At 38.9% G+C, this 100,955-nt stretch overlaps 5 protein-coding genes across 12 annotated transcripts; 3 read left to right on the top strand and 2 right to left on the bottom strand.

The window, feature by feature from the left end:
* Positions 1–15,342: 15,342 nt before the first annotated feature.
* pdgfbb (platelet derived growth factor subunit Bb) lies at positions 15,343–28,161 on the top strand. Its single transcript, XM_088436330.1, has 8 exons — positions 15,343–15,803; positions 22,082–22,178; positions 22,710–22,766; positions 24,051–24,244; positions 24,344–24,532; positions 25,035–25,800; positions 26,887–27,039; positions 27,119–28,161. Exons 1-7 carry the CDS (start codon positions 15,735–15,737, stop codon positions 27,018–27,020), a joined length of 1,506 nt encoding a protein of 501 aa, XP_088292456.1. The 5' UTR covers positions 15,343–15,734; the 3' UTR covers positions 27,021–27,039; positions 27,119–28,161.
* On the bottom strand, positions 21,237–60,808 carry csf2rb (colony stimulating factor 2 receptor subunit beta). Of its 6 annotated transcripts, none has more exons than XR_015868114.1 (24): positions 60,729–60,801; positions 60,535–60,640; positions 60,239–60,349; positions 55,326–55,454; positions 45,373–45,616; positions 41,129–41,260; positions 39,456–39,635; positions 38,532–38,649; positions 38,286–38,461; positions 37,242–37,396; positions 37,017–37,161; positions 35,856–35,988; positions 35,601–35,755; positions 35,224–35,363; positions 34,803–34,986; positions 34,618–34,714; positions 34,425–34,491; positions 34,238–34,317; positions 33,962–34,112; positions 33,512–33,819; positions 25,198–25,257; positions 24,383–25,123; positions 24,027–24,238; positions 21,237–21,601 (listed from the first exon to the last, which is right to left on the bottom strand). XR_015868114.1 is itself a non-coding variant. In XM_088436329.1 (21 exons), exons 7-21 carry the CDS (start codon positions 39,559–39,561, stop codon positions 33,632–33,634), a joined length of 1,818 nt encoding a protein of 605 aa, XP_088292455.1. In that variant the 5' UTR covers positions 39,562–39,635; positions 41,129–41,260; positions 45,373–45,616; positions 55,326–55,454; positions 60,239–60,349; positions 60,535–60,640; positions 60,729–60,808; the 3' UTR covers positions 33,496–33,631. The 6 variants fall into 6 exon arrangements, 2 of the variants coding, with proteins under 2 accessions (XP_088292454.1, XP_088292455.1); XR_015868116.1 differs by having other exon boundaries at positions 33,526–33,819; positions 60,729–60,800; XR_015868115.1 differs by lacking the exon at positions 21,237–21,601 and adding an exon at positions 23,611–23,735.
* Positions 45,351–77,369, top strand: pvalb6 (parvalbumin 6). Of its 2 annotated transcripts, XM_088436333.1 has the most exons (6): positions 45,351–45,571; positions 65,787–65,847; positions 75,402–75,467; positions 76,144–76,276; positions 76,368–76,477; positions 76,843–77,369. In XM_088436333.1, the coding sequence occupies exons 3-6, from the start codon at positions 75,407–75,409 to the stop codon at positions 76,866–76,868; spliced, it is 330 nt and encodes a 109-aa protein (XP_088292459.1). In that variant the 5' UTR covers positions 45,351–45,571; positions 65,787–65,847; positions 75,402–75,406; the 3' UTR covers positions 76,869–77,369. The 2 variants fall into 2 exon arrangements, with proteins under 2 accessions (XP_088292459.1, XP_088292457.1); XM_088436331.1 differs by lacking the exon at positions 65,787–65,847 and having other exon boundaries at positions 45,352–45,571.
* A 432-nt stretch (positions 77,370–77,801) lies between these two features.
* baiap2l2a (BAR/IMD domain containing adaptor protein 2 like 2a) lies at positions 77,802–87,988 on the bottom strand. Of its 2 annotated transcripts, none has more exons than XM_088437306.1 (14): positions 87,802–87,988; positions 87,551–87,626; positions 86,485–86,571; positions 84,966–85,027; positions 84,784–84,855; positions 84,592–84,672; positions 83,622–83,753; positions 82,742–82,840; positions 82,415–82,481; positions 81,791–81,995; positions 81,186–81,251; positions 80,045–80,219; positions 78,880–78,920; positions 77,802–78,642 (listed from the first exon to the last, which is right to left on the bottom strand). In XM_088437306.1, the coding sequence occupies exons 1-14, from the start codon at positions 87,901–87,903 to the stop codon at positions 78,564–78,566; spliced, it is 1,344 nt and encodes a 447-aa protein (XP_088293432.1). In that variant the 5' UTR covers positions 87,904–87,988; the 3' UTR covers positions 77,802–78,563. The 2 variants fall into 2 exon arrangements, with proteins under 2 accessions (XP_088293432.1, XP_088293433.1); XM_088437307.1 differs by having other exon boundaries at positions 80,045–80,216.
* A 4,066-nt stretch (positions 87,989–92,054) lies between these two features.
* On the top strand, positions 92,055–100,247 carry nptxra (neuronal pentraxin receptor a). The gene is made up of 5 exons (XM_088437930.1): positions 92,055–93,041; positions 96,366–96,642; positions 96,964–97,196; positions 97,861–98,040; positions 98,187–100,247. Exons 1-5 carry the CDS (start codon positions 92,334–92,336, stop codon positions 98,415–98,417), a joined length of 1,629 nt encoding a protein of 542 aa, XP_088294056.1. The 5' UTR covers positions 92,055–92,333; the 3' UTR covers positions 98,418–100,247.
* The last annotated feature ends 708 nt before the right edge of the window (positions 100,248–100,955 follow it).

Below are 100,955 nucleotides of genomic sequence, written 5' to 3'. Positions count from 1 at the left end.
TCACGTCTTATCACCACAGAGCCAAATCCTGAACGTTCCACCTGCGAGGGCCACTTTATCTGCAAGAAAGCTGCCTCTGCCAAATTTGAAAGGCTTAGCGAGGATGAGGAGGTCAGAGTTTGGAGCTTGACTTGTGGGGGAGGACTTGCAGAATAGAGATTGAATTGTCCACAAGCGCCAGCATTTGATGGCGGGACGGATAGAGAGGCCTATAGAAGCAGCTGACATATGAAGCAAGTCCTAGGGTGATGATGGAGGATCTCAGAGGAGAGAAAAGAAGAAGAGTGGGCACCGGCAGCCGTGATCTCACTCTCCGGTCCTCGCGGCGGCTTTGAGAACGATGCCCTTTTGCTGAGAAATGCCAAGCGCACCGCATTCCGACTAGCCGCACAAAGGCCCACCCTCGTCCGGGCTGCCCTGGCGCAATCAGACAAGGGATAATTATATAATTAGGCCGACCGCCGCAGACAGTCAGATATGATGTTATGTTATCGGACAATGACGCGAGTCTGGCCTTTTAGCGAGGCGCACGTGTGGCGCTTATGGCTAACAGATTGTCATTGTCTATAGTAAGGCTTTTTTTTTTTTTTTTTCAAAAAAATGACATTCTATAGTGAGGCTTTTTTTTCACAACAAAAAAACAACAGGCTTTTTTTCTCAAAAAAGGCTTTTTTTCCCCAAAACAACAAACTATAGTAAGGCTTTTTTTTCACAAAAAAAGACAGTCTATAGTAAGGCTTTTTTTTAACACACACAAAAAAACCCCCCCGACATTCTATAGTGAGGCTTTTTTTTCACAAAAAAATGACGGTATGGTAGGGCTTTTTTTTGCAATAAATCAACGCTCAATAGTAAGGCTTTACTATTGATCGTTGATTTATTGCAACAGTCTATAGTAAGGCTTTTTTTTTTTTTTTACAAAAAAAACGACAATCTATAGATAGGCTTTTTTCACAAAATAATGACAGTCTATAGTAAGGCTTTTTTTTCTTAAAAAAAACTGCAGTTTATAGTAAGGCTTTTTTTTCGCAGAAAAACGACAGTCTATAGTAAGGCTTTTTTTCTCAAAAAAAGGCTTTTTTTCCCCCCAAACACAAGTCTATAGTAAGGCTTTTTTTCACAAAAAAATGACAGTCTATAGTAAGGCTTTTTTTTAACACACAAAAAAAACCTGACAGTCTATAGTAAGACTTTTTTTTCACAAAATAATGACAGTCTATAGTAAGGCTTGTGAAGCGATCTCTAACGCCAAAACAACATATTTATTTATAATTATATATTTTTGAGAACATGTCAACTCCATTTGAATGCAGACTACCCACAAAAATGCAAATATTTTCATTTTATGGCTTTTTCTTTTTGTATTTTTAAAAATTTGGAACCAATTCAGACTATTCCATCTTGAAACTGTTCAACTTTAACCCCCTAGCTCCCAAATATTCCCTGCACTTACCAAACATTCAAAAATAAACTTAATTCATTTTTTCCCCTTGTAATTTCTACATTTTGCAACAGATTCAAACCATTACAACTTTGATATGCTCCTTTCATTGTATATCATTCCATGTTATTCATGATCATTCAATATCATTCCAAAATTTCCACATTTTTCAGTCAGCAATTCTCTAGTTCTTCTCAATAAATAATGAACATGTAAATAAGATGCGGTAAAGAAAAAAAAACCCTTTTTCTTCCTTACATCACATCACTGCATTATTTAATAATTCCCCCGTTTTCTCCTCTTTACTGTTCTTTTCTCAGTAGCCACATTTTCTTGCTGTTGTCACTGAAAGCATTGAGGGAGTTCATAAAATCTTGTGGGCATAGGTCGGATGAACAACCCGAGTATGCCCACCCCTTCCTCCATTGTGGAGGCAGGATTTAGGTTCCCAGACGAGAATGGAGGGCCAGTGTCTCTCCCGGTTGGCCACCACCCAGCATTCTCCCCTTGCATTGCGGCCTTGGCTGTGGGTGTGTGTATCCATTGCAGAATAGACTATTGTTGATTTCGTACAGTAAAAAGGAGAGGCAAAGAAAGTCGGAAGGGGTCGAGGCGGCGGGAGACCCGAAAGGAGCTTTTAACTTGATGGTCACAAACGAATGGACAATGTGCGTGCATCCATCCGAGCTCTTATCGTACCTCCAGCTATTTATGTTTTTATTGTTTTTGAATTCTTTTTGGTGTCGTTTGGAACTGCACCATGACAGCCTGCCGGCCAGCTCCCTCATGAGGAAAAAAAAAAAAAAAAAAGCATCTAGTTACAGACTCGCATGAAACTTCCGGCTGCAAAATTATATTTGGACGGTCCATGTTTTCGAGACGGTGAGAAATGTCTATTCAAATAGCCGCTGCTACCATTGCCGATGAATCCTGTTTATAACCGTGCTGTTTTTAGAGCCTGGCGACATGTTCTCAAGTTTAGCCGGACCCCCTCTAGAGGTTTGGATTGCTCGGAGCCTTTTCAGAAAGCGGAAATAGTTGGCGCGGCAATGGAACATTAATTGAAAATAAACTCAAGCTGCTTCTGAAGTCATGCCATCATTTGAAATGGGTGCCATTGCCGTTGGAATACCGGCTTATATCATCTTTCCCCGCAAATGTGCTGATAGCAAATGGAGCCAAAAATTGATGCTGCCGTCTTCGCTTGTTGACTCGGTTAACTTGTGGGAACGTGCATGGACAGGGAAAGGCTAAATAAACCCCCGCGATTTTTCTTGACAAATCCCATGAGGCCCGATCATCTCGTTTTGATATTTTAATTTGTGTAATTAAGAACCAATCACGGCTCAGCTTGTGACCGTCACGTGATCAAACTAAAAAAAAAAGGTCCACCACTTCCTCAGTGATGTCATAGTTTCACCCATTGTTTTCCAATTCATCGTTTTATGGCCACAAACCAGATCTGGATTGAACCCGCGGGTCCCATCCAAGGATGCGGCTGTCCACGGGCCACTTGACGTCAAAGACGTCCTCTCCGAAACAACTAACCTTTTCCCCTGTCCCGCATTTTCATATTTCATCGGTATTTCCGTATGTCTCCCACAGATGCAAAATAAAGGCCATCGGAGTAATCATTATAATGCGGAACAATAATAACTGGGGGAACTGAATGAAAGCCTGGAGAGGCTTGTTGACCTTTGCGAGCTAAACTGGTCCTGGCTTCTGTCTGTGCACCGCTGAGCCCATTGTGTTCTCAGACCTTATCATTGTGTTGCAGTTTCCTCTCCCTGCTGTGTGAGTGCACATGTGCATGCGTGAGAGTGAGCGGAGGACTTGATGCGCGTACGAGTGTCCTGTCCTCGTGCTCGACGTTATGAAGATGAATCAAAAACCAACGGGGATCTCTGAATAGTAATTACGTGTGGCTAAGTTAAGGCATTTAACCGGTTCTGGATTTTGGAAAAACGCTTACGAGTGAGTTGAGGAAATGTGTACAGTGGTAGGAGAGATGGCATGATATTGTTCACCTAAACAGCCAATCAAATTGCTTCAATTGTATCTGGGGTTGTGCTGCAAAAAACAGTATTTTAGGCCTCTAATATATTTTTCATTAACTAGCAACACAATCGCTTAGCGTGTAGAATTTGTCGTTGATTACATCAGCGCAATTATTACCGTTTTTATATTTGTTAAAACAGACATATTGTCTGTATAGTAGTGAATACAATTTTAGACACACCTTTTCATTCATTGCGTTGCTTTATTTATATTCATTTTTATTTAACTATATGACACAATATAATTATATTAATTTGTATTCAAAGCTTGTCAGCGTCTAGAATTTAATTTTTGTGGCTTTCAATGTTAACATTTTACTGTATGCCTTGCGACTGGTTCTGGACGGCGAGTCCGACGAAAGTGAGTTGGGATCCAATTCACCCACCATGACTAATGAGGACAATGATGCAATGAAATTAAATGGATGGATGAATTATGACTATGCTATTCATACATATGATTTGGTCCGGCCATTTTAATGGAGATAATAGACACAGAGCCTGCATGAAATGAGGTGGAAAGATATCCAGAGTCTGTCTTATCTCTAAAATTAATTATTTGTGAGTTTGGGCTGTAACATTAATTAAAGCAATTATACTGTCAAGCAAGCATGCATGAAGTGGTTTAATTGAACTGGAAATCTCTCTCTCTCTCGGAGGTTCGTGAATTGCTCTGTGTAAGAAATGTGTGTCCCTTGAAGGATGCATGTTCAATTCCAATTGCACAATTTCTGTGGACTATCTATGTCAAGCAGAAGAAGAGATAAACCCACCTGTGTCCAACAAAATAAAATATACACGGACGTCAATGCATTAGCCCTAGTAGGCTTTTATTTTGAAGTTATCCCAGGTGTTTGAGCGGTGGTTGAGTTCACGACTACATTTTTCCAAATTATTGCCAGCACATCGCATCATCGTCAACATCAGCAATCCGCCATTAAAAACATTAAAAATATTAAAAACAGTTGCTAATTAAAGGTGAAAGAAAAATGCTTGACACTGTCATTGTATGATATGGCTCGCTAGTGAGACTTGTGGTGCATTCAAATGCAGTCGGATATTTCAACTGCACACAGAAAAAAATCCTGTGATCAAACACTATTAATTATTAACTGTAATAGTAACAATAATTATTATAGTCATATGATGATTGTTTAATAAACAACGTTGTTCAAGTCCCTGGCATTAACCTGCAAAAAAATACTAAATGCTCCAAAAAATGACTCAAAAAACTGCTTGAGTGTTGCGCTCTCATCAACTCCCGTGTGTGGTGTAGGAGAAACGCGTCCTGTGATGTCACCGCCAGCTTTGTTCTCGCAGACAATACACCCACATCCCTGGGCTTCCCCTGCCCCGGCAACAGGGGGAGCCCTTGTGTTCTGGTGGTATGTGTGCCGTGACTCATCGCCTCCCACGCATCATGTACACACGCACGTTAAACAGTCTTCCTGTCCACCCATGCATTATAGCCACACAGGACATGAGCGATAGGGACATGGGCTCAATGTAGGATGCGGGGGTGGACTGTCGTCCCGAGCAACTGATATTCCAACACAGCTCCTCTGACCCTGGCACCGTAACGCATGCCCCTTATTGAATCAATGGCTGTATTGATGCTCATGGAGAGAGTGAGACAACAAATGAGAAGGGCAGAGAACAACTGTGTGTGTGTGTGCTGTTGTTGCTGAGTGTGCATGCTTTGTTTATTACAATTTGTGCAAACGTTTTGATTTATGTCGGGGATATTTTTTAAGATCTTTATATGACATAGATGAGGTGACATTTGTGTAGATTGCGTGTGTGTGTGTTCATAAAATAATTGTGGTCCAAATGTGAGCCTAAAGTAACAGGTGGTAAAGGCAGTCAGATGTTTATATCGGTGGTATTTCTAGTTGAACAATCTATTTGTGGAATATAAAAACATTCACACTGGCTGGCTGAGATTTGATGACATCATTACTGGATAAAGTGTACTTGCTGGACTACTAATAGATTTTCTTGTCTGTTTATCGGATGGTATTGAAATTTGGGTTGTCAAAGGTATAGTGTTAGTTTTGGGGATGAATACAAATTTCATTATACTTTAAAAATTGACTTAGAGGAAAGTCACTGGCACAAAGACAAATATGGACATTTACGTAGTTTTACAGGAACATAATATTGTAAAAGGGTCAAAGAAAGCCATTACAACTGTCTTTGAACCAAACAATTATTTTGATTCGTTTAACATTAATGCCATGATTTAACTGAAGTAAATATCTGTTACAAGCTTTGTAGAAGATAAAACATGCATACCAGTCCATGTTTTTGGAATGTAGGAAGAAGCCTGAGAACCCACACAGGCTCAGGGAGAACATGCAAACTCCACACAGGAAGGCCGGAGCGAGCAAAAAATAATATATATATATATATATATATATATATATATATATATATATATATATATATATATATATATATATATATATATATATATATATATATATATATATACACAAACATCAACAAATGTGATACACTGAGATTTCATTTGTCCAGTGTGTCCACTCACGCAGATACTTTCTGCTTTCATGCTGACATCCTGACAGTGGGTGAGGATAACCTTTTCCGTACGCCGGCTTGGATCCGTTGCTGATCTGGTGATGTTGGAACGGATAAGGGAATGGCCACAACAAACTACCTTTGGCCATCAAAGCTATCCTACTATTGTTCCTCCACGCACAGGAAGAAAGGTTTGTTGTGTTATTGTTGGATGAGAGAGAATGAGTTAGCGTGAAGTATGTGTGTGTGTGTATGTGAGAATTTGTGTTTTTTTTTTTTTTTTACAAAAAAGACCATGTATAGTTTGGCGGTTTCCTTTTGCAAAGAATAACCATTTATGGCAAGACATGTTTTTGCACAAAAAAACTGATGATGTACAGTAAAGCTTGATTTTTCCTCAAAAACAACCATGTATATTACGTTTTATTTTTTTTTTACCATGTAGAATGTTTTTTGCATATATGACTGTACAGTAAGGCATGTTTTTTGTAAATTTTTTATATATGTATATATACATACAAAAAATCCATTGCACAAAAAAAACGATGTATACTAAGGCTTTTTATTTCTCTGAAAAACAACCATGTAATGATGCAAATTTTAAAAAATTACAACCATGTATAGTCAGATTTTTTCTTCAGATTTTTTTTTCTTTAAGAAAGGACCATGTATACTTCTTTTAAAAACTATGAAAGGTGTGGTAAAAAATTAAAAAAAATCATCGTCTAGGTTTTACTTTTGCGGTAAATGGGATGCTGGATGACATCGTCACTGAAAATATAAATGTGTCATATAATATCGTAACAGTAAAATGCAACTTTTTCTCAGAAGAAAAAGAGCACATGTCAATGGAACCAACCATGCAACCACAGTATTTGCATGGTACAAATGAAGGCCAAACGCGACGGACAATTTTCCCATTTTTGCATTGGCTGCGGGCCAGCTTATAGTTCTGAAATACGCATAATGTCTCCTGGTTATGTAGATTGTTCCAGCATACAGTATGCGTGGTGACAGGAAGCCTTGGATTTCTGTACCTGAGTCAGAGCGGAAGAGAAGCTTGCCGTGCAGGAAAACACCTGGGAGCTGAGGGAGAACAAACAAACCCAGAGGAGGGAAGAGGAAGAAGAGGGAGAGGAGAGGCAGGATGGGGAGGGGATCCAAGGATTGAGAAGTGAACGGAGAGCAGCTGCTCTTGAAGCCTACGCCGGAGTCCAGGAAGAAAGCCGAGGAAGAGAAAGTTCCGCTGTGTACGTCAGCGAAGCATCATTGTGCTGCTCCGCGGCTCGATTCGAAACACATCTGTTGGAAATGGCTGCTCTCCGTTTGCAGCCTTATTTTATGATACATCCATGTCTGCAACGATTGATTTTGGTTTTTATTCCAGACTCAAGATTCACAAAAGACGGACATATTACATTTTTTGGCATTTCCTGCAGACAAACAAAAATGTGTATTCGAGTTCTTTGTAAAGTGTTCACACATGCAGCGACTAACATTTCAGATGCGTTAGTCCACCGAGGCCTCTCTAAGAGCACCTGCCGAGCATCATTATTGCCCACCTGCAGCCTATGCATACTGGTTCTTTTGTAACGAGTCTCAAGGTATGCCGCGTCCAATAAGATCTCAACAATCAATTTTATATCATCAGCGAAACCTTTGCATCAAGGCACGGAAGTGGAATTCTTTAGTGACAAAAATCCAAGCTTGAGATCCAAGCTGTCAGTCATCAAGCCTATTTGATGGTCTGGGGCTGCTTTGCTTCTTCAGGACCAGCACAACTTGGTGTGATTGGGTAGATTATATATATATATATATATATATATATATATATATATATATATATATATATATATATATATATATATATATATATATATATATCAAAAATGTAAACAAAAATGATGTTCTTGAGAGATACCGAACAAGTATTTCACTGAGAAACACAGACAAACCCCTCCTAAAACTGCGTCCATGGAAAGTCTGGTCTGTTGTCTTTGTCCAGACATCATATCCTCGACATAGTCCCCCACTCAGCTGCCATGGGTCCTTCCCACTCTGTCTCCTAGCATGGCATTGTTTTCAGACACAATTTTCATTGTATGCGCTGTAGGTGGGGGAAATCACTGCCACAGCAGACGCCAAGCAGGCTCGTACTCAACGACCTTGATCAGCAGTCAAGCAGCGGCATCTTTATTGCCACCCCCCACCTCCACTCACACCCATCCTCGCCCCAATCGTGCCTCCTGGGAGGTAAAACTTGGATTTCCCCTTTTCCACTCTCCCTCGCTCTTTAACGACCAACACCTTTCTCTCAGCCTTTCATTAGCGGTGCTGCTCTCGTTTCCTCTCCTCCACTACTAAATCATTAGCTCTCTTTATTCAACACGCTTTTATGACACCTTTTCCATGTGCTCATCATCCCTGTTTGCCACCGGTAATCAATCTGGCGACGTCAATACAATAAACTGAATGTGTGTCAGGCATTGTTTTCTCTTAGGTTAATAAGCTGGAATGACTCCTCTCTCGTATTCAATAAGTACATTACAAACATTCAAGGTATTTGATGATACAGTTGATTTCCGTGCCACAAGAGTGCTGCCTGGACAAGTCTGATCACTTGGATTACAAGGTCCTCAACGTCGTTGAATAATGTGAATGGAAAGTGAAAATGAATACTTGATTTGAAGGCTTGTGGCTCTTTGCATTTCCAGGTTATAGGTGTGTATTATACACAAGCATGTTTGTGCAGAGCTTGGAAAAAAAATGCAGGTGTGCGCATTCCCTCCGCATCCAGAAGCCTTCCAAGAATCTGCAGGGAGGACGAGACATCTTTGTAATTTATGGCGTGAGGAGGCGTTTCGACTTTTAGCTCACAGCTGCACAGCCCAGCGCCAAAGATAAAGCTCAAGGCGGTCACATTAATTACTTCTGAAGTAGCATTCGGTGATCTTCATCATCTTTATTCTCATTTGAACACACCCAACAAAGTCAAAAGTGATAAAAGGTGATGGGTACAAATAAATGAGCCTTGAACGGTGGGCAAGCAGGTGCTTAACAGTGACCGTCACGACTCCTTATCATTCCTCCTTTACTGATAAGCAGCAAATTTGCCAAATGAAAAATGATTCATCTTAAATTGGTCGGAAAATCCTGATCAATGGACCCAAAGTGAAAACTTCAGTTTTCCATAAAGGTGTGATTTACAGTATAGGGCAGCAAAAGGGAAACCGCCTTGCTCCATATATAACCATTTCTTGACGCTGGACTTTGGAAAATATGGTATACTATTCCATTTATCCCCCCAGCAGCAAATACAAATAAAGTACAGTACAAGGATCTATAGAGTGTATATAGAAAACAGCCTTCAGCATGCAAGCAAGCAAGCTGTAACTCAAATGTATTTGCTGATCAAAAATAACTAGCGCACTGAAACCACAGTGGCACCGTGAAGCAATCAAAGCCAAACCCTAAATTTAGTTGAGGTTAGTTTGTTTCTGTCGCAACGCAACCACCTTTCCTCTCATCCGACAATTTGCATTAGGCACTCTTCCGATATTATCTGTATGTTCTAATTCAACAAATCAGACATTCTTTCGCATTTTTAAAAAACACCCAAGAATGACACTGGCTCACAAATTTCCCATTAAATTCGTCCTTCAGTCCGCAACACATGTTGGGTTATTAATTGTCTTCATTTGTTTCAGCTGATATGTTTTTCATTATCTGGAATTATTCATTGAGAAATAAGGAAAGTTAGCCAATTGACTGCAAAAACAGAGGAGAAGAATGATAAAGATGAAAATATTTCATGTAATGGTACATAAAATGAGTTACAGAAGGGATGTGTTCACAAAAATAAATCGTTAACTTCATTATTAATAAATATTTGTTCACAAAACAATGTCAGTGTCAGACCTAATCTAAAAAATAAATAATTATAATTAAATATTTGTCCACAAAAAATATTCAACTTAAAATTATTTTGGCATTACAGTAGAGATCTCTTCACAAAAATAAATCACTAACTTAATTATTAATAAATACTAATCAACATAAAGTGTCAGACCTATTCTCAAAAATAAATAATTATAAATAAATATTTGTCCACAAAAAATATTCAACTTAAAATGTCCTCTTTTAGGATCATAGTAAAAAAAATAAAAAATAAAAAATCATGAACTTGACAGGTAACGAGAGGTGGCATGTGACAAGTTCTAGTATGGGGAAGAATCTGGCTTTTTACAATAATGAAACCTTCTGAGGATAAAATTAGTTTAATAAACTTATGTTTTCCTGAAACAAATACTTCAATAATTATTTTTAAATGATTTTTGCATTCTTGTTTGTTCAATTTAAAATCTCAAGTACCCCCAGGGGTGCTAATGGAATTCTTTATAATTTGCGATTGAGGACTGGCAAAGTTCTTGCCTACTCCTGTTGGAAACAAACAAAATAAAAAAAAATAGAAGCATAATCATCAACATCAATGCCTGCATTATCCAATCTAAGATATCCCCGAATGGAATGAGATGATTAATAAAATGACTCACACAGTACGTACATCCTGAATTTTGAGAGGAATAGCAGATGATGGGCCAAGTGACACTCAGGACAACGTCATCAGGAAGCAAGCCCGTAAACAGGAATAAGAGGGCGGAGGCTTGGCCGAGACAGAAACACGCCGGCATTTTTAGCTCAACGTTTATAAATATAGCCGCAACCCTGTTTAACTGTCCAACCTTTCCTCTTCTCCTCTTCTTTCACGTACTTCCCAACGGGGACGTAGTGTACATTTGCTTCAACGGCACGGAACTACATCCGAAACCTTCGTCCCGCCTACAAAAATGGCCGAGTGCGCGAACGCTTTCCTTAAATAAAATGACAGTGCGGTGAAGTCGGCTCAAGCTGCGTGGCAGTGAATACGTTTCTCCTCGTTTGACCCTCCTTGACATGTTGGGGCACACAACTGAGAACAAACACTGGGGCATGTGCACACTTGAATGACTTGGTAAATTCCTCCCACTTTAATTTATTAGCCCCATTTAGGCCCTGATTATATATATCGCAATAGGTATAATAAGTTCATAGCAAATCGCTTGGTGAGCATAACTCAAAATGAAATCCAGGCCCATGGAAAGCAACAATGTTTCCTTCAAAATGGCATCATACAAGTCACGCTAATGATAGAGAGTCAAAAGTCTTTTGGAAATCATTTTCCTCCGTGCTTCTGACTGCACACTATTTTTCCATGCTTAACCCCACTCAACATTCCTTTCACCTGTTTTTTTTTTTTTTTTTTTTTACATGACCCTTTCCTATTGTAATTCTTCTATTGACATCTCTTTGAACACCTCAATGTCATTTTCTCTCCGTCTTTCTTTCCTTTTCTGAATGTCGCTCTTGAGAGAGCATTCCAACAATTCCTCACTGTCAGTCTCTCACGCTCTTATTTGGACTCATCTGTGAGTTAATGTTGGTAAATCCTACGCTGCAGTGCTCTGTCACACGGTTTGCTCATTCCAGTTTGCTTCATTGGAATTGGATATGGAAAAAATACCTAATTAATACCAAGAGTCTCACATTCACAGTACATTATATGAAATCGATGCAACTATATTCCTGCCATTGGAATTAAGAAAGCTGATCTAACAATGTGCCATTTGTCCGCTTGGTTTCCATGCTCCTCTCATCTCCAAGACACGCACAGATGAGCCTTATAACGCCGCTAATTGACAGCAGTTAGCTCACATGCACCTATTAGCGCACAGCGAGCGATGCACGCGCACATACGCTCAAAAATTGGCAACCTCCAACCCTTTGTACAGTACACATACAGTAGATTCCTGTTTTTCATCTGTAACATCTGACCGTGGGGATGGAAGTCCACTCTGTCAAATTAACCACTGAAGCCTCTTTGCCGTCAATGGAAAAAGGCATGAAATCAAATGGCATCATTGTTCATATGAAGATTGGTTCACGGTGTTGTGACCTTCTCCGGATCTTCTGAAAAGCACTTAAATATTTGGACCGCCGCTGTCATTTTTCACTCCCTTGCTAAGCATAGAGGCTCCTCTGTCCTACACTCATGGCCAAAATGATTGTCAGCTTGGGACAGTGTGTGTGTTAGCGAAAGGGTAGGGGGCGGCGAGAGATCTTCGTGTGCGCTTCCATTCATTCTTTGTCTGAACACACGCATGTACAGTGCATAGTGTGTATGGAATTGTGCAAGCACACGGTTAGAAGAAGGAATAAGTGATGACGCGCTTGTGATTTAGCGGCGACTCGGCTTGGTTTGCTTGCGTGTGCGTGTGTTTTAACACAGTGACTTTGGACTTGCTTGAATCTTGAAGGTCAAGACATGAGACTTCCTTATGACTTGCACATATGTGCCCTCCTCCCACCTTCGGTATTTCGTACGGTCGCCTCGCAAAAACAGGGCTCTAAGATTACTTACGAGTCACTCTCATGGTAGGATTTTTAGATATAAAAACAAACTTGAAAGTTTTGCCGGAAATCATATATGCAATAAATTCTAATCAGGATCTATTCATAACAAATTTGATTGCTAGTTAAAAATAATGTGATAAAAAATGGGATGGTGAAATCTGCTGGGACTTGGGACAGAAGGCTCAAAACTGGGACTGTCCCAGTTAAACCAGGACGTTAGGTCACCTTGTCCTACAGGTCATAAAAATATAGGACTAAAACATGATTTTACAGTAAAATTTAGTCATTGCTTTAAATTTACACTAAGTTTTGCATACTTTTTATGGGTATGAAAATAACATTAATTGCAATCAATAAATTACAGCCATAATTAAAGCATTTTTTAAATCACGTTATGACGAGTTTTAATCTCTGTATGTTTATTAGATGCTAATTCAATGTCTTTGAATGCATCGGGCTTCTTGTGCTTGATTTGTTGGGGGTTGGAAAACAAAAGGTCAATCACAACCTGAAGTAGACACTGATTGACACTTTTTGGGGTGGGAAGGCAACTTCAGGAGTAGAGGAAAAACATAAAAATGGAAAAGCATGTAAGAGTTTTCGGACGGAAGAATGGTAAAGTTAATTTAAGAAAAACAACTTGAGAAATGTAGTGATAGGCATCATTTGCAAGCAGGGCCTTGCCTACGACAAAAGCAGCTAAAGTTTAGCCTACCACATCAATACAAAGCACCCAGTGTGACTGCAGCCATAGCTAATGATAGTAACACAGACATGAATATAGCAAATGATAGCAAAGCTCTTTGCCAAACTCAAGGACACACCGAGTTTGAGCAAGTCTTCAAGAAGTACACCTCCATACCTAGCTACTCTTAATTGAACCAGCTGGAGATATCAAAACCCTTACATGATTCTCTTCGTTTTAGTAATATTACTGCGTGTGACCAAGGATGGACTCGGGCGTTGGTTCAGTCTGCTTGATTTTTTTTAAAAAACGATAACGCTCAGCTAACATGAGCTGCTGTTAGCTGCATATTTGGGGAGTTACGGTATGTTGTTGGTATCACTTTGCAAGTGGCCTTGGCCAAAAGCTTGTAGATCTACCGTATGGCTTTGTTTAAATTTAGCTCTACAACTCATACCGTTTCCTCCGTTGACTCTTGTTGGACAAACAATGGCATCCTATTATTCAGCTGACCACCGTTTGACTGGAGGAAAACTCGGTTTGCGTTTTCACCATTTAAAGAAAGTCTAGGGAAGGCTTTTTACAGCAATTTTGTACTTTGCATCCATGGGAATGAGTGATATTCTATTTTGGGGCCTGGCTGGCACGGCTGATTTGAACTTGCGGAGTCACCATCATTGTTCGAAAAATGTTCCCTAAACACTAGTGACCATCAAAAGGTCGTGACTCTTAGAATAACTCCCGTGATATTTACAGAGACCCTTATGTTCCTGATAGCTTGTCTGCTTGTTCTGAGGTAACAAGAGCTGTCGGGATCCAGCGATAGAAAATGTCTAACGGCCTGTTACGCAACAGAATAAAAGCTGATTTTTACATAACGTTAGGTTTGACTTCAGTCAAATGTGATGCATTTTAATCCTGGTAATTACGTGGGTTACTTTCCGGCTCTTACGTATGCATGTTCGGTTAATTGACAGAGATAGGCTCCAGTTGACCTGTGACCCCAAACAGGATAATTGTCAGAAAATGGATGGGTGGATTCTTTCAAATCTTGCCAAGAATTGCGATGCTAATCAGGATCCAATGTGGAAATGAAGGCAACCCCTTGAGCACTTAGCATGCATGTTAGCTTCGATTTTGGACAACCGGATTTTTTTTTTTTACAATGGCCACTTGTAAATCTAACGTCATACAGTACAGTCTTCTATTTATTGACCTGATGGGTCTGATTGTAATCAAAGCGCCTGACCGAGCATTTATCATATTCTGTAATCCGTTGAATCATTCCATTAGCCTCTTTTCATTTAAACGGCTAATTAATAAAATGTCAATTGAGAGCATATGTGTGAAGTCTTGAATGATCAAGGTCAAGATTGCATTTTTGTCACTTATGGCTTGAAAGTTCCGTCATCCATCTAAAGTAACCTTTTAAGTGAAGTTATTCTCAAATTTGACGTGGCAAGTGTCTCGAGGGTAAAACGTTAAGAACTCTTGTAGCACACAAGCAGGAATTCCCCAACTCCAATTTTAAACTCCAACAGAATTTTATAGTCTAGTTCAATCATTTTTTCTCAACCTCTGGCTATGGTTGAAGTTTACTGAGCCTTGGGATGACATTTAAATAGAAAGTCTCATTATAGTTTCCAAGCTGGCATTTCCCCTTACTTTGTGGCAAAAGTAAGGACTGAAACCTTTTGCTTTCTAATGTTTAGATTCCTGAAAAAAATCAAACTGTTTTTACTTCTTACGCCAATGATGCGCAGTGTGATTTTCGCAACACGTTTCTACTCAGGGAAACGAGAAATGTAACGTCGAATTAAGGTCTTTGTTTTTTTTTTCATTCAACAAAAAGAGAATCAAAGTCAGGGGAAGTGTGATTTGGGAACCAGTTGAGCAAAGTGCTTGGTGTGTTCCTTTGTGCTATTATGCAGATGATGAGCCATTCCTGAGGCAGGGGGCGGGAGAGTCTAGTGTTGAGCGGCCAACAGCAGAGTCTTGCAAGTGTGCTCTACCCCTCACAGCAGCACCTCTACCGCTGCCTCGGGCCTCTCCACGCACCCTGCTGACTAGAAACCTCCTGGGAAGCAGAACCAGGACCCAAAGGACCATCATCTGCCAGCACTGGACATCTTGCTGTATTGAAGATTTTTTTTTTTTTTTTTTTTTTTTTTTTTTTGGAGAGGGGTGATAACGAACTGGAGATTGTCTATTAGAATTAATAGTTATTTTCAATGCTTTAATGACGTTGGATTGTTTGGAGCTTATAGCTGCGCATTATTCGGATGCAGACAGCATCGCAAAGCCGATTTTCTATGCGGATTAAATAAAAGATTTTTGGGGATATAAAAGAAAAGGTAACTTCTGTTAGGTGCCGGCGCTTCATCTTCAGCCTTTTGGATAGGTGACATCACCGTGCGAAGACAGCTCGGTGCGCGCTCGGGACAGTGAGCCGGGAGAGGCGGTGCACCCGCCGCGCGCACCCTGCCGGCCGAGGACCGCGGGCCTCCGGAGCCTCCATAAATGCTCGGCCCGTCGCGGAGGCTCCAGGCTGGCCGGCAAGATGAGCTCCATCAGCGTGCAGCTGCTGCTCGCGTTACTGGCGACGTGCGTGCGATTTGGCGCAGCCGAGGTGAGTGCGCTTCGCAGTTGGAGCAACTTTCACCCCGGACACTTCATTAGGCACACTTGCGCACCGTTCTGGAAGCGAGAAGAGCACCGGGAAAATCTTGCACGACTTCGACTGACGGATGTTTACTTAACACGTCTGATGTTAAATTTCTAGATAATATATATTTTTCATGATTTGTCGTCGCCAACAGGACAGCTCCCTTGCTCGCGTTCCTTAGTGTATATAAATAGTAATAAATAAGATAAACAGTGCAGTATAGAGCAATATTTAGCATCATAGAATATCAATAGCGCTGTCAAGACATTAAAACAATTGAGAGAATAATTAAGATGTGTAATTACTTGATCTAATTGATAAATCTTTAATCTTACTGAGAGATTTTTGAGGAAATATCAAGAAACAGTGCCTTCTGTCATTTATAACAATTTCCTTCTGCTGTATTTGAGAAAATTCTAGTTACAATCATCAAGGGGAATGGTGCCGTTTTCGTTGGTCAATTGCCAAATCATTAAAAATTAACAATAAAATAAAACATTGTTAATCCCGTCCATCCCAGATTTGCGCAAACCTGAGGTGTTCTTGAATTATTTTTGCCAAAGCTTTACTATGACCCGCTACATTAGCATCCTTGTTGCTATCACTAGCTATGGCTGCGGCCACGCCTGGGTGCTTCACATTTATGTGCTAAGCTAAACTTGAACTGTGTTATTTAACTGCACGGAAAGGTAAAACATTAGTTTATTGTGCAGCCAAATGTGGCCATATTCTCCATTTAGAATGGCTGTCAAATCTGAAATGACTGCAGGAAAAGCTATAAATCATTACTGTATTGCCACGTTGTGAAGTGTTAAGAAGGTTCCCTATACAATCTTCAGATCCCCTGAACAACCCAAGAGCACCTGTTTGATTTGAAAAAAGAAAAAAAAAAGTCTGTCTTGAGGAAGCCGTGCTGTTAGGGTGCCTTAATAGGCTCCTTGAATGCACCACATGGCTCTTTTAGATGCTGCTGCTCCAGATGTGAAACTAGTGAGCTGCGTCTCACACACATTGTAACTTCATTATAAAAGGAACATATGTTTGGATTGCAGCCAGGAGATGAGTCCAAATGTAATGAAATATGCTACTTTTAATAATAGCAGACGACGCAACGTAGCCGAAGATTGAAAGCTAATCACACTTGACTGTTGTTTTCAAACTTGGTTCTCATGAGTCATGTGATACTGTATAACACGCTGAGGATGTTGGATCAAGCGAAGATCAGTAAAAAGAAAAAAAAATGAAGACAGGATGCAGTCATCTCACATGCACAGGAAGTCAAGATGTGTTTCATTTGAATAGTGGTTGTTGCGACTTTCAGCTTTTTCCCCAACAGGGGTTACCACGAGTTACTCGCTTGATTTGTTTAGCGTCGCCGGATGTTCTCCCCGACACAGCCCACCCATTTTTTTTTTTTTTTTTTTTAAATTCAACCTTTGTGGCTGTAATAAGAGGTAACTGACATGAAATCAGTTTAATGTCACACTTACGCACAGACAAAAATGCGTAGGTTCAAAAAACAAGGAACAAACATATAATATAAACAATGAAATAGAAGATATATTTGAAAAAGCCTTCTGGGTTAAAACGATGAATCTCTATGATAGCTCAATTTCCCACTTCCTTCAAGGAAGCCTGACGTAAAGGTAACCCATCATACAAGATGGATGACTTTCAAACGCTGACATTAATCGCTCTTTTTTTATGACTTCTGCAGGCAGCACATTGAAAGGAAAACTCAATTTTGACAGGCGGGCTCATGGCGAAAGTTAAAAGGGCTTTGATGTATACAAGCGGGAATTCCCAGAGCTGAACTTTGAAAATTTGGAATAAGGCATATATGTCTACATATATAAGCAAACTTCAAACATTCCCATTATCATACAAATGGCTTCAAGCAACACACAGTGCTATGTGCATGTGAGTCCTCCATTGGGGAATTTGTCATGATGAAAGTTTCATTCATTTTAACCGGCGACCACCAACAGGAAAACACATTCATACGCTCACTCGTCATAATGTTTGATCCAGTTAAAAACTTCATCGTGGTTGTTTGAACAAAATAAATGAATTTATAACAGCAGTTAATATATTACTCCTCCTCGAGGCCTTTAAGCGCATGGGATGACATCATAGCTGTTTGATTGGCTGTAGGAAGTGAAGGTATGACATCATTACTAATACTATGACAAATGAAATTGCTATGACATTGAAAAACATATTTTTAGATTTTCTATGAGTCTAGCCATTCAATACCAGATATTGATATGCAGTACTGTATACCTTTCAGTTTTTTTTTCAAGTGTTTGGCTAAAAGAAGGTCTAAGAATAATTGATAAGTAATTTAAGCAAAAAAGTAATCAAGTATCTAAGATAACCAATAATAAGTACTTAAGCAACTAAACTAAGTACTAATCAATTTACGTATGTGCTAAAGAAAAAAACAGGTAGAAAATGTACTATTTTAGTATACAGTATGTACTGATTACCTTGTGTACTTTAGTCCCAAAGTAATCAGTTATTTTAGTACAAATTACTGAAAAAAATCAAATACATTCGCATGCATTTACCTAAAGTAATGAATTACTTTAATACTTAATATACTACCAGGCATTTTAGACCACCAAACCCTTGAAAAAAAAAAATATAAAAAGGTACCTGAGATGTTTGAACTCTTAACCCCCCCCCCTCCAAAAACAAACAAACAAATTAGGGATTTAATTAAATTAATTCATAGTGGAGCGCATAGTTAAAACTGACTCAATCTTTTTGCGTTTCAATATGTATTATAGACATTTATAATATCTGTACATTTTGTGAAGAATCACACGTGCGCTGCGCCACACGTCTCTGCTTATGCAGTTTACCAAGCGCCCCTCCCTAATTATATACGATTAGAAGTTCCTGCTCCGTCCCTGCAGGCGTACCTGGCATTCCTCAATATGGCCAATAGATGCATGAAAGCGCCACCGGAGTCTACCAGATGAAGGCTCTCATTTCTTTTGTCTTTTTTCGAAAAATGCAGACATTTGAGAATGTATCTCAAGCTTTTGGGAGTAACGATTCTAATTATGCAAATGCTAAATCATATGCATGTTGAGGGTGCAGTTCAGATAAGAACCAGAACATCTCAAGCAAAAAAAAAAATGGTGGCCAACAATACGATTGTTAGCTTTGGTCTTCAATAAGTTTGATCTTTGATTTTATGGTCAAGATCACTTTCACCAAAAGTGATGTGCTATTATAAAGGTGTGACACTTGTTTTGGTTGCAAACCACATCATAATGGTTGCCCCGAGCGGTGGAAACCACATCAATGTTGAGCTGCTAGCGATGTAATGCTACTCTGAAAAGAAGACAGGTGAATCACTAACTGTGCTATTATGTTATGAAAACACTAATACATTCATTGCTGTTTTTACCCTTGGAGTTTTTTTTTGTGGTGCCACACCAATATCCACATTGGCTTGATGCTATTTCCAGTAACTTTGTTCTTCAACCAGAAGCTAAGCTGCACTGTTTGTTTACAATTTAGGCATGTGAGAACAGGTTGAGAAGGTTACACTTCTTGTTCCTTGCTGAATATGCTGTGACATATCACGTTATATAATTCCCTTTGCAGTCAATTTTGATTCTTTTTTTAAACATAGAAAATACAATGTATATTTTGCAATGTAACTCTAAAATAATTATGTTTTGTTCCGGTCTAAAGAGAGTAAAATTTAAATATGAAATTTCCACTTGGAAGAAAATAAAATATGAAGTATCGGTTTTACTCTAGGCTGGGTCCTAATATAGTTTTTTCTCCCTCTAAAAGCACTTGGGTCAAAACCAACCCGATTCGGCCTTTTTGACCCGCTATTGGGTTATTTTTAACATGACCGTTTTTAGCATAGCGTAAACTAGATTATCAGTTGCAGTCTCATATCTATTTTTGCTCCTATTTGAATTAAAATGATACAATTTTAAGTGTAGCTTATCATCCAAGAACTACTATTCACAGTAAATTTGGAGGGTACATTTTACTTTACACACTCCAAACAGCTTTGTTTGAATAACCTAATTGTAGACCATATATTTGGATCCATATGACCCAATTTCCTGTTCTGCACAAATAAAAAAAAAATCTGATTGTTTTGTATGAAACAACCCAAAAAGTTGGGTTGGTCTTTTATTGACCTATAATTATTATTATTATTTTATTTTTTATTTTATTTATTTCGTTTTTTTTGTTTTTTTTTATAAAACAACCTAGAAGGTTGTTCTAATTGGGTTATTTTTTTACAGAACAGTTTTTAGAGTGTCAATTAGAAACAACCCAATCATGGGTAAAAAAAAAAAAAAAAAAAAAAGCTGACCCAATATTTTGATCATTAAGTCCCAACAATCACTTTGTACAAGACAACCTCCAAAATAACCAGAAAATTGCCTTAAATTGATCAAATAAATGGGCTAATCATTTTTTTTTTTTAGGGCCGAGCAGATAACTCCACCACCAGCACAAAAGTTCGTTTAACAAGCCAAGTGTGCTTGGAAATACATTTCATGACAGAAGGCAGGCCTGAGAAAAAGGCCCATGTCCTATAATTAACATCAGACACAATTACCCAAGCAAGCAGGTTGGCTCTGTTGGCGAGGAAAGGAAATAACGATGACTCCTCTGGGGCATCTGCAGCTCCACAACAGAGATGTGAGCGGAATTACAGCAAGCATTTCCCAGCCGCACTCTTTGAGACTCTGAAAGGGCAACCGACAATGCAGGAAACGGCGCATAGAAGCACGGGTCCGCTCGAAATACCTGCTCATGCATGGATGGCTGCTTCCTTTGGCTAAAACTCGCTTCGGAGGGCTTCATTAAATTCTCCGCGTTTTGAATGGATTTGCACATAAGTTTACACATCCAGGATATTTCACTCTCATTTGCGTTCGGTTCTGTTGAGAGTGTTGGTAAACAACAAAAGGTAGACGAATATGTGTTCATTCTTTGTGCTTCAAGACCAGGGTGTCAAACACATTTTAACCACGGGCCAAACTGCACTTTTAATTTCTGTCGGAGGGCCATTATTGCGATGAGGTCAAAAAAAACTTGTAATCGTAATTTTGAAATCTGGGGCAGTAAAAAAACTGTTCAAAAAGGAGATTGGTAATGAAAAATCGCTTGTTGTTTTCTAATTAAACTTTTTGAATTTGAAGACAACTTACAAAATTGATTTCGGAAACTTGAAGTAATTCGAGGGCCACTTTTGAGCCATTTGAGGTCCCAGGCCTTGATTTTGATACCTGTGTACTAAACTATTTTACATAAACACACACAACCCATCCATCCATCCATCCATCCATCCATCCATCCATCCATCCATCCATCCATCCATCCACCTAAACGCTTGTCCTCACAGTATAGGACCAAAATGGAGTATTTATTCTAACATTAATAATTCAAATAGAATTTCAAGTAACACTCAACTCCAATGTACTGATGCAAATTCATTACTTATACAACATATTGAACTGCAGTAGTGTACTGAAGTATTGAAAATGTTTGACCCCTGCAGATCTTTTTCACATCTGCATGCGTGTGATGAAGCGCATCCTCACGTTTGAACCAATTGGAGTTCCTTGTTTGAACCAATTCCTTGTCCATTCCAACCCGTCTTTCCTTCATCTATTATCCCTCCTTTTTGACATGCGCCTGCCTCCCTTCTCGTCTCTTCTCCGGCTCACTCCTTCCCCCACTTCCTGGCTCCTTCCTGGCTCCTTTGACCCCTAAATGTTAGCAGATGAGAAGACACAACGCCAATAGTCATTCACCCCGCTCTTAGTGACCATTGTGTGTCTGCTTTGGTTAATACCCCCCCGTCCCCACCTCCACCATTGCAAACCACCACCCCCTCGCTCAGTAATGACTGGGGGGTTAAACCCACACTCAGATCATGATTACAATGTGGCGTGTTGCTCACATTTAGTTAAATGCTGGTTAGACAAGGATTGATCGAATGTTATTTATAAACGTTAGAAAAGAGATTATTTGGATAAACCTCATGTCCGTTCAAGGAGGGGGGTATCCGATTTGACTTCCTAATATGGTTCCATTCCGGATACTCGCTGAAAAATTAAGGGGAATGTGTAAAATGTACTTTCGAAATATTAGGTATAATAAAATACTGAATGTATATACTGTAGAGGACTGCAATTCCAATGTAGCACAGTCATATAGCACAGTTATTATTTTTGTGTGTTTTTTAGGGGGATCCGCTTCCTGCAGCCCTGGTGGAGCTGGTTAGAAACAGTCCCATCTCCTCCATTGAGGACCTTCAGCTGCTCCTGCTCGCTGATTCCATAGGTAAAGCACTGCTCATTTGAATTCAACCGGCCCTGATTTGGTCTAAGAATTTCAAAGGATTTTTCATTTAAAAAAACAAACAAAACAAAAAACAAAGCCAGACCTCACTCACTTGTCGATCCCCAACAAGACCAGATCATCCTAATTTTGACCTGCGCCAATAGATACCATTTGGAGATAGACTCTCAAAAATGGCCTACTGTACAATATTGACAAAAATATCGAAGTCATTCAAGTTTTTCTGTTCTTACTTCAACAAACAATTGTGATGAATCCAAACTCCATGGTAGGAGTCAACATGTTTCAAATTCACATCAACATAACATGACTTTTTTTTACTTTAATTGTGCCTGATGTTCATCGGGCTTCATTCAAAGTGGAATACAAGTGAAAGACAAAGACAGAAAAAGTTATTATTCTTTTAGTGTCAGACTTACTCAGATTAGTTTAAATTTTAAGACAAGCTTGTGGTCAACTATTCAGGATGTTTGCATTAATCACAAGCCTAATATGTTTACTGCTTTGTCTCAGATGAGGAGGAGCGAAACCCAGCAGCAAACGGAGGTCACAGACTACCAAGAAGCCTGGGTGAGCACCCCCAACCCTCCCGCTTTTCTTGAAATACGTCACTTGCGAATGATTGGTTGGCCATTGCCCTTATCAAAAGAATATATCACATAGCTTGACTTTTCTCATATCTAACCTGTCAAAGGAAGGCAAGAAAATACATGTCTCATTAAGTATGAACGTGCATGTCATGATAAATGCACCCACAAGACTCTTACAAGAAGCTTGGAGTGCTGGCATGGAAGATTCCTGATTTTCCTCATGAATGAAGATGTAGTCTATCTTCATTAGGCTGGCTCCCGAGGCCTTGATTTATGTGACAAGTAAGGTCTTGGCGACATGCTGAAATCATTCCCGTTCACTTTTTTTTGGCAATCACCGATAAAGCACATGTGGTCAGCGGTCGTTTTCGACACTTGGTGCAGCATTAAGGTTTCTCTCCAGAATTTGTTGGTTTATATTCGGTTTTCTTCCAACTTTATCTTATTATGTTAGCTTGGTATGGGTATCGTTCGACTAATGATGATAAAAAGAAAGAAAAAATGACGGTTTGGAATGAATTATGGCAGACGTGTTCAACTTTTGGGACATTAGAAAGCATTTATTTATTTATTTTAATAAGAGAACTCAGCATGCATTCTTCCGAGGCTGCTCTTCTCCTGACTTCCTGTTTTACTGCATATTCTCAGATTGGAATCTATACCATCATTGGATATGTATATATTATGTATTTTTATGTTTTCTTCGTGGCCAGACATTGATGTGGTAGAAATGGATGGTTATTTTCAGGAAGAAAAACTTTCTGGAATCAGGTCAGGGCAAATTGAAGTTTTATTTTTTGAAAGCCTTATTCTTTCACTTCAACAGGAATAGGTATTGTTTGATTCATCAAAAAGTACAATGAGAAGTATAATGAAAGATTATTATCAACTTGATCTTTGTTGCTTGTTTTCACTGTTTATGGGGTTGTTTCCGTGTGCAATATCCTGTCTTGAAGAAATGAGGATGATGTCATAAAAATATTTGAATTTTTTTATATCCTAAAATAAAGCCATAGCAATGTCAATTGCCTATTGGTTAGCCTGAATTTAAATGTGTATGCAGCACTGTAAAACATAATTCGATATTTTTCTAAACCGGAAATGAATTTATATTTTTGGCTCTTAACAGTTCAAATGAGAAAAATGAAATGAATTTCGAGAATACTTTTAGAATCCACGTGGACAAACAACCTGGTATTAATACGTTATCTTCAGTTGAAATGTCAGTAGTTTTACTCACCGATGTCTTTGTCTACTTCCTCAGTTGCTCAGCCAGCTCAGCAGGCTGTGTGTAAAGTTCGCACCGAGGTGGTGGAGGTCACCAGGGCAATGTTAGACCGGAGCAACGCTAACTTCCTTCTATGGCCGCCATGTGTTGAGGTGCAACGCTGCTCCGGTTGTTGTAACACCAAAAGCCTGCAGTGCGTCCCTGTCCTAACACACACCAGATACCTGCAGGCAAGCATCCGCCCAGAGGCATATTTTATACATTAACGAAAAAAAAAATCCAAAATACTGTATGAATCCAGGACTGATATATTCACTCAAATGTTCTAGGTGATGAAGATCGAATACATAAATAAAAAACCTACTTACGCCAAAGCGGTGGTGTCGGTGACGGACCACGTCGAGTGCCGATGTCAGCCTGCTCCGCGACAGCCGGCGCAGAAGAGAAAATCCTCTCGCCGCCATCACGGCCACAAGGACCAGCATCGCAACCAGACACTCAGCCAAGGACGAGGACAGGTATGTTGCCACGAGTGTAAAATAATAAATACATTATGTGATTAATTAATGATACATTGTGTTATTGTGGCAGAACACCAGATCACTATACAGCAATCTAAGTTTGTGATTAAAAACCAAATTAACCTGATTAAAAAAACATAACTATCCTTGTAATGATTTTTTTTCTTCTTCCCACAACAACACAGGAAGTCCAAAATTCAGATTGTAATGGACAAAGTCAGAATTCTGACTGTACAGAATACAGCCTTTTTAGAGTAAAGTGTTCATGCTTTGCAAGAGTAAAGTCTGCCTACAATAAAGGATTGTTTTGCAAAACAGTCACTATAATGCAATTAAGCAATGTGTTGCTTCATATTCCATTGAATTTGCTCTTCCTTTGTCCTTTTTAAACAAGCTAGAGAACTAAGCATTGAATTCAATGTTTCTAAGTTGCGTTATCATTATTATATGCCATTTTGACACCCCTACTCGGTACATAATTGTTTATTTTATCATCAAGGTGAAGGTGCATACCAAGGATGAGCTCCATCAGTGGGATGAGCTGAAACAGAACCAGGGTTCCCTCCTGGTGGACCTCCTGGAACAGCACTGGAGCCCCAGAGGAGACACGTTCAATCAGCCCGGTGAGGGCTACAGTCTGGCTGGATCGGACACATCTCTACCTGAAGAGGCGGTTCTCATCGGTTCACACTGGACGCCGAACTCCACTGGCATCCATGAGACTAAAACCCAAATTGAGAATAAAGAGATCAAAGAAAGGATATCTGAAAGAAACAAGACTATTTCTTCAGTGGATCAGGCTGGTATGAATAACACATTACAAGATGGTAAGGGTGTCATCAATCCGGGGGGAATCCTTTTTGAGGGATCAAAAGGCCAGGATGAAGGTACACAACTACCATCTTGGCAGGAAGACAAATCTACATTTCCAAAGCTTTCCACTCAAAAACCTCAAGCAAAGTGGAGTCCAAATGAGGAAACCATGGAGAGGTTCGGAAGCAGGTTGAGACCCACCAAAGAACCCAACCCGGAGCCTCGGGAACAGACCAGACGGAGAGACAACAACAAGACTCCAGAGGAGATGAACATTCTGCAGATTGCGGAGAAAAGGTTAGAGGAGGAGAGGAAAGAGCTGCTTTTGTTGCACAAGAGGTTGGACCAAGAAAAGGAGATACTCAAACAACAGCAAAAGAAACGAGAGGAGGAGCAACACCGCCTACGTGGTAGACATCGTTATCCGCATACGACCACGACGCCCTGGCCAGGTACGGCACGGTTAACCCTAAGTAATAAACTCTGGCAATATTTTCATGTTATGTTCCACGCGTAGAGGACACAAATGTCAAAATAATCCCTGACTGAAAACAATGCAATATGCATGCAAGGTCAGAGGTTGCTGATGTAGCTTTGTAAAGAAACATAACACACACACGTTACGCTACGTTCACATAGTTCTTCCTCTTTGATTAGCTATAGCAGAAATATGGCAATGAAACCAGTGTGGTGCAACCTGTGTAACATAATTAGCGACTACTAGGCTTATGATTATCCAAATACAAAAAAATGTATGTTAATATGATAGATCATGTTTTGGCATACAGTACGATTGAAATTTGTAATGGGTTTTTAAAATTGATTTCATTTTATTCACTATGAGAACTTGCTAAATGTTAAACATTGTACCGTTAGTAAGAAAGTCAATAATTCTGCACAGGCGTACATGATAAAATTACTCTATGGTTGTTACTTTATGTAGCAGTAAAACGATGCTATGCTATTTCATTCGTTCACATTTACACTCTCAAAAACAAAATTTCACCATCTAGTGGCCATTAGTGAAATTGCCTAAGATGTAATAAATAATTGGATCTATATATAGTTATTAATTATAAAAGTTAATATATAAAAAAATTACAATAAACTAACTATACAGGGTTTATATCTCAAAAACTAATAAGGTTATGAAAACACGCCTGGCATATTCTCAAAACATTTAATCTGAAGTTTTACAAGGAATATTCAAATGTTCATCAAATGCTCAATGAATGTTCAGTCTGAGCACATGCAAAACATCTTTGATTTTCATTATTGCGTCTGAAAAGTATACAAACAAATCATTAGAATTACAAAAAAAAACTAATGAATTTAAAATGATACCGGGTTAATGTTACTACCATTCATAGCGCAGTAGAAATGAAGACTTGAAAAGTGCCCGAACACCCTTTATATACATTGAAAACTATAAAACTGATCAACTACATACGCAAAATACTGTAAGAATAATTCTAAAATGAAGGGATGTAGTTATTCTTAAGTTCTTAAGTTAACAAATAAGAAATCCTATTCCGCAGAGACAACGACCTTGGCTATCAAACAGCAACCGCCAGCTCCAGTGGGGCCCAGACCTCCTTCACATCCAAGGAGAAGGATGAGGAAGAACCGAAAACGAATAAGCAAGGCAGCTATGCGAGCAATGTTAATGTAAAGCTTTAAAACAATTCCAGGTGAGTTTACAGAATCCTCCTGATTTGATTATCTTTCGCTAAGGAGAACTTTACTAATCACGTATTCTGACAATTCCAGAACTTGGAGTATGGGTAATCCAGGTCTTCGTAAAAAAATTCAAACTACTCCTCAGTGACTCTACTGTTTGAAAAAGCCATAGCTACACCTGGATGGACTAAAAGGGAAGAAGAAAATATTGGAAGTGGCACCCAAAGACTTGCCAAAAATGCGTGCCAAATTCCATTTGAACGGAGCGGTGGGAATCTGTGCAACTTCTCGACGTGGATGCTCGTTCTGATAACACAATAGAGAAATTGCACTTTGAAAAAGTCTCTTTCTGAAAGACCGTTGTACGAAAGGCAGACCACGTGGTCTTGGGACTGCGCAGCAAAGAAAAGTTTGAAATCCCAATGAAAACAGTGACATTTCTTTAACATATTTAATGCCATTTAACCCATTGCAAACACTGGAATTAAGCGGATGTGATTAGCGTGATGAATCAAAACAAGGGCCTGTCTGAGTCCTACGTTAATATTTATTTGATCACAGCTACTACTAAAGGTTGACCTTCTTCACCAATACAATATGTAACAGTGTCATGCAAGCCGGGATTGTAAATGAACAGCATTATTTTTTATTTAAAAAAAAAAAGGTCAAACCTTCAAAGTGTCATTGTGTTGAGTCTGTATGTCAAGTGTGTGTTTGCTTTGTATGTTTGCTGAGTGTGTGTTCAATTATGTCAGCAACCATCCGTTTAGATCAAGGAAAAGTCCCTCCTCCACTGGCCACTTTCTGGATGAATCAGTCACATTCCTTAAGTAAAAAAACGACAGTTTTACATGTAAGGATCTGTATTTGTGTAGTTCATGTCTCCATCAGAGATGGCATGAAATGTTCTGTTTAAAAATCCATTATCCGAAACTTAAGTTATTGAAAAGTGTGTATGTTCTACTTGTCAACTTACAAATGTTACTGATTTTGTCTCTTACTATGAGTTTTGAGGAAAAAAAAAACTAATGATATTTTCTTATGGTAAAAAGCTCATGTGCTAAAAATGTCGTGTTTTGTCTTTTCATTGCATTCCAGCATGCCTTTTTCCGCCTCATGGGACTCTCACAAAGTGAGATTAAGAGTAGGAGTAACCATATTAAACCTGAGTAAAACACGGAACTGCACAATGGATTAAAAAAATTGGAGGTTGATGTGTAGGTGAACCTTGACACTCCTTGCGGTTTGCGTTTCACCCACAGCCACAAGCATCATCGTATCGTTAAACAGCCACCATCACCTGTTCCTATTTTGTCCAAAACAAACCGTCCAAATATTTTAGTTGCCACATTTCCTAAGCTGTTGACCCGCTATCCACATGCGACTCCTTAACCTCAATACTTATTTGTGCAGTGCGGGCTTACTGTTGATCTCGCACACAAGTAACACTTCTAAACAGCAGACCATCTCCAAATTCAACATAGAGGTGGGAAGCCAGTACTCCGCTTGCTGGGCACCCCCGCAAACATCAAATAGGAGTGAGGAGGAGGAGGAGGAGGAAGAAAAGGATAAAGGCGTGGAGCCTGGGTGACTGTGAGAAGCATGTTCATGCTCATTTCGGACACATACAAGGGTCAAGCACTGCGACAATGTGGGCGTGTCTTTAAGGACCCGGGTGGGTTCAAAGCGGACTAACGGAGCTCAAAGGATGATATGGTTAGTTGGCTTTCAACAACACTATTACTTAACCAGAAAATAGCTACTGGAAAAAAATACTGAACAATTTTTTAATTGCACTGCTTTATGTCTGCTACGTGCACCAAAGGAATATTTGACTCAGAAACTATACTCGCAAATAAACTGGGAAGATAATGCGAGAGCTTGACAATGTTCTTGATTACGTATCACAAATATAAAATAAATCCAACGTAACCACAAAAATACCAAGAAAATTGAACTTGGACCTAAACTCTAAAATACTTGGTAACCATACTCGAAAACTAGACTACAAAACTAGAAATACAGCTCTACATGACTGTTTGAAAGCTTGACTTGAAGTGCCTTATACGGCATCTTGGTGCTCTGGCGTTAGATTTACTCAGTTCATTTGAATGTCTTTTTCGATCTAACTAAATTAGCCAACATTTTGAAAACGTTTGGGAAGTGTCGAGCAAAATAGACTACTGTTTACAAGTATACACTGTGGAAGTGAGCTTCTGTATGCTGCTGTATGACCTTTTACCAGCAGAGGCTGCTAACATGTTGCTGCGCAGTTGCCTTTATTTCACTTACCCAGCAAATTACCTGGCAAATTGGTGACAGAAAATAAACTAGACCTTTATCTGTGGGTGAGCTGTGTTCATTCTCACAACTGAGTAACCACCCCTTTCTACTTGTGCCCATTGACTAAAAGAAACAAAAACTGATACACATAGTGAGACTTGCGCTGGGCAAAAAAACAAAACAAAACAAAAAAAAACAACCAAAAGCAGGGAACCAATGGAAATGATAAATTGGAAACATGGCCACAGGCAACATTACAAGTAAAATCTAAAATCCAAACTAGGACACAACACATACAAGCTAAGTGCTTCATAAATTTAAGAGAAATTTCGCAATACCACAGAGGAGTTAATGTCCTAACCAGATCTTGGCTAGAATTGCCACTTTGAGCCTGGCCCACATTCCCTAATCTTACAGTAGGAAACAAAAAGGCGTTGCAACGGGAGGTTGCACAAGTGTCCATGTGACCCCCCCTCTCACACACCTTCCAATGTGTTTATTTTCCTGTTTTTATACAAGACAACCAACAGAGGAACATGATGTTCACGGAGGAACAACTGCGATCCAGCGCTCGCTAAATTGGTGGATCCACTCAGTCCGGTGAAGCACCCTCCTCTTACAGGGAACAATAGCCTGCCGCTGACTAGCAGACTCTGGAATGTCACTGAAAAAGGATGGAATACTTAAAAAAAAAAAAAAAAAAAAAAAGTCATCAAATAAAATGCTCCGTCCCTTCCATTGTGATTGCCAAGGTCAAACACATGTTGCATGTTGACATTGTCTTTTTGGAAGTTCCCAAAATTACTCAGCGATTTTGTTTTGACTTCACAACAATACTTGTCTTAGCTTGTCATAATGTTAACCCTTAAGGGTTTTTTTTTTCTTCAAAATATTTTTAGATCTCTATTTTAAAAAAGGCTGTAGCTTGATAATGATTAGCGCTAAAGGCATATTGTGTAAATGTTGCTACTTTGGTGCTTAAAGGGTTAAAATGCTGCTCAAACTATGTTTATTAACTTTACCATAGGTTTTAATGATGATTGTGGGATGGAATAAGTAAATTCACATTACAATGTTTTTTTTATGGAAAAAAAAAGCTTTTGAAAGAGAAGGAATTGGAAGTGGAACAGTATCTCCATGTTTGATTAGGATCGCGCTATAAAGTACTTACAACGTTCTGGGAACATTTTGGGAAAGGCCCATTTCTTTTCCAGCGCGACTGTGCCTCAGTGCGCTTCTGGATATACCGACAACTATTTCCACAGCACATGCCACACACTGCAAAGAAGGGAATCGATGCAGGCCTCACAAGAAATCCGGGATTCAAACCGCAGAACCGTGAGGCGGATGGACTAACCGCTTGTCCAACGTGCCATCTGCATGAACCTCAAACCGTAAATCACACTTAGATACCTTTTATTTTTGTTTTGACTAATATCTCTAATGTTTGTGTAAGAAAAAGAGAGGATTTCAGTGTAATGTTTAATAGTCTGAACTTGACTTCTGCACCATAAAAACAAATGAAGCATTTCTTTGGATCAACCTCTATCCAACCTTCCTGCAGTGGTGTCTGGCGGGTCTTGTGTGTTGTTTGGGAGTGTGAAAGGTGCAACACAAATCAGCCATGTCATTAAATCATACGGACACCCAATTATAGCGTGTGACACCCTCGGAATATTGATCTTTTTCCACCGTTTTTCTGGGTGGAGGAGTTTAACAATGAACAAGTCACTTTTTGACATTTTCTGCGTATGAGCGAGTAAATTCATTATAGTTGATGGGGTGACCTGTGCAAAAGTCTAATAAAGCTGTTTTGACATTTCAATGCATTATTTTTTTAATCCAGAAAAGCTTGGCGGAACTCCACTTTTGGGGTAAACGCAGTCATCAATAACCAATGATTATTTTATTAAAAAATAATCATAAATGAGCTAGTTATCCCACCCTCAAAAGCATGTCCCACATTGATAAAATAAACACCAGAGCGAATTTGCATATAAGTGCCATTGCCCCCACCCCCAAAAAAGGGCATATAATTTATTTTTGTCATGAGTTATTGACTCATTCAAAGCTCTAATAGGTAAAATAAAATAATCTACAAACCTTTCTTTTTTTTGATACAGCCCCTTTAATTTTTTTAGAAGTCACACATTTCGATATATAACGCCCTGGGGGTAGAGGGGCAAATACACAAACAAAAACTACATATGTATGGATAGATCTCATGCCACTGAACATTTTGAGTGGCAAAAAATATAAAAATAAAAATAAAAATGTTAGTTATCCTGCCCTCAAAAGCAAGTACCACATTGGTACAATAAACATGAGGGTAGTCTTTTCTAGATGAATGCACAAGGGTTAAGCTATGTTTTTCTTCCGTAGAAGCTGTGTTTTTGTCTAAACTATTGACCTGGTATGCAACCCTACCAATTAAATTTACAGTTTTTCAGTAAAACCCCCTCAAGATACATTTATTTATTGACATTTATCGCATCAAGAAACCTGAACCTAACCACTGGGTAAATGTTTTCACACCATCGTGACTACTTCTGTTTATCACTGCAGTTCAGTATCATCAAAATGTCAAGAACATATTTTATGCAAACAGCGACTACCGAGCTTGGACATTGACAACAAGTCGCAAAAAAGCACACCTCTGGGCAAACAGGCATGCATGACCACAGAGCAAATAGGACTGCGGTTATGAACTTATGAACTTCAACACTTTAGATTTGGGGATTTTTAAAGAATAAAAAGCTGATTTTTTTTAATGATGATGTGATTAGAATGTGTGCTTTCTGTGTGGAGAGTATATACAGCGGCACCATAGAAAATGCTGTTAAAAAAATACAATTTTAAATGCTACTTCTTGCTTGCATTTGTTCAAATGTGTTTTGTTAGTAATACTTGCCACTTATGTAGGTAACTAAAATGCTAGAAACATTTCTCCATATGACTGGTTGAAGTTAGACTGAAAACTACAACAACAATGATAAACAGAGTTGAATTGAAAGCTTCCTTAGATGAAAAGAGCATTATTACATTGGACTGACATTTAATTCTGGAACTATTTTATATATAAAAAAAATAAATACACTTTTTGTGTTTTGAGCTAACTAGTGCCCTCTACTGCTCAGATACGACACACTAACCTGATGTCCATACTGAATATTGTACAGTATATATATATATATATATATATATATATATATATATATATATATATATATATATATATATATATATATATATATATATATTGGTAGGAAGTTAGGTATTGAAGCAGTTTGAGTATTTATTCAAAATCAAAATCTTATTGTCTACTTAAACTTTGGATTATTCAACATTTTCAAATTAGTATTACAGGTAGTTGTGATTAAGAAGCAATTTTGTAAATTTGTAGCTCTTTTTTGCAGGTTTATCTCAGTGACCTGAATCAAGTTTTTTTTTAACTAAACAATAATAATATGAAATTATTAACATTTATTATTATTACAGTTATTGTTTAATGCATAGATGCCTTTTTCCTGTCTAAATTTGAAACGTCTGACTGCTTTTGAATGCACCATACGTCTCACCTTCAAATTAGCAGCTAGTAGAGACTTGTGGCATCTCATACAATGCCAACACAACTGATGAGTAGTTTCATTCACCAACAATAGAATATAAATCTTTTCTTTTCAAGCTAATCTATTAGGAAGGCAACCACTGTTTTGAGGAACATCAAGAAAATAAAAGCCTGATGTTATTTGATGTGCTTATTTTGAAGTTGGCCTGTGTAGTGCATATTTTATGTTGTTCTGGCTACCTTGGCATCAAAACAACAAACATACATAAAAGTGAAAAGAAATTCTTCACATACTAATGCTCTTGTTACTCAAGGAGTTTAACCCCTAGTTGCTGAAATCCTCTTATAAATGCGACTTACATGATCGCTTCACATGCCTCCTCCTCCTCCATCTCCGACAGTAAATGTGTAATATCACATGAACCCGCAACCTTCACGTGAACGTACACGTTTTTTTCACCGAACGATCCACGAACCATGTGCGGCCTGAACCGCAGCGATTGTTCTGTACTGAAGGATAACATGCGGTACAATGACCAAAGTAGACACCAAGGGTATTGAAAAAAATTCTCAAAAGACTTGCGACAAGTAAACTAGATTTCTCTTAAAAGGGAGGGGGCAGAACACAGTACCCTGAGGCCCTTACGGTGGGGCAGGAGAGCTCTGCGCTGTGCGCATCAGGCGGGTCATCGCTGTCAAGCTTGACCATCTGATTGGACCACAATGTGTTATCTGCACACTGGTGATTCTGCTCATGCTTCTGCGTGTTTGCGTTGGCATCCCAGCGCGGCACCAGATTCGATGTAGAAGTGGAGACGCTGCCGCAGGGGAGGCACATGTAACCATCGCCATTCAGGGAGAACATCAACGGGGGAGGATCATCTGAGGAAGTTACTTGGTTCTCCTTTGTCTCTTCATACATGCACTTGGAGTCTAAAGCCTGACAGGGAGACACCTAAAAGTTACTATCGCATGTCATACTATCATCTCGGCAAATGTTTTTAGAAAGGCCGTAAAATATTCCGCTAACATTTTATGTCACGCTTGCATAGCTGACGGATGGTTGTGAATGAGTAGCTGACCTGACAGAAGATATATGGACCACTGAAGTGCACTGGAAGGTCACAGCCATTAACCTTCTCAGCGGGGAGGGGCAGGCTATTACGTTTGTGGTCCTGTCGGTCCTGCTCCAAATCTTTATTTTCTGCACCCTCAGTCGGCCACGGCGAGGAGCTTGGGGAGACGCAAGGCTATTTTCAGTCATCTCACTGATGAATTCATGCATTATGACTTGTGCTTGACTAAAGAGGGGGAAAGGTTTAAATGGCAATACTAGTGGTGAAAAAGAGAAATATTACCATGGAGGCAAGCTGTGCAATTGCTGCACTTTGCAGATGTAAGGTTCTTCATTCTCTAACAGGGCCTGGCAGCTGGAAGACTGGATGATAGAAATAATTTTCTGTCATCATACAATACGACAAAAGGGGGTGGAAATTGATTCTTTGAAAATAAATCATTTAGCATGTCATGATTTTGCATTCCCACCTTGATTTCCGACAGGGTTTTGCTTTTGCCAGGCGAAGGAACCGTCTCCACCCAAAGAATGACTTTTCTGTTAGAAGATATTTGATATATTAAGGATGCGAAACATAAAATATTTAAACTGAAAATTTTTTTTGGTTTGATTGAAGTATATATAATAAAAATATGTACTAATAAATGAAGTGAAAAAATGTACCTTTGACAAGCTAAAACAGTCCAGGAGAGTATGATGAAGACGATGGCAACAGTGACAGCAACGCAGAAATAGACAATGCTGGTGAGGGGCCAAGGGGCTATCATAAAATTAAAACCCATGGATGATCATTTATGACACAAAGCAAATCAATGGAAAATAAAATACTTCACACTAGAGTCCAGTACCTGCATTCGTTCTCCATTCTTCTGGCTGGGTCCATTCTGAGGGGCTTCCGTCATAGAGCGAATCTTCTCCAGGGACAACTAAAGATCTGACTTGGACCTGGTAGTGCTGGAACGGGCTCAGAGATTCACCCAGGATGCTGACGGCTGTGGAGCCGTCTGAAAGGTTCAGCAGATGAGAAGACGCCTGCCAAAACAAAACAAAACACTGCTTTTAATTTTTTGACCAACCGGCTGAAAGACAATTGCACTACATATATGATATAATGGAGTACATTACAATACAGTCTCCAGTTGCATATCACTATAGGTAACAAAAACAATGCGAATGTAAAAGCATGCGGTAATAAATTCAGCGCATGAGTTCATAAGAATATGAAGTTATAACCTTAAAGGACTTGTTTCAAGCTTCATTGTTTCTTACCTTATCCTGAGTCCTGTAGTAGCGCACTTGATAATGTACCGGTCGTTTGATTTTGGAGACTATGCTTGGTTCAGTCCATTGTACGACCCAGTCGTTGCCTTTTGCTCTCACTTTCACCTGCTGCGGTGGCTTGGGACAAACTGTGAAAAAGATTTAGGGGATTTCTTTTGATGTCAAATGTCCAAACAGGTCATATTTAACCTAATTGGAAAATCATCACGTCTTTTTTTTTTTCAAAGAACTTCAGATTCATCCCGACGCAAAACTGCAGTTGTGCCATTCAACAGTAGGTGGCGATGCTAAATCATTTCACCACAGTGAGCTGAGCATAACCCATCAGTTTGTTTTTTGAATTTTTTTGCAAGTCAATCACTCACTGTGCTCATAAGCCCTGAACGTCTTTGTTCGGCGAGTTGGCTGAAGTTCCAGAAGCAGATGTTCGGGCTTTGGAACAATCAGCGAGCAGCTGTATCGCACTAATGGTCTATTGGGGTCAGAGTTCACGATGGGTTTCATACAGCAGCTCTCAAACCTGCAGGCAGAAATTACAAAAGGCGTGGCGTCAACATTTGGTGCTTGAGCTCCTCTGGATTCTCTTCATAAAGACGCAGGCACGCACACACGTGACTCACTGTGCAGTGTTGTTATTTTGACAGGCCAGCTGGTAGGTAATGATGTGATCCAGCTCTCTGCTCACCTCCCAGCTACACATCACCTTTTTCTCGCCTTCCAATACGCAAGACAAGCTGGGAAACTGTCGGATATCTAAAGTCAGGAAGGCAAAGCGTGAGATAAAGTGAGAAACATTAGATCAACAAGAAGACAGAGTGCAGGCAATTCAACCGACTTTTTTTTCTAACTTCAGTAATGTGTGCTTCACTATACACAGTAGTTTTCTGTGTAAGCTATTAGCAGCTGTTTGCTGAAAAACTCATCAGTCTTTTCGTTCTGAAATGCAATATAATGGAAACAGATGCCACCAAAAACCAGTCAAGTGAAGTCGCGCAAGGAAGGGGCGTATGCTTAAATGATAAATATCTTGACTGTTTTGCTTTGCATTTCTTTGCTTTGCATTTTGGCAGAAGCGTTTAGCCTCTTAGTAAAAGTTACAATTAACACCATATGGTTTTGTACATATGTACTTAAGTGCATTTTTTCCTCAGTGTTTTCTATCATCCATTCAGTTTTATTGGTAATGTATTTGGAGAGGATTATTTTTTCCAATTAAAACTTTTAATATGAGCAGTTATTATTTTAATTATTTTCCAAGGGATCAGCATTACTCTTTTTTGTTGTTGACTAGGCGGCAATATGCTTTTCCGACTACGTCAAAGTTCTTCGTTTAAAATTCAGAAAATGTAAAAACTCTACATAACATTTATTATTACACCTATTGCAAAATTGCTGTAGAGCGGAAACCAAGAACATTTCATATTACAATTCAACTCATCAAAAACTCTCAAAGCACCAAATTACATTTCATGGAGAAAAAAAAAAATCACTAAACATGCTGAAAATGATGCAAGCGATTTATTAATATTTTGTACGTATTACATATTCCACCTCAAAATATTTCTCATGCAAGAAGGACAAGAAAGTACTGAAAAAATTCTGAGCAATATCACTCCTAAGATTGCATGTGTTGACTCTTTCTAGCAAGTTCTTTTCTACAGTTTTGCATACACACTAATTCGATTCCTTTGCCATTTTCCTGCCTAAGTCCGAAACGGAATACCAACCATCTTTTTTATAGTCAAATGTTTGATGCGTACTTTGCAGATTGCGTAGCTCACCTCCTTTAGTTCTCCACGTCACCACAGGACTCCAGTGACTCCACTGGCCCAAACTGACCCGAGCCCGCACCGCGGCCTCGTACCTGCGATTTGGAAGCAGCAGTTGCGTTTCGAGCTTGAATTCTGTGACCGTCACATTCTTAATCTGTAAGCACAATCATAGAAACAAACGTAACAGTGTCAAGATCAATTCGCAGGCATTTGTAGGGATTGCCGTGCGCTTACAGTCCATTCATCCTGTTTTTCGGCTTTATAGCCAAGTTGGTACATGATGTTTTTGTTCAGGGAAGAGGATGCCGGATAAGGACTAGACCATTTGATCCCCAGCTGTCCGTCAGAGGTGTCATATTTGGACAAATCCGCTGGCGTGCGTGCTCTGGCTGTGCACATAAACACAATCAAACACTCTCAAAACCGATGGGTCTAACATAAGCCAAATTGGGTCAAAAGTTGGATCAAGTTTAACTAAAAGAAAATTGAATAGTTTCTCTTTTGATCCAATTTTTGACACAGCTGTTTCTAGAGTTTAAAAAATGTTGCTGACTTAAAACAGTTGGGGTCAAAATAGCCTAAATCAGCCAGAAAAGAACTGTCCCAATATTTGGGTCAGGTTTGGGACAGGATTTCTGTTATGTTTCATTCAAAAATAAAAATAATGTTTTTTTTATTTTTGTCAACGGTTGTATGCAAAGCAACACAGAAAGTTGGGTCAAAATGGGTCAGGTTGGGTAAAAATATGGGCAGTCTTTTTTATGACCCATAATTGAGTTATTTTTCACCAAACTGTTTTTAGAATGGCTCTAAAACAGTTATGTCAAAACCAAACATATTACGTAAAAAAATGGACCGAGATAACTTTTTGAGGGAAATTTATAACTTGAAAAAGTTGGGTTGGTTCCCGTTTGACTAAATTTGTGTAGTTTTGCACACTGAAACATTTAGATGATGGGTTAAAAATACCCCAAATTGGTTGAAAAATGAACTTTTTGAGTTTAATGTCTCCTTTTGACTAGACTCGGGTAATTTTTTTGACTGAATGTATTTTACGGTATAGAAAAAGTTGGTGAAAAAAAAAAATGACCCGCTAAAATAGTTGGGTAAATTTGTTCAAAAATGGATTGACCCAACTTTTTGGGTAAAATGAATAACAAAAAAAGATACTCTCTTTTGACTCAATTTGGGTTCTTTTTTTTACCCAACTTTTTTTTTATTAGTTTGTTTTTCTCTCTAAGATGCATTTACTGCTATTACTAAGTGATGTCAAGTTACCAAAATGAGAAAGTTTCAAGGGTTCACGTGGGGCAGATGAGCAGAGCGCATCGTCCTTGACAAAGAAGACGGTGTGCTGGATGCCAACGGAAAAAGAATTGGTTTTATATCTACACTGGACGGTCCTGTACCCATCTGCGCTTTGGGCCTCGGCGCCAAAGGGCTCACATCGCTCCCTGCAAGCACACGAATGATCTCAGTGACATTTTTGCATCATATCTCTTGTGACCTTCAAGTTGTCTTCACCTGCTGCTTTCCGTGAGGAACCAGAGCTGCAGCGGCGCATCTACATGTGGCCCCTCCCTCCACTTGCAGTAGATGTTTGACTCATAGTCGTTTTGGCACTCCAATGACTCCATTAAAGCTGCATGAGACACGTACATGGTTTACTTCATTCTGTTATTCCCAAACTGCGTTAGGAGAGATCATCAGTGGTGCAGGGGGAAATTATTCAATTTTCATCGGCTTTGTGTTCAAATAATCAGGTTCAGATTTCACACTGGGTAAATGAATCTGTGAGTATTTTTCAGACAAGATCATCATCTTGTCAGTTTTTTAGTTGGTGGAGTGTTTTGTGAAATGTCTCAAATGTAAAAAAAAAACAAAACAAAAAACAATCTCTTGTCTTGGAAATAGGTAGGGAAATACTATGTCTACTTTATTGCTGTTGCCGAGTTAGTGCAAAATTGTATTTAATTGTTTATGCAATTTTCTGTAATATTTCTTGTTTGTTTCTTTTAGTATTTAATTATATAAAAAAAACTCAATCAAAATTCCTAATCACTTAAATATCATATTTACACAATTGATTATTTGCATTAAAAAAAACTGTTTTAGAGCACATGAATAGGTATGATTTTACCATCATTTTTACACTATAATACACACTTAAAATAACCGCCCCTCATGTGTAAGTGACAATTTTACGGGCTTCTATCTTTAACTCAAATTCATTCCTATTTACAGGCACAATACGGTCAGAAGAATACAGCAACCCACATCTGCCTACAAATGATCATATATAAGCAAAAATAAAATCTTAAATCCATCTCTAACCATGCCATGTCAAGGTGTGTGTTGGGATTTCTTTTATTTCATTTCTTTGATTAATTTATTTCATTTAAATTTATTTCTAAACTTTGCTAATTCTTATGAGAACGCATCACTTACTGTCATCTGAGCTGCCAGTGTCCTGAATCATACATCCGTCTCTATGAGACAGGAGAGCCAGTGGAGGGAGCAGCAACCAAAGCAGAACCCAGAAAAGATGCTTCATTCTTGGGTAAACGCTGGTAGCCTTTATGCCTTTGGGTCACTCAAAAATGTGGGTTATGACTTCATAGAAGTTTGCTGATCAGAAGGAAGGAATAACAAAAGTACCAGAGTCAATTTACGTGAAACCACGGAGAAAATAGTCACAACCACATTATTTCCCTCACTTCTCCTTTGGGTAGTCTGCATATTTTTTTTTTTCCCCACCACATCCGTCCGCCTGTTCTCTGCCACTTGTGTTAAGTCCTGATAAACAAAATGATTCCTTTGGGATTATAGCAACATAAACGTAACTACTGACTAGAGAAGGTGGCTGAATATAGAATACAGTGTGCAATTCCCACACGACACAATTTTTGTTTTGAAAGTATTATTCTGTAAGAAGTGACTACAAAAATGAAAAAAAGGCTAAATGTTAATACAGTAGTGCTGCCAAGAGATACACATTTTTAGAGCTTAATTAAGATTCAAAATTTATTGATCTAATTAATGTCATTTACTATCATATATACTTTTTTTTCTTTTTTTAGAAAACCTGATATACAACATCAAAAAGTGATTTTGTGCATTTATTATTAATTTTTTAACAGGCACAGTTATAAGCATTCCTCCTATATTCCTCCTGCTATATTTAAGACTAGTGTCAAATCATAATCTGCAGCTGGCTGCTTTGCATTTATGTGGTAGGCTAAATTTAACCTGCTTTTGTGGAACGTAAACGAATTATTAGATAGAATAGGTATCTTTCTATCATCTACCATCTTTCTTTGTTTGTTTGTTTTAAAGTTAAATTTACTTTCACCGGGTGTTGAACTTGCTCTCTAACACAACGGCCAATCAGGTGGCCTTTGTTTCCCAATCTCCAACAATTTATGCACAAGAATCCCAATGCCTAAAAACAGATCCAGTCAGTCATGTGATTTGAACAAAAATGCTTTGACTATGACTGCAATGAATTAATCATAACTACCGTAATCTCTTCATCTGACACGTTTAAATATTATTACTTTTTTTGCATCCGTTTCTTAAATTTACTCACTGGCTGATTTATTTAGTGCTGTTGACTAGTATCAATGTTGTAAATTCCGCAAGAGGAGAATCTAATAATGTTCTTACCATGTTCGATTGCTTTTGTTTCCAGTTCCAACTCTGTGTAATAATATACATATTGATACAATGGATTTGCCACATTGTTTTGTTTATTTTCATTGCACTCTTGTCCCCCTTGCTGTTGAGTGCTGAAGGCGGTGGGTGACTCCAGCGCCCTGATTTCTGTTTTTCCCCAGTGGTCCTTGAAGTTGCTCAATTCGCAGTGCCAGTGTATTTGTGTGATCTGGCCACAGTGATTGGGGTGGCCGCAGGTAAGCCTTACTTTGAACAGTTTCCTCTCTTTTATACATTTTTTTTCCTTCCCCGAAACGTAATCAAAAAGTTTTGATGAGGTCGTGGCTGTTTCCTCTTAAGTGGCAAACTTGGAAGTCCACTATACGGGACAAGCTAATTTACTTTATTTTCTAAGTAAAAACTAGTTTTGGAATGACAAATACGACAGCATTATGAGAAAAACTTACCTCACGACGAAGGCATCTTGATTCTCATCGGTTTGCTTTCTTCTTTTTCGTCGAGAGCTTGAGGGAGTTTCCTCTTGTTGACAAGTTCCTCTTTTCTTCCTTGGTGTCGACTTTTATTCAATGCTTAATCAGCTATTTCACAAGGGATGCAACGATTGCGTTTTAGTTCATGTTTCTCACTAAGTTATGAGACATATTTCCTTCAAACAGCTCAAGCCACAATGTGTGCTTTGGGATCGTCTATTAAATCGCTTGACTGACTAACAATCACCAGATATTTCGTGGTAGATTTGAGTGATCCAATCCAGGAGTCAAAAACAAAAAGTTGAGAAATGACAACAGCACACAGTTGAACTTTTCACATTTTCTTTCCTCTTCTTTCTCCCCAACTCCGGCGAACCTTTAGCATTAATTTGGAGTCATTTCACCACTTCCTCATTTGACGTTGTCATACATCTGTACATTGTCCACTCCTGCACAGTGACATAATCGTTTTTAACTCAAGTGTGTGTTTCCCGCAATCCATAGCGTAGGAACAACTATTGGTAGCATTCTATCGCAACAAGTGTGCTACGGTCGGTTTGGCATTGGGCCGGGCAGGCTGGGAAAACTAGCAGAGCGTGTTTCTCTTGAGAATAAAAAAAGTTCCTTCCTCAGAATGGTTCTTTGAAACACTGAGGAACTCAAAGTAGAAAATAATAACGAAAACCACGAGAGGCTGCTTTGTGGGTTTTGGGTTGTTCAGACGCGTTTCTGTTGCTATTGCATGTACATCTGCATCTATGACCTTATCTTAAACGTTTTGTCTTCATATGTATTTATATATGATCGTTTTTTTTTTTTTTTTTCAAAGGATACTGCCGTCTTGAATTTATTGCAAATGAAATGGCCACTTTCTTGTATTATTCTCAACAACCCATTCAGTAAATAGAATTCCCAAATATAACTGACTTAAGATAGCAGTTAAGTTGATGGCACAGAACTTTAGGCTTGACAACAAATCAAGAGAAGAAACAGCTTTCATTATTACTACAGACATATTTTGAAATGTTTGTATTTTTGCATGGCAGAATCTGAAATAGGCATTGTTTTGTTTTGACACACTGCAAACATCAGTCTAATGTGTTTCCAACTTTGGAATAGATTTGTATTTGTGCCGCTTGTGTAATTTCTACAAACAAGAGATGGGAATGCGGAATACGAACCCAAGCATCAGCGATATATATATATATATATATATATATATATATATATATATATATATATATATATATATATATATATATATATATATATATATATATATATATCAAACGTCACTGAGCTGTTAATAAAGTCAGCAGTCAATGACTGCTCCAATCTGCTTTTGTAGACTGATAGCGTTGCTTTTGTGATGCATGGCAAAATTCTTTAACGCTGATGAGTATAATCTAAATGAATGCAATCAATTCTGAGAGACAGAGGGGGGAGAGAGAGAGAGAGAGAGAGAGAGAGAGAGAGAGAGAGAGAGAGAGAGAGAGAGAGAGAGAGAGAGCCTGGGGGTTTGTGCAGGAAGAGAGTCAATTATCGGACACGTTATTAAGGAAGGCATACTTATTATGGCGGAGATAAAGTATGTGCGGAGAGTGCTGCAAGCTGATAAACAGCTGGAGGAGACACATCTAACTCGCTTTATCCCGTCTCATTCATTCAGAGTTTCTTTCCATCACCGAACACACAAGCAAACTACTCATTCGCACACACACGAAAATATTGCCGTCACAGCACAATTGCGTTCTATTACAGCCCAATTTCACTTGAGAAGAATACATGGAATGGAAATAGCGTGGTGTCAGCTGTGGAGCAGGCAGCCATTTAAATGACACGCACATTCCAATAGGACAGCCAGTACAGATGATAGTCTCTAGAGCTCCCTTGTAAAGCATTAAGACAAGCCGAGATGCCTCCAGACCGATTTCAAATAAATTCAATGGTTTTGCTTGAGAGAGCACAATCAGAGTTTTATAGATGGAGATTCTTGGACATGCACACGTTGCTCTGGGAGGTTTTAAAGCTGACACAAACGTCACCTGCAAGGTCGGGGCCGTGCCCATATTTCTCATTGCCCATCTACTGTTATGGAGCTTGCGCTGCATTGAGTTAAATTAGTCATCGGAGTACACACGTACTTTAGGCTTCACAATAAGGCATCAAAAAGACAAAACATCACATAAAAGCACATCACATATTAGGGGTGGGAATCCTTGACTGGCTTACGATTCGGTTCAATTTTGATTTGGTTTCTGTGAGTCTATAAATATTAGCTGGAACATTTATTGTAATTGAATAAAATATCAAAGTCATTCCACTCCTTTCATTCTTCTTGACATACGTCAACTTTTACAGATGGTTAAAAAGCCTGCATTTTCTACTGTAGATATTTACAGTTATTAACGGATGGATTTGTATTTTTCTGTGCGAGTTTGAAAAGTCAGACCGCATTTGAACGTACCCCATAGTTATATTTATGTGAGAGGAAGCCAACTCTTTTGTGTCCACGTTAGTGGAAGTTTTCTTTGTTTGAATGATATCTTTTGACTCATTCAAGCTACCCTACTGAGTCCTAATGTGCTCAGTAGAAGACATCCTAACATTTGTAGTTACTGAAAATAAAGCCATAATTATGTGCAAAATAAATCAATAAAAAAATGCAGGCTTCAGAGATGTAGAGAAAGCACCATGCAATCGTCATCCATTTTGAATTCAAACTACTACTCAATACACAATCAATTTGACAGACAGATTATGGCACGCTTATAGAAATTACTTTTTTTTTTAAGTATGTCTTTTATGCTTGCCCATGAAACTAAATAGGACAAGCAGTATGAGAAAATGGATGGATGAATATCTGTTAGGGTACCATTATCGTTAAAGACATACCGGTTATATCATACATCATAAAATGTCCATTGACCCAACCATTTTTTGTAAATACCACTTTCTGTATCCATTAATGAGGTCATAGGTGTGCTGGAGCCCATCCCAGCTAACTTAAGACAGGAGGCAAAATACAGACTGGATTGGTCGTCAGTCATTTTCAGGGCACCTAAAAAACAAACAAAGAAAAAATGCCATTGAAGAATAAGCTATTTAAGTACACATAAAAATGCATCTGGAAAAAGTATATTTTTAACAACTACAAATGAAACATAGAAGCAATGATAAAAAAAAATATTGTGTCAGCTAAAGTCTCCAAACTTCACTCTTTTAGTACTTTGTTTGTTTGTTTTCACTCAACCAATGTGACCTTGTGGAAAAAAAAAATGAATTAAGCCTACAGGATTTAAAGATACACCATCGGGTGAATAAATCTACGCCAGCAGTTTTGGAGCCATCTCAAATTTTTGAAAGCTTTAAAATGTGCAAATGCACCACATGCGAAAGATAAGACCCCTCCCCTGGTATTTTAGCGTGAAGGAGACCTGACCCGTAATTTGAGATCATTCAGATTTGTAACCTGGAGCCGTTTTTCATGACTGCACATTTTCTGTGCATTGGGCCTTTGAGGTCCATTGTAAATGTCAAACATGGCCCAGGAGATTGAAGCAAGGGGGGGGAAAAAAAAAAAAAAAAAAAACTCTTTCGGGTCACATGCACATCAAGCGAAGTTTGAAAGGGAAAAGATGCATGAGTGGATTTTTATAACGTCATAATTCATTAATCCCTTCACCCTTTCTTTACTTTTCAGTTCAACACCCTTTCATTCTCAAGTAGGCATCTTCTCTTTCTTTGCTCTCCTTCGGACCCATCGCTCCTCCTTTTCAATCTTTTTCTACCACAATAATCCATGAATTTCATTTTTGGATCCAAACTATTTTTAGTTTTCCTTTCCTCTTCCTGCCCCCCCATTATTCCCAAGGTGCGGTGAGTTATAGTGACAGTGAACCACATTATTGGATTACAGGGTGATTGAATGGACAGCTTTGTCTCCAGAGATGGGATGCATCCGATGAGTTTAATTTCTATTTCTGGCAGATGGTTTCACTTATTAACCATTTTGAACACAGCCTTTTATGCCTTTTTACTCATGGAGCTTATTTAGCACTCATCCCTTTCTTCCTACCTTTCACCGTTTCTTCTCCTCTCCTCCTCCTCCTGCCCAACATCACACACTCCCTTTCTATCCCGATCCAGCCTCCCTCCCTCTATTTCTCCATCCCCCCTTTTATCTCTCCCTCCCTCTCCCTTTCTCCCCTTCATCTCACCTCCAGCCAGCCAGCCTCCTCCTCCTCTTCCTCCTCCTAGATCGCACGGCATCCACTTTATACCTCTCTTCACTTGTCTTGCAGTCTCTTTCTCCTTCTCTCTGTTTCCACTTGGCTCGCCCCACAGCAGCTTTGCAGACTCGCTGCTCTCCTTCCAACCGCTGAGGACTCAGAGGCACTCAGGACTAAGTCATTGCAGGTAAGTGTGACTGTTGATCATTTGGTGCTTTTTGGGCTGGGTGGGCTGAATAAAAGAGTGAAAAAAGGGAGAAAGTTAAGGCGCAGGATCAAATGACATACAAAAGACTTAAGAAGCAAAAGGACCGCTGGTGACTGGATGATGATGAAGAATCAATTCAAAGTCAAAATAAATGTAAATCACCACTAAGGGGAGTCCAGAACAGTTACAGAAGTGAGATAATCGCACTGTGACAAAATTGTTACAACATCAGAATAAAAAAATATGGCTCACAGCACACAACAAATATGAGAATTGCAGCATGTTTCCCTTCATTTTGAAATAACTGCATGCACCTAACAGGGCTAATCCCATTCACAAACAGGAGCTGAACACTAGAGATGGTGATTGGTTCTCTGAAAGCCGTGAGTCACTGTGTGTGGTTGTGAGCGTGTGTGCATGTGTGTGTAAAGGGGGAAATCCATTACATTCCTTTACAAGTGCTGGTGAGTCTTCAGAGTGGATACTTGAATGAATTTTTTTTTTTTTTCTTGTCCGCTACACATGCATTACATCACCAGCGGTGCAGCAGTGCAAATGAGCGGGTGGCACATTAAAATACATTTCGGTATCATTGATGCATCTCACTATAACAATGAGTGACTTGACTGGTTTTGCACCACAAATAAGCTCTTTTTGTCCCCTTAAACCTTTCTCAATAGTTGCATCCGTCGACGCCGCGCGACAATGTGCTATTCACCAGACCAAATCTGTCCTTCAGGCACAACAGCTGTGTCCTGAAGGGCAGAGAGACTTTAGATATGTTCTCAGGTGGATTATAATGACGAGCCAAAGGATGAGAGTGATGAATTGGCTTTTATTAAAAGTCTCATTTAGGGATAGAAAAAAAAACCCAACAAAAGCAGATATTTATTTCCATTGCTTCTATCAAAAAAAAAAAACACCCCTGGTGCTCACTTCAATTTTTGATTAACCATATATGACACTTCAAAATGGTTATTTTTAAAAAAAATAAAATTCGATTTGCTTCTAATTTTCTGTAGGACATCTGGATATCGAACTTAATCGATAGCTAGCATACCATATCCATCCATCTATACGTATCTTGCTACAATATGTATATATGTACATCTATACACACACACACACACACACACACACATGAATGTCCATATATCTATATATGCACATATATACTATATCTATTTATATATAACTATATACAGTACATAAAACTACAAATACTTTAGAATGATTAAGTTCGATCTCATTCTGGGATATTTCTGAATACTGGCGGCCATTAAAACCCACACCACCAGCTGTTGTAATCAAATCATGTTAGATGAGATCCCAAGACAGAACAGTCTCGCCTATGAGCATCCGCACGTTATCGTTGCGCGCTCTCATCCTTCCTTCCCTGTTCATTGTCTTTTAAACTCACACAGCCTGAAGCTTATCACCGTTTCCCCATTAGCTAGCAGTCAGGTGGAATAGATGTTAACATGTCCACACTTGATTTCCTGGGGAATTCTGTAATTTAACAAGCTCCGTGGAGTGTGAAATGCCACGTGTGATGTAAGACTCGTGGGGAGGAGGGATCACTTTGTCGCGGGGCGACATGAAGGGGAGAAGAGAAGTGGAGAGAGTTGACAACAGGTGTGGAATGGTGGCACGCAGGTGTGACTGCCGCTCTTCTCCTTGTCCCCGAGGTGCGGGGATGCGAGTCGACTCGAAATTGACCCGTGTCAGTGGTCCAGGTGTTTATGTTTTCACCAAAGTTATTTTGACTATACTGTATGTGCCCCGCCTGATCCAATTAGAGGCTCTGATTGACAGCAGAGAGCCGACGGGAGTGCCGCCGGATTGTGATTTGATATGGGACCTGTCACATGTTTTGCCCCTGACATCATTTTAGCGTTTCATGAATTGTAACATCGGAATAAAATTTGGTGAATGGATTCGGAGCCGAGGGCAAACAATGGAGATGAGGACTTCACCTTGACACCGGCGATCGTCTTGTGCAAATTCATTTAGCTCCAACGATGCGCGACATGTTAGCTACATGTTGGTACATATATGTTCATATCATCGCACTAACTAACCAACTAACGGATTCTGAACAAATCCCTCATGCACTAATCAGCCTCATCACCAGTCACTTTGCCACATGCACACATGCACCTTGCAAACCTGCACGGTGCAGGATAGCTGCTAAATACAGTACATACTATTTTGCAGTATCTTCATCATATGCACACAGTTTCTTCCACTCAATCTACGTAATATGCTCAAAATGTAAGTCTATTCATTTATTAGTGTTTCATTATTACGAGCATTATTGCTCTATAACTCTTTTTGTTGTTGGTGTTTTTGTTTTGTTTTATTGCCTACCTTATTATTTGCTCGATTATGGAATGTAGTCTACTCGGGGGAGTGAACAGAATAAGAATTTCATTGTGTGGTATTACTATGCATATGAGAATAAAACTCGAATTTTTTAACTAACTAACGAACTAACTTGAATCATATCACCTCGTGCATAAAGACTAGGGTTGTCACAATTGAATATTTTATTGTTCTACTGATTAATCGACATTTGATTGGATAAAATTACTGAATATTTTACATTTAAGTATACAGTTATACAACTACATTGCGGTTCGATCATTGCAGCTTCACTATCTTGGATTGTCAGTCATGGCCACAACTGTTTCTATTGTGGATTTGTGTTACTATTTTTGTGCATTTTTTTTTTTTTTTTTACTTTTGAATAAGACCGCTCAAAAGTAGCAATTTTATTAAATTAAATAAAAATCAATTTCTACTACACTGATTTTCATTTAGGACCATATATATTCTAGATTTACCAAACTATTTTTGGTGATATTTTTCCTCCTTCTGAGTTCAACCAGACAACAAAAATATAGATTTTATGTTTCTTTTTTATATTCTAGCAACCAAAACTCATGACTTTACTTCCGGGAAGAACTTCAAAATAAAATCAATTGGCGTCAAATATCCCTTGCACCATCAATACAGTATATTTTGAAGAATGAGCTGACTTCCTCCGAACGTTTGACTACGATATGGGCTCGACCAGCAGCACATTGTCCATTTGTCTAGTAGCATTTCTAAAAAAAAATAAACAGATTCCGCGACACCATGACAATAAGACAAAGGAGGGCTCCGATTAGTGATTTTTGGTGTCACGTTACATTTCCTGCAATCATTTTGCCGGTTCGAGCTACTTAATTGCCCGCTGAGGGCAACCATAATTATAATGTGGCCTGCAATCAAATCACTTCATCATTTCCAACTTAGTGGCTCCAAAATTTGTGTCTGGTCATAACATACTCACACCTCATTATGCAACATGACAGATTCATCAATTCATTTTCTACTGCGCCTGTCCTCATGGGAGTCCAAAGTGCTTACGACTAGTCCATCAATGAGCAATTCAAAACATTAGTAACTTCTCTCAGTATGATTCCATGCAGCTGTACACTACTGCAACAACCCGAGTAATTAACCTTGCTTCATTCAGTCATCTTTCACACCATCTATCAAAAAAGAACATGCTATATATGAGACATCTTTCAGTGATTTTCAAAATGGGGTACATGAAGGCACCTTAAGGGGTATGTGAGATTTTACAAGGATTTCTGCAGGTATCAGTGAATCTAATGTAAGGATTTTTAATCCCATGGCAGGAACAGGACATTCTTCTTTTCAAATGAAAAGCACATTAATTGGAACATGCATCAATTTATCGCAACATTTTCTTATACTGTAGTGACTCCTTTGTAAAACTTTGGTCATTAGTGACACAATTTTCCAGCAGATGAGCTAGGAACAAATCAGACGATTCAACACAATCTACATTCTGAAGTTGCTGACGATAGCTAGAGATACCGAAACAGATTTAGGTCTGAAGTTAAATCAGACAGAATGGAACAGCACTCACATTTGAAGTGTTTTTATTTTCATTCACTATGCACTAGTTAGGGGGAAGTGGTTGATTTTTCCTTATTGCATTTAACTATTGTTAAATTGTCATCTTCCTCCGGCAAGTGAGGACGTGCGCAAATTGCGCCGTACTCATTGACTTACGAGCAGAAGGCCACCTCATCGCTACGCTTCCTCTGCCATTTTTCCTGAATAATTAAAACAACGTTCCCAACCACGGAACAGAGGTCGCCCTGAGAGAATTTGCATTTTCGCTGATTTTGTCATGAAAAGCACAATTAACCTCGCGTTGAGGCCACTTGTTAAAGGACGCTAATTAAAACGAGATAAGAGAATAAAGTGGAAGATGATGTATTTCTCTCTTTTTTTTTGCTGAGGTGACAGAAAATGAATTTGGCACATGGCGCTGTCTTATAATTGCATTTGAATGCTTTGCTCTCATTTTTGGGGTGAACAGCTGGTCAACTATAAATGGACAGTCAAAATAAACTGCTGATCCCTAACTATAATATAACTGGCATTGCATTGGATGATTTTATACTTCTACTTCAAATATTGATATTTTGCTCTGTGTGGTCCTTGCCAAGGTCAAAGACGAATATTGTCTGAGGCAGATGGCATGTGGATGAACTTTAACAGGCTCGTGATATGCAGCTTAATCAGTAAAAAATGCACCATGACCACTTTGCGCCTTATAATTGTATATTCTCTGCTAATGCTTGTTGAAAAAGTCAGTCGGCCAAACTGTGTGAGAGAATGGCACCCATTAAAATTATTAGGGGGATGGAATGGTGACACCCCCCCCCCCCCACCCAAAAAAAAAAATCTGTGAATGAGGTTGCAGAACATTTTTAGCTAGATTTATCACGTCACATGAATTGGAATGTGAGGTCTCAACTGGATTACCAAATCGCACTGCCTGTCACTGCTTCATGTCATAGTTACTCAAAATATCCACCAGATGACGCTGTTTTTCATTTTAAATTTGTATTTGATACTCTATGGGAGCGTTGCCCTTAGTTAGCATGCCAATTAACTCATTCAATGCCAAGTACGTATTTTGGTGTCTTCTAGGAATCCAGACATTTAATCCCAGGTAAATAGCTTTTTTTTGTGTGACTGTTAAGGGGTGACACTGAATGAGATAATAAAACAGGGGACAACTTTGCTCATTTTTGTGTGGTCCTCTATAAAATTACATAATAAAACAAACATAGTTCGCAGCCATAAGCGAATGGTGTATCACCATTTTATTTACATATTAAATCACACTAGGAGATCCTAGAGCTCGATGCCTCTACAAGCGGGACAAAATAACAACATGGAAATGTATAAAATTGTAAACCGAAGTAATCTGGATAGCTGGTGAGACAGAAATACGGACTAAGGGATCTCGCAAAAGTCTAGCTGACTTTTCCACTTCTGCTCAAAAAAAGCAGATATAATCAGTTTTCTGCTTGCTCAGATGGATTCGTAAGATTATATAGCTTGTTTTCCGGTGACTTCCTCTTTGCAAGGTCACATGTAAACACAAACATAAAGAAACTTCCAGACTTATCCAACCAAATCACAATCTGTCCTTGAGGCGGGACCTTCGTTTAGTTTATTCAGGTAGGTGTTTCAAAAAAAAACAAAAAAAAAACAAGAGTGACAAGAGGTCCAGAAGTTAATGCTAACTTTAGAGTGACACCAAGGTTAGCCCAGCACAAAGAGACTCAACTCATTTCTAATTAGAAAAGCCACGACCTTTTAAATGAGATCATTAGCAAAGCCATGGTCAGATGGGAACAGAGTGCAAGTGAAAATGGATTGAGACTTTTCTTAATTTAGTGCCTGCTCTTTTTTTTAAAGGAAAGACAAATTAAAGATGAGGAAGTGACCCATTTAGTTAAGACCACCAAAAGCCTTTATCACTCGGGAACACAGGCGTTTTATTAATAGAGTTAGACTAGTTTTTTAGTACTAGAAGGCATCAAATTATCAGTTATGCGGTTAGTTGGCCATCAAATGTAAATACGCATTTGTGGGGCTGATTGCATATTCTTTCCATGGAAATGACATAACACTTTCTTGCTTTCTATAAAAAAAAGTTAAAATCCTTAAAGGTGTCTTAAAAATAAACGGGCACTTTGGTACTTCAATATATGCAAATGGAATTGATGATTCTGCGGCACAGCCTTCCATTTACAATTAGAAATAAAAGTTAAAGTCATGTGAATTAGGAAAAAGGAAAGCTTGTGCCCTTGCAATGAAATGCACGCTTATCTGAAAAGACTTAACCAGCGTAAAGAAACCAACTGTCACCCGTCAAATGGAATTACATAATCAACCAACAGTGTGAATGACAACTAATCCAAATAGCTAAGATTAGGCTAAACGTAAAGAAGCAAAACAAGAATTTGGCGTGAACAATTTCCTCCTTCCGGCTTCACAACCTCAACCACATCCCGCTCCTCGTGCCGGCACGGCGTCGTCCTTTCTCTGCTTTCATCTGACCTTCATTCCTTAACACTTGATTTCATTTAATCCATAATCCATATCAAATCAAGCGCTACCTCTCAGAATTGCCAGCTCATCGACTCGATGCTGCTGCTGATCGGAGCTGTTTGAAAAAGTTAAAAGTTGAAGTTTCGCATCACTGCTTTGGAATCCTACTCTGTTAAAGGGACAATGTGTAGATTTAGACCATTTTTCATTACAGACAGCAGGAGGTGCTGCAGTTACCATTGTCTGTAGCAATAACAGCCATGGCAGTCGGAGGAGGAGTGCTATGAATTCGCTTAATGATAACGAAACCCAATCACATTTAAATGTCAAAATTTATACAATTATTAAACCTTATACAGTAACTGTACTGTTATTCTTATTGGCAATAACCATATGTTCAAAAGTAACGGTCACACTTTATTTTGATATTTGTTGCCTGAAATCTGCCTTTATCTTCCGTTTTTGTGTTACAAGCTTTTATTTTGTCTCCGCACTTCCGGTGTTGTAATATAGACAAAAGGTAGCTTGATTACGGATTTGGGACGGAGTTTTTGACTTTGCGCATGTTTACAAGCAATTCCCTCCGAAGAGGCAAAAGCTGTGTTTTTAATACATACAGTATTTCATTTCATGTATGTTTTGTTGATAATTGGAACGACGATGTTTTATTAAGTTCATATTTGTACCCGTTCCAATGTAATGTTTCTAGGTAAGAGATTTACAAGGCTTCACACTCCGGTGAAGCCTCTTTCCTCCTCTCCCTCGCGTCTATTTAAGAGCGTGTGTGTTTTATGACTGAGACCGACACACGTTGGTTGATGGTTGCGCCGGGAGATAATCACGTGTCTTGTAGGAGTGCCCATCTCCCTTCTGTGAGTGTCCTACAAGACACAGGGGGGGATCCATTCCCCATTAACCATGAAAAACGAGGTATTACTGTATTTTTAAAAACATTTGCTTTGTTTTGAGTGGCACGTCCACAGAATGACCTCGTAGATAAATTTCATGGAACTGTATTTATTTAAGGATAGATTATGATATGAATTTATGTGTAATAAAGATGATGATGATGATGATGATGTCCGGCCACACTCCATGTTGGATAAGCTTTTGGGCATTCAAACTTCAAGTTGTAAGTGTAGTTACTCTTTACAGGGTTCATCATCTCTGCAGGAATTCTGGTCATGACTAAACATAAACTGTGATGATATGCAAAAGAAAAAAAAATGTTGTATGAAGTGTTCAAACAGTTGAGATGAAAAGGTATACTTTGATCATGCAGAATTCTGATCAGTGATCAAAGCAAATTGGATCAAAGAAAGCAGAACTTTCAGATGTCGATTAGTCTAATATGCATTTGCACCCTTTTACCTTCACTTTTCTTTGGTAGCCGTTTGAAAAACAGTAGAATTTCTGATGTCAAACACGATCCGTTTTGGTACTTTTTTTCGTGCTTTTGTTGTTGCAAGTTTGAAGAAGATATGCCGCACCATAAGCCGCAGGGCTCAAATCATGAGAAAAAAGTTGCGGTTTATAGACAGAAAACTATGGTACTAATGTATGGTGAGCAAGATGCTCACTTTCTCCTGATTTTACATAAACAGTAGATAAAGCATCATCAGTATTCAGTGTAAAATAATTTGAGTCATTTCAACTACTAACATTGAAATTGTTTTTTTAACCAATTCGATTTTAAAATTGTTATGGGGGTAAGCAAGCCGCCATTGATAGTTTTTCTAATTATGAATGGTAAAGAAATAGATGAAGTTGGGTAAGGCCCACTTAAGACACACCCACATTGAAAAGGTTATCAGCTACTTAGAATTGAGTTTGTGTGTATGTGCTGTTTAAGCATGCCTCAGTTCTCTGTTTACCCCAGAGCAACAACTCACTTCCAGTGTCTGCATCTTTTATAGCGTTCTGAATGGCCGCACATCTAAGTAAATGAGACTATGGCGTTCCTGACCCCCTCGCCGTTGCCCGCTTTCCATCCTCTTTCCCTGGCTTTGTAAGAATGCTGCCGGCCGCCATTGGGCCCGAGGCCAATCTCGAGTGCAAGTGTGGACCGAGGCTCAGATTGAACACGGGAGCGTGATGTCGGAGTGCATGTCTTTGTGTATGAGCACTGGAGAACGCGCTGCCACGACTCGAACTGCTTTCTGCTGCAAGGTCAGCGCCCGTACACCATGAGCGCACACACACATTCACACACGCTGGCAGAGCTGCAGGAGATGGGTGCAGAGAGGGTGTCATCTGCTGCTGCTGACCAGGCATCGCTGGTGGGGTTAGCGATACAAGGCAATACACGCGCGTACATCCGCTTGCCCTGATATGAGAGTCGGCTCTGTTCAGTCATGTGGATACAGATGCACATGAGCAAACAGCATACCACTATAAATGTTAATGGAGCGAAGTGTACATTGGAGTCACGGTAAGAAGACACTTGCTGTCCTATAAGTACTCCACGACTATGTACAGACAGCGCTAAACAATCATTTATCAATACATGCTCTACTTGTGCAGTGATGCATGAAATTGTCAGAACTTGAATGGCACAAAGTAAAGTGCCGACTAAGTTGTGAAAGGCAATGTGACGTAGCGTATAGCGCAGTGATCCCCAGCTACCGGTTTGCGGCCCGGTACCGGTCCGCGGATCAACTGGTACCGGGCCGCACCCGAAATAATGTTTTGGAACAGATTGGGTCTAACAGTTGATTAATTTGTGCTTTGTTTGTTTTGATCTTTGTTTTTTGGCGCCCTCTCTGGGCGCTTTTGATATTACATTTTGTAGTGAGAATGTAATTTGCATACATTGCGTACATTTGATATGACAGCTTGAAAGCTTGGCGTGTCCCAGAAAAAACCTGCAAAACATGCAGGTAGCCATTCCTCGAGGACTGAGTTTGGAATCCCCTGTCCTAGAGCTTAAATGATTTCAGATATTACCTCCTATATGACATAATTTAGCAAAATAAAGGACCATGGTAACTGCATGGCAAATCATACATCAAGAAAGAAACCAGTTCACTACAGTAAATACGTGACCTTATACACACATGATAAATACATTAAAATGCATGTTATACACCTCCATAACATATGGAAGACTGCTACTCGAAGACACTTAATATTTCAAATGACTGAACATGACAATATTTACACAGTATCCCCACTGTGTCTTATTTAATGCATGCTGCGCTATCCATCTGTGAGTAGACTATGTACATTGGGCTCTGAATTAATTATGGCTTTAATTGTTAAAAAAAAAAAAAAAACTCCTAGGGAATGAATTAAGACTTACCCCGGCCAGGGTCATTCCGTATGCACCAGATCAGGATGGCCTTGTTCGTTTAAGTGCGACTTCAGATCAGCGGCGTTTGATTTCTTCCTCCAAAAATGGTAACAGTCCTTTTTGGTGGGAAGACACATACTGTAAATGATTGAAAACAAATTCAAAACAAATTGTTATCTGGCAAACACATTCACCCCCACTAAGTCAAGTAAGATCAAATGACATTTTTGATGTTTAAAAAAACCCATAAGGAATATTGAATATTATATTGAAGATTACGTTGCGAAATGAAATGTCTCGTAATCCTGAATTGTGTTTAGGAATTATTTGTAGTTTGACTTCTTGTTGTTGCCTATTGAAGACATGTACAGTGTATATTCAATGGAATGAGTATAATTTCCATTTTGCTATTTTTGTCCCTTACAATCTGCATTGATTCCAAATTTCCAAAAGCCTCCCAGGTCCATCTTTATGGCACAAGTCCAAAAATCTCTTTCTAAACTGTGACTTTAACAACCCCTCCCTTTTTCCTCTATTCAATACCTCGCCCTCTCGTCCCAGATGTGGTCCAGAATACAAATTGTGTTTTGCTTTCTTTATTTGTGTAGGCGGTAACGCAGAAGGCCTGATGGGCGAATGTTGTCCGAGGAGGCTGTAATAAGGTGATGAAGCTGCTCCATTCACAAAAAAAGGGGAGAGGACAAAGAGGCTGAAATTGAAATATGTCGTGAAATGGAGAGTGCATCGGATGATAAATGGGACAAATGTGAAGAGGAAAGGACAAATGAATAAAAAGGACCAGAAATAACAAAATAATGTCATTTAGAGTCATGTTCTTTTGAAATGGCTCACCAGGGATTTATTTGAAAATGTGCCACCGTTTTTGTTACAAACAGCAGAGGTGGAAAGTCGCTGATTACAAGAAAAAAAAAACATTAAAAAGAATCAGATTTGTATTTGTATTCGCATGCATTCGCAACTTTTCATATTCTTACTGTCTACATTGGCCTCAACAAGATCTGTTAAACTCGGAGAGACATTTATTATGCTAAATAATGAGTCCATCCGAATGTAGACTTCTCATGTATGACTCCTTTTAAATCGACTGAGGACTTCTTGGGTTTATCCTTTTTTTCTTTTTCCCCATCAGAAAATATACTATTCCGCAAGCCTAAATGAACTCTTTCACTAAAGAAAGAAAAAAAAAAACCAAGGCCCTTGCATCACACTGTGAGGCAGAGAAGCATGACGAAGACTGCAGCATTTTTATACGAGGCAGACGCACACACTTAACCACACACGCTGCACTGCAGCTTAGGCAATAATGACATTATGAACTATTTAGTGCTGTCAAGAGATAAATATAAAAGATTAATTAAGAGCTGTAATTAATTGATTTAATTAATCTCATTTTAGTCGCACCTGAACATTTCTCAGAAATACCCTCAATATGAGTTTATTTTTACATTAAGATGTATTGTGTAGTTGGGGGAAATCAAAAGATTGATAAATAACAGCAATAGATCGGCTACAGTCATTCATCTTCTTTAACAGATCTAGTTTTAACCATTTACCTTCTATTGTATTTGAGACTAGTCCCACGTGCTGGCTGCAAGGTTTAGTTTCAATCATCAGAAGGAACTTTGATTTAGATTCATGAGATGCATTAGGACATAAAACTAAAACATAATCCATCCTGTCCATCGTAAACATACTCAAACGCAGAGTGTTCTTGAGTTGAGTTTGGCAAAGCGCTTTCCTAATTTGATTCAGTCAGGTCTTTGTAGCTATCTATAGCTGTAGCTGCAATGACAGCTGGGTGCTTTGCATTTATGTGGTAAGCTAAACTTGAGCTGCATCTGTGGTAAGCAAGTTCCTTCTGAACTCCTGAATTTGCCCTCGTAGCCAAAACAGGAGCCTATCAGATTATGCCAAAGACAATGACAGCCAGTCAGTATCCACTTCAGGATGATGTTGACCATCTTTTTGCAGCCCCAAACAACTCAAGCACAAGATTCCTGATGCAAAAAAAAAAAGATTTAAACACCATACAAAAAGCATTAAATTAGAGATTAAAAATTATATTAACACAATTGAAAGAAAATGCTTTAACCGTGACAGATTACAATTCAAATAAAAACCGTTAATCTGACACTTCTTAGAATATTTATGTAAAAACTTAACGCACAGTGAAAGACGAAGGTTAAAAATACATTGAGAGTTAATCCACCCAGTTTTTTGTGTTGGATAATTATTTTCTTTCAGTAAGAGACATTATTTCAACCGACTAGATTAATTTAAAAATTGCAGAAGCAGTTTTTCAAAATGAATAAGTATAAAGTAAAGTACAAATAGTACACATTAGAATGACCCAAAACCATCCAACCTTGCATGCCATGTCAAGAGTTTATATTGTCATTTGCATCATACAATTTTGTAAGGGTGCATCCATGCATTGGCACACGGACGGCTTTTTAGCCTTAGCTTTTGTGAGTATTTTGGCAGAAAATTGGCCTTGAGGCTCCCTTTATCTTGCAAAGTTAACAGATCCAACATGAGAAGCGGCACGCCCAGAGATCTCACAGAAGAGGTCAAAGTCAAGCGCATCATTTAGATTGCCTCGATTCTGTTGATGCAGCAAAGTGCAAAGAACACTGCAGAAGAGTGGGGACACCCTTTGCTGGGCTTGCTCGGATCAAATTTGACTGTACTTGCTAAGGGTTGCTAGGCGGTAGCTAGCCTTACACATTGATAGCGCATTCCCCGCACACAGCACATTCTAAACATAGCGTCCATTCTGCTTGCCGGACTGCACAGTGTGCACTCCATACTGTGCCCAGAGTGACTCCAGAGGTCATCCTAAAGGTCATTGGTTATATAGTCAATGCATTCAAATTTAGTTTCCCCACATCCCCAAGGTTGCGCTGGACCAATCACGCAGTGCTTTCACACCTATGATTTGCTGAATCAGCGCATGGGTTTGGAAATGCACAGTGTACTATTCCGCAGACTTCTGAAAATCCACCTTTGCTTATTCATTCACACAGCCAGTTTTTGGTGGTGAATGTCACCACTGATGTGTTGGATCAGGTGTCTGACATTGAGACGAGTGATTTTTACCTGGCATAGAAAATGCATTTACAGTTTGACTCTCCCTTGCAGTTTAATGAGTAAACAAAAACTTTGAACAAGATGGCGCAGTGCAGCCGCAAACTGTAGCTCCGAACCCATTAATACCCACCTGACTGGGTTTGTATAGCTTATTCTGTGTATGCTGTATTTACAAAACACGTTGCACATAAACATGGAATGACATAAGGGAATTGAATCCCATTATTTTATAATAAATACTGTAAGCCTCATAAAGTCTTGGAGAAAAATTACGACAGCCCAACACCTTGAAAACAATTTTGATGTCTGTTTAGAGCTTAATGTGAATTTAATCATTTGGAGACAGCGCGGCAGAGTGCGGAAGTGCAGCCAGCGGAGAAAGTGATGGCTTGAGGTGTGAATTTAAATATTTGTACGCGTGCGCGTGCATTAATGTGATAGTGTAATGTTCCCAATGCACATTTCCATGTCAGAAGCTAAACAGGCTTTATATGGATCGTCTATTTTGTGAGACCATGTATTACCGTAGTTGCAGATTTATAACACTATTGTGCGACAAAGTGACCACAGATGAACTTTAGCCGGCAAAATTTGACAGATTGTTTCCCTGGAAAGAGGAGGGGGAATAAGGTTGGAAGGAGGATTAACTGTTTGTCTGTGTGTGTGTTTGTGTGTGTATTCCCTTGCGGTCATCATTCAATGCACTGCACCTGGGCTATAAGAGACTGTCTGCTACAGCCAAATGATCCCATTGGAGGGTGGAGGGAAGCCGCAATGGAGAGAGGAAGATAAGAGTGGGCAGACAGAGGGAAAGAATAAAAAAAAAATATTGAATCAAGGATTTAGAGGCGAGGGAAAAGGGGATCCAAAATGTGCCAGGGAGACGGCGATGATGAGATCACATAAATGTGTTTTGCTATCAATAAACGAGCGTGCGAAATTAATGGATGGAGAGCTGGAGAAGAGAGTGAGGGAAAGACAAAGAGTAGGGTGTTTTGGAGCCAGGGAGGAGATGGATTCCCAGGCAGTCAGATAGATGAGGGTGTTAATTTGGGTTGCAAGGGGAACGTCGACGGCATGGAGACGAGCTCCGGCAGCCCAATGGGTGAAGAGAAATTACAAAGAAAAACAATTATAGACAATGGAGACTGGGACAGAGGATGATGACTAACTGTAATTAAAACAGGAAAAAACAAGACACTCACAATTCTAAACATCCTCCGGGCACCAGCTATTACTGCAACTTGGATTATTATTAAGGTTGTCAAAATAACACATTAATCGTGATTAAATCATTTTAGTCATCATTGAAGTGTTGTTTTTTTTTTTTTATTCTTATGAATAAGGCTTTTTTGCACTTGAGTTGTTGTCAATTACACCCTGAAGTGACACTGATTGGATGTCATTGTGTTTAGCATAGCATAATAGGCTCATGTTGTCGGTGGGAGAGAAGTTCAACAGCAGAAGACGTGAAAATGGAAGAGGTTTGAGAGTGTTCTGTCTGATGAATAATAAATTTAATTTTAAAAATGTCCCAACTTTGAAAAAGGTAGCGATATGCATTCTTTGTAAGAATGCGTTTGCATAAGCAGCTGTAAATAACATTCAACACATCAGACTCATCAGGTGACTATCTAAAAGAATAAAAAAAAAAACCCTGTGAAAACCATATTTAAGTGATTGTCATGTACTGACTGCACATGTGGCGTTCGTTTAGTTCCATCTATTCAAGCGAAATCCGTGCAGAAGCTACTTGAGATGCAAAGACGCACTGGCCACACAATGTGGAGTTCAATTTTACCTCATCTCACCTGAATGGAGAATGGCAAGTTGACAAAATGAAGAAGGAAAACAACCAAGACCTTGATGAAAGCGATGGACGGCAGCCAGCTAAGAGAAATCAAGATGCGCCTTTCTCTTGGCTAAAAAAGAGGAAACGCAGTTATCACCTTGACAGACGAAGAAGAGATGCAAGGGAAAAAGACATGATGGGATGATATGGAAGAAAGGAATGAAGGAGGAGAAATTGTGAAAATGAATGAGGCAAAGGAAAACGTGTTAGCACTAAAGCACAGTTCCATCTGTCAGGAGAGAAAATTGAAAATACCTGCTCATAGGAAGGCAGCTTCTGCCTAGTTTGTGGTTGGCTACAAACATGTTTTCTATCCTGTAGCATTAATACTGCACTTGTGGGAATCTGGCAATTCTTCTATCTGAAATGACACACAAGAGTTGGGATTAAAAATGGCCCAGGAGCCTGAATGGAATGCAAATCACATATGGATCACAATATGGACTCACTGTGGAGTTTGCATGTTCTCCCCGGGCTACTATGGTTGCCACTCCTCTGGGAAGACATTCCATGTCCTTCAACACCAAACTAAAACAAAAAACAAAAAAACAAACAAAAAAATCCATATCGGGCAAGCCCAAAAAACTCTAATAAACACACAACTAGAAATTAGACTCGGAAGCTAAACTTGGAAAACTTGGATAGCCTGGAGTCAAATGCTAACATGAAAGCATGTACTCTAAAGAAACTCGTAAACAGGAAAAAAAAACTAGACAGCATGAGAGCTCAATTTGACCACAGAGGACCTAGATCTTAAATACTTTCAGACGCCAATCCATCCATCCATCTACAGCCGCCTATCCTCACAAGGGTCGCAGGCTTGCTGGTGCCTATCCCAGCTGATGTCGGGCACTAGGCGGAGGACACCTTGAACTGGTTGCCAGCCAATCGCAGGGCACACAGACACAACCAACCATCCACACACCTAATCACTTCTAAGGACAATTTAATATGTCCAATACACTTGCCATGCATGTTTTTGGAATGTGAGAGAAAGCCAGAGAGCCAGGAGGGAACCCACTCAGGCTCGGGGAGAACACGCAAACCCTACACAGGAATGCCGGAGAAAGCCGGATGCGAACTCGGCTCGCTTAACTGTGAGGCGGACGCGCTAACCAGTGCGCAAGCTAAAAAACCATAGCAACTGATATATCAGGGGACAAATCACAACACTTTGACAAAGGTGATAAATACATAAAAAAATGACAATAAGGTGACAAATACTTGACAATGTGATTTGCATAGAGACTGATATTACAACAGTATCACAACACATCGCTACCAAAAGCCACTTGACATTGCAACTCATAATTACTTTTGTTCTGGGGAAGTTCACAGAGGTCTATTTAAGAAATAGTTCTCATTTCCCGGTTACACTTACAGTACCAGAGAATGAATGTGGGTAGCATGTAGTGTCGATGTGAAAGTGCGCAGAGGCTTGATGGAGCTAAAGCGCCAGCCTGAAGCTGATCGAGCCACATTTACACGGCGCAGTTCTATCCAAACTAAGCCAAGCGTGCTAGCGTGAGGAAGAAACAGGAAGCAATGAAGTGAAATTAAAACCCAGCGGTGGTTAGATGCTTGCCTCAAAGGAGCGCTGACTGAATTCTCATCTTCTTCATAACAGTAAAACAGAAAACTAGCATTGCATTGCAGACACAATAACTCCATAAAGGGATTTTTAAATTGTGTCATTTTCAGGATAGCACAAAACATAACATACAGTAAATGGTCAAAATTTAATTGCTGGTAATTTATCATCATTTCTAATGGAGTTTTGCGCCTATCCCAGCTGGCTTCGGGCAGTAGGCGGGGGACGCCCTGAACTGGTCGCCTGCCAATTGCGTGGCACAACAGGACGAAAAACCATTCACGCACCCAATCACACCTAAGGACAATTTAAAGGGTTCGGTACATCCTGTCATGCATGTTTTTGGAGTGCCAGGAGTGAACTCACGCAGGCTCGGGGAGAACATGCAAACCCCACACAGGAAGGCGGGAGATGGATTTGAACTGTGAGGCGGACGTGCTATTCACTGTCCATATTTTAATAACAGCAACAGAAAAAAATGGCGCACTTTAAAATGAGCCCTATTTAAACAGGCATTAAAACACTGAACACTTTGAAACACTCGGCGCCATAGCACGCACTTTTATTTTATTTTCATCAATCCTTTACAGATATGTGCGGGATGCAGCTTGTGACGTCACAATCTGTTCCTGAACTCGATTGGCTACCGAAAACTAAGCTATTTCATGCAAAACTTTTAACTGTTGAGTCTGCAGCTCAATCTCCCAAATTTTCTATTCACGCAGGCGAACCGCAAGGCTGTTCTCCCAAAGATGTGTTTCTGCGCGAGGTTATGAATGATTCAGCGCTTGTTACGCGCTTTATTCAGTCTGAACACTATTGTAGCGCCGCCATCAAGTGCTCTGCCGCCACTTGCGAGTGAACAGCAGGATTTCAAGGCAACGCCTTTCTTTTGTACTCCCACTGAAAACAAGTTAGCTTGAGTTTATCTTGAGAACGCGCGCGGATGCACTTGCAGTTCCCGAGCCCTCCGTAATGTCAGAATGAGGTGCCGCAGTCCCGAGCGTGCGCCTAATAAGGCTAACAAGTCATGTCGCCGTGGGACATTAGCGGCAAGGGGATCGATGCGCACCAAATTCCAGTGCATTAAGCCGACTTAATTATAGGCTCCCTTGTGTCAAACCTTGCGCCGACCATCATGATGTAATACACAATTAGAAAGTGTCAATTGATGCATTGCAAGCAATGTCACATTCATATGTAAATTTCTCCACTCGGCAGGACATGAATTACGTTGCATTACTTTGAGATGATCGCCATAAAAGTCAAACTAATCAAGTCCCATGTCCTATGCTGCATCGCCACAATTGAGTCTTATTACAGTAGATTGAGTCAAATGTATGGATAATTTTCAAAAGCACAGACATTTTGCATGTGAAGATTAAAATGATTTTAATATGACAGCCCACATCTCAGATAAGTATCGGACAATGCGCCTTATAATATGGTGAGTTTTCATTTTTTGGGGAACGAAAAAAATAAAACTTAATCACCATGTAAATTCTTTCAATTTTAACTCTACTGTAGTTATACATGTATTTTTTACAGTTAAAATTGTGATTTTATAAAAAAAAAATAAAAAAATCCAGAAACTGTTTTTAAATCAACAATACAATATATTGTTGTTTTTTGGTTGCAATTTGATTAAAAAATAAGTTTAAGATTTAACTGACTCATATTTATACTCTTTTAAACTCTTGACTCATCTTGGAATTGATCTAAACAGTCTTTTGATGCAATCAAAAGTTTTTTTTTTGCCCCATTCCTCAAATAGTACTTTCCACATATCATTTTTTTTCCTAATTTCTGACTGAAAATTTGACTAACTTGATTGTTTTGTTGACATTGTCTTTAGCGCAGCCCCATCTAGTGGACACATAAGGCCACCCTAGCCACTACTGTAGCTTCTATTCTATGCACCTTATAATGCGGTGTTCCCTATATATGAAAACTGTTTTAAAATAGGCCATTCATTGAAGGTGCGCCTTATAATCCGATGCGCCTTTTAGTGCGGAAAATACGGAAGCATGCAGCTTGCCTCAGACTTCAGCAGAAAACCTCTACAGCCTAACCTAAAAAAAAATCTGTTTAGCAAAGGGAATAAAAAACAACAGTTACCTTTGCACAGAGAAAAACATTAAGTTTCAAAGCTAGTTTTCAATTACTGCTACAACCTTACAAGCTAATGAAAAAAAAACCCATCCAACTGTTGATTTTGGTTCAATATGCCCTAATTCACAGGACCACAAAGCAATTCTGTCTCCCACAGTCAAATACGGATTTGATCCAGCTTTTTAATCTACTCCCCTAGAATGCCTATGATTGGCTTGCTGATCACGCCAATTCACAGCAGCTCCCTTTGTTTCGTTTTTTTTTTTTACTCTACAGCTCACTGTTGGGACTCCAAGTAAAAGCGAGAGTGCACAGAAGTGCATAAGAAAAAGATTATCTGAGTGCTCACGGAATATATTAAAAAAACACACACAAACACCTCTGAAGTGCTTTAAAAAATCAGATGTGATCATCTTTTCTGCGGGGAATGCTATTAGCCGTATCCGTCTATTAAATTGTTAAAGCAGTGCACACACATACATGCCTTCTTTCATTTTAATTAATGTATTTGATTAATGATATCCGCTGTTCCTTTCGGCTTTGCACGCAAACGAGAAGCCGTCCCCTGGCTGAGTTGTGGAATAAAGGGGAAATTACATGAAGATGTAATACAGCTGGCGCACGGTGAGCTGGTTAATATGTGCTAATGAAGCAATCAATAAACTGGAAAATAAACTGTGCATAAAGGGCACATTTATGAGACTGGCGAGCACAAGGTGCTCTCTATTTTGTTTTTGCGCTAATGTGTTTGTAATGCGCCGCATCTTGTTTGAGGTCGTAGCAACTTTCCCCCTGATGAATAAACGTATGGAAACAAGTCGTTGTGACCTCTGACTGTGCATGATCAGCAGGCTGATGTGCAACTGCAGAAAAATGTGAGGTGCTGAAAGAAATGTATCTCCGATGGGGGTAGCATTTAGGGATGGTCTATTAATTGAATTAATTCAATCAATTTGTCATTTTAAACGTCTAAGATTTGAAAATTAGCTCAATGGTTCACAAGATTCATTCACAAAAGGTAATAACTACTTAATTGTGGCTTTTAAAGGGATAGTCCACATATTTGGCAGTAAAACAATTATATTTTGTCTATAATTTACTCATTTTTAGGAGAAAAAAATGAATGAAAAATGGAATGGAGTAAATAAACTCAAAAACATAAAATTTCATCTTCGGGAACTGAATGAGCTAATTTAATAGCTAAATTATTCTTCACGTACTGTTAATGCTTATAAAAACATTTTTTTTTAAACTGAAAAATACATTGTGTTCTGAAGGCTCAGCTAACAACCAATCCATCATGGTTCAGCTTATGAAAGTCACATGACCAACAGGAGAACCGTGATTGGTTATCCAAGACTTGAGCGCAGTTGATCATTTTCAGCTGAAAATAAGTCGAAAAATGTGTTTTTAAAGGTATTAACTGTGCATGATTATAATAATTTAGGAAAAAAATGGTTAATTAGTAATTTTAGAAAAAAATATGTATATGAAACTTTATGTCAAACATATCAATTTATATCAAATAAAATTTATATCAAATTTATATCAACTAACTAATGATCTACTTTAGACACGCCATCTTACTGACACCATAAAAACCTCTGCAGCAATTGCTTAACAACTATGCAGAAAAAGACTCGATGAGGCGGAATCATGTGTGATATTGAGAAAAGCTGAGAATAGACGAAATGACAGCAGCCAGCTCTAGAACGTTCGATAAGTGACCCGAGTGAACCTGTCAGCGCACTCTACATCTTCCCATCTAAATTAAACCCAACAAATCCTCTGTTCACCTGCACAGCCTTCTGTGTCGCTCGGCAGACGTCTTCCTGTCAAGACATCATCACTCTGAGTGCACGAAGGTCAGTCACTGTGTCTGTCTTCACAATGTCTGAAAGACCCTGTAGTTTGGATTCTGAGATTTTTTTTCGACATATTTTAAGATAATAGCTGAAAACCTGGGGAAGAAGGTGGAAGAGAGGGGTAGGAAGATTTTTTTTTTTTTTTTTTTAAACCCTGAGGAGACTTGGCCATTTTAGAGTGCCTCGTTGTCACATGATAAAAGCCCCACAATATCTCAATCAGGTATTGTTTTTTGTTAACTTCATGAGACTTTTAAGTCCAGAACAAAATATAATTTTTACTGTCAAATTATGTTATCATGTTATGACCATTTGGCACAAAAAATGTCTGCGCATACATTTTGATGAATATTGCATTTGTGGAATATGAATTAAGCATCAAAATCCAACCCTTAGGAAAAAAAAAATCCAGGAGATAGCGGTTTTGCTTCTTGCTGTCGGCTGAAAAATCAGATTGGCTCAGAGCTCAGGTAACAACCAATCACAGCTCTGCTTGTGAACATCACAAACAGGTGAGCCGTAATTGGTCAGAAAATGACAACCTCCTAAAATGGTAAAACAGGTGGATTTTGCTGCTTATATCACATTCCACGAACGCTATATTAAACAGAATGCCATGTTTGGACTAATGGTTTTGCATGGAATAGAATAGACACTAAACAATATGTTTACATAGTTTTGCTAACTGGTTATCAAAACATACCTATTTATTGTCTCATCTATATAAACTACATCAAACTTCATCTGCCCAGCTCTCCATTTTTTCAGTCACCACAAGTAACCCCATTCACCCACCAATATGGAGAAACTTCTACATTTCACTCACTCGCCTGCGTACTCCACTTTGTTCTGTCTGCAAAGACATTAAGTCAATTCGTGTAAATAAAAGTAGCACACGGCTACACAGACGGCTCTACCGCGCATTCCCGCTTGTTTATTTGACTAAAAATAGCCACGGTGATAAATTGTTTGACCACTACGCGAGCCCCAGCAGACATCAGGCAGACATTTTCACTGAATGTTTGTGAATCTCACATTAGCATGCCAATCAGCCGCGGATGAACACCCATATTCGTTTGAAACAACCTGCATGGGAGTCCCATAAGTAATCACACAAAGCATAACCTTTACAATGATGGAGACGCAGACATAATCAAACAATGTGAAGCAGGAGGACAACCGGGACTCAAATTAGGATGTTGTTTAGCTACAAAGCAATTGTGTTGATTAAGTATGTGATGTTGCCATTGATGTGGAAATAGCAAAGGCCCATGAAAGGCGTCCTCTTGTCTTTAGCGGCTCCCCCTCTTGTCCGATGACAGCCCGTCCGCCAAGCTTTGAGCAAGACCAAACCTCCTTGCTTATGCAGATTTATCAGCCTTATTTTCCCTCATTTATCCTCGTCGTCAATTCTCCGCTCGCGCCCGATGCCTCATCTAGCATTCCATGGCGGAATCTAACGTTGACCTCCGTGGCGCAAAGCACGTCGCCGGCCTCATTTCCCTTTCTGCTTTCCTCCCCTACGTCAACTCCCTCTGCTTTTAATCTCTTCTCTGTCATTTCTTTTTTAATATTCCGTCTTTCATTATCATCATCCCAGGATTACCTGTCACTACTTCATACCGCTGTCGCCTTGTCAGGAGGCTGTGAGAGGCACACCCCCGGTGGCCTTTTTGCTATGGTGATATGGCGCCCGTGATTCATTTGGACGAATGTGCTAATAAAATGGTTGGGCATTTTGAAAGAACATTTTAACTAGAGGTACCAGATGGTAGACGAACAGGTGGAGTCATAAGAGTAGGGTTTAAAATATTTCAGTCGATTTATCCGGACTGCCAATGTTTTTAACACACCATATAAGTCAGTATTATAGAATGACCATATTGTAATTTAAAAAAAAAAATAAAAAATCACTCGGGATGTGCAAAAGACTGCTATTACTGCTGAAACACGATACAAATGCTACCATGTTCTGAAATACAAATAAGTAGTGTAATGCCATTGGCCTTAAAGGGATAGCGTGTAAGATTTAGGCCACTTTTCATTACGGACAGCAGGGGGTGCTGCAGGTGCTGCATTTACCATTGTCCAATAAACACTGACATTGATATGTTTGGGTCAGTTTGACCAAACTTTCTGGGTTGTTTCATACCAAAGAATTCCAAATACGGCTTTTGTACAAGATAATCTAAAAAAAATCAGATTGGTTTGGATAAAACAACCCAGAAAGTTTGGCCAAATTGACCGTTATTTTTAATCCAACAGTTTTTAGAACATGTACTCAAACATTCCATGAGGGTACATACTGGAAAGTTGTTTAAATCTTTTCTCTCCCACAAACATATGAGCCCTAGAAGCCCGCACTCAATGAACTTTTTAAAGTTTTTAAAGTTAAACTGGGGTAGCAAGGCATTGCCCTCCTATAAAACCGTGTATGATCTACAGCATCGCGATTCAAAAAATATACACAAAAGATTCTAGCGCATCCTGATTCCAACCTGTCTCTAAAAGGTGTTGACGACTTTCATGTATCAGCGCACACAGTCACCTTTAAGTCTTGCATTGATCTTTTGAGCAAAAGGTCAGTCGACAAAAGTACTAAGAAGAAACTACATGGTAAAGAAAAGGGGACTTCAATTCACGATTATGGAACTTTTAGATTAAAGCATTTATAATATTTTTGGGAGGGCAAATTAATAGATGAATTACATTTGAAATTTAAAATAAAGGAAAAAGTACAATAACTGGTATGCTTGCACGAATAAAAAAATCATTTGTAACGATTCTGGTAAGATTATGGAAGTCTCCCACTTTCAAAGGAGCTTTAACAAGAAAATGTCTTATTGTTGTAGTATACTTCCAAACTTTAATAAAATAGCAGTGATGGGAACTTTCTTGGATGATGCATTCACCCTTGAGTGAGATCTGAGGTGGGAAAAGAAAAGCGCAACAGCTGTGTTAGTTGCTAGAGCTGTGTAGCTTTCACCACCCAAATCATACTTTCAAAGTTAATTAGTGGCAATAATTTACAAAAAGGTGTGATAAGCAGTATTGCTAATGGATGGGAACAAAAGCCAAAACACATCAACAGGATTTAATATGTCACTGGAGATGCTAAATGCTTTGAAGCAAGCGCTGAACAAAAAGAGAAAGCTTCAATTAAAAGTGTAAAGAAATAAGCCCGACAAAGGCTATGAAAGAGAGAGCGGTGGGGGGGGCGTAATCATCTCAGAGGGGGATTAGAGGACAGAGAGGTCCCTTGGGTGGGCGGAGTGAGAAAATTAGGCGAAGAAATCGAATAGCTGCAAGGAGGAAGGTTCAATAGGGGGACGGAAGGGCGAAACAAGGATGGACATAACGAAACAAGACTGGCTGATGAGAGAAGCGCGGTTGTTTGATGATCATCAATAGCTATATTTAATAAGCCTGGCGGTAGTCATGAAAACCATCCAATTGGGTTGGGCAACATCAGTAACCACACCCTATAGAGAGATGTGCTGAAAGACCAAGTAAAATAACAGTTAAGGACGTCATTTTAAGACTTTAAAAGCTGAGGGAGTTTGACCACGCAAAAGATGATATTGGGTAAAAATATTGTGAAAAAAAATGGTCTCAATTACAAAACAGATGAAGTACCCATTAAGCTTGCATTTCATTCCTGAGGCAACACCTGCCAAAGTTTGTTTGAATTTGTTTAAATTTAAAGATCAAGATTATGGGACAAGATAGTGTATTGGTATTTTATCATGGATATGATCCAGTTTTTTTGCGGTTAATGGACACAGAGACAGCCACTGTGGAAAATGAAATCGGCAAAGTAGCTACTGGAGGTAATGTTGTCGGTATATGAAAAAGATTGGTGAGGCCATCAGTCAATCAGCCCACGGGCACTCCTACAAGACACGTGATTGGCAATTTTATACGTGGGACGTTTCCTGCTCGCGTGTAAACACATCAGAAGAGTCATGTTTTTTTGTTGTTTGTTTCCCATAAGTTGTTTTAAATACATTGAATTAAAAGTAGAAATGGACTCATTGCAGAAAGAGCTGCCAGAACTGACAAATAACTAAGCGGTAAGTACGAATACAACGAAAACCAGTCTTCTGTTTGATTTTGTGCTGAGAGTAACATGACGGTGTGTTTTCAACTTTTATTTGTTGTTATGTGTATTTATAAAAAATAAAAGTCATTTGGGGCGAAAATCTGGCTCTTATGTCGATGGCATTATTGGGATGTGCAGGCTAGCTAGCTGGACCTGAACACATTAGTGACGATCCTCAATGTCGACTAAATTATTTTTACACACTTCTACTACAACCATAAAAGTTTGGCTGCTAGGAATTGAACATAGAGAACTTGAGGGGGGTAATATTAGAGAAATTGTAAAATCAGTTTTGTTTCCATCAAGAAATCTCAGAGTAAACCTAATGTATATAGAAAGTAATCCTTGAATTCACTACGCTCTTTTCCCTGCAGCTTTGCTCTACCACAAATGTGCTGTTGGGCAGATGCGCATGTCTCATTGTTGGCGCATTCCTCAATGACATATCCAATCTATCTGCTTCCACTGCCGTCACAATCAGGATGCAGATGAGCATCTCTCCAACAACCATCTGAAATTTCAGTTGATCTTCACTGAGATTCCAACAGTAATCTCCAATTACAAAACCTGAGTTCTTACAGATGAGATACTGCAGCTCCAAAATCTATACCCATTCAATAACCATTAATTGTTTCGGTTTATCTTCCTGCAATCAGAAGAAAGGCCGATGAATCTTTTATCGGCTATGTAGTGAGACTAGTGATGGAGTACCTCTGTGCTAAAATGGTGGTAGGGGATAAAGAACGTAAAACAAATAGGAAGTAAACAGATGAACCCAAATAAAAGAGCAAGGACGGCATTTAACTTTCTCAACTGGCTCCTCCATTGAATGAGATCAAATTTAGATAGAGAGACAGCATCTTGACCAGGTAATTACTTTCCAATAGCGACGGTTTGCTTGCAAAATGAGAAGCGGCGCTGTCCCAAGGCTTACTTGTGATTTATTTCAAGGTCACATTTTAATTACACCTAATGAGATTGACTGCGCTCTAACAGCTGTGCTCCGGGGTAACCAAACTTTGTCAAAATGCTGATGAAATCAAACACGTTGATTCGCCCGCGAGAACTCATCTATGAATTTATGAATGAATCCAGGTTTACGAAACAAAAAGAAAACGTTACATGCGCTCATGCATTTATTCCGCCATGAATATTCAGTAACAGGAGAATACTTAAATAATTAAAGTTAATGAGATGGACACTCATAACGAAATATTTATGACATTTTACACAGCTCACAATGAGTGATTCGGATAATCTGCATCTGTAATTTGTTTGCTTATATTACATGCAAATGCGTCAAGTGGTCTCGGATCTCGCGTTGCTTTCATTATGTTTGCTTTGCAAATTAATCTCATGAATGTGTAACTTTATTAGACTCTAAATCATAGGAGTAGGAGAATGGGGTCACGTGGGAAGACCGCAAAGGATAAAATGTCAATATTTTGTTATTTATTGCGGAATTCAAGCATCTTTTTAGTTTTATTGCTTTTACTTGAAGCGGTAAGTAGGCGGCAATTGCTGCATGCACTGCGTCCGAGGGTTTTGTTTATATTTTCGGAATGCGAAGATTAACTTTAATTTTTGATACAACACAAAATAAAATCATTCCGTGGTGTGGGGTGAGTGCTAATCCTTCTGTGAATATTTAAATGACCTAACCCAACTCTAAAGGTCATTAGGTCACAAAATAATGTACAAAAATGCCATACAACTGGAATTACGTGTATTTTAGGATGATTACCTTTACTAGTAGGACAAAATCCTTGCATTCATTACTCAACATCTCCAAATAACTCAACATTCTGCTTTACAATATTGCAAATTAATATTAATCAATGTAAACATAAAAAAAAAAACATACCAGCGATTTTGTTTGATGCAAACACAGCAGAACTCCTTTATTTCGTTGCCTGTCTGTGTAAGCTAATTGTTTCTCTCGTACAACCTGTTATGAATAAAAAAAGAGTTTATATGTGCAGAGGGCCTCAGGTGTTTTGCTAGTCATACTTCTTTTGCGCTTACCAACCAAACAGATAGACAGAAATAAATGATTGATTAAACTGACTGACTAAATGTGAACTTTTCACATCATGTCATCACTGTCAAGTGGAAACTACCAATGTTCAAATTTGGTCAATTTTTTCCTTTAAAAAAAAAAAAGAATTAGTTCTATTGGCAGTTATTGGCTTGCTCTTTTAATGATGCAATGCTAATGGGTCTAAAAACATTTTTTTTGTTGCTAAAAACGGATAGTTTTGGAGATGCAAGGATTCTGCCCTACTCCAGCAACATAATTCAATTATCCAGATTCATATGTCTATGCAATGAACATGCCAAAATGTCTGTTGTTTTTAACAGATACTTAAATTACTTGATGACACATATCAGCTATATTTTGTATAAAGTTTTTTTTTTTTTTAATTGTACTGGTTATTATATCCAACACGGAGATTGTGCTATCCTCCACTGTAACCATCAGAGGTTCAGGACGGAGGAGAGCGGTGATAAGAAGCACATGGCCCCCGGGGCTCTGCGCTGCTTTCATCCGATCCACTCATTTTTTGTCACAGTGTACTTTTTGTATGTCTGTGCCTGTTTTGCGTTCTCCCTCTCAGCATCAGTAAGAACCACTGTTATCTTTCATCGCATTTGTTTGAGTCATTTAAGGATCACTTATCTGTATCTATTGATATTCCACAGATCTAGGGTTCTTTTTGTTTCCGAATTTAAAGGTGTTTTGACACATCGTTATATCATTGTCAGATGTCAGATCACTTAAAGGCAAACACGATCTCATCTTTTATGTGCAAAAACACACAACAGCTGGACCATAATGGGTCTTTATGCAGTCCTATTGCTGTCAATAAATAATAATTGACTTTCGCCAGTTCCGCTGAGAGCTCAGTGGCTTCGGTTAGTCAATCTTACACTCTTCATTTCAGAGTGAATTGTTTCTTTTCCCTCAGGACGCTTTCGTGTTATAGGTCACAAACGGAGGTTGTGCTGGTAATAATAAAAGATTGAACGCATGGCCACACAAGTTAAGTACTGTTCACTATTGATCCGTGTGTGCGGGCCCGTGTCACTGAAGTAGATAACACTACAGACCTCAAGAAGCTCATATATCACCTGCCGGGATAAAAATGGAGGAAACCCACAAAGCTTGTCAAACGGAGGTCACCTCCAAAGCAAAGTGCTTAGAAGATGATATGCAGCAGGCAAAAGATACTATTAACTTTTAACAAATGTGTTATCAAGTGTTTATATAGTCCTTCGATGATGTAAGAGTTTGATTGTACTCAACCCTAATCAATAGGTGACGTTCAAGCGGCAATAGCAAAACAGGTCACCGAAATATTGATGATACAATTAAAAGTAATAGCACAACTTCGAATTATGTGTCTCAAAATGGGAACGAACCCTTAAAAACGAAGAGGTGGGCACAGTTATTTATTATTGCAATGCTATATTAACCGCATGCTGTATAACTACACCATCCAATCGAGCTCTGGCCACTCCATTAATTAAATAGTCGAAAAGAAATCAGGAGTGTTCTATTTGTACTACTATCCAATTTATTAAGGTTGACAAAGACGAGTGATGTAATAATGGAGATATGGTAAACTGTTTCATCAATTTTGAGTATAGCTGTAAAAATAAATTCCTGTAGACACACTCTTATCTAGAAAAAAAAATCAATTGGTTCTCCTTTGCTTCAAGTGCTGCCCATTTGTAATTTTATGTTTCATATTTCATGCATAATCTTGCCAAATATCCTTCTTAATACATATTGTTTTAATATAACAAAACATCTACAGCCACACTAGTGTGTTTATAGGTTACTTACAAAACACATTCGTGACAGCCATGTTTATTCTCCTGGCACCACCACAGTTGTATTGATTGACGGCGTCCAGAAAAAGAGGAAAAACTGTAAGCCCCTGACAGCCAAGTGAAGGATGAAGACATTTGCGTCTACCTCCTTCCTGTCGAGTATCCGTGCTCGAGCTTATTAAGAAGGCGAGAGGCATCAGTCAGAATCACGAAAGGGGGATACCTTCATAAAGAGCGGTAAGGTTGTGTCAAGTGGGGTAAAAAGTCAGGTGAAAAGATGCCTCATTTTAATTGGGACAGTCCCAATTGTCAGCCATGTGTCCCGAGTCTTTACAGATTTCACGAACCCTATTGTTTTGCCCTGAATTTACAAAGATTTCGGCCTAATGTGGCGGCGTTAAAAAATACACACCTAATCTTATTTTAAGTATCAGAGGGGAATCCTTCAACCAGATTTTTTTTTTTTTAAATTTAGATACAATTTGTTATTATTGCAGATCAAAAGATTGATATACAACAAGAAGTGGCTTCAGTCACGTATTTCCTTGACCAGGTCCAGTTATAAGCATTTACCTTTAGCTGTTTGAGACTGTGTTTGTGTTTGAGACTGGTTCCGAGTGTCTTTGTTGCTATCGATAGCTATTGCTGCACTTGCCACTGGATGCTTTGCATTTATGTGGTAAACCAAACTTCTTATAAGCATTCACCTTTAGCTGTGTTTGAGACTGTGTTTGAGACTAGTTCCGGGCGTCTTTCTTGCTATCGTTAGCTATTGCTGCACTTGCCGCTGGATGCTTTGCATTTATGTGGTAAGCTAAACTTCTTCTTATAAAGAATGCATATCATTATATTTTAATCAAAGGTGCCCTTGTGTTTTTTTTTTTTTAAGTTTACCTTTCATCGGATCGATAATGTCCATTTCAGGGTGTGATTCACCTTTGTTTTCCAATTCCCAACAACTCGAGCACAATACATCTGATGCATGACAACAGCTCTAATCATCAAAAAGAAAGCACAAAGTTAGCAATTAAAAATTAGACTATTGCAATTAAGAATAAAAAATAATCAGTTAATCCAACATCCCAAGTATTAATGACGGAAAATGTTTTAAAATAATGTATCTTGCATTTCTTTTTGTATATCACATAAATGACAATTTTAACAGACTTTTGTACCCATTGTAGTCAAGGGGCATTTATGTCATCGGAACTGGGATAGTGAAGACTCATTTAGTATTTCAGAGACAGCTGAAGACTCAGATGGTCTGTTCAATCCCTGCTGACTTGGCCTCCGGCCCTTCGCACCGCTTTCATCTGCAGCAGCTCTAGGATAACGCACAAATAAAATGTTATACTCGTGTATATGCGGTACTGGCTGCCATCTGTGCTTCTTCCCTTGACGGCTTCATCCTACTTGATATTTTCATGCTTGTACTCGACGGACTACAACTCAAAATCATTCCTTCTTTATTTATGTTCATCCATTCATTCCATCACCTGCGGTTATCTGTGACCTCCCGTGTCACAAGTAGAATACAGTATGACAACGTCTACCCTTGTATACCTTGATTTTAACCTCTTTTGTTGCCTCCTGTTCCTTTTTTTTACTCCATCAGACAAGATGGCAATGAACAGCATCCTCAACGCTGACAACATCAAGAAAGCACTAGATGCATTTGCAGGTAAATCACACAGTATTTTTCCTTCCACATTAAAACCAAATTTTTTGTTCAATGAGGAAAATAAAGGGGATGCTCCATGATAAACTTTGAACCATGATAAACTTTGTTCTAAATAACAGTGATGTCACAGAAGTATATTGGTTACATAACCGATGACTTGTTTGAAAAAGTAGATTAGAAGTCACTTTAATTTTGCAGGAAGCAACCACCCAGCTTAACATAAAAACGACACTTGGTTTTGCCACTTAATACGAAGTGGGATTTTAATAAGTGATGTTAAAAACAAAGTTTGGGTTTACCACTTAAATTACTTGTAGTATTTTAATTAAAAAGAGATTTTTCTAGTTTTAATTGACATTGAATTACTAATGTAACAGCAAAACAACACTCATTGTTTATAAATATAACAAATACATTTGGGAACTTCCTGCAGAATGCATACTGCCATGCAATCCATTTTTTTAAGCTGTGTAGAAAAAAAAAAACTGTTGACTCAGCAACACCTTAATTTTTTTTAAGCTGATACAAAGTACGTGCAATCCTAGATGTCACCTTATGTGTTTTTTAAAGTATAGTGATTTCTATAGAGACTTTACTGATTCATTCTTCATTACCCATTACCGCTCAATACAATGTTAGCCAAATTCTCATTTTGTGACTGCGTCGGTGTGTGCAGCGGCCGACTCTTTTGACCATAAGAGGTTTTTCGACATCATCGGCCTGAAGAACAAGTCGTGTGACGACGTGAAGAAAGTCTTCACGGTGCTGGACGCCGACAACAGTGGCTATATAGAGGAGGAGGAGCTCAAGTAAGAGAAACGTCAACAACGACGAAGAACATGCCGCAAAATTTAGACCAACAATGTAAACTATTCATCCTCTTGTTTTGTATGTGATCAGATTTGTCCTGAAGGGCTTTGCCAAAGATGGCAGGGACCTGACAGATAAGGAAACCAAAATATTTTTACATGCAGCCGACAAGGATGGAGATGGCAAGATTGGAATTGAAGGTAAACAACGTTAGGCAGCAAGTTTTATGAATTGATGGTTGTCACCGAGCCAAAGAAAAACATTTTGCCTCCAACACAATGGAACCTCGCGACGCAATCTGTTTTAGAGGCATCGGAGTTGTTTGGCTTTTCAAAACTTATGTAACAGAAATAGCAATGATATTTTCCAATGTTGTCAAAGCTGTCGTAAATGTTTGAAATGAATTCACACATCATCACAAAAGTTGAAAAAGACAATACAAAACACATTCTACCTTAATGATAAACAGAGATGTATAGAGTGTAGTTTCGATTTGCAAAACTTTAAAGGTTCTCCTATCGATGCAGTGGCATATTATGAGTACTTTTTGTCCTTTCTCTTATAGAGTTCACCGCCCTTGTGAAAGAATAGGCGCAAGTGAAGACTGACCCTAAAAGACCTCCTGACCACCATTACATCCGAACTCCATGACCCCATCCTTTTGACTGCACAATAAACCTTGAATACCGAACACACACGCATACACTGGCACAGGCACACACACACACACACGCAAGCACACACACGTAATGCCCCACAGCATTCATCCCATCTTATCCTTTTTCTCCAAACAATTCTTGTTTGTGCTTATGTATAGGAAATAAAATCATGCCTGCAGGACTAGACCTTGCTTTATAAAGCAAAGCAGATATGTGAAGAGATAATAAGCGAGATATCCTATTTTCCCTCTGTGCTTCATCCCCTTATTTATCATTTTAATTTTCTCAACGAATGCCCCGCCCCTCCCCCCCTCGCCCAATCAACATTCTATTCATCTGTCCACCCATCCACCCAGTAATGAGATGTATTATTGTCACGCCATAAGAAGAAAGCGGTTAAGCTGTGAATGAAAATAAATATGAATAAAACAAAGACGATGTGACTTTTCTGTTTGCCTGATCAGTGGATGCGATTTTAGCCCAGTGAAAAACAACATGACAGCAAGCTCATAAAGTATAAAGCCATGCACTTCAAAGAGTGCGAGAAGGGCACCACATAAAAACAAACCCATAATATTATCAAATGTACCAGAGGTGCTGGGCTAATTTAACAGAACCATACTTTGAAGCCATTAACACAATTGGATTCACACTGAGGTTCAATTTGGGTTAAGTATCCCCCACGGAACAGCCGAATAGGCAATGTGGGATCTTCTTTAGTAGGCCAATTTACTGCCTGAGCAAGTACACGGAGAGTCCGATCGTATAGAGGCGACCGGCACAGAAACTGTTTGATTCACGTTGTTGCATCACTGGAGGAAGAAAAGACAAAATGACACAACGTACAAATGTAAAAATGGCCAATTTAAACACCATTTATTGGTTAATAGTAACATTCAATTTATGGCATGACTAATTGATGCAGTGCAATTAGAATGTCATTATCACATTTCCAACTTTCAAATCATATTATGAGATATTTACGATGGCAAACGATGTCTCATTAACACTACGTACTAAGATTTGTTTTCCTATTCGTACTTGGTTGAGAATACACGTATCAGACTTCTGAACAAACATAAAGCAGGGCCATATTTCAATGGTAATGAAACAGAAAAAAAAACAACTACTTGGCATCAAGCGTAGAATATTTGTAATATCAGAAATTTGAAGTCTTCTTTTTTTGAACAGCATGAATAATACGATAAACACAAAACTCTCAAACTTGTAATTTATCCAAATTGGGGAAAGAAATGTTCATTGTGAAAAAAACGGTACTTTTCTTTTTCCCAAGATATAACGCTAAATCTTTTTGTTGGGGGCAGTAGAGCCGCCCCCTGCTGGCAATTAGGAATAATGCAGTTTTGGTGCAATGCATTGGTTCACATTTGCCTGAAAATCATAAAAACTAAAATAAAATACAATAAACCAACTTCAAGTAGTGTTCAAGGATTAAAAAATAGGAACTCAGGATACTGATCCATTCGAAATAAAATAGGATTCAAACATAAAAACTTGAACAGATTGTATATGAATGAATACAGAAAAAGTACAGTATTAACATGTGTACAATAAACAGAGTGGACAATCATCAACTGTAGTTTATAATTTTGTAAATTGAGTGGCATTAGCGATAAAGACGAGGCGCTGACCTGTCATTGGTGGCTGTGGGCTTCAATTTAACTGTTGCAAATGGATTTGTTCCCCTTAAGACAGAGGGGGAAAAGAAAGAGTTAAACTAGTAGAACTGAGGATATGTTACCTTATGCACAATTGCAATGCGATAAAACCGTTTTACTTGAAGATGAAGCAATATGATGCGTTGACAAAAATTATTTTAGGACTGAAATGAGGTATAGTGACATTGCAATCAGGTTCAACATTTTTGGATGATTAATTTCTCTTATGAAACATCCCGTAGGGTGGCGCCATTTTTTACTTACCTCGGGAAGAGTTCTGGTTTTGATGCATGTGGCTGGGTTTGCTGCAGGGAAAACCAAAACAGAAAAAAGGTCTGGATGAGTGACGAAATTTTCACTTGTACTCAAATATTGAATTTCGGTCAGCTTCAATCATTGACCACTCGATCGGCTCACTCGATCCTCCTGCACACTACTTGCACAAGGGTTGCACGCACAACTCACAAAGGCAAAACAAAATCATGATGCAAAAATGATGGATACTGCAAACCATGCACGTGTATCTAGAAAAAATTACTAAAATACAAACATGGTGCTGCAAAAACACAACAGAATGTGTTTGTGTTACTTATGGCACTTGTATAACACATTTTTGCAATGTTTTACTCCAACAAAAGTACAAATAATGGACATTATATTCAAAATGAGCAAACGTTACACACCCACACACACAAACTCTCTCACTCATACACTGTTAGCAGCTGGAGCTTCCACCCTGCATCCACCAGAAAGAGGGATGAGGTGACATGGAGAACAGCACCTTGTCACAGTGCCCCTGCTGGACAGAGGAATGCATTGCAACAAAAGGCTTTACTGCGCCTTTTACATCAAAATACATACAAAGAATATATAACTTGCTTTCATTTTTTGTTCAGCCTTGTTTTAGTTGGATAAATATTTCCAGTAAAACTCCTTGCAAGTCCATCAATTCAAAAAATGAATGTCAATGTGGTCTTCCTTTCAATCTATAAAAGCTGATATGGCTGAGGTGAAAATACTGTTAAATTTTATTTAATTGTAATAAATTAATTCATCATTTTGCAGAACTCTGCCTGCCATTTACAGTCCATTTCCAAAGTTGATTGGCTGCTCCATGGCGAACAACTTTAGTTTGTTCATATTTTCCTCGATGTTTCCATCAAATGTTTCTCCTTTTTGGTTTTGGCCAAACATTTTTATTTTGGAGCAGCCTTAAAAAAATACCTGCATTAAGACCATGTAAAGTATGATTTTGATTCATTCTAATATAAGGATTGTGTTTGTATTTGATTTTTTTTTTTTTTTTTAAACAGTGAAGCCAAAAGCCTTGTTGCATGGACTTGTAAAAAGAAAACAATGCAAAAATACTGCATGTGACAGCACAAATGCTGATTCACTCAAACTGATCAATGATGATGGATGGTGATACCTTTTTTTGCGGGTTAGAGTCAATCCTCTTGTCAGATGTGCCTGCTTGAACCTGAGAGGATTTGTTCAAAGATTGCGATAGCAGAGGTGGAGGCGGCGGAGGCGGCGTCTTTCTCCCAGACACGTCCGTGCGGCTGCTTACACTGCTGTTGCTTCTTCCCCAGGAAAAGGGACTACTGTAAAGACACGCAGGGTAACCAAAAACAATACTATTCTTCAATACTATTTAACCCTGGTGCACACATTTCGCTAATTATACACATTGCATTTTTTCAACAAAGAATTTGCTGTTTTCTGACATAGTTTGACCGCCGCTCACCATAAAAACGAGTTTGACACTCCTGCTGCAACAAATTTACTTTTAATTTTGATTTTACCTTTAAATTTACAATTGATACGGTGCTTTGCCATCCGTGTTTGAGTGAATACACTTTGGAACTACTGTAGAAGTGTCACAACTGACACGGCATTAAAAAGCCTTAAATTATGCTAATACCTGCAGAATCCCTGTTAAAATCTCATGTACACTTTCACGTGGTCCACAATGATACAACTTTGTTTAGATAAGTGCTCATTGTGGTGTTCCTCAAGGCACTGGGTCACCCAAATGTCTTAAATGGCTCATGTTATTACTCCAGCCCTGATTATTGGTCCAAAAACCCAATCGAGATGGCCTGGGGGAAAGTGGTACATTTAGTGTGTGTGTGCAAGGAAATCTAAAGTAAGCAGGGGTGTGACTACACTTTTTCAAATTTTTTTTAGGTCATGATCCATCAATTAGTACAATACGCGCTATCAACTATTGATGGACGGCACTAAAACGTGTTTATGGGCTTTCTCAAAGTAAGAACTTTTTTCAGCACATACTGATGCCTCTGATTATTCTCAAATTATTATCTCCAGTCACGTTTCTACTTGTAATGGATTGATAGGGACAGATCAAAGTTGGTACATCTGACACTCTCCAAGTGATTAAAAAAGGATTCCCATTTGACTGAGGCTAATGAGGCTGAAGTTCTCTGCAGACGAGGAGGACGTTACATGAATTCTAAATGGAAACCTTGCAATGAATGACAAAATCTTTTTTTTTTTAAATAAAGAACTGTACATTTTATTGTATTTTATTTTTCCAGCTTGTTTACCCCAAGTCAGCTTGCATGGGAAGGTCGTTCACTTCTTCAAGATAGGAGGCCGGGAACCATCCCTGACTGAAAATGAGAAAGAGCTCATTGTTAATGCCAATGGGCACATCGCAAAGTGACACTCACTCTGATTTGCTCTTAGCCAAGAAATGCAAGATAGAAGTTTTAAAATCCACCCAAAAGGTATTATCTGGTAAATTAAAGCAAAACTTTGCTTTTTACACTTTGTACGTGTCAGATGGCATGTGGGCAAATGTGAAATTTCTTTGATGTAACAGTCTCTGTAAATGTTTTTTTTCAAAACAATGACTCCAGACGTCGAAAGCGATCTCAAACACAAAAACTGTTAGCTACTTTTTACAATGTTTATACAGGTTACATGATAGTGTAAATCCGGAAAAAAAAACGATGCCAATCCTAATTTTATTGCATTTATACTTCACAATGCAAAAACAAAGCATTTTCCCTGCGTCATCCGTACCTCCTTGAAAACCAGGAAATAAAGAAGGGGCATTTTTGGATCTCATTCAATTGCATAGATGTCCCTAACACAGCAGCTGGCGAGCGTGTATACACATTTTCACGTAGAAAAGGACTTGACTGACCGTGATTTGTTGCCAGCTGCATGGCCGTACAACCAGCCGTTTTTCGGCTGCTGGACCAGCACAGTAATCATCTCTCCCCTGGCAAAGTGCAGCAAGGTTGGATTGGAGCCAACTGGCTGATGGGCCACGCGGGCCCTCATGGATCTTCCTGCACCCCCCACCGATTCAGCTGTTGAGCGATATATGCTTCCCTGGGGTGACGGGGCTGGAAAGATCAAGAATCAGGCTCACTGGTGATATTTGTTGAAGCACACTAACGAAAATTGATGTCTAATAATATCCCCTGATGTCAAATAATATCTACAGTGTCACACAAAACTTTGGAAACTCAATAGAATTATATTATTTAAAATATTCCTGAAGAGCAGATTTCTTTAGTAAAACTTATTTAGCCAATTCAAGCAGAAAAAACTTCATATTTGGCTAGACCTAATTTGAGGATTATTTATTATGTACTAATACAAACTTTGAAAATACATACAAACAAACAAAACCAGAGTTCAAATACAGTTACAAACCTTTATTTTTTTGGTGTAATTCTTATTTAAACTCACTTCCATCAAATATTGGTTTAATTTTTTTAATTACTAACTACAAATGCCAGCTGTCAAATCATATTCTCACCTCTTGATGGAATTTTACCAAGAGGAAGTTCTTCTCTGTTCTTCCAGTTTTCTTGTCTTATCTGTGCCTGCATAGTGAAAGAAATCAAATTATAGACATCATATTTTCCGGAAAATGCTCATTAGCCATAATATAAATGCTAAAGATAAGACAAATATATTGTTTTTATTCATTTTCTGCAAACGAAGGTTTGTTTGAAATAAAATTTGCCACTAGAGGGCACTAAAACTGCAAAAATAAACCAATCCAGTCCAATCTTCTTTCCTTGCTTGATTTCACGCGGGCACACAGTGAATCTGACTCATTTGATCTCTGCCATAAACTCACTGTGGTATCCAGGTTAGGTGGCCGTGCAACATCGGATCCTCTAGTTGCGTTTACCTCTTCTCCCCAGAAGTCAGCCTTCTGCTGTAGAGAAGCTCCGTTCTACCACACAACACACAAACCCAGCATGAGAACAGTGCTGTACACATTTGCATGAAGAACACAAATGTCCAAGGAGTTGACAGGTATAATTGCATGCCAAACATGACCTCACTAACCTGCGGATGAGAGTAATTAGCGCCGCTTATTGCCTTTGCCCTTTGAAGCGTGGGCAGCTTTTGGAGCAGATGATTCAACTTGGAGATGGTTTTATTTGAGTTGGCTACAAACTTTTTCGTTACAGGTTAGAATATTTAAAGGGGGATAGTGAGGGAGGGGACAATGATCTTTCAAATAGTGGGGGGTGTCATTATTTCAAGAGTTAAAAGCAAATGGGCATTTCACACATTATGACGACTACAAATGTGAAAATATGTAGTTAAAATAGACTTAGTTTCGTATAAGCTACCCTGACCCATAGAATCCGAGTTGTCAGTTTGACGGGTTGTGCAGGGATGAAAGAAAGAGGCGGAAGTCAAAAACAGGCCACCTTTCCTCCATCCTGCTAAAGACGCTGAATCGCTATCATCTGCTAATCCCCTGCTCTGTGGTTGACCCTCATTATAAAGAAAGCAAATATCTCCACAGAGACTAATAGTAGCTGACACAATCTTTTGCCATTATTGAGAATTCTCTTTTGAGCTTGTCCTGGTTATAGTCTTCCGGACAGTCGGTGTAATGAGTAACAAGATGAACCGAAGGCATTCTGCAGCAGCTGTCAATAACCTCATACAAGTGGTGAAATGGTGTATTCATTAATGCTATTCTGAAGGAAGACGTGTACCTTATTCATGAGGCGGGCGATGGACTGGATGAGGCCGCAGTGTTTCTCGGCCAGGAAACGGTATCTTCTCTCTTCCTCCTTTAGAGCCTCGCTATGGCTCTCCCGAAGGAACTGCAAATACTCGGCGCTATCCTGAGGATACACGTGGTTGACTGTCAAATCTGTATAGCTCGTACATAAAACATAAACAAGCAACATATTGCTTACATTATATATTTGGACCAGTTGCTTAAATCCAGGCTCAAATGCTAAGGCTACATTTTGAAGAATTTAACTGGAAGAATTTCTATCTTCTTTTTGCACCACTATAAGAGTCTTGAATTAAGTTTTCTTGGCAAGAAAACCTTTTTTTACCCCATTGGTATGTTTTTTTTGTTGTTGTTGTTGTTTCTTGCATTTGGTCGAGCACTTTTACAGTGTACCATGCAAGCTAATTTCCTTTAGTTCATCGAAAGAGTTTCCCATTATTGTTAGCATTAAGCTACGGGAGTTTGTATTTGTTCTTGCACTCTAAATGAGTAATATAGTAGTTTTAGTATTTTGTTTTTGCAGGTTCTAGTTTCAAACATTTGGATTTAATTAGATGTGGATTAGAAATTAGAAATGGTTGCATGTCGGCGGATAAACTTGTGTAAAACGACCAATATAGAATGAAAGGCGCTATGAAAGATGCGCCAACATTTTAACTACCTTTTTCACAAACATAGGAATGAAACGCATGAATAACTCAATTTTCATTTCATTTGTTTGACACGTGAGAACTCTTTTGCCACAGCCAGTAACATATGGGTTCCATGAACAATTCATGGGGCAATTTTACACTGTGCTTCAAGTAGGAGAGGCAAATAAACAGTTTAAAACAAACACACTCTGCGGCTTGTTTGAAGAATATATACTTTGTAATGACGGGCCATTTTTTAAGAAGGCGATAATATGCAACGTGTAAAAGAGTGCTGAGTAAATTCCAAACCTGGTTGACTCCACGCCTTTGCTGTCTATCCACATATGGTGCCTGACTGTGGACACTTCTCTCATATTGATTTCTGCTGCCCTGTCAGACAGAGTTGCGTTCAGGCACTCAAAATTGTGTGACAGTGACTTTTCCCATGCATTCCATATGCGTTTTTATTTCCCGAGATGTTCCTTCACAGGTTTCACTCACAGATATGTACTCTTGGTCCAGTCTATTATTATTATCCATCTCCTGAAGAATGTCCTCAGTGAACCAGCGGAACTTAGATGATAGACACATACAGTACACAGTCAATGTTAACAGGCAATAAAATCCTAATGTTTTTTAAACTGACGCATTTTGTGAACGAGATGAGGAATTATCTTACTTACCACCCCCTCAAGCTCCAAGGTGAGTTTCTTTTGACTCTCGGCAATTTGAATCAGAACATCTCCTTGAAAATAATGACAGCACGTAATATAAAATCAGCGACATTCACGTTTATGTATTATGAAGTCATTTGTCACCAACATACTGCCAACAGGCACCAAATAAAACACAAACTCCACACAAATGATCCAAGAGTACATCGCCAGTGATGGGGCATTGTGATTTCCTAGGAATGTTGAAGCAGATACCACTTGAATATTGATATATTGCACATTTCTAAGTTAATCATGTTATCAATAATTGTACGATATGACTTTTTTACAGTATTTTGCGAAAAGATGGTCTCAAATAACTGGTGAATTAAGATATTAAATTATGTAAAGTAATTGATTACTTTAGGTTGGTAAAAGTACAAAGTAATTGATTACATTAGGACCGAACTGATTTACTACATTAGGTACTACAAGTACTTATGTAATTGACTACTTTAGGTACTAAAATACTATGTGATCAATTACTTTAAGTGCTTAAGTACTAAATGTATTCATGACTTATAATTAGTACTACAGTAATCGATTACTCTTGGTGCAAGTACTAAAGTATAAAATGACTCTAGTAAGTACTACAGTAATCAATTGGTTTAGTATCCAAAGTAATTAATTATGTCAGGACTTCAATACCCAGTAAAGAACAAAGTCATTTATTATGTTAACTTATAAAGTAATTGGTAAATTTAGTACTTTGTTACCTAAAGTAATTGATTACCCTAGTACTTAAACTTATATATTACAATCTTAGCTTAGCTAGTCCTTTACAAAAAAATAGAAAATAGATAGAACTAAGTACCTGGGATTGAATGTCTGGACTCTTAAAATTTTTGAAAACACAACAAGTGATTGAATGATTTGAAAGTAAAATGAAAAATTTTGCATTTTCAGAATTGCGTATCAAATTGATAGATGCATGAATTAATATCAAGAGGTTCTCACTATCACAAAGACTGTTGTCCCCTACATACAGTATGTTTTATTCACTCAAAGATGTCAAAGCGCTGCCTCACTGTATTAAGACATGTAAGACATTTCCTACATTGCTTTCTTAAAGTCACAATTAAAGCAGAAAACAAACTAATCTCATTATTATTTGTTTAAATCTCAGTTACACAAGTTCCTGTTTTAAATATATGGACGCGTGTTAAGCGAGTGAAGCGCAACCAGGGACCGCCCATCATTATCTATTATACATGTTCTCCAGCTATCATCTGATACCTCTTGATAAATGATAAACGCTTTTGCTTGTTGACTTTTGTTGTCATGGATACACACGGGACAACAAGTGTAACTGTACATGCATTGCAGATGAAACCCTTGGAATAGTCTACTGCAGTAGAAGGTGGAGAGTCATTTGAAAAAAGTGACTGGTAAAAAATTGGCTTGTGATCTAAGCTACCTGGTCACTAAAACATACTGTACAAAATCATCAATGAATTAAAATGCTCACATTCTGCATGCTTTCACTTACCTATGGAACGCGAGGACATTGTGTGGAAGGCCTGCTCGCCAATCTGTGAAAGTGCAGTGAAGTAAGCCTCACTTTTTACAGCCAGAGCTGAAAAAACATGTGTGAAATGACCATTACAAGTAATGACATCGGTTGAAAAGTAAACAAGTTTTACTACGCTAATTAAATAAAAAAAAATAATCAATTAAAAATCTTAGTTATCCCAGCCTCAAAAGCAAGTACCGCATTGGTACAATAAACACCAGAGGGAATTTTCACTATAAGTGCTGTTTCCCTCCTCAAAATGGGCATGCAGAGATTTTTTTTTTTTTTTTTTTTTAGTCAAAGGTCAGTCACAGCACAAGCCAGGGTCCACAGAGAGATTCCACAGGATCAGTGACAACTCATTGCGCATCACTCAGGTGATACCATAAGACCAGATAAGATACCACGAAAGACATACATTCTCAATTGGGGGAAATATGTCTACAGTGGCTTGCTTTTTGCTGTTATAATTTTAACCAGTAGTAGGCAGTCATGTACAAAACGTGTCCAGTCTGCTTATCATGAAGAAGAAAAAGGAGGCGATGAACAACAGCAATAAAAGTTAAAGTTGAAGCATCCTCTGTAAGGAACTTCAAGGTCACGATTGTATGTGTAACGATGCATGATATGTATGTGTAAACTAAAATGGTAGTTAGTGTTTGTTGACCTTAAACGGTAAGCGCTAGTTTGCTAATTATAAGCTTGATAGCTAACTGGTCAGCACAGGCACTGTGGACTTTTTATATTCACTCTAAATAGATTGTAAACATGTTTTTCCTCTTTAGTACAAGAAAAAGAGTTTGAATGTTGATACTGCAGTAGTGTAATAACTTCAGACGCCTTGGATACAGGCCTGCGATAGCAAACACAAGAGCACTACAAATTCCCAACAAACATGGACTTTGGAAGGAGGTTTCAGGAAGCAGATGGCTGACGTTACAGTTTGTTTAGTTTACGGCGCTAATAAACAAAGGCGTGTGAGGAGCACACACAAGGAGACACGGGAAGTGACAAATTCAAATTCTCCCCTTCACCCTTTTACCTTGAAAAGCTCGGACATAGCTGTTTCCCAGCGACACCAGTTTTTGCAGGCCGGGGTTGAAATCATCCATCAAGCTCTATATAAGAACAAAATAAAGCACAGGAAACACTGACATCTCAATTACTCAGTTAGAAAGATTTGTATTGTCACATCTACTGTACACTTAAATGTATTTTTTTCTCACCCATGTAACGCAGTTCTTATATTTTGTTCATATAAAAAACTACTAAACAAAAGAATTTGTTTCTTACCGAGTAAATCCCCAATGTTGATCGATGTAGCTGCTCACTGTTGACTGCAGACATGTTGATATCCACCCTGGTGTACCCGTCAACGAAATCCTGTGACAGCATCCAAGTCTTAACTCATCCAGGCCGCGGAGTCGAATGTATTGGAGGAAAGAACCGCAGGAGGCTGCTCAGGTTGTTGTTAATAGACTCAGCCGCGACTTGAATACCGTGCAGTAAATAATTAAACGCGGCCCAGCCATAAAACGCAACGGCATATCCTGTAAACCATGACTTAGTGTTTGCCATAATGTGTGCTGAATTAAACATTAGGATATATTCATGTTTGTTCATTTATAAAAACAAAATATGATATGTATGGTAACATTTGCACTATTTTCAAATAAACAAAATCATGACTCTGAAACACTGTCTGCTCCCTGTGTCCAAAACACATCAACACGGTACACCATAAACATTTGCAGTAAGACATTGTAGGAAAGCTTAAATTGCTTGAAAGTGACAGAGGATACTTAAAAATATTTGGTAGTGCTATCAAGATATTAAAATGGAGAAATTTATCAAATAAAGTCTGTAATGATCTGGTTATTCTCATTTTAATCTCGCCTAAAAAATGAGATTTTTACTTCAATGCATTTAACTTTAAATGCATTGTATTATTGGGGTGGATCAAAAGATTGATATGACAAAAAAAATGGTTTCAGTCATTTATTTCCTTAAGATATGTAGTTTATCTTCTGTTGTATTTGAGACAAGTCCTGAGTACGGGCTGCAACCTTTAGTTTTGATGATTAAGAGGAATGGTGCTGTTTCAGCTGAAAATGTTGTGATCAGACCCAATTTCTGGATATCTGGACACCCCTAGTTAGCGTCTTTGCGGCTGCAGTCATAACTTGCTGCTTTGCATTGATGTGGTAGGCTAAACATGAGCGAAAAAACTTTTTACAAAGAATAGATATTCTACCTTTATCAAAGGTGCCATTGGGATGCATTGTTGACATTCATCAAAGTGACAACCCTCACATGCTTTTTCATTTTCACGTCTTCCTTCTGCTTCTTAATTTGTCCTCCAACCCACAACAGGAGCCTATCAGGTTATGCCAAATACAATGAGACCTAAGGGTGTAATTGCCTTTTATTTTCCAACCCCAACAACTCAAGTGCAAGGAGCCGATCCACAAAAGCGGAGCTAATCAGCATAGAGAATACATAAAATTAGAGATTACACATCCGATTAACAATTAAAAAATATATATATATAACTATGACTGTAATGAATTGATAGAAATTAATCTGCTAATGTGACGTCCCTAAAATTTGTTATTGACTTCAACCCAGAACCTCTCAACTGTGAGGCAGATGTGCTAACCACTTTTCCACCGTGCTAGTAACGATTTATTGCTTTTATTAATCTAGCTTTAGCGCACCCAGGTTTGCCGCAGAAATGAGGGAAAATGCATTTTTGGCCCAGTTACAAAAATAAAACAGAAATATTGTTGTGTTGTAGTTGGCCTTTAAAACTAACAAAATAAAAAGAGAATACTTTTATACGCCTGTTAAAGTCTGAGTTTAAAAGGTGTGGGTAAGGTGTGTTGAAGATTTAATTTAAAAAAAAAAAATGTTGCCTTTCTCCATATTATTACACTGCAAAGACCTGCATCTCTGTCAGCTCATTATAATATATCTGCATTCATGCAACACTGTGCTGATGAGTATTGATGGGTTCAACTCAAGAGAGGAAATGAGGAAAGAAAATGTGGAAGCTTTGATTACTGAATTCATTATTTATAGTTTAATAAATTACAGACCTTGGTTGTCAGACTGAGATGGCGCTATTGGCTTGTACACTAGGTGGCATTAAAAACCAACTGGATACATGAGAAGAATTTTAAGCAGCATTGTTATAATAACTGCCGTTGAAATACTTCCTCTGCCAAAACAGAATAACCATGAACGATCACGACAGATTGAACATATGGCAAAATCACAGAAAAGATTAGAAATGTAAGAGTGGGGAAATGCTGCATGAGTTGTGTGCATAAGAAAAAAGATCATTTCCACATATAAACAAACAAAAATGAACATAAAATGTGATAATCCAAGACACGTATACAAACGTTGTTCCGGATGAACAGAAAGGTACAGTAAATTTCCAACCAAAGAGTCTCTAACTGTCCTCACTGGCTTTTTACATCAATTATAGATGGATGCACACTGCGCAGTGTTTTGTCATTATTAACTCTGCACAAAGGCCTGAAGTGCTTCTCCCAGGTTAGTCTTTACATTGCAAAGCTTAATGGAACTCAAATGTTTAAAATAGGGTGCCAGATTTACAGATTAATTGCAATCAATTCATTACAGTTGTAAGACAAAGCATTTTTTAAACACGCATGAATCAAATGTTTACTTTCTTAACTTTAAGGCTTTCTGTATGCTGATTAGATCTGATTGGCTCTCATTATGTTTCGCATAACGTGATTGGCTCCTGTTGTGGGTTGGAGGGCAAGTTCGGGAGCAGGAGGAGGAAGACATGAACATGGAAGAGCACGAGACAATAAATTGTCTGTTTAACTTGAAAAAAGAACTGCACTAAAGCTTCTATGATAAAGATAAAGTGATATGCATTCTTTGTGAGAAGGAGCTTCCTTACCACAGAAGCAGCTCAAATTTAGCCTATCACATAAATACGAAGCCCCTAGCTGAGATTGTTGCCACAACTAAGGGTAGCAAGAGGGACGCTAATTAATCATCTATCCTGTCATTTGAATATCTCACACAAGAATACACCAGAAAAAAAGCTGGTGCAAATGTCAGGCTGTAGTACAGTATTCTATCTCAAATGGAGTACTTAGTCATCCCTGTTACTATTCTAAAGTGAGGGCAAGCTATTTTCTGCTGCAGACATCTTCCCCATACTTCATCTTCTCTGACTATGTGCACGCAACTTGGAAGGACTTAACTTTTTCCTCCTCTCAAAATAAACACCACTTTCCAAAACCAACTCTGTTTCCTGCTTTATGTGTAGTCAACCGTGCCTCTTCGGAACACCACAATGTATTTAGACTATGATGGTGTGCATGTTCACACAAAGATTAACATGCATTAGCACTTGGCTCTGGTGTGCGTTTGTGTGTGGTTTAATGACCTCGCTAATAGCACCGGTTCTAAATTGTGCAACACGCACAGACACCCACCAGCCACCACCGGGGTCATCATTCTATCATCTCTATTGCTGTAGAGCTGCTCCACTGGGAACCTTGAGATGGATTTATAGCCAAGCACACTTCCCCACACAGTATATATGCCTGTAATGTGAAGCTGAGCTACAAATAATTAGACATAGCGGGTAGGGGAGATATATAACGCGGAAGGCCGCATGCAGGAGAACCATTCACTGCAGTAAACGAAAAATCTAGCCCCATCCATGTTCAATTAATCCAATCGGGAAGAAAGTGCATCCTCAATTTAAAGCAGATGTGACCTATACATAAATGGGCTTTCAGTGAGTCAAATATTGCTTTACGAAAGGAGACTTGGAATTAGAGGCTAGGGAAAGTGCCTCAATAAAGAAAACTGTGTTAGATTTTGAAAATGCACCAAATGCTAATCGTTAAAGAGATATTGAACTTAGTCGGACAATTTCTGCTGTAAAAATAATCAATTTGATCATAATGTTTTATATGCACATTTATTACAATTGAAAACTAAGACGTCCACTTGCCAGTTGACTGAAAATGATATCAAATGTGCTCATGTAACGGCCAATCACGGCTCACTTGTTTTTTTGGATTTGGTCATGTGACTTACAAGTGAGTCGTGAGTGGTCGTTACCTCAGATTTGAGCTCATGTGGAGAGAGTCTCTTTAAAGATATCCATTGCAAATAATATTTTAGTTATCAAGTTAATTATTGCGAAAATATTAACTTTGTTTAATGCTGAAAATTACTTTCATAATGATTTGTGGTAAAGCAAATGTGCTACGATCTGCCTAGCAACAAGTGGCTTGGCTATAGTGGTACACTCATATTAGCCGGTTCAAATTTGAAAAATGCACTGTATTTGATTTTATGACATGAGTTGTCTTGCATGTAAAAAAAAAAAAAGAGATTTGATTGCAATTGATTTGTGTTCATAAAAAAACATTAGCAATTACTGATCAAATTTTGCGCTCGCACATTCAAGCGCGTCGTACTTGCACGCACTTTATTACCAAGGCTGCATTATGTCTGAACAGTGAGGAGGACATGCGCGTTGTGCACATGCAAGGAGGAGGTGTAAGAGTAACACACTACGCTCAGTTGCTTTCCGTCGACTCCATTGATTCCCTCTCATGTTCCCATTATTTGCGTTGGTACAGAAAAGTACACCGGATTCTTTTTGCTAATGTGCTTTTGAAACCAAAACACGTTAAGTGGATGGTTTTGCTGCGCTCAAGCACTTTTTCTATTCTGGGGCTGTTATGATTAGATTTTTTTGATAGTCGATCGTCTCCGCCGCCACCCTGAAGTTCATTGTGATTATCTTGGCCGCCGGTATGGTGGCCTTCATCGGCGCCGTTATCTGCATCATCGCGGCGGTCCACACCGGATCCACGAAGGCGGCGCGGCAGCGGCAGCAGCAGCAACCGGCTGCCGACAACCGCTCGCTGTACGCCACGCAGCCCCCGGCTACCAGAGGCTCGGCGGCCAGGACCGGAACCCTGGGCGCTCTCCACGGTTCTGAAGTGCCGGAACCCGAAGCGCCGACCTTTCACGTCGGGCTCGGCGGTCCGGATGGGGTCACCGGACTGACCGGCCACGACCCGGCCGTCAGCCGACTCATATGCACCCCGATCCCCGCCGGAGAGTGCGACCCGAAAAACTTTCAGCAACAAGCGGACGACCCGTCGCTCTACGCGGGGGAGGACTGGGGCTACCTCCGCACCACCGCGGACGAGCTCCGGCAGACCGTCCTGCAGCAAAGGGAGCAAATCCAAACGGAGCAGCGAACCATCAGGGAGCTGACGGGCAAACTATCCGAGTGCGAGAAGGGGCTGAAGGCTCGCGGTGCAGCCGTCGCAGACAGACGCGGAGGTGCTGCGGGCATATGGGGGGGCAACGGCCCGGCGGAGCGAGCGCACCCGGAGCGGGTCATGGTGCGGGACAGCCCCGCGTCCGCACCGGACCACGTGCTCACGCTACGGGCTGTGGATGAGCTGGAGCAGGCCATCAGTCAGCTCAAAGACCGCATAGAGAGACTGGAGGTATGTGCGGGTGCAAAACAAATCGCCCCCTACACACAGCTACGCTACACTGCAGAGGCGTAATGAATCCCACTATCATCCTGGAGCGCTTGCATGGCATGATTTTAAAGATACAGCAGGGATTCCTGTCTCAAAATTGTTGAGAAAGACCACTGCTTGAAAATGTATATTTGATGATGTTTAAATGCCCATCAGGGATCATTCCAACGTCTGCGTTTCCCTCCTGGTACATGCAGAGTGAATGAAAGACAAACGAGCCTATTGATGAGCATCGTTTGTAAAGAATCACATAAAAGGTCAAAAAAGAAAAACATTATTGACAGAAAGGCAGATTTAGTAATATGTGTCATCATACTGTAGTGGTGCCTAGCACTAATATTTTTTACAGCAACAAACAGTTTGGCAACAGTGTTCCTGTATATTATGCCAAGAAAACAGATTGCAGTTTAATTTTGAAAAAAAGAGAGATGAGAAGAAGGCCTGGGAGAAGAAAAAAAGAGGGGGAAGTGAGGCGGATGGAGAGGAGGGATGATGATAAAGTGGTAGAAGAGGAATAAAGGGAACAACACCATCCGCCAGAGGAAAAAGAGGAGGGGGTAGAGCACAGGCAGCGTAACATGAAACATACTCTCATCTGACCAGATTCTCAAGATGTATAGCGCCCTTTTTGGCGAAAGCAATATTCTACATAATGTATGAGTTGCCTAGTTGAAGAGAACAGACCTCTCATTCAAGTCAATGCCTACGCAGTCTGTTTTTTTTAACAGCTCCTTTCATGTTATGTTGAGTTACCTGAAACGTTTTTTTACTGTCTAGTTTTTTTTTTAATAACGCTGCGGTGTCATATTGTAAAATGCTGCATTGCTTTCTTGAAAATCCATCACCTGGATGCTTCTCTCAACAGCCTGGTCACGTTTCCATCAGTAGGCGCTCGGTCTAGCAGCACAGTGGTGTTTACAGCACGTTGTGTGTCGTCGGGAATTTGTAAAACAGGCAATCCGGATGGATTGTTTTGCAGCTATGCTAACACCAACAATACCTTAATACATATTTATTGGTGTCAGTTCTTATTTTTCAGGACACTTGTTCCTGCTGAGAACAGATTCAACGGAACAAATAAAAAAAGGCAAAGAACAGTTTCAAATTCTACTTAATATGCATAAGATTTTGTTGGGGGGCATGAAAGCTTGTCATTTATGCAGATCGGTAATGATGTGAGCACCACACAAACTCCTGAAAGCATTTAGTTCTTACACATTCATGCATTTATGTATCAGACGAGAAGATGCAACTATTATGATTTCGTTTCCCTCTAGAAAACCCGGTCTCCGAGTGTAAACAAACACCTGCCTCCAGCACGACCTCGGGCGACGTGATAGAAATGAAATAGTTTAGAACGGATTCTTAAGAATCCAAAGACCCATAGGATGTGATCAGAATGCGAGTCACTGGAATATTCATGTTACTGGTTTTGATCACAAGTACAAGATTCAACCCATATCCATCCAGCAATCTATTTTCTTGACTATTTACCCGTATTCACAGATGATGAAAATGGAAGTTTTGAATCGTAAAGCAAAGTGGATTTTTCCTCAAAAAGAACAGCATGTAAACTACAATTGCTACTCTATTCTATAATTTGATTCACTGACATACCACTGGAATGGAAATCAGAAACCTTGCTGACGAAATATTGTAAACCTAAATGACTTGATGGACTATTTATTGTAATGTCACCCCCATTATTTTACTTGATAAATGCCAACTTTTACATGTTGATAGAAAGCCCACATTGTTGAGTTATTTGCATTAATTAACGTTTAATGCATCAGTTGACTTTTTTCTATCTGACTTGGAAATGTTCAACTACATTTGAATGCACCACATAGTGGCAAGATGTAACGTTGGAGACTTTTGACTGCATAATTGACTCGCGGTTTCTTAGCATCCTGAATCAGTTGAGTTGAGTAAAGCTATGGTAGAAACCTCTGCTGCAAAGGCCAATTTCAAAATAAAAGTGTAGTATTGCTATCGCATTGACACCCATGTATTTTTTGGTAGATTTATTTTGAAAGTGGCATTGGAAGAAGAGTGTGACGTGATGTTTTTTTCCTTGGCAGTGTGCGTCAGGCTGAGTAATGTAGAAGCCGATAGGAAGTGGATCTGTTATATTTTATTTGATGAAAAAATAATTTTGGAACATTTTATATTGATTCTGAATGACAGTAAATGACAATCTAGATTATAACATGATTCGATTTTACCCTTGACCACCACTGCTGCCGGTCACATAACAACTAAGAACGATGACTATAATTTAGATTCACTACTTAATTGTTTTAGGTGCAAAAATCAATAAGTAATATTTTGTCAGTATCCTCAAAACAAATCACTCTTGTGAATTGTGTGGCCTCGCTAAACAAGAGCACTTTGTGTTCCCCTACATCAATTTCAGAGTCATTGTTACATAATGCTTGTTCTTATGGACATGGATTCAATTCTTCTATAGCTTGATGGTTATTTGTATTGTCTTTAGCAATACATGCATGCAGTGTACAATGGTTAGGACAACTCATATCACGATTTGTCATTTTTACAGTTACCGTCCTCTATTTTCTATTTATTGTTGAACCTTGACATATGACTATTAAGGATCACACACAGTCCATGATATAAAAGTAAAAACAAATTAAAAAATAAAAATATTTTTTCTATTTTAATATAAATTAATAAAAACATAAAAAACATGTTTTTTTTTTACATTCTTATGCAGTTTTTCATCACTGACGTGAATGCATTTTTAATTTTTACAGTGTTAAAAAATACTATAACCTCGAAAGACCATAAATGGTTCCTAATATAACAATATGGAAACATTTTATGGAATAAAAAAAAAAAAAAATCAACTGGGACCTTTCAAACTGATAAGACAAAATGTGAACATGTTACAGCTGAAAATGGCTAAACAAGTATTCCTGTAAATAGAGCATTCATAGAGCATGGATTTTACTGATTTCAGAGGTGGTCTTAAATGCGACATCAGTGGTGAATGGTTTAATTACTCTACAGTACGACATAAAGGTCAGTAAAAACACTTCTATTGCCAGTTTAGTGTGGTGTATTTTTATCCGTTCAAATGGAATACAGCACAACTTTTATTGAGGTACCCGTTTCATAATAATTTTTTCCCCTCTCAACACTCCCATGTGAAAATGTTACACTATAAAATATGATATCACACTTTAAACAAAGACTTGCCTACACACAAATGCCAGCAAGATGAATTCCGATTCAAAAGCGTACCTTTGTTTTCCTCCTCTGTAGGCCGACATAAATCTGTTCCCTCACAACCAGACGGACGTCAACACCTCAGCAGTTGTGGAGGAGGGCAAAAAATCATTTGGCCCAGATAGTTTAGTTGGGCACAGGGCAGATTCGGAAAGGTCCTGGAGGATGGAGGACTTAGAAGGGGAGCTTGAAAGGAAGGTGGAGCTGTTGGAAAAAGAGAGAAAAGCCTTGAGGCTGGAAAGCGAAAGACACAGACAGGAAATGGACCAGGGAATCAACAAGCTGCACCATCGACTCTCGGGACTGGAGGAAGGTAAATATTAATCGAGAGCATAAATACAAAGCGGTCTTTGACGCTTTGGTTGCATTTGTGTATCAGATCAAGTTATAGTGTTAGTTTATGTCAGCCATTAAGATCCTTGGCTGAAAATAAATTATGTCGTGCCAAAAAGATCAGTAAGACTATTAAATGCAAGCTTAGAAAACCAGTACAGATGTTTGGTACGAGGGAGAAAAAAGGCATGGAGGGGGAAAAAAAAGCAAGAATTCTTTGATCATTTTTGCTACTTTGGCAGATGCGGTCTGAGATCCGTGATTATTATCTCCAAGTTTCTTTTGCTCTTGTCTATTTTAGGTAATTACTTTCCAGAGGGCTACAGACTATCTTTCCCATCCCGTACAAACTACATGTACGCCGTGGTGAAGAAGTCCATCCCAAAGTTACGGGCCTTCACCTTCTGCCTTTGGCTTCGGCCCACAGAGGGAGGCATCGGAACACCTCTCTCTTACGCCGTCTCTGAGCAACCTAATGAACTGGTGTTGCTCCAAGGCCTGCACACGCCCACTGAGCTGCTCATCAATGACAAGGTACTGAATTAATCAAGAGGTATCACTTTTTTGATCCGGTATGAAAGTGGTATCCTTCAAAGGCCAGATTTTTGCGATTTAAAAAAAAAAAGAGGCAATACCAATCAAAACATTAGCCATCAATGTTTGCTGACTCATTTCATATTAGTTTGAATGTGATTATTGAATGAGTTGAACGATAAACTCGGAACACATCGCCGATTGCAAGGAGGTGCGCACACTTTTGCGACCACGATGCCGCCCCGTTTTAATCAAAAGAAAAGATGACTTCCATGACTTGAGGGATTCACAAAAAAAATGTACGCCTTTAATACACATCTTTATTTAATTTGGCAAGAAAAAAAAAACGAATATAAAGGGAATCTGTCAAAAATTTGCATATAGTGTAAATAGAAAGACCGCGTCCAATTAAGCAACCTTTCTGACAGACAAATCTGGCAGCCAAGTGCAATAACAATATTGCAAATGAAGGTATCCCCTTGTCTCCATTGCAGGGTGATACTGCAACAGTGGCCTTAGATATATTTTAACAAGCCAATTATGCTAAAAAATGCCCCAAGGAAGGTCGCTGCCTTGAAGGCAGCATAATCGCCGGCAGTAAAATAGAACACGCCCGGAACAAATATCTAAATTCAAATGTGCTGCTGTCCTACCGCTACTGCAGGTGGCAAGGCTTCCTCTGAACCTCTCTCGAGGTAACTGGCAACACATATGTGTGAGCTGGAATCAGAAAGGAGGAGAGTGGCAGGCCTACCAGGGGGGAAAGCTGAGGGGAGAAGGCCACGACCTGGCAGCTGGTCATGACATTCGACCTGGTGGAGTGTTCATCCTGGGCCAAGAGCAGGTACGTGCATTCAGACAGACAAAGATGGCTGCAACCTCATTGTTGACATCTCCGATAAGTTAATAGGAGGAATCCGAGCTCAAGGGGATGACTAAATGTGTTTTTGGGTCAGCTCTCTGAAATGTGTCTCTCATTTCCAACTCCAGGATTCCCCGGGTGGAGGCTTTGATTCAACTCAAGCGTTAGTTGGAGAGATGTCCCAGATGGGACTTTGGGACCGAGTCCTGTCTGCGGACCAGGTGGCCAGTTTGGCTCGGTGTGGAACGGTGACCCAAGGCAGCGTGGCTCCTTGGACTGAGCGCGGAGTGGAAGTTTATGGCGGAGCCACCAAGTACCCCGGGGAGCCTTGTAGTAAACACAGCCGGAGCTCCAAGTGACAGATGGAACATTTGAGGCAAAGATTTCAGCCTTTTTAAAACAAAAAGTACATATTCTATCTGGTTATTATTGGTACTAGTAAAGTTTTCAAACAACTCTCTATGGCTGTGACTTTATGAATGTTTAAGAAACAAAGTATTCAACTATAAACTATATGGACAGAAAGGATTAGAACAGCTCGCTAACCATCATAAGGTTGATCTTTTTGAACAGAATAATCGGGAAACAATTTCTTTAAGAAAGAGATCTTTATATTGTCTATAAGATGGAGTGTAAATGATCAGAAGCAATGAAGTGGGTGAAAGTGGATATAAAGTTGAAACGACAGGCGTGTTGACTCATATAGTATGAGTTTCAATGTTTTTTTTTTTTTTGGTTACTTCTGAACACAGCCACGTCCCACTTACAAAAAGGTGTGCATGCTTGTGCAAACACATTATTTTAATTACAGTATACCCTTCCCACTTCGTTTTTTTTCCCTTTGAATTCTAGTTCTATTAATAGCACAAAGTTTTGAAATGGCTGATAACATTTTTTATTAAAAGAACAACCTAGCATTTTAACAGGGGTGTGGAGACTTTTTTTTTAACATTATGAGAGGTATGTGAACCTCTATGGATTGTACTTCAGTAATAGCTGATGATATATGCTGTTAAATGTGAAAGGTTTCATATGTGAGATTTGCAAAACAAACGTGTATCCTGTGAAGAGTTTCTTAATGAAAACCAGCAACCGAAATGAAACGTCAAATATTTTAATGCTTACTAACAACTGAGCCGTTTAAATAACGTTAAGAGTTCTATGAGATATTGTCAGTCAAGGTGAGATGATGCAAAATCTTACAAAGATGGGTAGGACTTGCAAGACGCTGATGGTAGCAAGGTGATGAAAGACAAGGAAAAGCAAAGAAGTATAAATGAACATTCTTTTTCCTCTTTGAGTGGATTATACAAAACATTCTGACCTGCATGTTATTTTCATATTTTTAATGTCTTGTCAGTGCAATGTGTTCATGTTAGCTTCACAAGTAAGGGTAGTGTCTAGCACATCATCGAAGCTTGTAGGTGGATTCTGCCTCCTTAAATTGCTAAATGAGATGCTAAACATTATACAATGAGAATTCTAATCGTTCTTTACAATATATCCAGGTCCACTAATTTTCTTCTCTTTTTTTGACATTATGTAAACATTTATAATAAACTGACAACTCCCTATTTTTGTCTTCCTTACATGCATGAGCTCCTGGCAAGGTTTATTTCAAGATTGCTTGAAACCCGAATATTTTAAAAATCACAAGAAATCTCAAGCTCAAGTGTTGTGTAATGTGACAGCGTGACAGCTTTAACACACGCTGTCGACCGCAGATATGACTATTTTGGCATATTTTGTACCCCGGTGTTAAAAAACGTCATTCTGGTGCAAAGTCCGCACTGCAATGTATTTTGTTCACGTTCAAGTGTTATGATCATGCAGATTGTTTATGTGATAAAAGTTTAATCTCGATTCATACATGCCAAATCATCTTGTGCCTAACTTTGTCGACATTTATGCTTTCCAGTGTATTATGCTGATAAGACTGATATATATTCAGTTAATATATGGTATGTCACAGCTTTTTGGGACATTTTCATAGTGATGTGGCATTAAACTGTTTAAGAACATTTGTACCGAAATATAAACCTGTTGTGTCTTTTTGTTTGCATTTGTACAAAGGTATTTGTCTAATCTGTTACAAGCATACAGAAAATACTGAACATCCGTCTTGTTCTACTGCGATGTTTCTTGCCATTTGTTACAATTAAATTTTTGCTTTTAGAATTGGAGTTGTTTTTTCCATGGTATGATGTTGAGTTTGAAAAATAAATTACAAATCTACCGTCATCGGTAGGAAGAAAGAGGAGACAGTTTAAAAATACTTGAGTAGTCTTTTACCATTTGCAAAGGTGCACTCGCAGCACAGTGAAAATAAAAGCTCTTATTGTACCTAGGACTTTCATCCGTCTTGTGAAGAAAATAAACAGTATTTATGTTCCGTAAATGAAATAAAAGGTTTGCATCAGGTTGAACTGAAAGAAAGGAGTTCTAAACAGTGAACACTACAGTCTGTTGACACTTTGTAAGATGGTTTACGTCAGCAGTCTTACTTAAGGCAAAATTCTTTACATTTAGGCTCAACTTCTTCCTTCAAAGAATACACATCACTTTACCATTTTCATGGGTGCCGTCGGGGTGTTTTTTTTAATGTTAAATTTGACATTCGTCTGACCGGTAACCCTCAAATGTTCTTCTATTTTTACGACTTCCTTCTGCTTCTGAATCTGCCCAAAACAGGAGTTACAAAACAGGTTACATCAAACACAATAGCCAGTCAGGATTCACTTCAGGGTGTCATTGAACTTTGTTTTACAACCCCTCCCAACTCAAGCAAATGAGAGAAACGTTGAAATACCCACCAAGCATTTTTAATACAGTACTGAATGTCAATAAATGTCAATTCTGAGCGGGCATTAAGTATCTGAGATGCAAGATATCAGTAG

This window comes from Hippichthys cyanospilos, chromosome 16 (genome assembly GCF_059441005.1).
Source record: "Hippichthys cyanospilos isolate Australia breed blue-spotted pipefish chromosome 16, RoL_Hcya_1.0, whole genome shotgun sequence".
NCBI lineage: Eukaryota > Metazoa > Chordata > Actinopteri > Syngnathiformes > Syngnathidae > Hippichthys > Hippichthys cyanospilos.
This window is presented reverse-complemented; position numbering and strand designations above follow the sequence as displayed.

Coding starts and splice junctions, on each gene's coding strand:
- pdgfbb (XM_088436330.1), top strand. CDS start 15,735: ATGAGCTCCATCAGCGTGCAGCTGCTGCTCGCGTTACTGGCGACGTGC. Junction 15,804..22,081: donor TGCGATTTGGCGCAGCCGAG/GTGAGTGCGCTT, acceptor TGTGTTTTTTAG/GGGGATCCGCTTCCTGCAGC. Junction 22,179..22,709: donor CCTGCTCGCTGATTCCATAG/GTAAAGCACTGC, acceptor GCTTTGTCTCAG/ATGAGGAGGAGCGAAACCCA.
- csf2rb (XM_088436328.1), bottom strand. CDS start 39,561: ATGAAGCATCTTTTCTGGGTTCTGCTTTGGTTGCTGCTCCCTCCACTG. Junction 37,397..38,285: donor CTTGAAACTTTCTCATTTTG/GTAACTTGACAT, acceptor TTATGTGCACAG/CCAGAGCACGCACGCCAGCG. Junction 34,715..34,802: donor AGAATGGAGAACGAATGCAG/GTACTGGACTCT, acceptor ATTTTATGATAG/CCCCTTGGCCCCTCACCAGC.
- pvalb6 (XM_088436333.1), top strand. CDS start 75,407: ATGGCAATGAACAGCATCCTCAACGCTGACAACATCAAGAAAGCACTA. Junction 76,277..76,367: donor ATAGAGGAGGAGGAGCTCAA/GTAAGAGAAACG, acceptor GTATGTGATCAG/ATTTGTCCTGAAGGGCTTTG. Junction 76,478..76,842: donor TGGCAAGATTGGAATTGAAG/GTAAACAACGTT, acceptor TTTCTCTTATAG/AGTTCACCGCCCTTGTGAAA.
- baiap2l2a (XM_088437306.1), bottom strand. CDS start 87,903: ATGCTGTCACAGGATTTCGTTGACGGGTACACCAGGGTGGATATCAAC. Junction 84,856..84,965: donor CCTTGGAGCTTGAGGGGGTG/GTAAGTAAGATA, acceptor CTATCATCTAAG/TTCCGCTGGTTCACTGAGGA. Junction 78,643..78,879: donor AAACCAGAACTCTTCCCGAG/GTAAGTAAAAAA, acceptor CTCTGTCTTAAG/GGGAACAAATCCATTTGCAA.
- nptxra (XM_088437930.1), top strand. CDS start 92,334: ATGGTGGCCTTCATCGGCGCCGTTATCTGCATCATCGCGGCGGTCCAC. Junction 97,197..97,860: donor AGCTGCTCATCAATGACAAG/GTACTGAATTAA, acceptor CCGCTACTGCAG/GTGGCAAGGCTTCCTCTGAA. Junction 98,041..98,186: donor TCATCCTGGGCCAAGAGCAG/GTACGTGCATTC, acceptor TTCCAACTCCAG/GATTCCCCGGGTGGAGGCTT.